Source organism: Phaethon aethereus (genome assembly GCF_964289735.1).
Source record: "Phaethon aethereus genome assembly, contig: HAP1_SCAFFOLD_212, whole genome shotgun sequence".
Classification (NCBI taxonomy): Eukaryota; Metazoa; Chordata; class Aves; order Phaethontiformes; family Phaethontidae; genus Phaethon; species Phaethon aethereus.
In genome coordinates, this window is record NW_028113775.1 from 60,059 (window position 1) to 180,736 (window position 120,678).

The 120,678-nt window shown below is 40.2% G+C and overlaps 3 protein-coding genes across 3 annotated transcripts; 1 reads left to right on the forward strand and 2 right to left on the reverse strand.

Moving 5' to 3' along the window:
* Positions 1-11,440: 11,440 nt before the first annotated feature.
* Positions 11,441-48,933, forward strand: LOC309416558 (uncharacterized protein). Its single transcript, XM_082016098.1, has 14 exons — positions 11,441-11,534; positions 12,279-12,445; positions 14,908-16,347; positions 16,444-21,985; positions 22,100-25,770; positions 26,835-26,995; positions 29,212-29,352; positions 31,159-31,347; positions 35,607-35,717; positions 36,106-36,222; positions 43,445-43,592; positions 47,758-47,826; positions 47,916-48,031; positions 48,588-48,933. Exons 1-14 carry the CDS (start codon positions 11,443-11,445, stop codon positions 48,744-48,746), a joined length of 12,123 nt encoding a protein of 4,040 aa, XP_081872224.1. The 5' UTR covers positions 11,441-11,442; the 3' UTR covers positions 48,747-48,933.
* Positions 48,934-54,124: 5,191 nt separating this feature from the next.
* LOC309416556 (protein downstream neighbor of Son-like) lies at positions 54,125-60,139 on the reverse strand (the record flags this gene model as incomplete). The annotated part of the gene is made up of 10 exons (XM_082016096.1): positions 54,125-54,262; positions 54,549-54,764; positions 55,490-55,688; positions 56,394-56,495; positions 56,599-56,722; positions 56,821-56,999; positions 57,503-57,681; positions 58,057-58,260; positions 59,466-59,546; positions 59,870-60,139. The coding sequence occupies 10 exons, from the start codon at positions 60,137-60,139 to the stop codon at positions 54,125-54,127; spliced, it is 1,692 nt and encodes a 563-aa protein (XP_081872222.1).
* A 2,672-nt stretch (positions 60,140-62,811) lies between these two features.
* LOC309416557 (quinone oxidoreductase-like protein 1) lies at positions 62,812-84,975 on the reverse strand (the record flags this gene model as incomplete). Its single annotated transcript, XM_082016097.1, is given in 12 exon segments — positions 62,812-62,911; positions 63,580-63,614; positions 65,277-65,390; positions 65,891-66,012; positions 66,752-66,850; positions 71,778-71,889; positions 72,689-72,822; positions 74,822-74,890; positions 79,949-79,993; positions 80,630-80,702; positions 81,242-81,319; positions 84,910-84,975. Coding segments are annotated over 12 exon segments (1,047 nt in total).
* Between the last annotated feature and the right edge of the window lie 35,703 nt (positions 84,976-120,678).

Sequence of the window (120,678 nt, forward strand, 5' to 3'; positions counted from 1 at the left end):
GGCAAAGCCCTTCTGATGAACTAACTGTATGAACACAGTATTACAGTGTTAGCAAGCTGAACGGGATCACTCAAGATTTTTTAGACATAGTATCTGAAAGAGCTCTAAATACTTCAGGAGGAGGAAAGGTTAAGAGCAGTAAGACAGGGAAATCAACTTCCAGCTCTGGCTTTCCTTAGGAGAGAACAACCATGAGGCAAACAACAGGGAAGAGCAGGTGTCCTTTATAAAGGAGCTCGCTCTGAGAAGGTACTGCAGGACATCCACTCCTCTCTCCCATTCTGCTGAGTTTTAGAAAAACACATTAGCACCCTTGGGGCCTGGAGAAAGCAGGTGTGTGAATGAAGGTTGCAATTTCATTATAAACTGTCCAAAACCTTTTCAGCAGTTGGGAAACAAAATGGTCACAAAAATGAAACGAACTCTGTTTCACTCTCCCTATGTCCTTTTGTGTGTGTGTACACGTAACTTATGCATACTGGATTCATGTCAATATTACAATTTTTCATTTGAGCGGCTTTGAGAGTTAGGCTTTGCTTTTTAAGACGTGTTTAATTCTATGTGTATTCTCTACATATTTACTGATGTACGTCACCTCAGAATTGGTGATAATGATACCATACAACCAGCAAGGGAATGGAGGAGTTTGCTTACACTGAAAAAAAACCCACTGGAATTCAGGAAACAGTAAATAAACAAATAACTTAAGTGCATAATTTATAAAATAAGTACATCCGTCTTTATTTGGAGTTCCTTGAAAAGCAAAGGCTAGCCTCCTAAGCTATTCAAAGAATAAGCTGTTGGAGTCACATTAGTCCAACTATATATAAATTATATACACAAATGATGCCACTGCACTGGTTAAAGTGAGAGTTTTATTCACAGAAGTCAAACGGTCCCTTGAAGAATCTAGTCAGTGAGGCAGAGGGTGAGCTGCTAAAAATTGGTAGTTGGTCCTAAGCCCAAGTGCAGTGTGCATTACTTGCAGAAAATAATCTAAAAGCCTTAAATCAGAACATATGCAAAATAATGATCTAAACCTATAAAAACGGTTTAAAGTATTTCAAGTAATGAGGGTAAACAAAAAGAATTTCATGTGGAAAATTGTATGATGTATTTAAAGGACTTTGCATGGCCAGTGAAGATGTCTGATGCGTCCCTCTGCTGTATGAATGACCTCCCATTCATCGGGGGGAGGAACGCAGCCCAGATAAGAGTTTTAGTCAAAAGGAACAACCAGTCTCCCTGCTGTAATCCCAGCACACGTAACAAGGCAACCCTTGGTCACTCCCTGTGCCTCTTCCATTAAGCGGCTGGTCATTGACCTGTGCTTGCCAGTGTGTACAGTGCCTCCCAAGGCGAGCTCAGAGAAAAAACCTCGACACATGATGCAGCTTGAATGCACAGAGGTGACAGCTCTATTTCCAAGAGCAGCGAAAAGTCAGAATGCCTCCACAGTCCCCTCCTTTGCAGGAGGACAAGAGAAGATGACTAGCACAAAGCACATCTCAAAAAAAAGAAAAGAAAAAACCCAACAGATTTCTAAGGGAAAAGCAAAAAGACATGACAGTAAGCAGATTTTCAGCCAACTGATAAGGGCAGGGATGTGTCCCTCTCCCCCACGTCAGCTGCTACAGCTTGACTTGTATAAAGCTGCTCTGATAGCTCTGGCCCTGGAGAAACCCATCCTTCCCAAGGACCTGGGCTATGCAGGAAATGGTTTCTGCTCTGAGGGCAGTGTGCAACACATATGGTGAGCCTAATTTTTCAATCCAAGTCCTCTGTAATACAAACTTCAGACAGGAAGAGCCCAGACATGTTTTAGAAGGTATTCCTATGCCATTTGTATTTTAATCCATTAACGAAGGAATGATTTGTTCAGAGAGGGATACTTTTAGGCAAAACATCCAGTCAGAATAAAGACAAAACAAACAAAACCAGAAAATTAACACTGAGTTGTTCACTATGAACTAAACATACTAGAGTTAAAACTTAATTGTAGTTTCAGGTGGGGGAAGACCAATAGCTTTCTAATCACCAGTATTTGACAAAATATACATGTTGCAAAGTTGCAGAGATGTTTTAATTACAAAACTCCAGGATTACTTACAATTAAAAAAAAATATGTTAGGGTAAAAATTATCCGTTATGGTGTATCTGGGATGTCAAGTTACACTAAACCTCTCTTATATTACAATTCAAGCAAAAAGAAAAGATAAAAGGGGCTGACTACAACAAAGGGATGAATTAGATAAAGACAGTTACCTAGGACAAAAGAATGCAATATAAAATAATAAACATTTATCATGTAGCAGGCAGCCATCTCCTACACTAAAGTTAAACCGAACAAACATGTTTTCAGTGCTGTCTGTAGACAGTTGTCATTAAATAATAATTTTTAAGGCCAATTTTATCAATAATAAGTTGAACTATACTCAGTACAGTATTTTCTTACAAGTACCTCAGAACTGAGTGCAGAGATTCAAACCCGAACAGGGAACGTACTTACTCTATCCTACGTGCTGCCAGTCTGAGGAAACTAGTACTGGAGTTCAGATGAGCAAAGAGAAAGGAGATAAGCAGCCTCCAGTTAAAATGTAGTACCCCTGTCCCAATATTACCGCCCCATTGACGCCACTGTGCAGATAGCCAATGAATGGGAAAGTTCAGCCATTTCAGCTGGGAAGAGGGGACAGACACTTGCATACAAATGGTCTAGGAGCGAGGAGCAAAAACTGCGCAGAGCAGCAGCCCATCCTGTTGTTTCTAAACATGCAAAATTAAATTCTGTCCCATCCTAGGTATTTTCTGCAGTTAAAAACTGTTTACTAATCAGATTGTAAACATTCTCTTTTTACCTAAAAACTAAGCTACACATTTTTGCTATGCATAAAAATAAGGCTATGCATAGTCCTATGCATATCAACAGTATGAAAGAATAAGATGCACAATGCACATTCATGCTCCATTAAGCCTACTGCTTAAAAATAGTAGGACAGGCTTGAAGATCCAGTGACACTGTTGCCAGCTAAAGTAACTCACCATGCTGAGAATTCAAATAATCACTTCCTTTTTTCCCCAAAAGTAATGTATTCTAATACTACTGTCAGCTGAAAAAAAATTGATAATATACAGCATAAAGTTTTATACAGGAGCAGGTAAATAGAGCAAGCCATGTATCATGTGTTCAAATAAATTTTAACCATTTCATAGCAAAATGTGAGTAAAAAATAAGTTTCAGCCATTTGTTTTGAAACTCAATATTAGTTGTGCATCCCACAAGTGGTATCCTAGCAACTTTTATTTAGGGATGTAGCTTGAGAAGAACTTCTGGTGGCAATCCCAGTTTATGATGCTCAAATCTAGCACTTGCAATCTTTCTTTTTCACACTGACATAAAAAGATGCTGTGTAGGCCCTCTTCTGCACCACAATCTCTTGTATTAAAAGTGAAAATTCCAAGAGGCGACATTTCTTTTTATTTTGTCAGTAATGCAGGAGTCAAAAATTTGTTCTCAAAAGGCCAAAAGCCATTCACAAGGTAGATATTTCTTCTGTGAGGATTATCACACATTCGGTTTATTTGGAAGCAATACGTAAAATCCTTAAACTCCAAAAAGATTCCAAAACACTGTATGTAATTACCTTAAGCAACCACTGTCTGCTATTGTAAAGAAGGAAGATATGTTTGTTTAAAGATGCTTTAAAATAAAGACAAGTGGCATTTCAGGCAAGGGTCTATTACTAGGTCCTTATAGGAAATAAGAACAGCAAAGCAGAAACAAGCTAATCACTCCATGTATCCAAGGGGTGAGGACAGGAGGATAGACTGAAGACAAGTTGATTTTCAGACCCCATCCCTGAGGTTACCAGTAGTAAGTCAGCAGGGACGAGCATCAGCCTAGAGACCTTTATCCTCCAGAAAAGGTAGGGCTCACCAAGAAGCTCGGCAACTCTTCCCACTAGGTCAGGGCCTGTAGACCAGAGAAAATAGAAGTGAGGAGGGCAAAACCAACCATGTCTGATAGCACCCTCCATCCTGACTCCTCCACAAGGCACAGTGAGATTTCAAACACAGGTAGAAGGGAGATGAGGTTACTAACTCAATTGCTGCTGCTGAAGGGACATGAGCTGTTGACTCTTCCTTGAACTAAGCCTGTGCACAGACTTGGGGGTTAAACTTGGTTGTATTTATGAAGATAACTGTATAAGAAAATGTAAACTCCTTAAGCAATTTCATCCCAAGTTTCAGTTTCATATTGTAAGTGTGTGGTGCAACTTACCTAAATATCTTATCTCAACTAGGTGGAGGCTCATAATAAGCCATTGCCTTATTACCTCACCCCCAACTAAAGCAGTAAAAAGGTGCAATTAAAATAAGATCTATGCAATATAGCACAAACAGTAACAAGCATGACTGGTGACAGCTCCCTGCTTCAGACGGTGTCCTTTTTTTTTTTTTAGGTTAAGCTCCAGTGCTGTTGGCTTTCTCTGTGCTCCTTCATTGAGAGACCTGTGTGGAGTATGTTTTACTTTGGAGAGCCAAATAACACAAATCTGGGAAACCTGTTTGGAAAAGCTGCCACAAACCAAAGTAGTTTAAAAAGATACTCCTTAGTTTCAACAAATTCTGAGCTGAGGGTGGAGTGACAATGATAACACTTAGGTGTATTTAATATATTGCACTGTGCAGCATCCAAAGTGCTTCAGCCCCTCACTGAAAGGTATCTGCTGCTCAAGCAGGTTTATACTCTGCTGCGAAAACTTAACACATGCATTAATGCTGGACCCATTCATGTACCTTGTTGTCATTGAAAAGGGTGTCGTGAACACTTTCCCCTTCTTTGTACTGGCTCCAGTGCTCACCTGAGCATAGTCAACTCACTGAGATTCCATAAAACTAACCTGAGGAAAAAAACCACAACAATCCAAAACAGATTTCTGTATGATGAACTGGCTTAAAGTGCAATCAGACAAGGTCTAGAGAAACTAACAGTGAATGGATGGGACAACAGAGCTGAGCAGAACTTGAGGGCAAGATCTGCCTTTCAGGCAGCACCAATCCACTCTTACCACTGCACGTGTAACATTTAACCTTAGCTGCAGCTTATTTAAAAGCTGCAATACCTTAGCTTCCCAACACTAGGATTCAGGAAACCTGATGCAGGCATTCAAGTTGCTTTATACAAAAGATATGGTCCTTGACCAAAGCGTCTTAACTCCTACCTTTCCTAGAGCTTAGGCTACAAAATGGCCCAGCAGTGACAGCATTTACCCCAAACACAAAGAACCCAAGCACAGTGTCACTGAGAAGGTTTAAACACACACACCCCCCGCGAGTCCCTGGAGAAGAGCTCTTATCACTTGGCTTTGGACTAAAGGAGAAGGTTCATTCTTCCTCTTGAAGTTAGGCCAGAGAAGGAAAAGAAATGAAGACTTACAGGACCCAGCAAGAACACAAAACGAAGAAGGCTGTGCAGTTCAGCTGCCTCTCCACCGAATGCAGTATTAGTTTCTAGCCCTAGCAGTGAGGACCATTTATGCTTTTTTTTTTTTTCCCCGTAGACCTGTAATGGGATAAAATATTTAAAGAACCACTTGGAGAAGAATCCAAAACCTAGGACTTCTTCCTCCCAACTTCAACAGCTAGGCTGCTGCCATACTCCCACCCCAGGAACCTGCCTTTACTTGGCTTCTCAACAGAAGTCGGATCGCATGGTCCCAAACCCCCTCAGGCTGAACCCTGCTCTTCTGCTTTCTCAATGAATGCTCTAATCATTAGGCTGAGTCGTTTCTTAAAAGTCTACTTCACATTATAAGTGCACATAGATCTTGGTACACACAAGGTGAGCTCCGATCTGGCCTTCTCAGTGAACCCCTGCCAACTGCTGGACCATGTTCAATCTTGGGAGACCAACCGGCGGCTGAAGTGCGCAAGCTGCGGGTTCACCTGCTGGTGTTTCACAATTGGCTCGCGCAGCCCTTTGCCAGTGCAGCTCCCCATTGGTCCCACCAACTTCTCCACCTCCAGTCTCTCCTTCCCTCTCCCACCCGTCTGTGTGCCAAGGGTGTGCAGTCACTTGGATCAGGCAGCCAATAATGCTGGAAAACTAACACTACAACAGTAACCAACACAGTAAATATATGTATATGCGCATATAAAGGAAATACTTTTCTGCCAGTTTAGTGAGCTGAACTAACTCACTGAGGGATGAAGCAATCACCACACAGTACAAGGGAAGCAGCAGAAGGTGGCAGCCAGAGAGAGTGAAAAGAGATTTGTTTTTTGCTGCAGCAAACTGCTCATCAGCCCAGCTGTCCTATACACTGCACCCTCAGATCATCTTGATTGAGAGATCATAATGCAATCAGTGACAAATGCTGCTTCACAATTTACCTTCTCACCAAACTGCTTGTTCCTCCTTCATGCCCCAGCCTGTTTATGGTCACAGGGCAAGTTGGATCAGAGAATCAAATGAGGGCTGGAAAAGGGGAGACATCCATGCCTCTCCACATTTTTTTCCCTGTATGGATCAGTTTCCTGAGGGAATTCACCATGCCAGTTGTGCAGGCAGCTCTGCTGGTGCAATGCAAGGTAGAGAAACAAACAGCCATGGCACCTAAACTGGCAAAATGCAATGACGGAACTGCAAGTTTAGCCTAGGGCAGCAGTAGGCTCATCCTGAAGGAAAACAGCACATCCTTAAAGAACTTTTAATTTCCTCAGCTTTCAATACTGTAAAGAATTGCCTAAGGACTTCAGAGGCCTCCAGAATCAGGTGGCAACTACAGTTTTTAGTTATACCTTTGAGTTTAAATAAGCTTCTTTTACTCATGTGTTTTATTTAGGACTAATTCCTGGCTCTCATCTGGCCATATAGTGTGGTGTATCAGACAGCTTTAAAAAACAAAACAAAACCACCCAAGAGAAGTCATTATTACCTGTGCTTCACTCCTGCAGAAACCAGAGCATCACACTGAAGGCCTGAACCAAAGCTGAGAATAAAACATATGCCTTTCATGACCCGAATTGAGGATCTGCAAGGCAGGCATCCCACCTCCCAGTGTGGTCCTCCAAACAGCTGATTGTGTGTTTCCTAAACAAAATGTTACTGCAAGTTTCACTACTAAAAATAAATGGACCTTAGAAGTTTTATTACCCTCCCCAAAGTACTAAATTTTGACACGTCAAACTATGTAGGCAGCTGGAAGTGCTCAGTGTCTTCCACCATCAAAGCCTCAGCAGAAGCTAGGTGAGAATCAGAATGAACGAGGGGGAGAGAAATACCCCTTCTGTGTTACTATTTCAGTTACACACACAACATAGTGAAATAGTATCAACTCTGCTCAGTAATTACAAGTATCCACTGGCTAGATTAAAAAAAAAAAAAAAAGAGGGACAATGTTAAAGTTGGTAAGCCCCCAACTTTTCAAACAGCAGGGGAAGAATCAAAGTGAGTCAAAGTCCAAAACAAGAGAGGCTAGAAGTTTAATATTTACTTTAAAGCAAAGATTTCACCATTTTTCAAAGCCAAACAGAGCAGAGGGAATAAAAAATCCTAGAAATAAAAGCGTTTTAAAATACTTTAAAGTGCAGTACATTTAAAAATGCTACACACCAAGCTCCCCAGAAGTAAATATGGCCAGGGACACACAGTTAAAATAAATATATAAATTAATAAGCCCTTAGCAACCAGATCCCCACACACCCCTCCATGAGCACAGGCGCAGGGCAGAGCTGAACCCCGGCACCAAAAGCCGCCCGGGTTTTTATGCAAGGCCCGCTCTCCGCGGCGGCCTGGATGCAGCAAGCGCCAGCAGGAAGGTGCCAACCCGGGCCGGGCCGCCATTTTACCGCGCGGGCAACGGGGAGCACATGGCCCCGCCACCGCCGCCTCGCCCCTCCCGCCGCCGAACAGCCCGGGCCGCGGGAGGCTGGCTACGGGCAGCGACACCGAGACAGAGCGGCCCACGGAGCGTGCCCTTCTCCAGAGCGAAAGAAAAACTTACTTTGCTTCAGGGGGATTTTAAGGAGCGAGAAAGCATCCTCCGCCGCGCGGCCGAAAACTACAGTACCCAGTGGGCACTGCGACATGGCGGCGGGTCGGCCCGGGGGCGGGGGCCGAGGCTGGGAAGCAGGGAAGAGTAATCCGTGTCTCATCTTGGAGACCCATTAATTGGCTTTTACACGTAAATTCTTCAAGTCTAGAAATATCTTCCGCTCGGAGCGTGCCAAGGCGGGTCGGGAAGGTGCTAGAAACGGCCGACAACCCTTGCCTACCTGTAGGTTATTGTTTTTACTTTATCTAGAAAGTGGAGTGTTGCTCCAGAGGGTAAAGATGATAGTTTATTAAGTTGGCTGGATAGGACTGTACAAAGATTGATTTTGTTTCGATGTCCTCTCAGGGTGAATGCATCTATGTATCTTTAAGTACTGCGTAGGAGCAACTCCTTCCTTTGTACCACACTGAACTTTCTACTTTATGAAACCAACGAGTATTGGGCAACATTTGGGCCAATTTAGCATTAAAATTGTGCAACAATACTGCTAATGAAAATATTTGATCTGTAGTTTTGCTTCTCCTGCTCCCCCAAAAGCTATAATGTGAAAACCTCACTGTTCTTTGTAAATCACCTTATGAAATAGAGGTTTAATAAATACTTAAGCACACCTTTGACTCTTGCTTTAAAAGGGAACAGTCACATGAATAAATGCTCTTAAGTAGTACTGACAATTGTGGCAGGACTGCTATTAGTAAAGTCCCATAATACTGTGTTTACAAATTGCATCAGCAGCAATCACTGGTCTTGACAAGATGAAAGTAAAATATTTCATTTAATTAATCTGAAAACTACCTAACACCTACCTGAACGAAGGTGTTTAACTAAAGGGTTGTGTTCTTTTATAGCAAGTCGAGATGGGGAGCGAGAGCAGGAATAGTTACTGTCCTGTGGCGCTGTGGATCTTCACTTCTATGCTTAGTGATTTTTGTAGTTATGTGCATGTTAATTTTTAGGGAACAGAGAGACATATGCAGCATGCACTAAAATCTTTCTCTGGCTTTTTTTTGTACCTTTCTTCATGGTTTTCCTTGTGTAGATGGAGGGCTACACTGGTAGGGCTATCAGTGTAGTTAAGCTACCTTGAATGAATTAACTGCAGTTGGAAAGGGGCCCTTTCCTGAAGGGGGTGTGGGTTCCCCTTGCCCTGCACTGGAGGTGCAATCCTGGCCTGGAACAGCATTTTCTCTCTGAAGCCCCTAACACAGGCTCAGAGAACAGCCAGTCATACAGCAGGTTTGACTGAGGTTTTTTTGGAAGGTGTAAGTTACGATTATATTGTGCCGAAAGCCTTTGCAGCTTTGTTGTTACGCCAAGGCTCCTACTAGTAACCTTATGCCTATGTAGAATACCACTACTTGTTTCTGGGTAAAAGCATACCTGGTCTAGACAAGGCTGTTTGCATCAGGGGAATCTAAATATGTCTGAAATTGCCTAAGTGAAACATTTTCAATCTTTAGCTCATTGACTACCAGAAATTAAATACTGTATTTTGTTGCTAAGATCTAAAATACATCAATGTTGGCATGGCATGAAAGGTACAGGTTATTTGTTAAATACAACTGCTTTCTATTATAAATGTAATAAATCCACTGTGACATAAAAGTAAACATAAATAAATTGATTCAAGTATCCAATCCATTATTTTTCCGAAGTTACTAGTAAGGCACACAGCCTCTCAGCAGTACACAGTAAGGAACAATGCTGCTTTTAAAGGGTCTTGCAAGTGATTATTAAACCACATTGATCTTGAGGCTGATGTTGCAAATAAAGACCCCCCAGCAGCAATTAAGTGGTTATACCTGGATTTGGAGGTATTTTAAATTTATTTCAGGTCAGCTAACCCCTTTCATGACACCACAAGAAACTCTTTAAGCAGCAAGAGTCTTCCAGCTGTAGGATTATTTGGTTTTAGATGACCGAGGATGACAAAGTCGTATTTATACACATATATACTTGAGAATCGGTTTGGGGGCAGCACGGAGGGGACCCCCAGGGTAGCCGTGCTCGGGACAAACTGATTTTGGTGCGTTCCAGCAAAACATCTCGCAGGAGACGTGGCTTTGCAGGTGGGCTGAGGCCGGGGCCGGCTTTCCCTCAGGTGTCATTTATTTATTTATTCATTCACGGCGGCGGCATTTTCCTTCTCTTTCTTTGTTCCTTTAATTTTTCTCCCATCTCGCGGGGCGCCCGCCCGCGCCGTCTGGCCCCGCAGACAGCCCCCGGAGCACATGTGCGTGTCACAGCCGGGCCGCCTGCTCTCACGGCGGAGGGGGAGGGCGCCTTTCGCATGGAGCCGCTCGGTAAGTGAGGGCAGCGCAGCGCCGGGCCCTGTGATGCAGCACTCGTGTGCGGGCAGGCCCCCCTGCTAGGCGCTCGCCCGCGCTCGGCACTCGGGGCGACGGAGACGCGGGGCTTGGCCCCGCTCCATGGAGACCAATGGCATCGCTCCCACCCACCCCCACCGGCCCCGAGCCCGCCGGCACGCACAGCAGCACGCTTCAGCCCACCATGGCCCCGCCGCCGCCGCCGCTCCGGCCCTCGGCGAGGTGAGTATCGGCCGCCGGGCCTCTCCGCGGAGGCCCTGACGGCTCCGGCTCCCGGTGGACGCCGGAGACGGCCACGATCGTGGGGGAGGGGGAAGGGTGGCTGGGTGGGTGTGCGGCGGAGGGGGGGTACACGACGGGCACAGGGCCGCAGGAACCGGCGGTCACTGGCCACCATGGTTGCCCTCCACCCGAGTCCCCCTTCTTTTCTTCCCTTCCCCAGTCTCCCGGAGGCTCAGGCGCAGCTTTTTCGGTGTACGGGGCGCGAGAGGGGCCGAGAACGGCGGGGGGGGGGGGGGGGGGTCGCGTCGGTGTGGGAGTAGAACGGCGGTTAACGGTTGCATCCGTTGGCGGGGGGGTGGGGTGGGGGGGCAGGGCAGCCCGCCGGGGCTTTGCCTCTGGCGGGGGGAGGGGGAAACGGGGGGGGGGGGGCGCGCCGGTAGGCGCGCGGCCGGTGGGGTGGGGAGGGCGGGGGAGGGGGAGAGTGTGAGTGCAACAACATGGCGGCGCGGCGCGCTCCTGCCTGGGGGAGGGGGTGGGGAGCGGCGAACTTCTCCGAGACACGAGACTTCCGCCCCCGGAAGCCACACGGGGCTCGCGCTCTATGGCTTTTGCTCGGCGCTAGAGCGGCCGCTCGGAGGCCTGGGCTGTTCCACCCCCCCCCCGGTACGTCATCCGTTAGCGGGCAGCCAATCGCGAGAGGGCATCTAGCGAGTACGTCAGCAAGGGCCCTGGGCCTCTAGTTGTGGCGGTGCTTTGTGGGATATCGGAGGCCTAGCGTCTCGGCAGGAAGGAAAGCGGAGCGCGGAGGTGGGGGCCGGTGCAATAGGGCTGTCATGGCGGCTAATATCGAGCAGATCTTTCGGTCCTTTGTGGTTAGCAAATTCCGGGAGATCCAGGAAGAGCAGCAGCAGCAGCAACACAGCGGGTAACGATCCTGCCAGGGGCGGTGGCGGAGGCGACGTAGACGCGTTCGCGCCGGGGCCTAGCGCGCGGGGAGAGCACGGGTGTGCTGGAGGGGGGAAGTGCGCGGGCCCCGCTTCGGGACGGAGGGAGACGGGCCGGGGCCTGAAGCGGGGCCTAGGCCGCTTGCGGGTCGTTTCGGCGTTAACATGGCGGGACTCGGGGGCTCGCGCCCTTGCGAGCGCCTTGAGCGAAAACACGGAGGGGTGGGGGAGGGGCGGGCGGACGCACGCGTGGTCTCCTGGCGAACGCGCACCCGTTTTCCTTTTCGGGTTTTCGGTATTGGTCTCCAGTGTAGGGGCATGCGGGGAAGGGGCGAGTGTCTGTGCGATTTGTCTTACTAGCGTTACTATATTTAAGCTCGCCTGGTTTTCCCCAGCCTTATCTCACAAAGTAATCAAAATCTGCTGGAGAAGAGTGATGGGTGCTTATTTTGTGAGGGGAGCCTATACAAGTTTCTACATAAAGCACAGGGACTGTGGCACATTCGAGAACATCTTTGCTTCTCTTGTGTCTAATACTCAGTTGTCACAACGTGTTATGTTGTGAAGAAGTGAAAGTTAATCAAAACGTAGATGTTTCACTAAAAGCATGGCTTCTTCAGGAGGCTAAAATACTGTTTTGAAGGATTGAGTATAATAAATGCTTATGAATTAAAAAAAAAGTCAAAAAAGGCTCAAAATTGCTTGTTGATATTTTTTTTGGTTAGTGGAAAGGTAGAAGGCCAGCCCAATGGTGACACAATCCCAGCTGAGCAAGCCATCCCTTCAGATGACACTGTTGCTGGTGCTGGGAGTCGTCAGAATGATCAGATAGTGCAGAAAATAGAGGAAGTGCTCTCTGGAGCCCTTGATACAGAGCTGCAGTGCAAATCAGGTAAATGAAAACACATTTGGCAAATATGTTCTTGTTTAAGAGGGTTGTCATCGTGCTTAAAATTGAATCAGTTTTATGGAGAAGAAAAAGTGCTTTTCAGTACTGCTCCTCTCACTGAGCTTCATCTGACAAGGTGTATGTTTATTTACTGTTTGTTAAGTATTTTTTTAATTTACTGTGATTTACAACCATAGATGGACAGAGAAATACATAATTTAAAAATTGAAGCTGGTTCTTATATGAAAACATCACTTAGTGTGCAAAAAAGTTAGTTTTCTTCTATCTCCATTACAGTAATGCTAAAATGTATAAATAATATCCATATGTATAATATTGTGCTTTATTTTGAATATGCTTACTTTACGGTCTCAATGAGCAGTTCTTACTAACAAAGCTGGTACTGTTGGATAGAAACATTGTTTGTTGTGTTGTTTTGGATTGGTTTGCAAGATTATTTCTAAAAATCATTTATTAGAATTTGGAACTGTATGATTAACTGTTCTGTTAGAGTAAGATGTCTTGTTCTTTTAAGATGAACAATGCATTTATCCTTAAAATGTAGATACTCAATTGCAATCTTGGAAAGCTTAAGAAATTTTTGTGTAGCAATCTCATAACTTCAATAAATTACTGGATTTATTATGCCAAGAAGTTGCATATGACTATCCCTTCTCATGGGACTAGTCCTTTCTCTAAAATTTTCGAATTGTAAGAATTAGTGAGATGAATGCTTTTACTGCATTGCTGATTTTTTGGAGTAGAAACATAGGTGACTGCTATGTGATTGGTAAGTATAGTTCCAGAGTGATTTTTTTTTTTTTTTTTTTAAAAGAGGCAGCATGGAAAATTGTTTATTTCAGAGATTCTGTTTGCAAAGTTTTGGAATTGCTTTTTCTTTTTATGCACAGTGGTTTGTTTACCTTAAGTGAAAGACTGTTGAAAATGCTCATGTTGTACAAGCAGCACTTTAGGCTGGCATCTGTGGGTTTTTATTCTTTGTTTTGTTTTGGGGTTTTTTGTGGGTTTTTTTTTCTAGTTTTGTTCTTCTGTCATGGAAGAATGAGGCAAGCTAACGTGGGAATAAATAAGTGAGACCTATTAACCTGGAAGTTAATAAACTTAACCTATAGTAAATGTTCCCACTGTTCATATCTGGAAAGGAGTTAATGTTGCTATTGGACAACAGAGATTATCTGAAAATACTGTGTATAAAAGGTCATTTGACTCTGCTTCATTGTCCTATTTCATTGTATTCACAACAATGTTGGTGGAAACACTTTTTTTGTTAAGCTGTTTATTCTGTAAAAATGTGTGTGCTTAAAACTACCCGAGATGCTTGTTTATGGAATCTTAGGTCACGTTCGTTTAATAGTACTGCAATTACAAAGCATACTCTTTCAAGCGAACAATGCAAATTCATTCAAAAACTGTTGGTAATCACAGGCAGATTATAATTGGAGAATCCATATTGCTGTGCTGTCCAGTATAAATATAATCACTGAAGATAACATGCAAGCAGACTTGAATATATAGGTCATATTTAACTTAAGTTGTAACAAATTGCCGTTAATATAAGTGCTTTTCTCTTGAAAATGTGGTACTAGATCCAAAGAAGGATGAGAACCTAACACAGGTTAAATTCATGGGGAAATGAGGTATAAAATTAAAAGAAGGTGATCAAAACCTTAGTCTTCCTCTTTTCTTCCCCACTCGGTGATTGCTTGTCCCTGCAGTAACCTGGTTTTATTAGTTCCTTTCCTGTTTGAAGGAAAAGCTCTGTTAGATATTTGCAGGTTTGTGGTTGCTTGTGGCAACTGCAGTCCAGTTTGAGCAGCTAGTAGCCTGCGATTCCTTAAAGCTTGTTTGGGATTGGGGAAGTAGATGCTGTTTCCCTAAATTTATTTGAAGAACTTAGCGAGGAACTTAATCAATTAATATGCATGGATAATTTCTAACACACTAGTAATATTGGACTCATGCACAAGATAAAGCATAGTAGGGGATAATGGGCCGGCCACATTTTATGCAATAAGCATACCACCACTTACATAATTTTTCTGGAACATGGGAGTTCCTGTTTCACTTCCATATGCAGCTTGGTGTAGTTTAAAAGCCTATCTCCAGCCTCCTGGAAGAATGCTCTGCCCAGTTGAATATAGGTGGAAGTATATCCAGCTACTTATTGGAAAGAGTTGTGTTTCCACTGGAACTGTGTTGCTAACCAAGAAGATTTGGTTAACTTTTTGAAAGAAGAATTATTTTTACTGAAAGTGACTGCTGAGAGGAAGGGTAAGAGGGCTGAAAAGGGAGTGTGTGCTATTTGTGTATGGTATTTTAGTGAAGAAGGCATGGGTTTCAATTTTAAATTTTTTGTACCTCTGTCCATGTACTTGGTCACTGGTCTAAAATAATTTTTTAAATGTAATTTTAATAACACAAGGAAAATGTCATTTTTTTCCTAGATGTAGACAAAAATACTGTGAAAAATAGTACTCAGTCTGCAAAAAGAAGCTCTACTGCTGAAGATGAAATTCCTAGGAAGAAATCAAAGAAGAACAAGAAGCACAAAAGCAAGAAGAAGAAGAAAAAGAAGAAGAAAAGGAAGAAAGAGAAAAAACATAAAAAGCAGCCAAAGGAGTCAAAGTTGAGTACACGTCATGGAGAACATGCAGACTTGCAGCTTGCTCCTCACTTGGTGCCAGAGAAATCGAGCTCCAAATTGAGTGTACAGCATGGAGGATTTGGAGATGCAAATCTGGCTGTCCACATGCAGCCGGGAGAACTGTGCTTAAAAACAAGTGAGGAGCTTGATAGACAAGCTTTAGGACTTGTTTCTCATGCAAGAACTGATTCTCAGCAATCTACGGAAAATCTTGGAATTGAGAAGGGGACTTTGTGTGCAACAAATCCTCCATTTAATTTAGAAGGCAGCCAATCTGATACCCAGGAAAATGCTAGTATAACTCAAACTAAAATTTGCACTAGAGAAGAACAAATTAAACAGTGTCATGAAAATATTTATCCTATAGCTATTAATGTGAGTGAAAAGGGTGTTCTTGTTGATACTGGAAATGATACTTCATCTAGCATCCCATCTGGAGTTGCCAGTAAATCTGAAATTCAGAAAGATTCAGCAGCAACTCTAGCTTCAGAGGTAATAGAAGCACTAAAAACTTCAGAAGTTATTGTGAAATCTAAAGGCACTGGAGAAGTAAAAGCTTTGGATACAGCTCCTGAGTCTCAGACCATGGAGGTGTTGAAATATTCAGAAGCATTTCTACAATCTGTGGCACAGAGGGGAGCAAAAGAGTTAGAAGCAACTTCAGAATCTGTATCTTTGGCAAGTGATGTGGCAACAATTCCTAAAACTGCAAATCAGGCAGATCTGAATACTGTGAAGGTAGCTCACATGTCTGTGGCCATGGAAGAAGTGAAAATTCCGGAAGCAACTGAAAAATCTCTGCATATGGGAAATGTGGAAAGATCTTTGGAATTAGGAGGTGTGAGCAGAACCTTGGAGCCAGCCCTGAAGCACTCAATTATATCTGATAATTTGAGAGTGACGCAGTGCAGCCCCGCAGAGAGTTCAAGTGTCTTGAAGGCAGATATATCTTTGCAACATACTTTTAAAATATCTGCAGCGACTGCTGTGACCCAGGTGGAAATAAAAAGTGCCAAAATACCCCTGGGGACAGGAGCTGTTACAAAAGTGAAGGATATTGAATCAGCTAGAAGCTATGTGCATATGGAAAATGTGAAAGCTCTGGAAGAAGCTCTGCAGCCAGTTGCTGTAGTAAAGCCCAAAACTTCAGAAACAATCATGGAACCTGTGGGTGTTACAGCAAAAGATGTCAAAGCAGCTCGAGAATGTCTGCAAGTTGAAGTAGTCAAAGATGTGGAAGGTACCACTGTTCCTGCAACAGTGCTGAATGCATCAGGAGTGTTCCAACAACCTAAAGTCTTGACAGAAACAACCCAGCAATCTTCACTTCCAGCAGAACTGACAGATGTGAATGTGGTTGCAGAGGCAAAAGGTTTAAGAGCAACTTCAGAACCTGTAGCGGTTGTGCAGACCTTCGTTCCCCGAACAACTCCAGAAATCCAGATGGTGGAGAGTTTTAAAGGTCCACAAGCAACTGTGGAAGCTGCACTGCTAACAGGACTAAAAGGTCGAGAAACAAGTCAAGCTGCTCTGAAACTCGAAAATACTAATGCTTCAAAAATTTCAGAATCTACTCTCAAGCCTGTAGCTGTAACAGAGGCAAAAGATTCAGAAGGTACTTCGTTACTGAGACAACCGAAGGACCTGAGAGAATCAGGATCTGAGAGTGAATCAAATCTGAGACGTTTGGAAGCAACTCCTCTGTCTTTGCAGAAAGAAGATGTGAAAAGTCCAGGAGGAGTCCTCAGACCAGTGGCTGTGGTGGAAGCAAAAACTTTGAAAACAGCTTCAGTGTCTTTGCAAATGGAAGGTGTGAAAGCTTCAGAAGAAGCTGTGCATTGTGGGACTGTGGCCAGAGGTTTAGCAGCAACACTAGATTCAACAGCAGTGTCAGAAGGTTCAGAAATAAATCTACGTAGTATGGCAGGTGTAGAAGCAGGCTCAGATGCTGGTCTCCTAGCTATGAAAGTTGGATCTGTGAGTCCAGTGGCAAGTTTGGAAACAACTATAGGACCTGTAGCAGAGACCAAAAGGAAAGATTCAGAAGCAGACTTTGACAGAGCTGGGACAGAGATGAAGACATCTTCATCACACCTGCATGTGAAAGGTGTGAGAGATTTAGGAGATCCAGGGTCTGTAGGTATGGCAAAGATACAAGCCTTGGAAGCAGTCTTTCAACCTAGAACCCTTGCAGTGGCAAGGGGCTTAGGAGAAAATGTGTGTTCTGAAGCCAAAATGGATAGCAAAGTCTTGGAAGCAGGTCCAGGACTTCTTGCCATAGAAGAAAGGTCAGAAAGAACTCCTGAGTCTGTGGTTGCATGTGTAAGCATGGAACCAGTTAGAGAGTCTGGGGCATTAGCAGGAATGACGCATTTGAAAACCACAGCAGAGAGAGAACCAAAACACACAGAAACAGTTGCGGAACCTCTTGGTACAACCAAAACAGTGAGTTCCATCATTTCACAGTCTCAGGTCATTACACATAAAACAACCTCACAAACTGAGGTGGTAGGAGAGATAAGGGATTCTGCACTAGCTACCAGTTCTGCCACTGTAGAAGTAAGAAGTTTAGACAACTTGTCAGAAGTTGAGGCAGTTGCAGAGGTAAAAGACGTGGAACCGAGATCAAAAACTTCACACTTAACACAGATGAAAAATTTGGAAATGGTTGTGGGATCTGAAACAAGGACACTAATGCAAGGCTTGGGAAGGACATTGGCATCTGATGTGGTTAGAGAAATGAGGCATTCTGAAGGTGCTCCAGAAGATCCAAACAAAGCAAATGCAAGGAACAAAGCAGCAATGCTAGAACATGTGCAAACTTTAGAAACAACTTCAAAATCTGTACAGGAACAAACAATAGGTCATTCAGAAGCAGTATTAGAGTCTTTGCCCAGAGTGGAAGAAAAAACTATGGCATCAGAAATAGTGACAGAAATGAGAAACCTGAAGGGCACTTTGGAATCTAAGATTTCAACAGATGTGAGAACTCAAGGGCCTACTGTAGAATATATAATTGCAACAAGGAGGACAAGCACAAAGAAAAATGAGCCCTCACTTAGCAATGTAAAAGATTTGGAAGGAGCTTCAGAAACAGAGAAAGCAATGAAAGCAAAATATTTGGAGCCAGCATCAGAAATTAGAGAACTGAGATTGTTGGAAAGTATGAACGAGTCTGCAACAATAGAGGTGAAAGAATCTGAAATCAAAGAGCCTGAGGTACACATGGATGTCCAAGGTTTGGAAACTTCCCAAAAGTCTGGAACTATGGGGGCAATAAATGTTTTACACGATGCTTCAGAATCTGTTCCAGAATCTTTGCGCACTGAAAAGCAAGAAGATCTGCAAGCAGTTCTAGAAGCAAAACCTGCTGCAGAACGGAAGAGTACAGAAGAGGCTCTAGAAATCTTGAGTGCTGCTGAAATGAAATCTTCTGAAGCAGTTCCAAAACCAGCGGACATGAAAGATCTGAAAACAGCACTGGAACATGAAGTGGCAGCAGAAGTACAATATGCAGAAGGGGTGCAGGGTCAACAAATGGAGGATGTGAGAGTTCCAGGTCAAGCTCAGGAATGCGAGATACTGGTTGAGAAGAAAGATTCAGAGCAGACTCGAGCATCTGAGGCTTTAATAGCAGAAACAGCTTTTGGTTCTTCACATGCAGCAGATGAAAAAGATTCAGCAGGGACTTCTGAATCTGAAATAATCAAAGACACAAAACAGTTGGAAGCAGCTGGAGCTCCTGTGGCAGAAACAAAAGATTTGGAAACAACTCCTCTTCCTCAGACTGTTGTAGAGCTCAAAGATGCAGAAGCAGCTCTGGGGTTGGAGGCAGAGACAAAAGATTTGGAAGCACCTCCAGTACCTGAGACTGTTACAGAAGCAGTTCCAGTACTTGTGGCAGAGGAAGGCCAGTTGGAAGACATTCCACAGACTGAGGCTGTCAAAGAAGCAACTCCAGAACAGGAGTCGGAGAAAAGAGATTCAGAAACATCTGATGTGCAACCTGATGTGGCGGCACGAATGAGGGAAACTCTGATGAGACTTGAGAAAGTTATTGAAAAAAGTAGCCATAGAAGCAGTGATAAAAAACATGATGCAAAGAAACAAAAAAGGAGTCGCTCCAAGTCTCAGTCCAGGTCTAGGAAGCGGAAGAAAAAATCAAGGTCACGTTCTACTTCCAGGCGTTTGACTTCTAAAAGAGCGCGTTCTGGGAGCAGAAACTATTCAGATTCCAGAAAAAAGCATTCCAAATCTAGATCCCGATCTGTGGAGAAAAGAGAGAGAAGAGTGTCTTCCCGGAGGTCTAGGCGCAGACGTTCCAGGTCGTCTGACCGTTACAGGTCTAAATCCAGATCAGCGGAAAAGAGGGGGAGCAGATTGTCCTCTGGAAGGTCCAGACGTAGACGTTCCAGGTCATCTGACCACTACAGGTCTAAATCCAGATCAGTGGAAAAGCGGCTGTCCTCCCGAAGGTCCAGACGTAGACGTTCCAGGTCTTCTGACCGCTACAGGTCTAAGTCCAGGTCAGTGGAAAAGCGACTGTCCTCTCGAAGGTCCGGGCGCAGACGTTCCAGGTCTTCTGACCGCTACAGGTCTAAGTCCAGGTCAGTGGAAAAGCGACTGTCCTCTCGAAGGTCCGGGCGCAGACGTTCCAGGTCTTCTGACCGCTACAGGTCTAAGTCCAGGTCAGTGGAAAAGCGACTGTCCTCTCGAAGGTCCGGGCGCAGACGTTCCAGGTCTTCTGACCGCTACAGGTCTAAGTCCAGGTCAGCGGAAAAGCGACTGTCCTCTCGAAGGTCTGGGCGCAGACGTTCCAGGTCTTCTGACCGCTACAGGTCTAAATCACGGTCCGTGGAAAAGAGGGGGAGCAGGCTGTCCTCCTGGAGATCCCGCCGCAGACGTTCCAGGTCTTCTGATCGTTCTAAGTCTAGGTCCAGGTCTTCAGAAAAGAGAGGGGGCAAAGAATACTCATGGAGGTTCAGGCATAGGGGGTCTGGTTCCTCTGATCGTTCGAAGTCTAGATCAAGATCTGTTGAAAAGAGAGGTCGGAAGGCATCTCTGCGGAGGTCTAAACGTCAGCGCTCGAAGTCCTCTGACCGTTACAAGTCTAGATCCAGATCAGTAGAAAAAAGGGATCGAAAGCAATCATCGCGGAAGTCTAAACGTCAGCGTTCAAAGTCCTCTGACCGTTACAAGTCTAGATCCAAATCAGTGGAAAAAAAGAAGGAGTCTTCACGAAAATCTAAGCGTCGCCGCTCAAAATCTTCTGAACGTTACAAGTCTAGGTCTAGGTCTGTTGAAAAAAAGCGCAAGGAATCTTCAAAAAAATCCAAACGGAAACGTTCCAAGTCCTCTGATAGTGTTAAGTCAAGGTCCAAATCTATAGAAAAAAGAGAGAGTAAATTGTCCTCAGTAAAGAGCAGTAGCAAGCATGTGGAGTCTTCTGAACTTCAGGAGTCAGCCAAATGTCTTGAAAAAGTAGAAGTTCCTCAACCTTCTTTTGCAAGTGAAGGCAGCTCCTCCAAATCCTCTAATGGTCCCACGTCAGTAGCTTTGTCTGTTGAAGGAATAAATGGCCCAGAGCTGCCACCAGCATCTGAAAGTGGATTTTCCAAAACTTCTGATAGTCTTGAAAAAATCTCATCTGTTGAAAAAACAGTGGGTTTGCAGCCTTCTGTGATGTCTGAATTCGATAGCTCTAAAACCACAGATGACCAGGAACTGAAATCCACGCCAGTGGAATCAACACAGGTTTCAGAGCTTTCTGTGACATCTGAAAATGGATCAGGTGAAAAAGCAGTGGCTCTGGAGTCTTCGTCACTACCTGAACTTACATACTCCACATCCAAGTCAAGATCCTCATCTGTTGAAAAAAGGGGAGATACAGAAACTTCTTCAGTAACAGAATTTCAGCCCTCTGCATCCCATGAAGATGAGTCGAGATCTGCCTCTCTCAAAGAAACAGAGGGTCCAGAGCCTCTTCTGACACTTGAAAGTGGATGCTCTGTATCTGCTGATGATTACAAGACAATCTCCTCGTCCTCTGGAAAAATGGAGGTTCAAGGGTCTTTGATGTCTGAGGGTGTACTCTCTGACTTTTCTGATGGTCATGAATTGAGACACATCCCTGTTGAAAAAACAGAGCTTCAGAAGTCTTTGCAGGTACCTGAAAGTGAATCTTCGAAGTTGGCTGACAGCCCTGAGTCAAGGTCACTATCTCTTGAAACAGTAGAGGCTCAAAAATCTTTTTTAGCACCTGAAGTTGCATGCTCTGCATTCCCTGATGTCTGTGAGTCAGCCTCCTTGCCTGTTGAAAAGGGTCAGATGCAAGAACCTTCCCTGGCTTCTGACAGCTTCAGGTCTCCTGATGGACGTGAATCAGGATCCAGCTTTGCTGCAGACGTAGGGGAGCTTCCGTTGATATCTGAACGTGGGTCCTTCAAGTCACCTGATGGAAATGAACAAAGATATTTATCTGTTGAAAGAGTCAAGGCTCCGGATGTTTCCCTGACATCTGAGTGTGGTCCTGTTGAGGTCTCGGATGGCCTCATTTCAGAGTCATCTTTTGAAAAAGTGCAGGAAGTTGTACTGACAACTGTAGGACAAAGCTGCAAGTCTTCTGAAGTTCATGAGTCCAGATCATCTTTTGACAAAGATTTAGATGGTCCGACACTTTCGCAAGTACTTGAAATTGACTGCTCTGAATCTTCTGAAATGCATGAATTGAGATGCCTGCCTGCTGGAAAAATAGAGGGTACAGGATCTTTCTTGATGTCTAAAAGTGTAATTCCTGTGTGCCATGATGGCTGTAAATCAAAACACAATTACTTTGAGAAAACAGAAGGTGCAGAATTGTCATTGGCATCTGAGCTTAGGTGTTCTGTCTTCCCTGAAGGGTATGAATTGACATCCAGTGCAGCTGGGAAAAGGGAGATACAGAAGCCTGCTCTCTCACTGGAAAGTGGGTTCTCCAAGCCTGCTAATGTTAGTGAATCAGTAAGCACATCACCTGAAAAACTACAGGCCCCAGTGACTTCTCTGATATCTGAAGGTGGGCTTTTTCTGTTGCCTGGTAGTCATGAACTGAGAAATATCCCTGCTGAAAAAGTAGAGGTGCGAAAGTCATCTGAACTGAAATGCATTGCATCCCCTGATGGCCACAAGTTGAGATCTGCCTATGATGAAGAAATACAGGTGCAGGAGCCTGCTTTGATACTGGAAAGCAGACGTTCTGTTTCCTCTGATGATCATGAATTCACATCTGCCCCTTTTGAAAAAGTTGAGGTAGAGGAGCCTTCCCAAATGTCTGAAAATGAATACACAATAGAGCTTGATGGCCCGGAGTTGACATCAACCCCTGCTGAAAAAACACAGGTGCGGGAACTTTATCATATGGCTGAAGAAAGATGTTCAGTGTCCATCGAGAGCCAGGAGTTGCAGTCACACCCTGTTGAAAAGATAGAAGTGCAAGCGCCTGCTCTGGCAGCTGAAAATGAATATGCTGTATCTTGGGAGGGCCAGGACTTGAGATCTAGCTCTCCCGAAAAGTTAGAGATGCAGGAGCCTTCTGTAGTACCTGACAATGAATACGTTGTGTCTTGTGAAGATCATGAATTGCCATCTTCCCTTGATGAAAAAACAGAGGTACAGGAGTGTTCTCTGTTGTCTGAAAATGAATATGCTGTCTCTCTTGGGGGCCAGGAGATCACATCCAGCCCTGCTGAAAAAGAGGTGCAGGAGCGTTCTCTGACATCTGACAGTGAATATACCATCTTCCCTGGAGGCCAAGGATTACAGTCTACCCTTGCTGAAAAAACAGTGGTGCAGGAGCCTTCACTAATATCAGACAGTCAATATGCTGCATCCCCTGAGGGGCAGGAGTTACTCTCTGTTCTTGCTGAAAAAACAGAGGTGCAGGAGTGTTCTTTGCTGTCTGAAAATGAGTATGATGTATCCCCTGAAGGCCATGATTTGAGATCCAGTCCTGTTGAAAAAGAAGAAATGGAGGAACGTTCTGAAACATCTGAAAGTGAAAGTTCAATGTCTAGTGATAGCCAGGAGTTGCAGTCTACTGTTGTTGGAAAAACAGAAGTGCAGGAGTTGTCTTTGATGTCTGAAGGTGAATGTACCATGTCTCCTGAAGGTCAAGAGCTGCAGCCTAGCCCTGCTGAAAAAGTAGAGGCTAAGGAACCTTCTCTGACATCTGAAAATGAACATGCTCTGTCCCCTGAAGAGTATGAATCAAGATTGACTCATGCTGAGAAAACAGAGGATATGGATTCTTCTTTGACATCTGAAAATGACCATCTTTTGTCTTTTGAGTGCCAGGAGGTAAGATTCACCCCTGTTCAAAAAGCAGATGTGCGGGAGCTTTCTCCAATACCTGAAAATGAACATGCAGCATCCCCCGATGGCCAGGAGTTGAGATTCCCCACTGTTGAAAAAGTAGGCAGTCTTGAACCGTTGATGCTAAATGATAGAGCCTCCATGTCCCCTGATGACAGTGACTTGAAATCCATCCCTGTTGAAAAAATGGATGACGCAATGCCTTCTTTAATGCCTGAAAGTGGGTGCTCCATGTCCCCTGATGGCTACAGTGTGAAATCTGCCCCTGGTGAAGAAACAGGGGATCTAGAGTCCTCTTTGATATCTGAACGTAGGCATTCCACATCCTCGTATCAGGAAGGTCATGAGCCGAAATCTCCCATGGAGGAAGAGGGTCTGGAGTCCTTGACTTCTGAGCATAGACGATCTGTGTCCCCTGAGGGCCACGACCAGAAATCTACTATAGATGAAGAAATGGATGATCGGGAGCCCTCTTTGACATCTGAACATAGGCGCTCCACGTCCCCTGATGAGCATGAGTCAAGATCTAGTATCGGTGAAGAAGCAGAATATCTGGAGCAGCCTTTGACAACGGAACGTAGATGCTCAGTGTCTTCTGATGATCAAGAGTCAAGGTCTACCACTGGGGAAGAGGTGGAGGATGCAGAACCCTCCTTGACAGCTGAACGAAGAGACTCCACATCCTCTGATGAGCATGAGTCAAGGTCTACCACTGGGGAAGATATAGAAGATGGGGAGCCCTCTCCAAGAGGTGAACGTAGACATTCCACATCCTCTGATGACCATGAGTCAAGGTCTACAACTGGTGAAGAAATAGAGGATTTGGAACCTTCTTTGACAGCTGAACATAGACGTTCCATGTCTCCTGATGGACGTGAGTCAAGGTCAACCATTGGTGAAGAAGCAGAGGACCGGGAGCTCTCTTTGACAGCTGAACGTAGACACTCCACATCCTCAGATGAACATGAGTCAAGGTCTACCACTGGTGAAGATGGGGAGGATATGGAACCCTCCTTGACAGCTGAACGAAGAGATTCCACATCATCAGATGAGCATGAGTCAAGGTCTACCACTGGTGAAGAAGTAGAGGATATGGAACCCTCTTTGACAACTGAACACAGACGTTCCACATCCCCTGATGGGCGTGAATCGAGGTCTACCACTGGTGAAGAAGCAGATGACGTGGAACCCTCCTTGACAGCTGAACGAAGAGACTCTACATCATCAGATGAGCATGAGTCAAGGTCCACCACTGCTGAAGAGGGTGAGGATGTGGAGCCCTCTTTGGCAGATGAAGATAAACAGGATTCCATGCCTCTTGAGAGGTTGGAGGAACAGGACTCCTCTTTTATACCTGAAAGTAGGCGTTCTGAGTCTTCTGAACGTGAAAAATCTAGATCCAAATCTGTTGATAAAATATCTGATAAAGACTCTTCACGAAGATCTATAAGCAGACACTCAAAATCTCCTACTCGCCAAAAGAGTCGATCGACATCTGTGGAAAAAGTGGCAGACAAAGAGTCTTCACGGAGATCTAGACATAGACGTTCCGGGTCTGCTGCTCGCCAGAAGAGTAGATCCACATCTGTTGAAAAAACAGCAGATAAAGAATCTTCACGGAGGTCTAGACGTAGACGCTCCAGGTCCACTGCTCGCCAAAGGAGTCGATCAACATCTGTTGAAAAAACAGCAGACAAAGAATCTTCACGGAGGTCTAGACGTAGACGCTCCAGGTCCACTGCTCGCCAAAGGAGTCGATCCAAATCTGTTGAAAAAACAGCAGATAAAGAATCTTCACGGAGGTCTAGAAGCAGACGCTCCAGGTCTTCTCAGCGCAGATCCCAGAGATATGATACAGAATCTCGCTCTAGACGGAATCGCTCTAGATCGGTAACGCGGAGAAGAGCATCAAGATCAAAATCTAATCGACGCTCTCGGTCTAGCTCATTGTCACGTTCAAGGCACAGAAGGAGGAGCAGGTCAAGGTCAGCATCAAGAAGGCGGCGCTCTTTATCAAGAGACCGGCGTAAGAGATCTCAGAGAAATAGATCAAGATCTACTGACAGGAGGAGAAGAAGATCAGATTCAAGAGATCGTAGAATATCACTCAGATTACGGAGCAGGAGTCGAACACCTATTCGTCAAAGGCGATCAAGGTCAAGAGGAAGACGACGAAGCTCTAGTAGGTCACCAATTCGACTACGGCGATCGAGATCTTCAGGAAGAAGAAGATACAGTAGATCACCTGATCGTCGTAGGTCGAGGTCATCCGAACGATTTTCAAGCAGGTCACCTAAACGTCTTACAGACTTGGGTAAGTGATAATTTTATTTTTAGTAGTTCCATGGTTAGATGATACTGTGCTCATTTACATAGTCTTATTTTAACATACCGCTGTAGCATTCATTAGGAATTTCTTGGAAGTCACTTTGTGCATTACCTTTAGGCAGTGACTTCCAGTAGGAACTTTCATGCTGTAGCTGAATCAGGTTCTTGGGTCTGTCGTCAGCTGTAATGCTTGTATCTGTTTCCATTACTCTGTCTTGCCTCTTTCCCATGGTAAGAACTTAATGGGAAGGGAGACTCGTTTCTGAAAATATTACCAGACCCAGCTGACTAGAAAATAAAAGATGCAGTTCATTAGGATTTTTTCTTTTCTCTGTGACTGGAGGAAGAGAGGCCTTGTAGTTTCCTTTGGTAGTAAGTTACGTAAGGAGAAAGAAACTTTTAATTTTGAGAGACGAGCTCTTGCACAGTGTGTGAGGAAGCCTCCTTTTGTGGACTTCAGGTTCTGATCCATTTAGTTTTGTCTCATAAAGTTACGGAAGCTCCTCTACCAGACAAGTATTTTTGTAGAGGCAAGTATGTTTGCGTGTAATTGTATTTTGCACAAGTGCACACTGAATTCAGGGCTTACATTTTTCTGTTCATTGTACATAGCTTTCAGGCTACGTACTGTGGGACTTGAGGGGGACTTCAAGACCTTTGAATACTTTTCAGAGATAGCTAGGAAGTAGACTTTGGAATTTGTGCTGTGTGGAAATGACCTAGTATTTCCAAAACTAGAATGAATTGGTGAAGTAAAATAGATATCATAACTTTGGGGTTTGGAGGATTTTGAGTGCTGTAATTTGGACTCCTGTGCTTTGTGTTAAATTTGCAATTTCACTTGTCTGTTGGGTAGACCAAATCTTAAAAAGTCCGGAGCAGCTAGGTGCAATTTTTGTTATTTTCACAGAACGTAAAAATGCACAGTGTGGGTAAAATCTCGTGTTTTCTGTTTGTACATTGTTTAGTCTGCCAGAAATGCTTATTTATTATTAAAACAAGAATCTGTAAAAATAATTTTTCTTAAAAAAAAAAATTTTTTTTTTTTAGACAAGGCCCAGCTGCTTGAAATAGCCAAAGCTAATGCAGCTGCCATGTGTGCTAAGTCTGGTGTTCCCTTACCACCAAGTCTGATGCCTTTGTTATCTCAAAAGAAGGACGACAAAGCCAATCAGAAGTCATCAAGAGATACACTAAAGGAGCTCACTGAGGTAAGTGAGAACAACAGTATCAAACCTGAAAATAAGCAAATTGGATTTTTGTGCCTTCCAGGCAAGCTGTCATTCTGTGCTTGGTTTGCTTGTAAGCTGGCTTGTGGTTTGAGACCTTATTCTCTACAAGTTTTTTTTTAAGTCTTGAAAACGGGCTTTTTAATTCCATGGAAATGTGTGGAATCCAATTCTTTTACCTTTTTTTGTTTTGATGGTTTCCTAATTTTGTGCAAGTAGGTAGGGTTTTTTTGCACTCCTGTTCATAAAAATCAAAGCTTTCACTTCTAGTTTTTGGTTCTGATGGTGTTAGGTTTTTATGTTCTTACTTCTGTTAGTGAATTTCGCATTGTTGAATATTATCTCTGGGTTAAAAAATCTAGTGCCCACTTCACATAGTTCTATATATTTCAATACATGCTCTTAAGATATTTTCAGAGAATTATTGTTGCAGTTCTATCCTGTTACAATTCCAGGTTTACAAATGGGATGTTTTTGTTCTGATTGTGGGGTAAGAATTGCTACTTGTCCTTTTACTTGTTCTTTACACCTTGTTCAATTTGCTAATTTCCCCCTATGTGTTATTCCCCAGAAACTAGAGAAAATTTGGAATGAAAAAAAAAGTGCCCCCCCCCCGTTTTTTTGTTTTTTTTTAAGTGCATCATCAGTATAACAGTTCTGACATCTCTGTTTGTGGAAATACCATCTGAATTTAAGCTGAAAAAATTTCAAATTGTTGAAAAGCAGTCTTATAGTTGTGTGTGGGCTGGTGGAAACGGAAGTACTTGTTAGTAAAAAAGCTGAGGTTGTGCAGATACACTGTGCAAACAGCGTAAGTGGTTCTTCTTATGCCAGTTTGGAAGCTCAAAACCTGCCCCTTCCTTGCCCTTTCTAAATGTGGGAATCTGGACGATGTTCCTGTTCTGTTGAGTCAAAATTGGCCACAGAAGCAGTCCAGGCCATTGTGATATGGTAGTGTGCACAAGTGGAGAAGCCTTCCAGAGCCTGTTCAGATTCTTGCAAAGCTAGCTGCATTGTCTTTCCTCTCTGCATTGTAACCTGCAAACTGGACAAACTGCTTCCAATTAGTTGGGAGCCAACTAATAACTATAGATAATGCATTTTGTTGATTAGCTTTCCAAATAGGTGCAGGCTTTTCTTGTTGCCTAAAGAATGTGCTTCAGTCATTGTTTGGAGGCATCTTAGCACAGGAGAGCACAGGAATCTTTTTTTTTTTTCTGAGAACAGTGCCATCACTGTGTCTTGATTTTTAGTGATGGAGCTGTCTGCTCCTTATATGCCAACAATCAGGTCATCAAACAGATGTGACTTACAGTGGTATGAACTTGGATGATGACTTCACTTTGCCGGTGTTACTTCCTCAGATATTATGTCCTCAAATGTCTTGTGAGTGTTGTAAGTATACTTTTCAGGAATGGGGACATAATAGAAGCATGATACTAGACTATAATGTTCTCAAATGCATTTTGGACTGACTAAGTTATAGTTGTTACTGGTAAACAGTCAGTGCAGATAACCATGATCAGTAAAGAGTTTTTCATGATAGAATTCTAGCCTCTAGAATGTCTTTTTTCCCTTCCCTGCCTTCTCTTCTCATTTGACTGCAGTATCCCCGTAGCACCTATATGTTTTATATTAAACTTCTGTCGAATATAAAATAGGGATGTCTTGTGTACCTGGCCAATGTCAAACTATTTCAGAAGAAATCTGAAATCTTTTGGAGCCATTGCTTCTGACTAGGTCCCTGCACTATCAGTGGAACTTAGCATTAGTAACTATTAATAACTTAGGCTTTCCTGTGTAATAGTTTTGTGAGTTATAGTGAAGTTTCTATCAGATTGCAATGTGCTAATTATGTGGGATGCCAGACAACCAGGGAGTTCCTACTCTGGAATGTTTGCAGCCTTAGACACACATTGTGCAACTAGCACTGTGTAGCAAGTTTTACAGTATGCTGCTGAAATCTTATGTCTGTGAAATTATTCTCTGCATGAGTGCCTAGCAAACTAGGTAGGTGTTTGAATAATGTGTGTAAAATGTCAAAAGTACATAAATTGATGACATTGCTAGAAGATTTTCTCAGGTTTTGCCTCCTGCTTTAGAAAAGAAAAACACTTTTTTGTAAAAATGTTCTTTTTGTGTATTTTTGTTGGAAGCCCAGGTTTATTTAGATCTGTTATGTCCCTTTTTTTTCTTAGAAATGCAAGAAGATTGCTCAAAGCACAGATGATGTGATAGTGAACAAACCTCATGTTTCTGATGAAGAGGAGGAAGAACGTCCTTTCTATAATCATCCTTTTAAGCTCAGTGAACCCAAACCTATTTTTTTCAATTTAAGTGTGAGTACTGCTTTAATTGCCAATATTTTAAATTGTAATTTTTAAGTAATGCAAGTAATTTTACAGAAATTAAACGGGTTGATAATCTTGGTGAAGTTGCACTGGGATGTTGTTAAAAGTACTCTTGCTACAATAAGAACTTACCTGCAGTCTATGAAATTGTGTTAGTTCCCATAATTGGATTGAAATTGTTTTTTTCATTAATGTCTTTGCAGCTTTTAAAGCTTAAATGACATAAAGATGGTTGGTTTTACTTCACGTTTTCATTGCAAAAATATCAGTATGAAATCACAAGCATCATTGGAATTGGAAAATACTTTTGGAACTGCATAGTTTTTATTTAAAAGACAAACAAACAAACACAAAACCCCAGCAAAATTCTAAAAGCATTTTGAGGTGTTCTAAACAAGACGATGCCTTGAACTTTGTGAAGACTCCAAGTCTTGTATGTCTGCTTCTTCAATAGATCTCAAATGTTCACCAAAGGAGAAAAAAGTTCTGTTAATTTTGAGATTAGCAAATAGAGAGGTAAATGCTGTGTTGAAGAATGAGGATTACTGATTTGCCTGTTACTGAGAGGGTCTAAATGTCCCATTAAACCGCCTCCCTGGGGCACTGCTTTTGACTCTCTCAGCTTGTGTTGACACTTTCTGGGTATAGAGCATGTTGGAAGGAATCAAATGAGGGACTCTTTCTTTAAATGTATCTGGGATTTGTATGCTTTGAAGCATGGGTTAGAATTTGTCTAGATTTAAAAAAAAAATTTAACAGTTATATCTTCGGGGTTTTTTTGTGTCCATGAAAGTCTGCTCTGATTTTGCACGGTATAAAGTACTATAGAAGTATTAATATGCTAAGTGAAAATATAAATAATATTTATATTTTTAGGTACAAATATATGTAAAGCTTGTGGTGTCCACAAAATAAGCAGGAATACATATTTATATAAGATGTAAGGTAGATATAAATTTATGCTTTATATTGTACTGTTAGAAAGTACAGGAACTCGGGAAACCTTGAGATTCAACACATGCTCCAAAGAGGAATGTTGTTTAGTGGTTATGGGCTGGTCTGCCTGTTTTCCATAGTTTTGAGAGCCTTTTAGTGTCATGCTTTCCATTCTTTCTGGATTCTACCATTCCCATCCATGTTCCTTTGATAGTAGGAGTTTACCCAATATGGTGAGCTGTCTGGGCTCTGTTTGCCTCTTAGAAGAAGAACCTGTCAGACTTCTGTGGATTCTTAATATATTAGCAATATTTTCTAAGGGAAACAAGCTCATAGACTTAATTTACTTTGAGATTCATGCCTGCTATTAAAAAATAATCAAAAACTAGAAAACAAAACGTTGAAAGCTGCTTTTTCTATGTATAGTAATGTGGATTTTTTTTATCATCATTTTTTTTTGCCAATTTTTTTTTGCTGCCCAGGGTTCTTATTTTGGAGCTTTCCGTTACAAAATGTATATGTGGCAGATTAAGATTATTCTCTTCATGATGGGGTGAAGGGAAAGCAGGGAGTTTAATTGTCAGAGTGAGGTTTTGCATATTTTTGGCTGCTGAAGGTGATTTAAGCAAGTTTAGCTTCTAGCTGCTTCATCTTCTCTTACACTGCAGTTTGTTGCTCACTTGTGTGTTTTTAAGGCTGTGCTAAAATGGTTTGTTATGAAGGCTTTCTGTTTGCTAGTCAGAAGTATGACTGTTCTATGAAAACTCAATACCAAGTGTATGCAATAAATCATTTCTCAAAGACGTGAGTATTGTGTGTTTTCAAGTTTTAACTTTTTCTAATTTTATGTCTTCTAAGACTCCCAGCATAAAACCAGCACCACCACCACAACCAAAAAATCAGGTCAGCCTGTCAAAGGAATTTCCTGTTTCATCTGGGTCTCAACATAGGAAAAAAGAAGCAGATAGTGTCTACGGAGAATGGGTTCCAGTTGAAAAAGGCAAAGAAGAAAGCAAGGATGATGTTTTCCCCAAACCATCCATTGAGGTAAGGAAGGGAAGGAAAGCATATCATATAAGAAAACCAAAACCATTACCTGCTCAGTCTGGTGTCAAAGTGCAGCCTGTGAAAAAAAACCGCTTACGTAGGTAATATCTAACACTTAATAAGCTAATTATCTGAACTGCTGCGGTCTTCAAATCTGGTCGCTACGCTCATGTGGGCAATGATGAAAGCAACCTGTACCCACACTGTATGCTTTTGTCAACTAGTGACTTCTTTGTCTCAAGAGAATTTTGCTTGAAGATGAAAAGCAAGTTTCTTGTCCAGTTTCCTGCAGAGGTTAATACCCTAAGTTGAGACTTCCGTAATTATAAATTTAATAATAATTACAATTGTCCTACCAATCTTAGAGCAATAACATTGCATTGAAATGTAATCCATTAAAAATAGATTTGAAAGTAGTTTCTGAAACTGCCATTTCATCTGGATGTATCCACTAATTTTTTAGCTTTACAGTCACATATTCTTAAGTAGTTGTCTTCCATGTGGCCTTCCAAAGGAAAATCTGATTGTATGTATAATAAACTGAAAAAAAAAAAAAGCGCAAATGTTTTTCCCCTTGAAATGTCTTCAAAAGGATATTTTGTGGGGTTTTTGTAATTAAGTAAATTAAATATTTAAGGCAGATGTAAATTTTTTCAAGTTGATGTTAACCTCACTCCATCTGAAGACTTGTTCTCATACCTTTCAAAGCAAATAAACAAAAAAGCCTTGGCATCAATTCTGATGAAATGATCTTTCCGCTTGGTGCATTTTGTTTTTCAAGAACTTTCTAAGACTGTACAATTCACTTCGTGAAGCACAGAAGGTGTTTTCTTCTGTGTCTTTTACAACACCAAAAGCACAGTGACTATAACTCATTCAGCAGATATTTTCAGTGTATACCTTGGAGTTTGACAGTCAGGCACCCAATTTGTTGTTCCCTCAGTGTGGCTGGTAACTGCTGTTTGGTCTTTGTCATGAACCACTAATAAGACAAACATTCTGAAATGTTTGTGCAGAATGTCATTCCCAGTTATTAGTGTATATGTAAAAAGTCCAGAGCATAGAAACATTGTATAATAACGTTTGGCTGTGTTTTTACCAGGTGGTAAAATGTTTTGTTCTTCAAATGGTTAATGATATACTCGTAGTTCAGGCAAGCTCTGTAGATACCTGCATCCAGGTTGCCAATGATGCTAGGCTTGTGTCTTTGACAAATTGGGCTAGCTAAGCACTGATGGTTTGTGTATTGATGATGTAGAAGAGGCCTTAAAAATGGACATTGGAGTAAATATATTAAACTTTCCTTTCTGTCATGTGTATCTTTATAAATGCTTGTAACAATGTTGTCTGTTTTTATATTTTGTAAATAAATATTTTTATTGGCATTTACCTTAACTTGGTTTTTGTTAAGGGTGATTTCAAGGGTCATTAGCTGACAGCAGAGCATACCATCCCCTTGGGTTTGACAATCCTTAATTTTGAAATACAGGAATACTCCTGTAGTAGCAGAATCCCTGTATGTTTCTTCGGGGACTCTGAAAGGTGACAGAGTGCTTCTCTGCTTAATTTTTTTAATGCTTATGAGGACTCTCTGTGGATAAAATGGCTTCCTTTGAGCAAAATAAGCCAGATAAGCTCCCTTGCTGTTGGAGTAGGGTACTGGGGGAGTGTCCTTGGATCCTCAGGAAGTTTGACATATAATTTACCTCCATTCACTGTTGCTAATTTTGAAACCTCATTATGACCATTCTGTTGCAGTCTATACTGACATTAAAAAATACATAACTGTTTTTATTGTTACGTTTTTATTCAAGTCCCAGAATTAGTTATGGGAATAAGAAGTCTGAAATGGCCCTGCTAATACATTACGAATCATTTTAATAAAACATTATGCTCTTAATATAGTTGTTTGTTGTAGTAGGAGATGGAGGAAAAAGTAATCTGAAGTATTGGCATGTCTCTAGAAGCAAGAGAAAGAAGCTATATTTGAAAGTCTGAAAGTATAGAGTTGAAGGGTTGTATTTAAGTTTGGAGTATACACAGGTGACTATTATGCAGAGAAGCCATCATAATCTAAAAATGTAGTAAATGCATTTGGTGTATCGGACTTACAAAGTATGTCAAAAATGTCTGCTTTCTGTTGTCAGCCTCTTCCTTCTTGCCTCGAGTATTTGTGAGTTGTGTCTGTGGGGAAAATGTTATTAGCAGTCAGGATTGGAAAGGTAGAACTCTTATGGAGAATAGCATGCTGAACTTGAAACTGTTTTACTTGACTAAATAATAACAACTTTTCATACTTCAAGCAGAGATATTTTTTTTTCAAGATCCAAAGCTGCCATCGAGTGTCTTGACATAATACAAAGCCATGATGGTCTCCAAAATGGTGACTGACCATGTGGGGAAAGTGTATGGGAATTCTAACTAACCAGGGTATCTACTAATAGGCCCCAGTCCGGTAAAGCACTAAAGTACACATGTATGTTTAAGTATGTGAGTGGTCCCAATGTGGTTTCAGTGGACTACTTGCATGCCTATGTGTATTGCTGGATTGAAGCTTTTGGTGAGTAGAATAACTTTTATTTATCTCCTGAACCAGTTTCACAAACAAAACATTAAAGAATTATTTTAATTATACATAAGGGAAACTTATTAACACAAGAAAGCGTATTGTAAACAGGCATTCTTTTACATATGTGACTGTCATGATAGGTGATTGTTAGAAAACCTTCTAATTGTTTTTGTGCCTTGTTTTATGATCTGTGTTTTTGTCAGCTGGGACAATAAACACTGAAGCCCTTTTCATAGACACATAGGACTTCTGGGACTTTAAGTCTGTCTTGGTCAGTGTGAGATGTTTCAGTAATGATCTTCTCAACGGAGATACTTTTTGTCCTAAATGGTAAAAAAAAATTAATCTTAAAATAAGATTTAATAGCCAGAGTACAAAAATAATTACTCTGTTTTATGCGATTGTAGATATTCGTGTCTCTTTTACTGTTCTTCACTATTTACGAAGTTCTTGACCTGATTCCTGTAACAGGGATTTTGTGGATTAACTGTATTTTTCTGCTCAGCAGAGTCAATTTTAAATTAGTTTCAGTTTTGTCTACTGGCCCTTTATTCTAGTATAATGTGTGAGACGCTAAGGTTATGAGATAGTGACTAATAAAGGAGACCGGTATTTCGTAATACAAAGTAAAAGAAAATTAAACCATCAGCTGACTTTATGTCTGTATGCCACTTGCTGTTTTTATTATTGGGTTTCTTCTGTGCATCAAACAGTTCCAGCCCTTTCAGTCTCCTTCACATGCTCATCTCCAAAGAAATTTAACTTGTCTCTGAGACTGTTCTTTTTCTTCTTTCAAAACAGAATGGTCCATAAAATGCACATCATCTGAAGAACAAGGCACAAGTAATTTTACAAAAGAGCTGTACGCTAGCTGTAATTTGTTACACCTTTATATCCCCAAATGTTTTGGATTTCCTTCTTGATTGCTTTACACAGAGTAGGGGTTTTCATTGAGCTGCTTCATTTGCTCCATACTTTTACCCAAATGATTCTGATTAGTATGTGTGAGATGGTTTCAAATTTTTTTTCTTTACATTTTATTCTAGTTCAGCAGCACAGATTTAAATAATCCTTTCCAAAACAGTCAATTTTAAGAGCTACCAGTCTGCTTTTATTTTTATGCAAGCCTGTTTTAGGCTGAAGATTAAGATTAAGAAAACACTAAAGCCAAGTTCGTGGAATACATGTGATTCTTGCTGTAATTTTTTTATACATAAAACTTGAAGTCTTAGCATTACTTAATAGTAGGGTGCTCATGTGAACAGCTCTGTATGAAGGCTTTTTTAAAAAAAAATAAGCTAAGTTACATTCAGTTCTGTTGGTTAATAGGATTCCATTGAACAATGATATGCTTCTCTATTTAAGTATTATGCACCAGAACTTCTTGTGACCAAAATAGGTCTCTGAAAATAATTCTTTTGATATTTTGTATGTAAAGGTGATATTAAATTATCAGGGTGTTATACTCCAACTTCAGATTTTGTATTTGTTTAGGAAAGCCCATATTGTATATTCTTAACAAGTAGTCCCAGGATTTTTTTCACATTGCCTATTTATATATCAAACCAACTATTCAATGTATAAAACAACTTTTTAGTATTTGTAGCATTTATTCTACAACAGCTTTTCCAGATGAAATGGATATTATTGGGGTCTGATGTATTTTTAAAAATAATCTTTTTCTTCCTAGGGCGTGGACATAACTACAGCTATGAATGATCGAGCGGTGGCTCAGAAAAGGCTTAATGAAAACACGTTTGATTTAGAGGCCATGTGCATGTTAAATCGTGCACAGGAACAGGTAATGTTCACTTTTTCATCAGCATTTTGATGAACTTAAATGTTTACCTCTCACAGCAGCTGATTTTTCTTACGTTTTTAAGTACAGGTTTTTGGAAGCCCAGTTTATGGGCACATGATTAAAAATTATACTTTTATTTTGCACTTCATAACACTGATCTTGAGGATAAAGCAAACCATGAACTTGCTAGACTTTGAGCTCAGGCTTTAGGGTTAATGTACAAAGATACTCAGCTTTATGGGGCATCTGCTTACAAATGAGTCTTATGAACACAGCACTAAACATAAGTGAGGAACCATTTTGAAAATTACTGAGAAGCAACAGAGAATTGCCAAGGAAAAAAATGCACATTTTTATTTTGGTCTTACGTTTGATTTTGATTTTTCAGATTGATGCCTGGGCTCAATCAAACTCCATACCTGGCCAGTTCACAGGAAGTACTGGAGCACAGATTCTGTCCTCAGATGAGCTGACCAACAGTGGTCCCCAAGCATGGATTAGAAAGGTAGAAGTTATGCAGACATACTTGTCTAACTATCACATTTTAAATATCAGTGGAAGTATTGGAAAAGGCAAAAAATGTGCCTTAAAAACCTATGGTAATGCATGTGTGAAATACAACAGGTTGAGTTAAATCATTGTCTTTGATCAATTTAGATACTTGCTGCTGCTGTGTCCCATTTTGTGGTGCATTAAGGTGTTGTTCATAATGTAGACTACTTCAATAAGGTGTGCGTCTGGTATTTGAGTCAGATTGGTTCATATATACTGTTACCTTATGACATTCATGATACTCGTATGGTTGCAGTGGTAGGTCCATCACTACTTTTACAGGATTGGGACAGATCAGGGAAGGTTTGATCCTGATGTTACTGAAGTCAGTGATGTTTTGGCATCAACCTCAGTGAACCAAGTCCCAAGCTGCCATTTTGTTAGACTTGGTTCTATCTGGTTGCTACTTTGCCTCTATTTGTATCACCAGGGTTTTCTGGGAGCCAATTATTTGGAGTATTAAACCAGGAGTTGCAGTTGAGTTAATAAGTTTAATGTTATCCTACAGTGAAATAGCTACTTCTTACTGCAGAGTAATACTGTCTTATTTTTGGGGTGTGGTGCGTCATACATACATGCGTTTTATAATTTTAATAATTCATGCTTCATCTTTGAAAATGAATACTGAACTGGTTCTCTTTCAAGAAGTAGAACTGAGGAATTCAAGCAATATCCACCTTTCACACAAAAAGAATAATAAGTTTATGGTGGTCAATTTTGCAAGTAATGTAGTTGAGTGTACGCTGTATCTGCTTATCCTTCCAGAACGCAGTGTTAAGACAACCCTCAAAACTGGTGGGTTAGATTTGAGGTTTAGGTAGAATTTTCCATAAAACTTTGTGTAAACTGAACACAAAAGTCTGTAATTATAACATCCTAAAAATAGAAATATCTTTGCCAAGATTCACTAACTTGTTTTTCCACTTTATATAGCCAAGCAATACAGAGAGCAAGGCAATGCAGAGATCCAAGTTACTTGCTAGATGGGAATCTTTTGGGCTCTTCTCTGTATTAATACAGGGCATAGATGATAAAGTCTTATTTTAATAATTACTAACTTTTGAGGTTGTAACAAAATGTTGGCTTTGATGACAATAATTGTCCTTGGCAGAGGAACTTAAAAATATAAAGCACTCAGCAGGGGTGTATTGGCGAGAAAAGGAGAGCTGCTCCTCAGTGAGGCTTGTGAAAGAGATCAGCAAGCCTAGGAGAATTCTCCCTTTCTGCATACCTTGAGTGAGTTCCCAAGGCAACAGAAAGGGAGCATCGTGATCATCTCTTTCCCAAGCCTCCTCTTCTCATCCCGTTTTTATTCCTTGAGGTTCTGTGGTGGTCTTCTGTACCTTTACAGTAACAGGCTAACAAAAATGAAGTGGAGAAGGCAAGTGTGTTTTCCCGCTGACATTTAACTTCACTCTGTGATCTGCTTTAAAAAAACCCAACTAACCAAACAAAACAACAATAAAATGCTTTATAGGGAGAAAATGAGAGAAGAGTCTGGTCTCTGGCTTGTGGGCATTACTGCTATGAGGAGCAGAAGCATATCGGAACATTTTGTTGAGTCTAGAAGTGAGCCAGCAGAAGCACTTACGTCCGTCCCATAGCTGCGAAAATGTAATGGTTTGCAGTAGTAGGCATCCTCCCTAGGTTTCTGACAAACCATCATGTGGTTTGTCAGAAAGGAAGCTGCTACTGGAAACAAGAAGAGTTATTGGGTGAAGATGATGAGGACACAGTCCTCTTTCCTGCTCTGGCATTCCTCAGCTTGACTTCTTTTGCTCTTTCCAGGTTCCATATTTGCACGCACATTGCCATCAAACTCATGAGCTGACAAGTAGTTACAGTCATGAGCCCGCTACAAAATGCATTAGGGGCTACACAAGACTTGCCCTGTGATTTTTAGGAATGGTGGGGCCTGTGAAAGCCTTCACAGAATTTAGGTTTGATGAACTTAAATGTGGAATCGCATCCTGTGGTTAGAGAATGATTTCACAGAAAAAAATGCAGCAGGGATAATGGGTTATGAATGCATGTTATCTTTCTCAGTGACACGAATGCAAATCAACCATGAAATGCAAAGTACAGATTGTGTTTTACTTAGGCATTTGAAGTCATGTAACTTAGTTCCTGTTAATTATGCAAAGTAGCACAGAGATATCAGACTTGTACTCCCTTTTTTTGTCCTAAGAAAATGCATTTTAACACTTAAAAAAAAAAAAACGCTAGTATTTTTAAATTTTTCATCTGCTAGTAGGGCTGTGGAGTTTCTTGGGGTATGTTGTATGTGTAAATTTAATGCACGTTTCTGACTGAAGATGTTGAAGATGTTGTTTACTGAAGGCATTTTGCTTGGGAAATTGCCGTAAGCAGCTGCTGTAAGAGGACTTGCAGATGTACACTAGAGCCCATGTCAGCTAGTTATTTGTGTATCATTAAACAAAGAATTAGAACAGGTACAGACATTGTGCTTGACAGAGATAATCACAAAACTAGATACATGTAACAAAACAGAAGAGTGGTGTCAGGATGGGAGAAAAATTGAAGTACTTGGGGAACGTGTTTCATAAGTGCTGTCTTCACTTTGCATTTCTTGGATTTCAGCCTTTTTTTTTTTTTACTTAAAAAATTACTCTGGAGAGGTAATATGTACTCAAACCAAAATATGCCTGCAACTTCAATTTTATCTCAAAGTTTTTTGAGGGAATTAGTTACTGAAGTGGATAACATGGCATACTTGAATGATCGACGTACCAATTAGAAGTATGGTTTATTTTTCGAAGTAATGTGCTAATTCATGATGTTCATACATAGGGTTCTGAGCAGTATTCATAAAGGAATAATATGTTGTTAGGTTTCTTGTATTGTTAAAAAAGATTTATGAGCAGTATCATCTTTTTTTTCTTTTGAAAAGTGGTTTCTGTTTCAGTTTATCATCGTTGGTGTAATCAGTTCACAAATATGACTGGCTTGTTCTGGAGGTTGCTGCTTTTTTTTTTCTTATCTTTTTTCTTACAAATACACTATGCTGCTGAATAAATGCCAGATCAGAGGAAGTGGTCAAATATTTTTTTTTCCAAGCAAAATCTGTGGAGGTCTGCTTACTCAGTCTTTCCCAGATTCACCACTTGTTTCTGGATTTATCAGCATAATTCTATAGCCTAAACTTGCTCTCCAAATCAAGGTTTTTGCAACGTTTTATGTGCACAGGGTAATGCTTGGCATCTGTTTTCATTCAGTTGTGCTAAAGTATGACACACAGTATTACTGTGACTGTTAGAATGTTCTGCTTTGTGTAGCAAGTTCTGAAAACTTAAAGTGTTCCTTCCATTCTTCCACAGTCATAGCAGATGAGTAAAATGGTGGAGGTAAAACTTGCACAAGGACTGCTGACCTTCTAACAGGGCCACTTACCAAAATACAAGTATTCCTATTGCTGTATATAACACAATGAGCTTTCCTTGGAAATGAAGGCCATGTGGCAAGTCAAATCAACTAAATGATAGTTGTATTGGACTGGCTCCCCTGCTCAGTCCTCAAAATGTGCTATCCTCAGCTTGCTTTCTACTGATGTATGAAAAAGCTGTGACCAGAAATCCTGAAGCTGATTGTGAGTGTAGGTTTTTGTAAGGCATTTGATGGGATTCTTCAGAAAGGTATTCCTCCTCTTTTATTGGGGAAGGAATGTGGCTGCTGCTAAAAGTGCCTGTTTATATAATGGAAAATTCAACTACTTTGCAAAAGTTTTGCCAAAGATAGATACTTGCACCTGGTACTTGACTCAGAAGTTCTTCGGAGTTAGTCTTAAAGTAATCTTTAAGATAGCCCATTGTGCTGCTATAGCTAAAACTGTCCACCTAGTGCCTTTAAGGCTTCATTGTCTTGTACTTAATAAATTAATTGCTCAGAAGAAATAAACCTTCCTTCTGACAGAACTTAGGTGTTAGTCTCAGCATTGTGAGAAGGAATGGGTATTTTCTGAGAGCAGAAATTGATGATGTATTTTAAGATCTCTTAAATAATTATGGCTTTAATGTTGTGGATGTTGCGGGTGCTGTTTTATAGATTGTTCGGCTCAATGCTGTATGGGATCCTTTTCCCAAAGACAGCTGTTACAGTTAAACAGCAATGACTGTTCAACTTGCGTTTCAGAAAAAAACCTGTAAAATCATCTTTCAGGTGTGATATTTTTGTGTGTTTGCTTCTCTAAGCCCTTAAATGCTAATTCAGGCATTCATGTCCCCCAAAATTTTCTACCCTAACATAGCTTTAAAAGGGGAATAGTTTTAATTAAAAGCCCTCTTAATTGACCAGGTTTTACTGTGTAGCCTTCTTTTTAAAGGAAACACATTGACATAAGAATGTGGCTTATTAGTTGTCTCCATCTGCTGGCAGAATGGAAGTGTGCTTTATTTGACTGGCCTTTCATGGAATTTAGAGATCAAAAGACGAGAAAAAGGATACTAACTTTTTGTGCAGACTTACTCAAATTGAGGTTAGTGAAAGAAAGAGAACAATTGTTTTGTAAATAATTCTGACAACAGTAACCAAAGACTTAGAAACTTGGGGGTTTATTGTATTACATACTCTTCAATTTTATATCCTCCTTATTGGCCAGATCTGCAAGGGTACATAGCTGCTGAATAGTCCTGTGAGACTCGGCCTTCTATGATTTTTAAAACTGAAATGAAATTTATATCTTGCTGCTTTGCCCTTGTTAACATTTCTACTCTTACGTTTTCAAATGTAATTACAAACACAGCACTACTTTTTACGCATATTCTACTAAATCATGGGCTGAGTGAAGTTGTCTGTCATTTGAATTATAAAAGAAATAGTTAAATAGAATATAATTGTCCAGGTGACATTAGAGATCTATATTGAGTTTATTATTTAAAAACAAAACTGAAAGAAGAACTTCCCCTGCTGCAGGCCTTCTATGCTTCTTCAGTAAACTGAATAAAAGTAGGCTTCTCTTGGCTTCTTTCATCTTGGTACCAGAATTAACTTCATTTAGCCTTTTAGTGTGATGCACAAGTACAGCTATTCTGTAATGAAACAAAACTTTCATTTCTAATTCCTTGTTGTCTTGGTTCTGTTGTATGCATTTGAGAGTCAGCATAGTGTAAAAAATTCCTACTGAAGTTATCAGATAGGATTCTGAATTCACACATTAGAAAAGGTGTTTTTAATAAACTGCACTTGGGAATTTAGAACTCTTTATTTCCAGTATTTGGAACTTGTTCAGGCTCTGATAATTCCTATATAGGAAGTCGGGGCTTTGATTTTTTTTTTTTTTTTTTTTTAAACTACAGATACGTTGATTCTGTTCTTTCTACATCACTTCTAACCCCTGAATTAGTACATTTACAGGTGTGATGAGAAAGCTAACATTAAAATGGCCTCATCAAGAAATTGCACTCTGTCATTTGTGAACTGAATACACACTGGTGATAATGAAACAGATGTTTACATTGAAAATTCTATCATTGTAAAGCAGGTACAAAAGAGGAATCGGAACCCAGGGTGACATTGGCTGGGGTTTGTATCATTCTCGGCATGGTTGCCCTTTTCTTATGAGAGGTTCCTGGAAAAGAGAGGGGAGGATGAAAATGGAAGTAAGTAAAAGCCGTTCTAGGTGTATAGATTGAGGCAGTTTGTATCGAAGAAACTTATTGTCTCTGTGTACACACATACACACTGCATGGTCTGCACCAGTCAGAAAAAAGCTGAACTGGAGAGGTGTACTTAGCCTCTCTATTCTTCCATCAGAGCACTTTGTTACTGAATGCAGCATCCAGTTGCATGATCGATAGGTATTGACTGTTTAATAGGTGAACATTTGGAGAAGTCCTGCCACAATCTTCAGCAATTTTTAAAAAAAAATTTTTTTTAACACCATGTATAGTGGGGATTACACACATACGCATCATTAGTGTGTGTCAGTTGCCAATCTGAAATCCCCTTAAAATCCTTAGTCTCTGCAAAAGTAAGACTTCTGGCTTTGTTTATGTACTAATAGAAACCAAGGACCTATCAGGCCTTTGTCCAAATCTGGGAAATGCTTACTTTTGCAAGCACAAGTCAAAATAAAGGAGAGAAAAAAAAAAATTTGTTCTATTAATTTGCTTTGATAGTAAGTGAAATTTTCACAAAAATACTAGGCATTGTATCATCTAACCTACTATGCGAAATAACTGATGGACTTATCAGTGCCAGTGTGTAAACTTGTATATTTTAAGGCAAGCAATTTTTTGCTGTGATGGAAATGATTGACTTACTTACTTGGGTCAGTGGGGGGGGCAGAAGAGAGATGATAGTTCACAGAATAACCTGTGAACTTTCACCCCTCTATATGGAAACTTGTTTCAGGGTCAAATCCTTGTAGCTGCCTTCTTGCCACGGTCAATGCCAGCCCTACTATTCACAACACTGCGGCCATCGAGGCCTAGGTACGTAAACATTTAAGGAGTTTTTAAAGTTCTTTACATCAAAACAGATTTTTAAAATTTCTGTTTATAAGCTTTCACCATTTAACAACTATTATGTTAATGATTTGAAAGAATGTGAAGACTACTGCTGCTAAACTGTGTGGCTAAGCGCCTTTTTTTCCTTTTAAAAAAAAGAAAAGAAAAACCTGTATGTTTCATGTGGATTTTCAGAGTAGAACTTGAATGTGCAACTGCTGTATAATAAAATGGGGAAACTTTTTTTTTTATATTTAAAATACGCCTAAACACTATGTGAATGTCATTACTAAATGTGCTTGTATTTTGTTCAATAACTAGGTACACTTGGCACACATGTTGCCAGTTAAACAGTTAACACTGCCTCCTTTCACAAGATGAGAAGAGATGCATTGGAACCAAAGTAGCGTGTTTAAAAATGGACGGTTATCATTTTATTAAATACATATGTCTGAAATGGGTCACTTGCCACTTTTGGATTGCATTAGAATTTTCTTAAGTCGTTCTTTTTTGAAAACATTGATCTGTGTCTCGTGTGTCTGCGTGAATTCTGGTTTATACAAGATGTTAATGTATATAAAGCTATAAGGTGTATTTTTTTTGAATTGAGTCTGTAAAAGGTTGTTAGAAACATTTTTTGGAAGCTCCCACTTTTTTTTAAAAACCCAATGCTAACTTTAGGACTTGTTTTACTTTTCTTTTTCTGGATAGGATCAGTTCTTAAGAGCAGCCCCTGTAACTGGAGGAATGGGAGCTCAACTGATGAGAAAAATGGGCTGGAGAGAAGGAGAAGGGCTTGGGAAAAACAAAGAAGGCAGCGTTGAGCCTATTATGGTCGATTTTAAGACAGATCGAAAAGGTAAGCCCTTCCTTAAATGTCTTATGGCAGCATAAGATATGATAAACTTCTCATGTCTGTTTTGGAGATAGGCAAAATGACTTCAAAGTAGTAGGCTTTTTCTCGGTACAGCTTCACTGTAAATTAAATTAAGAGAATGACGCCGATGATTTTGGTACTAGTTTTTCAAGCCCTGGATTATGTATATAGGCTTTGTCCTTATGCCTGTGAACTCTTCCAGGCATTCTTTAACTTTCCCTGACCTTCATCTTCTGTTTTAAAAAGTCCTTCTCAGTGGTTCTTAAATTAGGGATGTGCTTCAGTTGGATGCATGGAGAAGGCACAGACAGGGAAATGAGTTGTGGAAGAGCCATTGTGGTTCATCTAGAACCACAGGATAGAACTGATGGAACTATTCGATCTTCTAATCTGGGGTGAAGGACAGAGGCGAGACCTACAGAGTTGAGTTACTGCTGCCTTTCAGCTGAAGTCCTGACATGAATAGACTGTCATACTGATGTTTTTACGTCTTCCAAATAGATTCTGTTTCCTTTTTTGTCCATCTGATCTCCCTGCTGTTCCAGCTCCTAGTTTGATCCTGCTTTGCAGGCACCCCAGCTCAACTACAGTGATGATTCCCTGACTGTTTCTAAACATTGCGGTAGCAATCTTTCCTCCTCTTCTTTATATAGTCCATATCCACAGGTGGAGAACTGTTGCACTTATCCCATTTGATTCAAAAGAACTATCCTTTTAATTACAGGCAGTGTGGTTTATGTGATTGGCCATCTTGCCAGCATAGTCAGTAAGAGCTCTGTTTTCAGAGTGAATGTTTATGAAGATTTTCTGTCTGAAATAGCTATACAGGTTCTAACCATTTAAAATACAAGATGCAGAATTTCAACAATCAAGATGTATGATTTAATTGTTTTGTTATGCATGTTACCAAAATAAACAATTTAACACTGACTGCAGGAAAATAAGTTGTTACCGTTGTTCTCCTAAATATTAAAAAAACCCCACAAACGGGAACCTCTAGTATATTAAATAGATCACATCTAATATTAAAGCATGAAAATACTTTGGATTATGGGTTTGTATTAGCTTTTGTCAATGCTCATAATTGAGCTTGGAAGAAAACAAAGCATGTAAGTGCAAATATTGTGAAGTTTATTTGCAGAGATGCTGTTGGAGTTAGGGGAATCTTTAGGTGTCAAAATTGTTAGGTCTCAACACAGAGATAGTTCAGTACTGCTCAGGTGACCAAACTAGCAGTGAAAATACAATCTAAGTATTTAAATATTAAGTGCAAAGAGGTAGAAAATGAGAAGGCAAGCCTATGTTAGAAAAATACCTATTGCTTTCTAAATTCTAAAGGCCTTCTAGCAGCATAATACGGTTTTATAAATAAAGAAGTGCAACAGTCTCAAAGTATGGAACACGGTAATACAGACATCTTCATTTTACATGAACAATGACCAAACTTGCTTTTCAGATGTTTTTCTTTTGTGCAACCTTTCTATTTAAAGAAAGAAAGAAAGAAAAGAAAAAAAAAAAAAAGACACCTGGTGACAGAGAGATTGCAAAGTAAATATTTGGAAAATATTTTGTTACTTTTACTTAGTTACTGGGGTCTTTGTAGATGATGTTTTATGGAGTTCTTGCTGCTGGTAAGAGTCCTTTCAATTTATCTTGATTAATATCAGTCAAAGGGAAGATGAAAACAGTCAATTTCGGTAGTATTTTCTCAAGTAGCCTGCATAACATGGTTATGGATTTTTGTGGTGAGGAGGGAAGAGTAGAGCTCTGTTCATTATGTTGCTTGCTTCTTGTCACATCATGGGAAAGAGGCAGAATTGCTGCACAATTTGTGAACTTTTTGAACATTGAAAACGTTTTGGTGATACACAGCTCAAGTTTCCAGTTCTAGAAGTGTGCCCCGGGATCCTCCTGTGGTTTCTGACAGAAATCTCCTTGATGCCTGCAGAACTTGACACCAAGGTTTCAAGGATCAAGGTCTAAGGCCTGAGGCAGGATCAGGTCCTCATTGTGCTAGGCATTCTGTAATGGATAGTTTGCTCTTTTTGCTTTGGAATGCTCGGTTTTCAATAACAGTCAAAAATGTTGGGTGGAATTAAAGGATGCCTCTTCTGGCATGTGATGGATTAATCTGAAAATACTGATAACCTTCGTGATGGCCAGGCTTTGCTTTAGTTTCATAGTTTTAAAGTATTTGATTATTACCATATGTACAATCTCGCCTGATAATTTCAACAAAAAAACTAAAGGTGTTCTGTGTTGATAAAGAATATTTAATGTTGAGCCAACCAAGTCCATATATATACGGGGGGACAACTTGCATTGTGAAGCTGCAGCATGTTTCAGGCATTACAAAAAAGCAACTGAACGGGAATTATACATTTTTGACAAGTAGCTAAAAAGCTTCTTCAAACATTAGTTTCTTTGATGCTTAAATGTATAAAAAGTCAATTTTTTAAAAAGTTCTGTGTAGAGGTTTAAAGAAAAGTCTGAAATTTTTAAAAGGAGCCTGTCATTATGTAACCCATTTCTGTTTTGTAAGGGTTTTTAAACAAATTTTTAGAACTTGTCCCCCAAATAAAATACTATTTCTAGGTATAGGAACAAGCAGTTTGCGAAGGAGTTACTCAGTAGGCTGCACTAAGACATGAACCGAAAGGCTGTCTGCCTTTGCCATAGCTTTTGCTTAGAGCCTGTTTTTTCCAGACACTAAGTGAGATCTGTAGTTCTCTCACAGACAGCACTGAAACCAAACCCTTGAGCTTTGCTGTTGGCCAGTAAATTGTTGGTTCGTTGTATTCAGAGAAGCTTGGTCCATCAACAGAGCTTGTCGGAGTCCGTTGATGCTTTTTTGAAAATAGCTCTTGACTGAAAATTACAGATTGAAAATCCCCTGTACCAGGGACAAGATGTGGAAGACAAGTGTCAGTGACTTAGAGTGAGGGAGAGACACTATTAATGCAGAGAATGACATAAGAGTTTTTTTTTGTTCGGTGGAAAACTTTGGTTATTTTGGATATAAAATTCTGTAAGGGGGAAAAAAAAAAAAAGAAACTGTTTCAATGATTGTTGTCTATGAGGGTTTCAGGCCATTTGAAAAGACCGTACTTAGGAGCTGCATGAATATTAGGATGAAAAAATCTGGTAAGGAGGGAAGGATTTTCTTGTAAAGCAAAACAAAACAAAGTGCCAACCAAAAAAACCCTGAAGAAACTGGAAACAATTGCAGTATCTCCCTGTCTTTATTCACCCAAGCCAGGAACAAAAACAAATTGAGGTAAGCAGCAAAGTAATGTTGAAGGGTTGAAGTCTGAGCAATTCTGAAAAAATGCTCAGGTATTTTATTTATGTCTGTTTAAGGTAATGGCACAATGAATGGCAAGAAACTTGAGTCACTTCATAAGCATGGCGTGGTTACTGGCTTTTGATACATTTTTGGCAATTGTTACATGTTATTTCTTACTCTTGTAAGAGTTCAAAAAGAAAAATGCTCAGCTTCCCTGTTTCACAGTGACTTCCATTGGAATTTGTCCCTTTGTATTGACTGGGAGCCCAGTTTCATGCTTTTCTGCTGCTTTATATTCAGGTGTGATTGCAGTCATGGTAATTGGGCTGTGAACTTGCACATAAAGGAGAAATATTTGAATACTGTTAAATAAAGAGAGCACACTTTATAAGAACACCACTGTGGTATTCATATTCATTCAAAAGGACATACTACATCTACTGTGTAATGGAAATACTTCAAATGCTTAGTATGTCAGAGGCAAACAGTTAAGGTAGTGGATGACTTTAGCGTTGCACAGAACAAATACTGAATGAGAAATGTTTTTAAGTTTCTTTCTTGTTAGTGTTTCTCCAAAGGCAGGCACAGAAAACCAGGTATTTCCTGGCTTGCATAAGACTACTCAAAGTTTTCTGCTATCTGGCTTGTTAAGAGTGTTACTAGAGCAGTTGAGAAGAATGTTATGTGTAGTATGGAGGGGAAAAAAATGCTGGATGAAAGAGAAGAATGAAAGACTTCTGGAAAGACAGTTGTATGGTGTCTCCAGGTTTCATCTCCACTGATACATGTTATTGCTTTACTGATGAGAATACAGAAACCAGGTGGGGATCATAAATGTAAACTTTATTGTGTTTTGTTTAGGGCTTGTTGCTGTGGGAGAGAAGGCACAAAAGAGATCTGGACATTATGTTGTGATGAAGGATCTTTCAGGTGAGATTCTCACATGCCTAAAAAAAATCTAATTTAAAATGATTGCTTTGATAGTGGCACTGAAATGTCACCTACATTTTCTCTTTAAGGTAAACATCCAGTTTCTGCATTGATGGAGATCTGTAACAAAAGAAGATGGTCACCACCTGAATTTGTGTTGGTAGATGATAGTGGGCCTGATCATCGCAAACATTTTATCTTTAAGGTGCGTTTGAGTTTCCTTGTTTGCTGTTGGTTTCTGTATTAAAGGTGACGTAAATTCATTTTTATATCTGTATATAAACATATAATCCACGTCAGGGGTGGCTGAGGACTGCTAAGCAGTGTCTCAATGCTAAAATTTCAAAGTCCTTTTTCTGTAAAGGCCAAATCGGATCTCTCAAGCACATCAATCTGTCAGTCCATCAAGAAACACACTATTCCACTTTCAGTAAAATTATTAACCTATGTGGTGTATTCTTGCTGTTTAGTTGCAGGTGTGGTGTTAAGTCTCACTGTTGCAAAGGTGGTGAGCAAGATTTAGGTATTCTTGTCCTTCAGTTATCTTATGTTGTGGGCTGCTTTCTTTATGTGATACCTTGTATTAGCAGTTACTGTTTGGGAATGATTGTGCTTACAGGCCAGATGCAGATTTTGTCTACTCCTAAAGAGGAATTACATAGAGAATGTGCTTAAAGGAGCTCTGCAGTGCTGCCTTGAAACAGAAGTGAAGAGGTACTCTCTAACGCTTTCTTTTTTTTTTCCCTCTCTTTCATAAACAGGTGAGAGTCAATGGAAACGAATATAGGCCTACTTTTGCCAGCCTTAATAAGAAGCATGCTAAAGCCACAGCAGCAACTGCGGCTCTCCAAGCGATGGGACTTGTACCAAAGGAAAGCATGGTTAATACCACCATGTTTAGGAGTGCCTCACACCGCTAGATATTGTTTTTTATATTGACATTATTTCAGATAATTTTACTCTGCACAAAAATGGTATTTGCCCTTTCATGTTGTAAATACATTGGCAATTCCCACGTTGTAAAAACTGTACAGACACCTTCAGGTTTTTCTTTTGTACCATCAAAATGTATTTAAATCATACTTAGTTTTTGGTATGTTTATATTGTTTACATTAGTGATGTAATTATTTCTTAAATGACTAAATCAGACGACAGACTCTGGCGGCATCAGTAATCTAAACCCTTGTTTTAAAACAACTCATGCAATTTCTCTTCAATACGGAATGTTAACACTTTCATACTGTTTTCTACTATGCTGCAGTTTTCCCCGGTCTCGGTGAAGCTACTCATGCACATTTGCCGGCAGCTGGTGAAAGGTGGTGCGGCTTACCTTAGTCTAGTCGAGGCTGGCGTGTACTGCTGGACAGATACCGGGCCAGTACTGTGACCCCTGTGCGGGAGCACGTGGCAGCAGCCCTGTTGTACAGTGTTAACGCTGCGGCTTCTCTTTCAGTTTTGTTTTGGGGGTTTAACTCGGTGGTGCACTGCGACCAGCCATACAGCCCATACTCTAGGACACCTGTGATTAGGCAAAAGACTTGCTTTAAAAAGGGATGGCAGAAAGTCCAGCAGTGGAACCGATGAGACTTGCAAATGTAAAGGTGACTCTCCCTGCATGTTCTAAGAAGGGAGATGATGGAGTTGTCTATTCCAAACAAATTAACACACTGCCTGATGTTGATTGTATGAATTTGTGGTTAATGTGAATTTTAAACTCTAACAAATCTACAACTGGATTCGGGGGGGGGGAAGGGAGGGGATAGAATGATGCTTAAAATTGTTGTACCCAACTTGGTCAATAAAGCAGCACAAGTTCATAATCTTAATCACTGGTCAGTAAACAGTAATTAAAATGTATTCCAAAACAACTTTCTGAAGAAACGCACAGTATAAAAATACACTTTATTAAGATTATCAACAGCTGTTGGGGTTGCAGAATCAGTTCTAGTCCTTTTTGGTTGCTTTGGACTATTACCAAATTAATTCCTTGGGCTTAAATTTTCCATAATGGTACTCTGCCCTCAAGGAGACAGCCTGATCCAGAGTTTTGGCAGTTTGACAAGGGAGAGGATGTAGAAAGCTTTTCCTCCTCCTTTTTTTTTTTCTTTTGTTCTTTTTTTAATTTAAGAAGTATTAGTACTTTAGCTATGTGCACTTTGAATTGGAAAGGGCATTGTACACCTCTTGCCAGATTTGTCTGAGTTACGAGCAGATTGCCAGGATTTATGGGCTCTAGTAGTTCAGGTGCTTATTTCAGAAAAGTCTTTTTGAGGACTCTTTGTATTGCATCTACTGACCAGAGCTGCTTCTGGGACGGAAACAAAATACCGTTTGCACGCAGTAAGGCTGTGCTCAGGCCTAAAGCGAATGATCTTTGCAATGGTAGTAGGAATGTGGAGGTGAAGTGTTACTAGTACCTCTTGTTCCACAAAGAAAGGAGACTTGTGCGTATTCCATCAACTGTTACGGAACAAGGTATCTTTCCTTGCCCTAAAGGGACAAGGATCAAGGTCTCATGTTGTGTACAGCACAGAAATGGTATTTGGTTCTCCACCACACATTTCCAAGAAATAAATCCCCTTATTAGTCTGTCACAGTGCTCTAGAAATGCCTAACTTAAAGATTAACTTTTCATGGACATAGTTGTCTTTAATTAAACTTTTTACCCCTTTGGCTTCTTGCCTTCAATCTCTGTACTAAATATTTGAAGATCTCCTTGCCTCATTTGCTGAACTAGTTGGAAGGTGTGTATAAAAACCGAAAGTAACTATGATGGTAGAGCAATGGAAGGGTCTACTCTGGGAGAATTGGGTGTTGTATCTGTCTTGGCTGAAGTCTGGCTTTATGATGTATGACTTAAAGTAATTAACTTGGGATGTGGCAGTAGCTCCTAATCAGACTTTTGTTTAAATGTCTGGTTTGATAGAGCTAAAACATCAGAGATGTTGATCATTTTGTTTAGTCTATGGTGTCCATGTAAGCACTGGTTTCACAGCTGTACAGTTACCAAATTTGGGAACATGCAATCTCTTGTACTTGTTACTTTGTTCTTTTTTCTTTTTTCTTTTTTTTTATTTGGTCTATATTCCCTGTGTGTAATGTAAAGATACATGTTATCTCACAGCAGCAAGGAGCAAATGAATCCAGCCCACTGAAGACTCCATCTAAAAAATAACTATGTAGGCAAGTTCTGGATTTCATGCCTTAAAAGATGTGGTACTGTATGTGGATTTAACCTTCGGTCTTAAGGAAGAAAAAAAAAAAGGAAAAAAATTAAGGTCTGTAATGCCCTAATTATGACTTCTTGATTTTGAGGTTTTTGTTTTAGTTTCATTCCTTGTTGTTTAGAATGATATATGAATCTAAAGCTAGTGCAGCGATGTGCTTCTGTTAAATTTGTAAATTTGAATCGGTTCGAGTGTCCTTTGCATGCAGGAATAGATAAGTAGTGATATATTAAAAAGAACAACTAGGAAACACTCTCTTGGAACCTGGTTATTTATGCAGCGCTTTAGCTGTCTTAAAGGTGAATAGTCTGTGGCTCGTGCTGATGGAAGACATGATCTGTTTGGCTGGTGGATTTCCTTTTGCTACAGCACTATTTTCCTAGAAGTAACCTTGCTGAAAGTGCTTCTGACTTCACTGTGGCAAGGAGCATTTTGAAACAGGTGCCCAAGAACTTGTAGCCAGCCTCCACCAGGACGATTTCTTGGCAGTCTTCTAATTTGTAGTTTTTAAAAAGTTAGGACTGGAGGAGCAGGAAGGTGAAGTTTCTATGCCTTGGAAAACTCAAAAACTGCCTCTTGAAACCCGTGAAACCTGTTACGAAGTCATAATCAACTGCTACAGTCTCTCACTCTCCCAAACAATTCATAGTTGTGATGAAAATTCACCCCATTTGGACAGGTTAAATAAATAAATCTTACCGTTCTGCAAGCATCTGAAGTAATGGTAGTATTTACTTCAAATAACCTCCAGGCGGAAGCGCAGGAGGCTGGGTATTGTGCTGTGGCTGCTGTTACAGGGGAAGTTCATTGAAGCCAGATGGCCTTCAAGAGCAGCCCTGAAGCCCAGAGCTGTAAGCAACTGGAATATGCTTCCAAAATGACAGGCAAAGCTAGGACTGAAAACCAACAGACAGCTGACAGTACAAGGAGGGTTACAGCTCAGGTGATGGTGCAAAGCGTGAGATAAAGAATTTGGTGGTAAATTTTTGAAATTACACAGTTCTAGACTACAAGAATGTAACTGCAATTCAGAGTCTTGGGAATGACTGCAAGCTATTACTTGGTGTTCGTATCTCTCTGTAACTCTCATGTACTAGATGTGAAAATACAAACGAACTGAAATTAATAGTAATTATTTTTTAGAAACAGATGGGCTCCAGTCCAGATATGAGAATGGTTACTGGCTTGATTAAAATTGCTTTCCCATAGAGGCAGCTACAGAATTGCTTTTTCCTGTTGCTTTCAGTAACCTGTTCCACGTGCTGATATGCTCTGCAAGTTGTGCTGACATGCTCTGTGTTACTCAAGCACACGCTCGGAAGGTGCTGGCAGTTTCAGAAGCGGGGCTGCGGGCTCTGAGGTCACAAGCAGCTTTCTGAAGGCCTAACCCCTGGAACAGCAGGGGAAGCCACAGTCTCTTCAGTGCACCAGAACATGGTCGCTGGGAGAACCTCTAGCGTGGGGCTAAACATTAGCTTACAGCAGACTGCAAAGCCCAGTAGCAGAGGCTATGACTGCTGGAGGCAGACGAGCCAGATAGATTAAAAAAAGGCACAGAGTTAACCGTTACTCTCTTAAAAGTAGTTAATGCACCGGCTGCTTTAGAAGCCGTGTCCTCCAGTATTCTGTATGATGCCATTAGCACTGGACTTTCTTGGTGTCTGCTACTCATTCAATGGGGAAAAGTTCAGTAATATGCTTCTAGGTTAGTTAGGGAGAAGTGTAAAGATGAATTAAAAGTTGGATTGTATGACCCTGAACTCCACCAGAAATGGAGTATTTGACATTATCAAGGTTTTTCATCTTCTAATGTGCCTTTTTCCATCAAAAGAGAGGGGCTTTCCCTTCATCTAGGTTTTCTAGATACCTTGTTCAGTGTACCACTAGGCTGACAGTGTCATGGCAGTTACTATTAAGTAACAGATGTAAACACAAAGCATCCAGTGTAATTTTATACATGCTGTTGTCTTGGGGTAGGATAGGTTAAGTGGTGTCGATACAAAGTAAGTGAAAGGCACAGGAAAGCTTTCATCATGCCTCAGCCTGCTGTAACTCCTTTATGTGCCCACATTCTTAAAGCTCACAGGTCCTTTTGTCAAGTATGGCCTGGCTGCAGTCTAAGGCTACCATTCCAGTGTCACATGCAGATTCTGAGGGGGGTGAGCAGAAGGGGCACTGTGCTAAGGATGAGAGGGTGGCTGACCCTGTGGCATGAGCACTGCTTTGCTTTCTGTGCACAATACCCTTTTGAATTCACAGTCTCGCTGGAGTGCACAAGCATGACTTGTATTCTATACACTACTCTTCAGATCTGGTATTCTCTGCTGCAGGAGTCTGATCACCCCATAGCTGTGTAAAAAGCGACGTACACACCTCCAAAAGAACAGCTTTGACTACCTGAAGCGAAAAAGACTGCATTAAACCTGCCAGCAGACTCTACTGTTGCGATGCACGTAGAGAGTTGGATCCGCAGCCCCCTGCTGCCTCTCACTTTCTGTGTCTTCCATCAGATGGCATAACTATGTTATTGGACAGCTATGCCAAGCAGCTCTGAGGAATCTTAACCTTTTAATCTGATTCAGCTGCAGCCAGAACACTCTGCATGTCCATCTAACTGGTGTCTATCTTTGTGGAGTTCAGAGCTGACTCTAAACCAAGAGGTGCAATATATCAAAGTTTAGCTGTCGAGCTTCTGGCAAGGAGCTGTAAGCAGTCTTGGGAGGGGTTTTGCCAAGAATTCCACCCCTCCAAAATGGTTGTTACTGCACAGTTGCATGTGTGTGAAGAATAGAGACCTTCCAGGCACAATTCAGAACAGTAAAACAGATAATCATATTTTATCAAGTTTTATTTTAAAAGGGCTTTCTAAAATACAAAAGGAGATGTCCAAGGCCTCTTCCTTAACTTCCTTCAAAAGTCCTTTGAGGTGTTTTAGAATGGGTGTTGTGCGATAGTTGTTGTCCGTGAGGTTCAACTAGATTATATCCCTCCTGGTGCTGCCTGTGTAGACCCGAGAAGTACAGCAACTGCACACTCAAGTGTTCTTTTCTATTAAATGGAACTAGCACACCTATGACCTCCAGGTATAAGCATAATCCCTCATTTCCAAGAATCGGATGGAAGATTTTCCCAGTGTTGGACACTGACTCAGTTGATCCAAAGTCTTAGGATGCAGTCCACATGTAGGAAGATCTTTGAGTATGTTTTCCTGTGGAAATTCATATGAAGAGGAGAGGCATGGGATGGGTATTTGTTTGAAATCCATGTAGTTTTTAATACTCATTTGTGTACCTCTGGGGAACTCCTGAAAAGCTAGTTTTCCAATTACTCCATTTCTGAGGGAATGACAAGCCACAAGGACCAGCAGGAGTCATCACAAGTAACTGGGTGCAAACCCATGTATTAAGGTAAAGTTTTGTGTTGCTCAGCGTCCTATGGTTTGTAATAAAGATGCTATTCCTAAGAGGAAGAATTGTCTCTGCTAGTTTCCTTACCTTATTTAAGGCAGGGCTTGCACTGTCCAGATCAGTGTTAAACACAGCCGTTGGCTCATGTGTATATAATAGAGCAGAGAAGGTTCCCCTCTGTGCCGGCTTGAGCAGCATGGTCAGTGAATGCAGGGAATGAGGCATGACAGGGCCTATGATCTCCAGGCTGAATATATTCTCGTACGCCGAGTGAACCCTGGCTTTGGCATTTATACTGCGAGCCTGAAGACGAGACCACATACATAGGACTAGTTTGTGACACACCAAATCAAGTCCTAATTTACACTTGCTTTAATACTACAGTGCCACAGTCCCATTAGAAGTTCGAAATAGTTTCCAATATTGTCAACTTTCCAAAACAACATTCCAATATCAAACATATTATGTTTGATACACGACTATTGCAGTGGTTTTACAGTCTGTGTAACAACTCCTACCACGTACCAACTGTGGTAGGCAGGAATGCTGCACAGTACCAAGTTAACTGCAGAACAATATGAACGACTCCTCTGGTGGAAGATGACTACCTCCTTTAATAGCACATCCTTTAGTACCCACCACCTCCTCACAGTAACAGGAGGTGAGCCACGGTTCCAGAAGCTCCCTCGTTGCCAGAGTTGTGATAGTTTGAGACCCCTGTAAGATCTCAGGAGAATCTTTTAAGAATCATTTTAGTATCTGGGAAGTCTGCTTAACCTCTTATTTATCAGGATGTGAAGAACGGAAATACCGGGATTTCGGTTCAGCAGGATAGATCTATGTGGATAGAGACAATTGAGGAGACTGTGTGTAGTACAGTCAAAATGCTAACTCAGGCTACAGCAACAAAAATTACTCTGCTGTACCTAAGGGAAACTATACAAACTCAGTGTCTAATCTACTGGGTGAAGAAACAACTTCTAACTGTTCCTTGTTAGAAAATAAAGATGGCTGTGTTTGTTACTTACTTTGAGTGTTTGCATTGTTCCACCTCGGAAAGCAACAGGGGACAACAAAGTTGGTGGAAGCCCTGCCTGTGGGCCTGCAACAGCCACTAAGCTCCTGCAGTTTATCAAGAAGTTCAGCAAGGTGAATGTGTTTGTTCCTTTCACTAACGCAAGGGATTCGGGTTTGTGATCCATCTGCACCTCATGCTTCTCCTTACGGCTGTATTGACTGGAGTCAAAGGAAAACCATGAGAAAGGGAGAAGCATCAATGCACCAAAGGAAGAACTGGAGCAGTGCAACTCCAGGAGAACCCCCACGACCCCCCTCCAGCCAATCAAGTCATTTCAACAAACAAAACGAAAAATCCCCACCGAGCTTTACGCTGATTCAGATTCGTTCTTCAAATATTAGGCAGCATCTTAAACCTGACTTCTGATTTCCTAATTAAAAACCTCAGGTGCCAGAGGAAGACAGAGTTAGTCGATGCCTCTGAAACATGTATGGGTTCTTGGCAACAGCTGTTCTGGTCTACAGCTGTGTCCCTCCTATGCCATGCTACTTCCGAGTGTAAACCTAGCCTACATGAACATATACCCTTTTCTTTAAAAAAAAAATTAAAAGTTATCTGATGAGTCTTTCCAGTGAACCTGTATGTGAGGTGACATAATTAGTTTGTGACCTAACAATGGATCTTACAAAGTTACATTAACAATTCACAATGACTTTTCCTTCAAGAAGAAAAGCATCTAGAAATACTTGTCATAAAGAAACTCAAAATGACATGCAGAGCCTTTTAATATGTAGTAATGTGAGGATTAATATTTGGAAACAAGTTCTCAAAAGCTTTTATAAAACTTAAATCTATACACAAAGAGAGAACATCTGCAGGGTTTTCCAGTGTCATGGTGTGCAAGGAAAGGATACAGTTTAATAGAAATAGCATCTGGTTTCTCAACCTTGTCTTGGACTCCCATCTCTTCAAGCCAAGAGAAACTTTCATCGTCATCATCGCTTGGAGCTTGTTCCCTGGGAAACACAGAATCAGTGTTAGGAGGGCAGTACTTCCTACAAAGGTTTTCCACATGGAATGTGCAGGGGTCTCTAGCATTGTGTACGACGTATTACATACTCTCCATCTTCCAGGCTGTTGCCCACTTTGAGGCTGTTAGCCACTTCTGTTTCCAAATTCACTTCAGAGTTTTTCTGTTTCCTGGTTCTACTTTCTTCTACCAAGGGTAAAGAAAACTCTATGCCTTGAACAGGGGAGAAAAGTAAGCAATGAATGATTTTGTAACACAGCCAATGCACTTTATCAGTTACTGAAATCCTAGTTGGACTGGTTTCACCCTACCTTCATTTCTCATGGCTTCCCTTAAACCTCTGGTTGTGGGAGAAATTACAGCTGTGATAACATCGCTTCCCGCAAGACCAGCTGCACGGAACAGGACAGTAAACTGGTAGGTACATACGTAGAAGTAGGGACACAGCTTGGCTTTGAGCAGATTGTACAGAGAAGTAAAGCTGACAGACCTGCAAATTAGAATAAAACAATTCTGTTACTGAAGTTAATTCTCTGCTGTTGACACATCAAACTGGATTTGGCTGGGGGTTGGTGATGTGTGTACTCTGCACGGGTTTGAGAGCATACTGGATGACTAGCCAGATTTTCAGACATGCTCAACATCTAGGAAGCCGCATTCCTCTGAAACGCAGCCTGTTTGTGAGTGCTGCGCTCTTCCAGCACACTTGCTTTCTAGCACTTGGGTTTATGTGCAGCATCAAAGGCAACCTGCTAACAGGATTTATGGAATTCTGCCCAAATCAACAACTAGGATTGGAGAGGGGCGTTTAACACAAGAAGGTAGCTTTAGTCTTATCTTTCCTTAACCCGGTCCTCAAAATAATGAGCATTCTAGCTGAAAAAAAATTAATAAAAAATTAAAAAGCTTTCTCATAAACCTAGAAAGAACTTGTGCATTAATTTAAATCCCCTTGTCTTAATCTTACTAAATACGTTGTTTGGTTCCACTTACCAGTCACTCATTAGCACTTGTTGCAAGGCTTCATCCTGTGACCAAGGACTAGCCTTTCCAACTATTTTTCTGTCTGCTCCAATCCGAGGGAACAGCTGCAGCCACGGCAGCGAAGGGTGAAGCCAGTAAACCAGGCTTTGCTGAAAGGCACAGCGCAGTTCTGTCGACAGTTTTGGTTCCTAGATATCAAAAAGTATTTTATGAGGACAGTACTTAAGGCAGCATTGCAAGTGATGAATTAAAAAAAAAAAACATATTACATTAGATATTAAAATAAAAATTCTGGGCTTGTGAATAAGCCAGACTGAAGAAAAAAGGACAGCAACTGGCAACTGCTGCACAGTTGAAGTTCAGTGACTCACTTGTCACTGTTTGCCACGATAGGTACAACCCTTGATGGAATTGGATTAGTAGTCTAAATGAGCCTTATTCTTAATGCAAGACCAAACCAAAATGGAATCAAAAGCCTTCACTGCCAGCATGTTAAAGGAAAGGTCCAAAACTGCATCCTTCTTTCTAAAGCCAGAGCTTCAAGCTACCCTCTGAAGTATTACCTGTACGCTCTGTGGCAAGTTTGTTTCTGTAGCTCTACAATGCTGAGCAAATCCTTGAGCTTCCTCTTGTGCTTTTAAATGTTCTGCCCAAGTGAAAGGTTGGGAGGACATAAACAGAAGTCGTGTTTTAATACTCCAGTCTGCAGGAAATTCATCTCTTGGCGAGGAGGGAACTTTGGGTACAGCAACAGGTAAATGAAGGTCCTTACAAAACAGAAATAGCATCAGTTAATCCACAGAAAATTAAACAAAAAAAACCAAAACACAAACCCTGTGTAGCTACGTTTTTATATTTTAGCATGGTTAGGTCTCCTCCCATGTTCATAACTTTCCTGGCAGGCAGACCAGATACTGGACTACAGCTATTAGATGTAACACCTTGAGTTTAGTAGCCTATAAAAAGACAAGTTAAACCTGTCATCTCCTGCATGTTTTTGTCCAGTTCGGTGCAACAGCAAAAACGCTTAGCTCATTTAGGATCGTAAGGAAGTACCTGCATTATGTTAAGAGACATAGTTAAAAAAAAAGCTTTTGGACATTTTCTAGATTCCAGGTTCCACAGAGTTTGACTGTCCATAGGCTAACCAAAGTCACAGTTTATACTGAACTGATTATTTTAGTCAGTAACAGATTCTAATAGAAATACGGCATCATATTGTTTATGAAAAAGCAGGAGAGGGTTTTTGTTCTAAAGTCATAGACTAGGAACAGATAAAAGGATGAATGATTCAAAAAAAGAAAACTTAGCCTGAAGTTTATGACAAAAAGAATTCCCACGTCAAAACAGCATTCATTTCAACCTCTCTTGGTGACTGTAATATATGTCACACGCTTCCTAGAGGATGCAAAAAAACACCACTGGGGAGCTCTAGGACAGTTTGTGCTCTTTGAGAGGTCATTTTTCTATTCCACTCAGTTGTTTTGAACTTGTTTCTGAACCTGTAACAACATTAGACATTATCTACTTGAAACTCTCTTCAAGGACTTGGCTTGCAGGTATTCTCTCTTTCCTATGTGCCTGGTGAAGTTGTGTTTATTCCCTTTCTGCAGCTAAATAAAAGACTGCAGAAGATACATCACTTTGAAGAACATCCTTACCTCAACAAAATATAAGCCTAAGGAACAGGAGAATTACGGTCAACTTGGTAATAAAACTGGAAGCAGACAACAACCTCTGTCAACTAGAACAGTAACAGTTAGTGATATCAGGGAGAAGATTGGCTTTTAAGAGACCGTCACCGTAACAGTAAACTTCAAAGCAATTTCAGAAACTTTCCTGAACACTGACATTTTAGTACATCATCTTAGAGAGAGATGGACCATCAGATATGAAATTAAACAGTGTCAGCCTTTTTTCTTAACTGAGAACAGCTGGAAATGTTTCAGGAGCAGCATGCATAGTTTCGTACCTCCGTTAGGGCGAGGATGTCGGTTCTTTCAGAGGGCTCTGCTCTCCTGGCAGGCTTATCTTCACAAACAGGCTCTAAAAGCTGAATGAAAAAAAAAAACAAAACAGCGTAAGATACAGCACAGCTCATTAAAAAAACGCCCCTTGCAGTGACATTTCAGGAGGGGTACTAAGCACATGACATCCACCCTTCGGTGCCATCGAAACAGCTTGGCTTCGATCTATGCCCAAGGCCGAGGCTGGCTTTCGGAGGGGGTGCGGGCGCCGGGCCGGGGCTGCCGCGCCCGGCTGGGGCGATGGTGACGCCCGCGGGGCCCTTCGCCTCTCCCCCCTCGCCTTCCCGGCCCCGTTTTGTAACGGCGTGAGAAACCCGCCGGCCACCACGGGGCCGGGGCTCGGACCTACCTGCCAGAAGGCCGCAGCCGAAGGGGACCCGCCCGGCCACCGGCCTCGCTCCCGCGGCTGGGCCCTGCGGGCCGCTGGCGGCGCATTGTCCAGGCTGGAGAAGGGGTTGCGGCGGGAGGGCGCGGATGGGGTCGGCAGGGCCGCGCCGCAGGCCGGGGGAGCGGCGGCGGCGGCTGGCTCGCTCCTCCGCAGCCGTTTGCGCTTCAGCCGCAGCATCGCCGGCGGCTTCTTGAAACCGGGCGAATAGCCGGGCACGGCGGAGGCGGCCATGGCCGGGCGGCGCGGAGCTGCAGGGCGCGAGCCGCTGTCGCGGCTTGGCGCGGAAAGGGGCGAGCTCCGCCCCTGGGCGGTGCTGAGGTAACGCGGACGCCATTTCCTCCGGCTACCGCTTGCTGGCGGGGACGGCAGTGCATGAGGGATCGCCTCTTCCCGCCGGCCCTGGGGACCGCGGCCGCTGCCCTGCTGTCGCTCTCCCGCCCCGCTTCGGCTAGTAAGACAAAAAAATAAGCGTTATTGCTAAAAAACGGAAATGGATTCCTGAATCCACTCTGAAACCAGCCTGAATGTCCTCAGTCAGGTATCGAGGAAAGTGCTAGATGGGTGCACCGAGACTAAAATCACCTGTGAAGATACCAGAAGACGGTTACAGTGGTGTGAAGCGTGAGACTAAACACACAGTGCATAGTTGGGCAGAAAAACTAGTTTTGATTGCGATTCATGGCAGCAGCTAGGGCCCACCCGGCCGTATTTGCTTCAGACTGCCTTGCAGAAAGGTGCCCATCCCCTCATCACCAAAAAATGGGCAGCAGTTTTCAACCCATGCTAGACAGATGATCCCTTCCAAAATACAGCTCTAAAGGCCATTAAATAGAACAATGATGGATGATAAAACTAATCTAGACACAAAGCTGTGTTTGAAGACCTGTGGCCGCCCTTAACAGCGATGTACGCATCATCCACACCTCATCTGGTAGTTGCTAAGAGGGGCTGAGCTCACCAGAGCAGAAGCATCCTTGGCAAGACCTGGGCAAGAGCCTGCGCTGGCCATGGCTGTTGGCATGCCTCCCACCAGCTATGAGCACTATAGGAGACCCTGGGCAGCCATCACGGGGCTGTCAGGTCAGTGTACAGGTAGGAGTGAAGCGTATGCAACACTCATCAAAGCCAGAAAGGAACAGGCACCTGGCAGCCTTTGTCCCCAGAGCTGGAGGGCCTTGCTTTCACACTCAAACCTACTTTCTGCTTTCTTCTATCAGGGGACGTGCAAAAGAGGAGTCAATTGCTTAGGGAGCCTCATCAACCTTCTTGTTCAAGCAGATGCAAATCTAAAGGTAGTATTGAGAGAAATATTAAACAAAATGCTGAGGCATCTCACAGCCAGCTAAATGCACCAACAAGCAGCTTAGCACCCAAAGTACAAAGACACATTTGCTTCGTATCCTGATCCAGCTGAAAGACTAAGACAAAGTCAGCAATAGCTAACTTTAGCCCATTGTATGTGGGGTTCAAAAGGCATTTATATATGCAGTTAGAAGCAGCATATCTACTGACAAAAGATCTAGTAAAATGAAAACTATTCTATAAAAATTGTTCTTATGCTGTTTCATCAGTGGTTGTTCCTGTTTTATTAAACCTTATTTTTTAAGTCTTGTTTTGTTTCCTCTGATCTACTTTATTTTGCAAACACTTAAGCTAAAATGAACAACGTCAGAAAAAAATAAGCAGTTGGGTAGAAAGCTTCAGAAGAAATGTCAAACTACCAGAGGATTCACATGCTTTGGAGATGTGTGTGTACGTGCATGCATAAAAGCATTATTTATTTTCAAGACTGCATTACATCACATTAGTGGTAAAATAAGATTTACTCATGCTTTATATGCTTCCCTTGCATCATTTATCAAGAACCTACTACAAGTCTGGTGAATGATAGAAGACAGATTAATCATGGTTAGAACCAATCTATTTTCACTTAACTTCTCACACTGGCTCAAAGTGCTGGTGTCCATTGTTTCAGCGATCCACACAGTGAAAATGAATAGCACACTTGAACAGAAAAAGATATTTTTGCTCTGAAATAAGAGCAAGTAGGAAGCCTGATGCTTTGAAGAAAGAAAAACAGCAGTTCCTTCCTTACTGCTGATTTGCAGATGGTGCATGGTAAGGGAGGATGTTGGATAAAGAAATTTGAGCTGTGCTAGGCATAGGACTGAGGTTAAAGGAGCGGAAGCGAATGTGCACAGCACAGGAAGGTCTTACTGGAAAGATATCAAACATTACAGTAACAAGATCCATAAAGTGCTTCAAAGATCTGAAGGACATGATTGTATCTGCTTTATGGAACCTACATTTACTAGGTTTACTGCCTGGTTGCTAAAATGAAAAAAAATCAGCCGTGGGAGGAACTCTTAACTGTCAGTACCATATCCTTCCCTTCTAGCATCCTTGCCAATTCTGATGGTTTTGCCTGTCTTTCAATTAAATAACAATTTCAAATGTGGATTAAAGACTTGCAGTGTACCACAGAGTGCTCAGTCTCAATGCAGCCAAAAGCAAAAGGTAAATATGAAGGTGACTATTGGTAGGAGTTGGAGAAGGGAGGACTGATAAAAAATACCAGAATTCTTTTTCTTCCTTAATTTCTTATGGTTGAAAAACAATGGCAAGGGTGTTTGCCTGTAGATGTTACTGACATTTGTAATTGGGGCAGGGCAGACAATATTTGTGTGTCAAGACTGCTGCTTTAGAAGTTGCTGATGGGAACATTCTGCTCAAGTGGATTGATAAAAACCCTGAAGTCCCAGGAGCTTCACAGACCATGTGCTGAGGTACAAAAGATCTTTAAATTCTGGTTACAGAATTATTTGAAAGTGTACACTGATTTACTTCTCGAATACATTACATTTCTTCATCTTCCACAGGCTTAGAAAGCAGGAAATTGTGTGTCAGAACTGGATGACTTGTCTTTTTCTTGCTTGCTTCTTCTGAACTATTTCCATAGAAACTTTGGCTTCATACAATGGGATCGGTTCATCCAGCTGAGGCCTAAAATGGAACAGTATGTCAGAAATGTCTGGTGAGCATGCTCAGACCAACAGAAATATTGCAGAACTACTGCTGTAGACTTTACTTTCACTATGTAAACTTTACTCTTTAAACAAAATAAAAGTTTTATAGCTTTGCTTGGGTTCACAGAAGAAGGGAAGAGCCCTAAAGCAAACAGGAAACAGAAGTTAATTAAAAGATATCCTTCTTACACGGGGAAAAAGGTGGTGGTGGTGAGGCTTTTGCTCAACAGTAATACTGTTATCCTGCATTAAGAGAAAGGATATTCCATTCCCACCTCATTATGGGAGTCTTCACATCTAGTGAAGCTGTCACTCTTCTCAGAGGAGTATTAGACAAACCTAACGACTTTTAGAGCCGACACCATTTCTCAATCAGCCACACTACCGAGCAGCCAGATATATGCTCTTCTGCCACCAAGAAAAGAATCTGCTGCCTCTCTTAAATTTTGATATACAGCATACAAATTTCCTTGTGCTTAGCCTGCTATATTACAGACAGAAATAGACCATAAACTGCTCCATATAAACTATGTGAGGCATCTTTTTCTGAGCATCCCAGTATAAATTTGCAGTACAGTGCTGGCAAGAATTTTCTACTTCTAACGCTGAATTAAAAAAAAAAAAAAAAAAAATCACATCTCTTACCTGAAAATGCTACTTGATAATTTCTCCATTATATCTTCTAAGATGGGTACCAACGAGGACTGTCAAGGTAACAACATATCTAGAGATAAATCTTTCTATAATCATGTTTGCTGGCAAGAGCCCTGTACAAACCAGCAGGATTGCGGCAAAAATAAAAATTTACCTTAATTACAATCTTTAGATCAGATTTACTCACTTTTTTGTATATCAGAAACCTCCTTTCCTGAAATAGTATGCAGAAATGAAATATGGAAAATAGAATTTTGAAAAATAAAGCAAAATGGTTAAGATTGATAAATGTAGCCTGCACTCGTACAACATTAATCAATCGGAATGGCAACTGCATTTTTTGTGCAGCATGAAGATGACAGACTTTGGTACCAGTTAACTATCCCTACTATTTACATCTGAGGTAAAAATCAAAATAAAACTGGGAACATAGAGTCTGTAAATTTTTGGAGCACCACTGTGCATCTGTAAGGGATCTTGGAGTTAACGACTAACATTCATGACAACACAACAGATGAGGCTGTATTTAGTCTTTATATGAAACTCAAAAAATAATGTTCCTTCATTTTAAGAGCAATCGGGTTAATATTTGAAGCTCAAGCCATTTTAAAAAGTAATCGCCTTGCAATTTCTTCAGATGATATTAATGCCATATGCTCAAGAATTTCACAAGATGTACAGATAAAAACAAAACCAAGCAGATTTTTCCTTTCAACTTTAAAGCCTGTTGTGATAAAACATGCTGCTGTTATTAAAGATACAGAATCTCATTGTTTAGCAGCTTACTTTTTGTATGTGGATCACTACTCAGTAAGCATTCAACAAAAATACCAAACTATAAAACGATTCATGATAACCTGCATCCCATAAGTATGTCCTTAGTGTGCCTGACCTTGCCTAATCTACTTTGCAGTTCAGTGGAGGAGGGGAGGACTTCCTTGCAGTCTAGTTAGTTGTTTCACAAATACAATGACTTAATCTTCACCTGCCTCTGCCGTTCTGCTAAACTGCAAAAGTGATTCAGCAGATCTCATAATCTGCAGTGCAGTACAGAACAGGGAGGGTCCTTAAAGCCGTAAACAGACAAACCTTCCATTACTTGAAGTGATCCACTGAAAACTGTCATGCTGTTAGAAAGCTCAGAGCCCAGCTGCTTAAGACCAAATGTAGGTAATGCAAATGAAGGAGACTTTCCTCTTCCCACATCCACATTTTTGCTCAATAAATTTTATGTACGTATCATTGCAAATAAGGAAAAGGTTATGAAGCCAAAATATTTTAACTTTTATGTTTAAACTGATGCATTAAGATTTACAGATGATGCACCTACTGCCCAAAAGAAGAAAAAAATTTTCCAAAGTGTCATATACATAATATAAAACCTTATAGAATCAAATCTTCAATTAATTGGTTCAATTTTGAGCCAAAATATTGCAGTTTCTCTAGAATGTGTGTTTTCAATTTCAGCACTGCTTTTAATGATGCAGGTAGAGACATATATTTAGAGGGCATGCAGAGACTAGCTTAGAACATGCGTGTATGTTATATTTTAGTTACACTCTATGCTTAGTTGTGCTGACCTTTAAGCCTGTGGTTATAGGACTGAGTAGAAGGAAATCTGTTACTTGGTTTCTCGGTTTTGTTTCCATCCACTCCTATTAGCAGTCAGTATTCAAAGCAACTATCAAAAGGATATAGAGATACTTCCCTTGCTGTTTATTGGACAAATTCCATATTTCATCATTCAGAAAGGAGACTGTGGCTCCTTTAAGAAACAACAAATGGCTATCTGGAGGATCCAGCTTAAACAAAATAAAGAAAAATTATATTTAGTTATATTTTCTCATTTAAAAAAAAATAGGTTAGATGGTTATTTTATACTGATGGTTAAAAACCCAAACCAGACAAACCCCCCCGCCCTTGCCCATTCTTAAAACTTAGCAAAATTATAAAATTTACGGTTTTAAATGATGTTTTTCTCTCTCCTCAAACAGTTTAATACCCTAAGCCAGACAAAATAGGTCCTTTAAAATTTGTCAGTATAGCCAAGCAATTAAAATAACATACTATCACTTTAGAGAAGCCAGCCCCAAAATTGTCCTAAAGGAAAACAAAAATATTTATTTTTAATGCTATATACTTCCCATTTTCTGGATGTGAAAGTTTTCTTAAGTGAAAACTGATGCTAATTTAACAGTGGGGAGCCATTCAGCCATGACAGAAGCTCACAGACACATACACACACACAAACACACAAAACCACACTGTGGTACAAACTAACTTACTGACACAGTATCTTTACCTGAAGATTTTTTTCTGTTGTTATCCAGTGTCCCCCGACACCAAGAAGAGTAATGATATCATGCTTGTGAGGCAGCAACTGTGATGTTGAAGTTGATTCATCTTCAGCATTATATAATTTCACTGAGGGGGTGGAGGGGAGAACAAATTAATTTGAGCTCAGAAGAAAATTCTGTTCAGAATGAAAAGTATCTCCTCTTGTACTGAAAACCACATATCTTGGGATTCTTTACAGTCCTATGCCTTCAGATACAAATGAGTTGCAACATATACATTTGAATACACACAATGAAAGACGGCTTTCTGGAACAGCACTACAATTAAATTATCCTGTTAGTCACATGAGACTATCTGAGAAAGTAGAAGATTTAGGAGATTCAATATATATTTCTTTTAACAGATTTCAGTGGAACTCTAATATTCTTCAATTATTTCAGCTAAAAATAGTAACTTCTGGCTTTCAACTATTACGGTTGGTTTAGAATACAGGTTGACAGTACTGGTGATTATGCCATCATATTTGTATTAAAATAAGGTAGCACAAACAATGACGTCACAGCTGTACTCTCTAAACACATTTTTTTCTTTTCAGTTTTAAACAGAGGAAGATTTCAGACAAATTTAGCAGATGACTAACAGTATTAGATGCTTCCACTAGAGGGTGATATGAAGAGATCTTAAAGAGATCTTGCTTAAGGATATCTACTGAGTAAAAATACATAAAATTGTATGGCAATAAGCAATTAAAGGTAATCGTTTGAAGTGATGCAGCCTCCACCTATATTACTTGGAAATAATATGAAAACCCAAAAACCAGCCCACTAATGGTGCCCTGAAGACCAGATTTTCATCAGTTACATACCTCCAGCATCTAGAACAATATCCACTCCTAGGCCACCCGTTTCCTCCAAGCAGCTTTCTGCCACATCTATCTTTCCATTTGACACATCTATTACTCGAGCTAGAGAGAGCAGTACATTTGGTCAATTACGATAAAAATGTAGAGTTTAGATTGAGAGCAGAGCAGAAAATTTCTAGTTTCTGAAAGTATTACAAGGAAGTTTGCATCTAAGTCAAAAAACCTAGCCACTAGTTTTTTCATTTTCCAATACAGCGCAAGATCAACATGAAAAGTATGCATTAGTTTAATGCAGGAGTAAAACTCACAAGTCTATTTAGGCCAAAAACAATAAAGTATGCTACTATAAGAATTAGAAATTCTTCTGTGAGTTCATTCTGCTATTTTTCTTTTCCAAAAGTGCCTTCAAAAATACCAAGTTCTAGCCATGTTATTGAAGCAAAAGAGTGGCCAAAAGATAAGGAGGCACCTTATTTCACCTCTCCCAACTTTCAAATTATCTATCAAATAACCAGAGCAGTAATGCTTTGGGAGAGTTTTCCAAGCATAGCTTTCTTCCCTTATTTGTTCCCTTCCACATAAAACCCACCACTTCCTGCCAGTCCCTTCTTTTGCTTCTACATGATAGTGGGAAACAACCTATTCTCCCTGGCATGGAGCCCTGTCTCCCAGTGCAAGACAGAGGTAAACATGTAAAAACACAGTAAATACACTCACTTACAAGGCACTGACTTGACTTTTCTTATGATTCCAGCAAGTTTTTTAATCTTATTATAGCCATCTTTTCTTTAAAGTAATGCTTAGTTGCATTGTTACTTATCTCACAGCATGGAAAAACTTACTAATATACTACTTTCTGTGTGATGTTTTTAACCTGTAAATGGCTCCCTGGGTCATTAAATAAATATTTAGATGGAAGTATTTACATCTCCTCTTGAAATATTTCTGAGCTGGAATTCACTAAGACATTTTCTTCTCATCTGTCTGTGATACCATATCTATAGATGATTATAAAGATAAACCACTGCATCAGGAATAACTGGGGCAGAGAAGTAGCAGCTAAGGTTTTTTGGTTTGCTTCGTAATTATGAGGTAGAACAAACATTTAGAAACTAAACAGGCCAAAGACTTCTCAGCAAAATGATAATTGAAATAATGTCAAATAAATTTGGAGGCACATTTCCAAAGCATAATCGATTAAACTCAAATTTGCAATGTGTACTTACCCACTAGGGGCTGCCGTATACCTTCTTGAATTTGATCATGGGGTGGGAAGGAAGGAGAGAAGAAAAATTGCAAGAAACTGGTCATTAAGAAGAATATTAACAAACACTCAGTTAATGCTTTGCGGTTTGTTTTTTTTTCCTTCCAATCAAATCATAAGTTATATTCAAAATCCTAGGTCAATCATTCAATTTTTTCACTGAAGTCTGGCTAAAGAGAACATATTAATAAAGATGTCACATTAATAATGACAGTCACATTCCCCATCTGCAAATACAGCCTCATAATATCATTTTCTTCCTAGTTTCTTAGATCAAGAAGTTTAAAGTTTTTTCTTAACACAGCAATTTGGCATGGTATAAAGTTTCTGCAAATAGTTTCACTTTTTGAGAATAATGCTTATTTAATAGACTCAAAGCCTGTCTACCAAAAAGAAAGGCAATAGTTTAGTCAGTTTGACTATTTTCTGATTTCTGTTTAGCAAAAATTTCCAGTTTTGTTACTTAACTCAGTACAATAGTTCAAACAGTACTCATCAAAATGCTGTTCAATTTCTTTCCTGGCAAAATGCTGTAACAATTTAGCTCCACTGTGGAAAAGGCTGAGCAACAAATTATAATATAATTTTATATAATCCTTTGTCATTTATGCAAAATTTCCCACAAAACACTTGTAAATTGGTTCAGTTTCTTCTTCTGTGACTTGCACAACTTCTAATATAACATTATGCTGTCTGGCAGAAAGACTTCAGTTTCTCTCTTCTTTCACTATTGGGGAGAAGTAGAAATACCAGTACTTCCACAACTTGCTACCAGAGTTTACTCTCACACAGTAAGTTCAGCTACGGAGTTTAAAAACTGTCACATGAAAGATCTGCTACTTGGTTTATTGAACATGCTTAAGACAGCCATGAAATCACCGATGAGTTCTTACCAGAAACATATCCACTGAAAGCTAAATTTTGGTTTTAAAGAAAGAAAACAAACAACAAACCAAACCAAGAAAAGAAGAGGGTAACCTAGGGAACAGAAGAAATATATACGTGTATATATATTTTTTTATTCTGTTCTCTAACAGAAACTCATCACATTATTTATGTAATGTTCTGTCTCTAGTCTGAAACATGGGCATTAAAATGTCAAAATCCATTATAATCCTCTCCTTCGTACTATTATTATATTTACTCCAGGGATTACTGAAGACATGCAAAGACCCCATCCTGTTGGTCTAAATATGAATTCTTAAACATTAACAGGAACTTCTACTTCAGGCACTGGAATCATACTTATTAAAAAAACCTAAAAATGCTAAAACAGGGGCTTTTTGCTTTCACACTCAAACTGTTTCTCTTTTTAATGCTGTACCCAGGTTATATCTCTTTATCTGAAGCAAAGTTGCAATTAAAATTCCCTCCCTCCCCAATGTTTATGTTCCATAAACATTTGCAAAACTGCTAAACTCCTATTGTTGTAAAATAAGCACATACATGAGCAATATAAACAATGGCCTTTTAACCGCAAGAGGTGGTTATTGCAGCCATTTTTTGAAGCAGCTAGTTATGCTACACACTGATACACAAACTGCTGCTCATTGACAAGTGATAGACTCTTGCTAAAAACTAAAAAAACCCACTAAACAAGCACAAAACTGAAAAAGCCTGCACCCACAGACATTAGAAGCCATCTTAGATATAGCTAGTCATGCTTAGGTTACTTAGAGCATTTATTTTATATTAACATTCATATAATTTAAAAATGCCAGCAAGAAGTAAATGCGCCAAGCAACCGAAAGCTATATTCATATGTCCTGACAGGGCTATGATAATAAGTAAATTGCAAAGTCCTTTCGTAGCTAATAAAGTTCTATCACTAACAAAATATACCAATAAAATATCACAAAGCAAAGTTTTAGGTCTTTTGTATTTACTCTTTTGCCCTGTAACAGCTGGCATAACAAACCTCTATGTATCAGCAGCATTCACAAAAATGCTTTATGTTCAGATTTCTGCATTGTCTACTATTACAGTAAAAACAGACTTCTAAGGAAAAAACAGCTTTTTTATGAAGTTGCTAAAAAATAGAAGTAATATAAAAATCCAGAGAGAGATGTAAGTCTGCCACGTCTTAGAAGAAATGGTTACGTTCCCAACACAAAACTTTGCAGTTACCCGTTGATGATCATTAAGGTCAGACAGCACAAATGTCTTTCTCCCTGCTCTTGTGTAATAACCTCTGCACAGCACTCCACTTCCTGCTGCATTATCAGCACTCCAAAGCCACTACTGGAAGGGCTACTTAAATGCTCACTTGCTAGGCTGGAAGTGAATCACTCCCCAAGACTGCAGATGTGTGTGAACGTGCAGACCCAGAATGCACATGCACACTGTGTTGTCTCTGTGCTTCCACTGCCAGTTGTGTTCTCGGCAGCCCAAAAGGAATTAAAATTGACAAGAACTCTGTTCTCTCTGTGTCTAAAGAGCAGCTCTCTGGCTTATTTCATCCCTCAGCTAGCTTGCTCTTCTTGAGCCAGCAGGGAGAACACAAGGACAATACTATGTGCACCTGCATATCAGCAATGCCTGATTTTACTAAGTCAGTAAGAACAAGAGAGGAGATTTGAAAACTGCTCTGATTCTCCATTTGGAAAGTCAAGATTGCTAACAATATTACTATGCAAAACAACAAAACAGAAAGGAGTCAGAGTCAGGGACAGTTAACCTTGACATTATCTTTTTAATCAGATCTCATCTTAACCCATATATATTTTGATTGATGCGACTGTAATGTCAACATGATAACTGACTACAAAATGCTTTCCCCATGAAGATACTTGTACAAGGGGCACAGCTACTCTTACTTACACTTCTTTGAATGACCAAAAAAAAAATCATACACTGAAAAATAAACTTGGTGATTATACTGGGGCAGTCTCCTCATTTTGAGGAGGAAGTATCAGAGACTAATTTTAACCTTTTGTTCACGGTACAGCAGAGTTCATGGACTGCAATCAAACTAGACTTCGCAATGCCATTTTAGAACTGTCCGAATAAAGAAATATTCTACTTTCCTCCACTCTGCAGCACTGGAATAAGAAAAAGTTTAATCAGGAAAGATACTAGTAGCTTTTACATAGAGTCTTTTCCCATGGTCCAAATATCACTGTTCCTTTGAGGGAAAAACCCCCAAAAACTTAAGTATCAAAGAGAAGAAATGGAAGAAGTTAGAGATGAATGCAAGTATTATGTCTAATGCTCATTTGGAAAATAGGAAAATGTAGAGCATTTGAGCATCCAATTTGAGCATCCAACTACAGTTATGAGAGTACTTGAAGGTGAGCTGCCACACAGCTTGATAAAATACTATTAGAAGTAATTTGAATCTGATGAATACTGTATCTCAAGTATATGATTACATCTGAACCCTGGCTCAGGTACCTAGATTACATACTGTGATACTGGTGATTTAGTAATGCTTTCTTCTTGTTCACAAGCAACAATTTTATAAAATGAAAAGACTTTCTGAGTAGTTAGGCCAAAAGCCAGCACTCAAGCGTTATTGTGTGAGATGGAAAATACTGAAAGACAGTAATCACAACTTAAATGAAGAATAAAAATGCCATTAAATACACCTAAAAATATAAATTAAATACCTATGAACCACAGAATAGATTTTAAAACTATTTAATTAGACTACTTATAAATTTGTATTTCAGTTTTCAGCTACTGAAATAAGTCCCTAGACTTAAAAAAAAAAAAAATTCAAGACATTCTTTAGCATAAACTTTATCACTGACAAATATAACTTACCCACAGGAGGTCTAAGCCTCTCCAGGTACTGCTTATCTTCAAGACTGTATGCAGTAGAGATTACTCTAGCTCCTCTATGTTGTGCTAACTGAATAGCTATTGTGCCGAATGGCTGCAGAAGAAAAAAGGTAGATGAATTTATTTACAGCAACAATTCGAAGCAGCCTAAGAAAGATTATATTGCAAAGGGCATTCAGGAGATGTCAGGAGAGTACCCAGAAATGAACTTACTCCTTCAACAGAACACATCTGAACCACGAATTTGAATATTCACAGATCTGCTTCTCTTCCAAGTGAGGCCAAAAAAATATTTTCATTGACTGGGAAGCTCTGAACAAACTTTTAGGAGTTAACTAGTTCTTCTCCTCAACAAAATAGCTCAGATTCGACTTTAAGTAACACAAGTACCATAACTGCAATTGCAACTTGTAGCTTTGGGCTTGGTTCCTTGTTGAAGGAAGAAGTGTTACCAAGGAAAAAGCCCCAGCCACATTTATGAATCTTGGCTGTGGCAAGCTCCACATCTTCATTAGCAATAAAGATTGCAGTAATGCAAATGAAATTATTTATATCTAAGAGAAGTTAAAAAGCAGTGGTGGGAAAGGAATAAAAGGCACTTTCCTCCAGTTATACCTGAGGGCTTAGGGTAAAACTATGTCAATGTAAAACACCAGAAAAGAACTACCTCTTCACTACCCAGATGACATGTAAAGGACTATTCTTGGCTCAGTATCTTATGTGGGAGGGCTTTTCCTATTAATCCATCAAGGGCACTGCCAGAAGTAAAATACAAGGCTTGATAAGTTTTGTGTGTTGTAAGAAATCCAGCTGTTCCGGTGATAAGACAGTTATTTATGGTGGAGGCAATCTTTCTGTTCCGAAATTGTTATTATTGCACAGTTGTAACTTACACTTGCTCCATCCATTACAAGGACAGTTTTTCCAGGAGAGACTTGGGAAAGGTAGTGTAAAGCTGTGTATGCTTGGACACCATCACGAACAGTCCCAGCTGCTTCAACCCAACAAACTTTTTCTGGTTTACGAACTAATTTTGGGGAAACAAACAAACAAACAAACAGAAACAGATGGGAAAAAAAAGCAGCAAGTCCCTGACATTTCCCTCAGGATTATTTTTTAGATTTCATCAATTTCTAAAACATGAAAAAAATTATACAAGTCAAATCATCTACAGGTGTAATTATGATCTATTTCACAAAGGCAATATTCCAATGTTGTGGTTCATGGCAGTGTTAGGTCAGCTACAGGGAGTCCAATTGGAAAAGGCAACTGTTATTCTATGAATAATCAGTTTGCTTCTGCAGCACTCTTGTGAGCAAGTTCAAATACAAATACAGTATTTAAACAGAAAAAAAGAAAGAGACACCCACTTCCTACCATAAACTCCAGACAGAAATGATCTGAGGAGGTCTCTTCTCATTTTCACAAAGGTAATTCTGACACAGAGAACATACAATGTGAGTTCCAACCCTTGAGTTCCTAATTCTCTTTCTCCATCTATAGGTATAGACAGCTTCTGGAGGTTATAACACATTTTAAGAGATATAAAGGTCAAGATAACATTCTTTGTCATCTCTGTTTTCTGTTGTCTCTACCTACAAGACTCTTAAGAGTTTTCCCATTCTATCCACATGCTTAAAAGTCTGAGGAGATAACATTAATGAAGTGCTCTGTTAACTAGAAACTATGAGTTCAAACACCATTTTTAATGTAAGCCATTTACATTATTTAGCAGAGATCTTGATACTAAGCTAGAAAAATTATCATAGTCCAGCTGAGAGTCTAGCATAGAACTGAGCTAAGTAAGCGCAATCCCCTTGAGGCACATTAGAAAGGAAAAAGACTGAAAAAGTTTGGTCTGTCCGTTTAAGCGTAAGTATTGACAGTGTAGCCTGAATCAGGGAAACCATCAAACAACATAAGCAATGTGATCACCTGGGATCATTTATCTGCGTGCTGGAAAAGAATTCTAGGGATCTTCACCAGCATCATCGCTTTGTGTGCCAGTTCATACTACTTAGCACAAAGTCAGAAATATTTTCTGCCTATAACTAATGTAAATAGTGATAAGGCAGCACAGACCTCTAGATTTCATTTTGCTTGATTTGTACTTTTAAGTGTTAGAAAGAATAAACCTTATTTTGTCACCTCCATGAGACCATGACTTATTTTGCAAAAACTGCCATAGCTAGCCAGGAAGATTTCATCCTCAAACAAGCCAACATAAATAATACTTCTTTACCTCTCATATATATTAAAAAACATGGAAAGGATATTTTACCGTATTTTATGCAATAAAAGTAGGGGTTTGGTTTTGGTATAAACAAATTTAAAGGAGTCACCTCATAACTACACAGGTTGAATTCATGGACAGTCACAGAAACTAATTTGAGCAAAAGAGTAGCTTGCTCAAAGTAACACAACAAACTGTTGAGAGAAGAACATATATTCACAAATTTAGTATTCTACACATTAAAGCACTCTACATTCAGAAAGGGGAAACTGGAAACTCACAGTAATTTAAAAGAATGTTTCAATACCGGGTTTTCCCTGATCCTCATTCCCTGAAAATTCCTTTCTCCAGCTTCTAGTCTGCTAATTTTATCCCATCTGTTATTCCAGCCACAAGTCACATTCCTGAATTGAGTCAAAGTGAGGAAAAAAGCAAATTTCTGTTCATTTAATTTTGTGGCAGATGAGGTGAGGAAAAAGTAGAAAGACAATGAAGCAACAAAAAGGGAAGTTAGAAGGGAAAAAAAAAAGAAACAAAGAATCAGCAGAATCAGCTTGTGTGGTTTAGACAAAACATTAACCCATTAAATGATAACGGCAAAAGAAAAAACCCTTGAGAGTACATAGTACTCAAAGCTTCTATGAACAGGTAGACTAGACAGAACACCTGAATTTTGCTATACAGAACATGTTTGCCCAATGGTCCAGGTTAATTAGCTCCCTATTAGAAAAGCTAAAATGAAGTCTAAAGGTATAATAGATATAAATATTAGCAAAATACATGAACTACATACCCAAATAATGCTCATGAACTAGAATGACTTCACAAAGACCAGATTCTTCAGAATCCAGGGGCAAAATTCCTGAAAGAAAATGGACATAGACCTTTAATTTCAAACAAGCATACATTATAACTAAAACAAGCTCCTAATGAAATTGTTAGTCCCACTTAGTCTGTGATTCAGTTGCCCTCATGGCAGGTTTATGACAGGTTAAGAAAACTTAGGCAAGGTAACAGCCTGTAATCTCCACGGGCACAGTGCACAAGACGGTTCCAGAGGTATTCCAAGCACCATTTTGGGGTTGGGGAGAGAAACAGCAGGGACACTACTGAGTGCTTTTTGCTACTGGCATGTTTAATTTTTGTTAGGTCATGTCTGAACTCATTTCACACTGCTCTCACTCCGATGAGTGCTCCTGTTTGTACTCTGGGCCATGGCTAATGAAGAAGAAAATCAAGCTCTCATATTGCAGGTGGGCAGAGACCAAGCCATGCTACAGCTACCCCTACTCTTCCATCCTGATGCCTGTATGTGTATTGTTAGCAAAGGCAGCAAAAAAAGGGACAGAAAGAAGCAGAGGAAACACAAGCAAGAATGTGTTAAGTTTAAGTTTTAGAAAGCTGGAATAAAGAAGAGGAACTGAAGGAAAAAGAACCACACCATGGAAGACAGAGAAAGCAAACACAGAACAGGCAGAAGAAAAAAAAAGAAATCCATTCTGGTCATAACAGTGCTTTTTTCCTCCGCTGGCCAAAGGAGGAGATTCCTATACAGTAAATAGGTTCTGGCATCTGATCAGTCTTCTACCCTCTATGCTCAGTAAAACAATATTTTCTTCCCCCTCCCATCCAAATCTTATACTCCATTTAGACCAAAGCAAGGGCTTTGGCTTAAAACCCTCAGCAAATTTGGCTGCTATTTCCAGTCTTTCACAATTCCCATTAAAAAATGGTGATCCTACAGTGCTTGTACACATCTGCAGATCTCTCAACGGTTTATCTATGGAATAACGATAATAAGTCTAAAGTAGCTGTCTACAGCAACTATTGTGCAATTAGGAAATGAGGGAAGAAGGGCAAGAATCTCAGAACAGAAAACACTTTCTTACAACATCACTATCAATTCTGTCTTTTCATAACTGAAGCAATCCTCTAATCCTTTAATTTAGCATACAAAATATAAACATGTATGAAAGAATGTCCCTAAGAAATCTCTCTTCTATCCTAAAGCATCATTCAGATTTTGATGATTAATACAATATCGTATTTCAAAAGTTAAGCAAAATTTCCCTATAGTAAACTAAAATAGCCTTGGCACCTAAACCAGTTTGCATTCTAACACCTTACTATAGGAAAAGCAAAACACAGAATGAATAATAGATGAAGACATTCCTTTTCTTGACAGATGCAAAAGTTCAGGAACAAGTCACATTATCTCCTGACACTCAAGACAACCTTTCAGGGACTCTAAAACCATTCACAAAAACATGACCCTTATACTGAGGGAAAGACATATGGCATCTTAAAGAACAGTGCCCCTTAGTATACCTCATAAGGCTTACAGAGGCTCCAACATGAAGTATGGACTTTTATGTATGCTATACACATCAAGCATTTGACACAAGTACAAAATGAGGTTCTTCACCTTACTTGTCAGAATTACTCCATGTAGTGTAGGGCTTTCATTCATTGATTATTTATGTATTCAGCAACGGGGCATATGGAAGAACTGAGAGTGGCTAACCACCAGTAAACCTAAGCATTTACATTTATATTTAGGTTCATGTCTCTAAGTATTTGTGGCTAATTTAGCTCTCAGAATATTTTTCCCTGCACTTAATTTAATGAGGAACATGGCATAATTGATTGCTAAAAGATTCTGAGAACAACAAATAAAATGGACTGTAACTTTAAAAGGAAGTCAGGAATGTATCTCAAAACAAAACATTTTTGACTGGTCTAACTGTATTTTTCTTAACCAAAAAAATGATTATGCATAAAAGAATACATTAAATAGACAAAGAAATCTTCTCCTCTGGAAGATTGAAAGCAGGATGAGAAAAACTTAAAAAGTGAAAAACAATTCTTTGTATGATTTTAGGAATGGAATAATGATTTAACACCCCAAGTACTTCAGTGAGCGCAGTACTATTCTTACATGAAAAAGAGTAAAGTCATAAATAAGGACCATATTAGCTTATTATTACTGTTAAACTCAGCAAGGAGTAGATACCAGGACTATAATTCTTCAATAGAAGGACAGGCTTTATTCTAAAATTCAACTCAAAATATTTTTCTGACAATTATAGGTTTTGGGACAGTTTGATGTTATTAAACACACAGGTAACCAGATCATTTAGCAATAGCTCATTTTCTTTTAAATCTGCTCATTCATTAACTATGTATAAACTCACAGCAACAGTAACTGGAAAGTGTGCTTGTTAGGAAAGATTTACCACAATAGAAATATTTCACTCCTATCTTTTGTCTTTATAGCATCTATATTGGATGTATAAAGATGAACAGCTGTATCAAATAGAATGCTATGAGATTTCAATACTTAAAGAAGTGGGTTTTCTTTCTTTTAGGGCTAAAATATTTAATGCTATTTTCTTCATCTTCCTCTTTCCATACATGTAATTCTGACTTCTCTGTGCCTGCATTTGCAAACATTCATTATTCAAGAATAAAAAACGCAGAGAACAAAATCTCAGACAAAATGAATCTGCTTCTTTCATGACCCAAGTACAGTTTCCATTCCCTTAATGTCAGATTTACACTGAAGCAGCTTGTCCGATTCAAACTACTTACTCTATATTTGAATTAACATGAATGGAATTGAGTCCTAATTAACAAAAAGCCCAACTCTCCCACAGCCACTTACAATGTCACTTAGATCTCTCAGGTCTACTGACATATTTTCTGAGGGTTTTTTTTCCTCCCTAACGACTTACTGAAACTGTATTCCTTCATCTACAACAGAAGGTGATTGAAACACAAATAATATTTTAAGATATTCAACAGATGCAGCATATGTCAGTAAGATATTTAACCAAATGAGCAATACTGTTCACAATAATGATACTATTCATAGTTCAAAGTTAATTCATATACAAGACCAGAAAATGCCTGGCCATAACTGTTCTGCTTTATTAAACAAAGTCACTTCTGTACCCCATAAAATGGAATATTAATTCCTAACTGTAAGGATTACACCTTTTGTGGTGAATAAATAATAATAATCGCACATCTTATTCCATTGGATTTTAGCTAATGATGCAAAAGTTTTACCAGGAAAAGCCACAAAGACCTTCCATGTGATTTTTAACCTGGGAGTGCGTTTTTTAACAACAAACAAACAAAATACAGTGATTAACACCTGCCTTTCTGATGGGTTTCTCTGACTATAACATTATAGCAGGATCATAGAGAGAGTTGGGGTTGTTCAGCCTGGAGAAGAGAAGGCTCTGGGAAGACCTTATTGCAGCCTGCAATTACTTAAAGGGGGCTTATAAGAATCACAGAATCACTAAGGTTGGAAAGAACCTTCAAGTCATCAAGTCCAACCATTAACCCAACACCACAATGTCCCCTAAACCATATCCCAAAGTACATGTCTACACATTTTTTGAATACTTCCAGAGATGGTGACTCCACCACCTCCCTGGGCAGCCTGTTCCAATGCTTGACCACTCTCCCAGTGAAGAAATTCTTCCTAATATCCAATCCAAACCTCCTCTGGCACAACTTGAGGCCATTTCCTCTTGTCCTATCACTAGTTACTTGGGAGAAGACACCAACATCCATGTTGCCACAACCCCCTTTCAGGTAGTTGTAGAGAGCGATAAGGTCTCCCCTCAGGCTCCTCTTCTGCAGACTGAACAACCCCAGTTCCCTCAGCCACTCCTCGTAAGACTTGTGCTCCAGACCCCTCACCAGCTTCATTGCCCTTCTTTGGACACGCTTCAGCACCTCAGCATCCTTCTTGTAGTGAGGGGCCCAAAACTGAACACAGTATTCAAGGTGTGGCCTCACCAGTGCCGAGTACAGGGCATGATCAATTCCCTATAAAGATGGGGACAGACTTTTTAGCAGGGCCTGTTGCGATAGAACAAGGGCTGATGTTTTTAAACTAAAAGAGGGCAGATTTTGACTAGATCTAAGGAAGAAATTTTACCCAATGAGGGTGGTGAAACACAGGCACAGGTTGCCCAGAGAGGGGGTAGATGCCCCATTCCTGGAAACATTCAAGGACAGGGCTCTGAGCAACCTGGTCTAGTTGAAGATGTCCCTGCTCATTGCAGAGGGGTTGGACTAGATGACCTTAAAAAGTCCCTTCCAACCCAAATTATTCTATGATGAAGCATGGACTCCCTGTGGTTAAGTTAGAGGGGAAAACAAGTCCACTTTCAAGAACTCTAAAGTGCAGTCAAAAAATGAAGATTCAGGAAAATGAGCAGCTTGAATCAGTGTTTCTTTTTAAATGTAGCCTTATATTTAGCAAAACACTGGAGTATGCGCACTGCTTTTGGCAACTCAGAAAATCCAACTGAACTGGCAAATCTACTTGCATTTTTAAGTTAGGACCACTCCTGATTTCTTTACTGAAACAGGAATTGGCGTGACTTAGAAGAAACTGAACAGTTTTCAGTATGCTTCAAGAAGAGATTCATCACTAGACTTAAAAGTGTATTTTTCTGTCATCCTCCAGGAGGCAGGAAATATAAGCCTAGACTTCAGATCATCCACAGAAATAAAGAGATACATATTAATTACATCAAGGTGGTGGTATAAATACAAAAAATTGTGTACATATTCAGATGGTTGCCTTTAGAACACTCACTTCATGTGGTTAATTGGACCCACGTGTATATTCTTAGAAATTCAGTGAATGCAGTAGGACTATGACAGGTTACATTAGCTGAGGACCTGAGCTTCCATTCTTATAACCAAAAAACTTCCCTAAGAGAACACTTTTAGAATAGAATTCTCATTTGTAAGAGTTTATTCATGTGACACTAGCTGAATCTTTGAAAATATATGTCTAATTGTAGCTTTACCAATGATTGTAACTTCAGCCATTCATTACAAAAAGATTACTTATTGTTTTAGTTGATAAGGCAAACATGCATTAACTTACCCACTACTTCATCATCTGGCTGAAAAAAGGTCACCTTTCTTCCAACTCATGAAAGATATATGAAAAGGAGGGAAGCAGGTAAGAAGATAAATGTTTATAGCTGAAATTGAACATGCATTTGAAAGCACTGTTGTTCACTAGCTCACAAAACTAAAGATATAGTAGAATTTTTTTTTTCCTACTAAATGTGCACATACCAAAACCAAATGTTTAATTCACTATGATTTGGCACCACATCCACAGTTACATGCAAGTACACACATGTATATGTGTTTGAAAGACTTAGGCTTTAAACTACGCATCAAAGGTGGATATGCCAGTGAAACACTGCCGAAATTCCTAAATGTTATTTTGTCTTCACTATTCCAACAAACGATTTTCACAAATACAGTAGAGGTTGTTATAGCATGTGCAGGTAATATCTTAACATCTCAGTATATTTTATTTAGAAAGCTGCCTTGCATTTTTTTTTTTTAAACTCCAAACAGATATGCAGGAATTACAGGTCAGCTCCTTTTTAAACTTTTATTTCACTGTCATTACTGACTTAGGGGAAGCCTCATTAAGAAAGCAAATAGTTCCTATATTAAAGGTGTACCACACAAACAGTATTTACTTGTTCTGGATTACCAGACCTTAATACTTGCTCCATACCCTCACAAGACAATTATGCTAACTTACCTTCCAGTACAACTCCAGAAATTTCTCGACCAACAGGTAGAAGCTCCTTCTCCAGTTTCATTTCTGACAGAAGCTAAATGAAAATAATGGTTATAACATCCTTATTAAGGCTCAAAATTTGCCTGTTTATTATCATCTTACAGTGTTTGATATTCACAGCAGGGAAGTTAGGCCATTACCAAAATGTTATCTGAGGGGAAAAAAAAAGTACACACATTCCTAATTTAATATTAAAAACTTTGCACTCATTTTCTGTATTTAAATTTAGAAGGATATAAAAAAATAAAACTAGAGAGTTATTAACAGGTAAGCCAAACTGTGACTTAGAAGTCAGTATGCAGAGGGTGATAAAAGGGATTTTACTGTAAGAGAACTCACAAATGAAAACTGGTCTTTCTCCATAAATTAAGAACCAAATTACAGGTGCTTTTTATTTAGCGAGATATGCAAGAATACCACATCAATCCTGTGCCCTCCTTCTCAGCAGTAAAGCCATATATCCTCAGATATAATAAATGGCATTGTGCCAATTACCAGCTAGGGCCCTGGCTTAGATCTTCAACAGAAACTGTAAACACCTCTAGCTTTTATTAAAAGAAAATAAGCAAATACCTTTGTATCTATCCAGCTCAGTGCACAAGCTCTAACTTGTACTTTCACATCATTGTCTCTTGTAGGAGGAAGGTTTTCCTAGGACAAATTTACAGACGTTACATTATACAATGCAACTTGAATGTGCTAGTAGGATCTTCTCAAGCTCTTGAAAGCACTTTCACAGAATCACAGAATCATTAAGGTTGGAAAGGATCTTTGAGATCATCAAGTCCAACCATTAACCCAACACCACCATGCCCACTAAACCATGTCCCAAAGCGCCACATCCACACATTTTTTGAATACTTCCAGTGATGGTGACTCCACCACCTCCCTAGGCAGCCTGTTCCAATGCTTGACCACTCTCCCAGTGAAGAAATTCTTCCTAATATCCAATCCAAACCTCCTCTGGCACAACTTGAGGCCATTTCCTCTTGTCCTATCACTAGTTACTTGGGAGAAGAGACCAACATCCATGTTGCCACAACCCCCTTTCAGGTAGTTGTAGAGAGCGATAAGGTCTCCCCCTCAGGCTCCTCTTCTGCAGACTGAACAACCCCAGCTCCCTCAGCCACTCCTCGTAAGACTTGTGCTCCAGACCCCTCACCAGCTTCACTGCCCTTCTTTGGACATGCTCAAGCACCTCTGTGTCCTTGTAGTGACGGGCCCAAAACTGAACACAGTATTCAAGGTGCAGCCTCACCAGTGCTGAGTACAGGAGCATGACCAATTCCGTACTCCTGCTGGCCACACTACTTCTGATACAGGCCAGAACACCGCTGGCCTTCTTGGCCACCTGGGCACACTGCTGGCTCATGTTCAGCTGGCTGTCACTTTTCCACAGAGTCTTTGTTTTAAATTGTTTTGTAGTCGGAACAAGATTTTTTTTTTTTTTTCAATGAAAAGGGAACTGATACCACAATGGATTTACAACACCATTTTGAGTATATGTGTATTACTATTACAAACTGACCACTAGACCTTACTAAACCTCAGACACCAACATTATTATTCTGTTGGGTTTTTTTTCCACAAGTTAAATATCATACCCTTATCTGCAACAATTTTAGTATGTAATTACCCCTCTGGTATCTGTATAACAAATAGAAGGAAGCAGATCTTTAATATTAGAACTACATTGCAAGAGTGATGGAGAATTTTGAAGAGAATTTTGACATGAATGTCTGACATACTGTACTGACAAACTTACTCAGGTAAATATTCAATGTGTCCAGATGATGTCAAAGAAACAGAGCTGATAAGAATTGGTGGCCAAGTCCCACAAATGATGGCTACCTCACATACAAAAGTGTTCTACTAATGAATCCTCTCCTTACTATTTCAACTTTTGGCTTTGGGATTGATATTTGAAATTATTTTAAGTAGTTGAGTACTGTGACTTTAAAGTATTTTAATTAGCCAAGTTCTGGACTGCTGACGCCACACAGCTGTTGAAGAGCTACCTCAGGTACTGGAGGTAAAATCATGTACTTCCATGTTATACTCTAGTCTGCAGTGTAGATGCCTGTTGGAATTGAAAGTAAAACATTTACCAGAAAGTCATGAGAGTGCTTTGTTTCTATTTCTGAAGTTAAAGATATATTCTTAAGTGTTTAAGCTTTTTTGATTTTTTTTTAAACTCTTACCAAGAAACAGCTGTTGCTTTTCTCCTAGGCTTAGCAACATGAACAGTCCAAGGAATACTGAGCTGAACTTTTTCTCACCCCAGCTGAGTTAAACACGTGCTGTTCCTTTAAAATTGCAAGGCATTTTGCCAGTCAGGCTGACCTCCTGCTCCTCAAACAAGCCAAAGTGGGTTCTCACTCTTTGTTCCACAAAACAGTAAAGCCATTAAACTGCTGAACTATACAAATACTGCATCTCTGATTAAAAAAAAAAAAGATTAGAATCTAAGGGACTTACATGATTTATGGAAATTTAAGATTATATTGTCTTTTGGAACTATCCTTTTCGTATGCATAGTTCAATGAACCTAAGTACTGCTACAATGCACATAATAAAGTTTTTTTTCCTTTATAAAAGAACAAAAGGCTTAAGAACAAAAAGAAACATTGAAATGTTTCTGCTGTTAACTGGTTCCTGCCTTCTTAATTTAAATATGTCACTATTAGGAATTGACCAAGCACCATATAAGGAAGGTTTGCTGGGGAAATTCTTCATCCTAGCTACTGACTTTTTGTTACCCACCTTCTGTTCTATTAAGGTCTCTTTAGCCAACTAGCTTTCCTTTTCCTCACTTTTTTCATATTTATTTCTATTTAAGATGAGGATTCCATAGTGCTGGTCATTACACAGACACCTGCAGAATCAGCTCCTGTCTGAAGAGATTTAAATAGGCAAGTAGGCAGACAAAGTCTATGCATAGGAGTGCAGTTTCAAGATCTGCTTTAGCTTACCTAAGACTGTACTGTAGCTGTCTGACTGACCTGTTGCCAGCACCTACATATTCCCATCCCCTCCTTCGTGTTGGAGCTAGCAATCATGTAGCCATCACAATGATGTGAACTAACTTGTAACAAATTGCTGGTTTTCAGCTGGATAAGTAAACTGATCCATCTCACCTTATAGCTGCATGTCTCCTAAAACCATTACAAGGAAGAGAACAAAGTGCCACTGAAAGGTGAACGAACCTTTCTGGCAAAAGCACAATTTCACAATCAGTTTAAGTAGATCTAAGACTGCTGCATAATATGCATCTTGGTTGTATCAAAATCACCCATCTCATCACATCCTTCTCTTCAGGCAGTTCATTAGATGTGGTTCACTACTGGGGCTTTGCAGCTGCTTGAGCAAGATTCTCACCAGTACTATATTGCTTCATTTTGATATATGGCTCATAGGTATATTTAGGTATCTATATTACACAGGTAACATACATAGGTATATTTAGGTATCTATATTACACAGGTATACAAAGGTATCTATAGTAATCTATTTTGTACCTGTAAGAGGTTTGAGAATACAGGTTCACATCCTCAAAACCATGTAAACATTTTTCTACTGTTCAGACACCCATACTGCATTGATATACCTTCACTGACATCCTATTTTAGCCTTATACCACAAGCGCATGTGTATGCATTTATCCAATTAATGTTTGCACCAAACTGACAAAGACTCTTTAGCACAATAGTTTCAGATAAATTTGTTAGAAAAATAGTTGTCATCTTGTTCCTTTAAGTTGTAAGAAAACAGGTAGCTAGACAAAGGAGACATCAATGCCTCTGAGAAAAAGGCTGCACTGTGATTTCAATTCTCACTAAGGGCAAAGAACTTACAAAAGGAAAGAACATAACAGTAGGAACGCTCCAAACATGATAAATTTCTCAAGCTATATTTCTGCTTTTTCAGTGACCAGAAAATCCAACCAGGAGATGTGAATCCATATGAAGCCAGGGTTCATTTGTTACGCCTGCAAAACTTGTTTTTAAAATATGGACACCAAAACTGCAGAGAGAAATCTAGCACCGTTCTTGCCAAGTGCTGCATGATGATGGTAAAAATACATCTCCCCTACTTTAATTTACCTGCCTGTATGTGCAAGGATTACAGCAGTTCTTTTTTAAGCCTACAGAAGAGTTAGCTGTTTCAATTCTCCTGTGGCATTCAGCCACACTCTCTTCTTCCACTGAATGATTAATAGTGCTATTATGACTGGAACTCACTCTTTCCTGGAAGACAAATGTCATTTCCTCTCCAGGTGAATTCTGCTGAAAATACAAGGCCTTCATAGTTGAAAAAAGCTGAAAAAAGACACATAGCTGAAAAAAGACACAGCAACCAAACTGTAATACATGCAGTATCTATAGAGCAAACAAGTAATTAAAGCTTTACGTAACTTTTTAAGCAGAAAAGCAATTGTTTGCAAGCAACACAGGGCCTATGGGTCCTTCCAATACATAAGTTCTAAAACAGATCCACAGATAAGCAAGATATGGTGTTACCTGCAACAGGTTACATTAGTATTGTTGACCATAATATAGCAAATATTAGGGACTAAGGATGCACAGCAAAAGGCAATAAATGATATATGGGATTTACCGATTGGTGGTCCAATGCAGTAGATGGGTGGTTTGCCACCCAGGCTGGAAGGCACACGATTTGACTAGCTTAGACAAAGGCAGTGGAAAGGGCAATATAACCAGTGCAGGAATACAACAAGTCTTACATATAACTTAACTAAAAATCATAACTTGGGTTTTTGGTCTCCTCTCACCAACTTGGCACATGTTGTCCTCGACAAACAAGAACCTGTTGGAGAGATTAAAAAAAAAAAGGTCTCTTCAAGTTACAGGAAAAAGAAAAGCACAAAGCAGAAAGGCAGAAAACCACACAGCCATTACATTGCTTCTGGCAGCCAGCACTAACTCCTCAAGGGACACCCGAGGCTGAAGAGACCGCCCCGAGACACCTCTCCTTTCAGAAAGGCAGAGCAGCGCGGCAGCCGGGGCCCGGCACAACCCCGCAGGGAGCCCCGAGCTCGGCGGCGGCGGGCCGCTTCGCCACGCTCTCGGCGCGCTGCGGTCCCAGCACGCTCATGTTCCCCTGAGGGCAGCTGCCAAGCTACGCCCGCTTCGCAGCGCCCCGCTCCTCCGGCCCTTGCTGCCACCGGCCACGCCACTCCAATTATCCCGAGTGCTTTACCATACCGGAGAGAGGCTCAGCGAGGAGGGAGAGACCAACGCCTCGCCAGCGCCCGCCCCTGCCTCCGCGCCGTGACACCCGTGCCCAGGCGTGGAGGAACCCTGCGCGGAGATGACGCAAAACTAAGAGGCTCCAAGCCCACGCAAGGCATCCAGCCTCCTTTGCCCCAGGGCCCCCGGCAGAAAGAGCCCCCAGGAACCGAGAAGACGCACCGGTGGTTGCCATGACAAACCGTTACTTCCGCCGCGCTCCCACCTCGACGCCCTCCAGCGAGCGCGAGCACCGCCCCCACACCCCACTCCCAGCCCCGTCGTCCAGAGAAGACCCATGTGAGCTTATGATTGGACACGGCGGCCGCCGCTTAGCATAAAAACGGAGACAGGATTAGCTAGGGCGGCTGTCGCTCGCTACAAGGGAGGAGGCGGGAGCAGGCACCTCCCAGCGGCGCGCGAGGACTACCCGGCCCAGCAGGCTGCGCAGCGCCGCCCGGCGAATTACAGTATCCGGGATGCGGCGACGGGCTGCTGCCCTGCGTGACCTCCTGAGAGCGGGGCCAGCAGCCGGGGCACGGCTGGGGTGGGGTGGGGGTGGGTAGAAAGAAGAGACACCGGCTTGCATCACCCTTATGTAAAATAAAAGGGCCATCCGCGCCCACAGGCGCATCCCGCTGGAGATGAGGAGGGAACCCGGACGCCCCCTCCCCCTCGGCCCCGCTCCCTGCGCGCTGACCCCCTTGGAGCGAGAGCTGGCCTGGCAAAGCCCGGATTGGTCGGAGGAGGCCGGGTCCCTGCGGCGCTCCCGGCTTCTGATTGGCGGCGCTCCGCTGCCAGTCGCGCGGGGCGGGGGGGACGGGGATGGGAAGGAGGCCGCGGCCGCGCGTCAGTACGGCGGCTGTGAGGGGGCGCGCGAGCCAGGGCTCCTCCCCCTGCCGCCCGCCAGACGGTGGCTGAGGAGGCAGCGGGAGGGGATGGTGCGTCTGGCGGAGGCGGTGGCGGACGCCGCTCCGGCTCCTCCATCCCCCCCGCCGTCGCCATGGGTGTGAGTAGGGGCCCCAGGCCCGCGCAGATATGAGGTAACTGCCCCGGGGTGACGAGAGGGGACGGGAATGGAGGGGGAGCACCTTCACTGGGAGGGGCGACGGTTCACCCCAGGCCAACGGCGCGCGGCGCGCACCCGCGAGGGGGGCAGGGGTGCCTCTACCCCGCGCTGCTTCTGCCCCGGTACCGGCGGCCGGGCGTGTCCCGCTGCCCGGGCCCGCTGACAGGCGCCAGGTGCCCGGCACGGAGCTCGGCGCCCTGCTCTTCCTCACCTCCCTCAGTGAGAGGTCGACGCTGGTGTGGGTGGCGGGAGGGGGAGGGGGAGGGGGGCGCGGAGCCGGGAAGTGGGCGCCCGGGGGATGCGACCCCCGTGCGCGTCCGGCGCCGGCTGCTGCGCGCTGGGGCGGGCGCCCCTGCTTGCTTTCCTCGGGCTGGCCTTTTTTTACTATTCGTCTTTTAATTTTTATTGATACCTCACCAGGCGTGGGTTTCGTGGGTGCCGTTTTCGCAGCTATGGTTTTGTGGGCAGAGGAAAGCGGGGCAATGCGGTGCGGGGAGCGCCCCGGTTCGTGTGTTGGTGATAGCACAGCCCTTGCCGTCACAAGACAGCCATCGCTCCCGGAGGGAGCCGTGTCCCGGCCACCCGTGTCCTCCGGGGGATCTCGGACATGGAATGCAAGGGGTGGGTTGTGCGGCTGCGGGTAACGGGTTTCCCTTTACCGCGTAAAATAACGATTATTCCTGCTGCCTCCGTCCTCTTTACTCCCTGCCCCTTCGGCGCTTACGGTCCGCCCTGGTGCGAAGTGAAGGAGGAATGCTATCCCTTACGGCTTGAAAAGGGCACACGACCAATTGAACGAGGGAATGTTGTCAGGGCATCAGGAAAAGGAAACCGTACATGGACGGTTTTTTGTCCCTTCATTTCTGTTTGCCTCGGATTAGCAGACAACTTTGTGGATAATATTTCCTGTGGACATCTTTTGTTCTGATTTAGCTGCTGCTTTATTTTGAAAGAAATATGGTTTTTGCTTTTAGAAGACAGTATTTTCTGTGAACTTTGCCTTTCTGTGGAGTGTGGGTGTCATGATAGGGAAAAAGACTTCCATAGATAATTAGAGAGTATTATTTAGTAAATAATTCTTGTTAATACAATAACTGACATTCCGGATGTGATAGTTTGGTACTCATTAAAGCAAGAAACAGTCTGAACAGTCTGTTCTCTGCTACGTTTTCCCACCCACCCTCAGTTCTAAGGTGTGCTTTTTGTTTAGAGCTTCTATGGCAGTATATATTTAAGGTAATAGCTATGTATTTTAACAAAATATTTGAAGTCAACCTCTTTTCCTAAATCAGCCTGTGTATTTAGGTACTGATGACTCTGGAGAGTGTTAGACTGCGCAGTGTTATTCCACACTGTGTTAGACACCCTTTCTTTCCTTCTTTTGCCTTCTTGCTCAAGTCACCAGTAACTTCCCTCGATGAGTATGACTAGGTGATGTTTTCATAGAGTATACTTTTTAACATACCAGTGAATTGATTACTGAATTTTTTCTGTTTTAAAATGCTCACAGCCCTGTTTGAGGGCATGAGATATGGAAGGAGGAGCCTTGCATGTCAGCTGTATTCAGATTTCCAAGTACAGGAGTGGGGAGGTGTATTTGCTTGTGGGTAATGAGGGGGTGTACTGATTGTATATAGAAGCACAGGTAAATAAAAAGGCTGCATTCTTTTTGTTAACTTATAATTTAGGATGTGCAGTCATCTATGCTTAGGCGTGCATGTAAGTCAAAGCAGCTTGAGCCATTTTAGCTTGCGTGACTTTTTAGTGCTTGTATGCTCTCACTGATTTTGGCAGCTTTACAGGGGTCATGTTTCATACAGATGAACTGTTTCTGAACAGTTTCTCCAGTGTATTAGACTCAAACTTCATTTTAGCTGAGCGGGCTGCTCTTTGCACTTGCTGCTTCACAAACCACACTTAATTCTTTCAGTTCTAGTGTTTCCTCTATAATATCCCACTGTCTTTCATTCCAGATAAGATCCTTTTCAGAGTAGCTGTGTTTTCTTGATAAGTTTCCTTTATACCCTGGTTCAGTGGAATAATTACATAAATACAGTAAAATAAGAATTGGTATCTCAAAATAAGCCAATGGCCTGCAGTGCCTGTTCTGTCTCTTGCTGCTGTTAGCTGCTTGGTAGAAAGTCTCCATGCCCTTTCCTTAATACCTCTAATCATGCAATTAGGGTAGATTTGAATTCAGGAAGGAATGTACATCTAGCAATTAAATAATTCTAAATGATGATGTTGAGTAGCCTTTTCTGGTCTATCTTTGTAGTGTAATCATAGATTATAATTTAGTTTTTAGCAAGATAACACCAGGGAAAATAGGAATATAAGAGTTACGTTTTGTAGAATAATAACAAAAATAAAAAAGTTAAGGAAAATGTCAGCAATGGCTTGAGGAATGGGGAGAAAATCATCATGGAGAGTTACCAGCTACGAACATTTGTTTATGCTGACCTTAGTAACAGGCTAGAATAAATCATAAACAGAAAGACTTGCTTGCAGTACACATTTCAGGTGGGAGTGTCTCAGTGGTTAACCTGCATGGAATTGAAGAATCAGATTTTTTTTTTGTTAACTATAAAAACAATCCAAAGATTTCTTTTGCTCCTGTTCTCTGCTAGAAACCTTGAATGCTCTCTGCTATTGTATTTAATATAGCTGCTGAACTTGAAATGCCCCCTACACAGTAAGTTGGTTTTGTTTTTACTTGCATAGCATGAAATTGGGTGGTGTGGTAGACAATTAGAAATTTGGACCAGTCTGATATCTAATGATACGTTACTTGTGCACATAAAAGCTTACTGTGAGGTGCTAAAATTTCTATATGATATGTGGTAAAATCAGTTACCATCTTTTTAAGAGTACATTTTCTAAAATTAAAAAATAATAATATTCAGTGGAATCTGTTATATTGGGTGGCATTGTTATTATATTGGTATGTCTTGATATTTTAATTGCAGATTGCAGTATTTATAACTGTATTTGCCAATCCTTCATACAATAAAACAAAAATTCTGTAGTTTTGAACTGTGCATGTAGATGTTTGGTTAATCCACCTGTCTAGAACGAATTTCCCGATATAGCTCTGTGTGTGTGTGTGCACGGGGTAGAGGTTGTCAAGGTCTTGATAGACCATGCACCATTTGTGTAGGAGATATTAGTTTGTAATTAATGCTCTTAAATGCTTTTATGCATTTGAAACTGGAATTTGTCTGCCTATCAGAGTGTCAGAGGGCTAATGTCTTGGCCAGAATTCAAAACGCATAGACATTAAATACTTTTGTGTGGGGAGGAGTGAAGAGGGGTATCCTCTGTCTTCCCCAGAAAGAAAGGTGTTTGTGTTTTTTCTTTTATTTTTCTTTAAAAAGGTACATTTTTACAACATTCCGTTTATTGCAATCAGTCAAAATGTATAAAAAATTAAATGACATAGTGGATGCTTGTCTTGGTTTTCTCTTATTAAATGTATTAAACTTACATATGTTGGCTAGCACGTTTTCCTTTTTCATGTGTTGTTTCTAAGGTAATTGAATTAATTAGTGCTGATGTAATTTCAATGGTCATCTTTCCTTTTCTCTGTAAAGTCAACTTTTCACAAGCATTGTATGTGTAAAATGTGTCTGGAATTTTGAAATAATCATATTATTAATTGCCTGAAACCTAGACTTGCTGTATATTTCTTTCACAAGAGTTGTCAATCTCCCTTCCCCACTCTATCTTGTGGTTGTATGTGCCCACAGGATATTTGTGGTGACCACATTTTTGACAGTTGAAGTCTAAATACTGTGGATCTGTAAGAGTAAGTTCTTGTGTGATGGCAGTCCTTGAAAATCATGGGTTTGATGGTGTGTTCTAGTATTATAGATAAATATACTAGTACTAATATTATAAATTAGCAAGCCGTAGTAGTAGTATTAAAATAATTTTGCTGAAGACCTGTTGTCTCAAGAGTTAGATTTTTCCTTTGTGTTTTGATGAGTAGCTCCTTCTAATTTCCATGGGGATTCTTTACCTAAATATCTTCTAGGGATCTAGAGCTGAAGATGACTAATCTACTGCAAACGACTGGACCGTGGTTCATCTTTGCATCATTTCAAGATACGGTTTTACTTTCTCCATATAAATGCACAATTTTTAGATAGTAGTTTTTAATATACTTCCAAAATACAGAGAATACCTGGATTTAAATCTATGTTTTTTGAAAAAGTGTTCATGGAGAGCCACCTGAAATAGTTGGGACTTCTCTAGAGGACTCATAATGAAACTCCTTTGTAGTACATTGCTTTCTATTCTTTCATATATAATTGTAAAGAATATTTACAACAATTAAATATACCTATGAAATAATTCATGAGCTATATATGAGGACTTATTTACAGCATTTAGAAAATGTCTAATTCAAACCACACATAATAAATCTAAAGTAGCATCTCTCGACCAAGTTGACTAGTTGGCTGCTCTACTTACCACTTAGCTATGCTTTCTAAAGATGTTTTCCAAAAGTAGTTCCCAGACTTTACAATTGAGAATAAAGCAATGGAAAGTGAAGTTTTTAATGGAATATATACTTCCTAGTAGAAACTTCCAGCTAGAATCACACATGCTGTGAGCAGGTAGTCTGGGTTTACCAACATCCCTGACAGTTAACTGCAGTTTTTATCTTGTTGTTCTGGTCCCTCAGTTTTTGAAGAAAGCAGCAGTCAATTTCTATGACTGGTGTTACGATTTGTCTGTGTTTTTACTGAACAGTGTGTTTAGGCATAACTAAATCACCTTCATTGTATTAACTGCCCACAGATTTCTTCAGTAGATTTTTTAAGACTTACAGGACTAAACTAAATAATTCTGCGTTAAAATTAAAGCTGTATGTTTGAGCACTTAGTGAAGATACTGAATGGCAAGTACTGCAGAGTACAGATTTCTAGTTTCTCAAATCTGACAGCCAGAGTTTCTATATTGATAACTTTATTAGGGTTTGAAGACCACCACACCGCAGCTTACCAGCAGGCAGCTTTCCTCGGCTTTGTCCTTGCTTTGTAATCGGAGACATCTGTAGAACCATATTAAGATTTTGAGGTAAAGAATATATGCTGACTCTTAAGTGAGACAGTAATTGTTTTAAGCAATCAATTACAGTTTTGCAATATGTTACAAAGTAATTTGTTTGTCAATAAATGTAACATATGCAAGTCAAATTGTTGCATTCCTGTAATTCTGCAGGCCTGCTAAGATCCAAAGGTACCCATGTCTGAGTTATATTGGAGAAAAAAGAACCCTTATTCATCTCTGATAGTACTTTTAAGTCTTTCAGTGTGAGTACCTAGAAACAGTATATGAGAAAAAATATTAAAATTATGCCTAGTTGTATGTTTTAGAAAGATCAACCACCCATCTTGGGGGAAAAAGAAAAAAGTTATCTATTGTTTTCTAAATAATGCTTATCTCACAAAGTGTATGTTAACTTTTTCTTAGTTGCCCTACCAGATGAACTGTAAAGGAGAAATCCAGTATTGACTACTAGGAAGGTAATTCAGTTGTGTATCCATACAGAATAGAACAGTCTTGGATGCCCATTTAGCTGAAAAAGCTGTGTAAAGTCAGCTGCATATCTAACTTTCAAAGGTCAAGGTGAGTTTATGCAGGGACACTCAGATGCTTATCAATGATGGCTATCTTCATATTATGTTACAATTTAACACGTATAATTGTGTTTTGGAAATCTAGTGCTTGTATATTAAGTGTTCATATGATGTGAAAATTGAGATACGATTGAGCTAATTTTATGTTTTGAGGTCACCACCTCTTTGTTAAAAAAAACCCTCTTATTAGTAACTGTAAAAATACATTTTTCGTGTACTCTAGCTTTGTATTGCAATTTCAAATCAACAAGCACAAGAATATGGACTGCCCTGTAAATTGTAAGGTGCAATATTTAACTTTTTTTAAAGTAAGTTTTTTGGTCATGGCAGGATTGATCAAAACTTCAGGGTTGTCTTTTCTGCCAGTCTTGCAGTGAAAGAAGGTAAAGGCTGAGCAGATCTATTCAATTGCCTAGTTCCAGTTATATTACACTATGTTTAGAAGTTAGCTTCACGTTGCTAATCCCTCATCCTGCAAGCTGCTCTGTATGAACACGTGCTTGTACCCATACAAAGCTGGCAGTTAAAGAGAATCTGTTAAAATACATAGATGCACCTGTGAAGAGTTCCTTGCAGGTATGTGGCCTTCTGCTGTGTACAGATTCTGGACGGATTCCTGTGTTTGTGGTGAGGAGGTTTAGACAGAAGCTCAATTACCCAGTGTAAGGTTCCAGTAACTTCCATAAATCTTCAGGGTATTTTTGGGAAGTAAGATTCTTCAGTTGATGATTCTCTGTAAGAAAGAAAGCTGACAAATTCAGAGTTCTGTTTTGTAATAAAATGCCAGTAATCTGATCATATACCAAAGGGGATGGTGTAATAGTTCAATTTGTTGCATAAAAATACTGACTTTTTTTCCTTTGAATCATATGTGAGTCCCAGTTGGATAAACTTGTTTTTCTGAGGCAGACAGATAGGCTGCTGTCATATTCAGGGATTTTGGGGTGGTGGGGTTATTTGTTTGTTTTTGCATGGACATTCAGTGTAATTGGCTTTTTTTAGGTAGCAGTTCTCTGACCCGGTCCTTCGGTGCATGTACTTCCTGTGCTACTGCGATGTTTGCTTTCCTAGCTCCTTGCCTTCACCAGTCAACATTCTTCTTATGTGTTCTTTTTTTCCCATTTTCTCTCTTGTATCTGTATTTCTTAACTGTAATGATCCTGTGTATTTCAGCATTATCTAAAGGCTGGCAGGTATTTTTTCCCCAGTTAAGCTTTGTATATTGATGTTCATTGAATTTGTTCTGTTGATGTTTGTAAGAGCCACTCCCAGCAAGGAAAGACTGTGTAAGGTAAATTGCTGGAAATAGTTTGTACAGTTACCTGAAATACTTTTAAAATTTTCTCACAAAGAAGCATTCCATTTTAATACCTCTGTTCTGCAGTGTGCACTCAAATTGCAAAACAGCATGATAAACAACAAAGAGAAGAAGGAAGAATTTTTCATTAGAATAAAGTAGTGTGGGATTAAGTTGCTGTAGGTATTTGGGCAAGCACTAAATTTAAAAAAGTAGACATGTAACAAGGCTTTCCCCCCCTTTTTTTTTCCCCCCAACTATTCCTTATAGTTTTCTCTTTTTTTAATTCCAGTTTGTAAACTTAAATTCAGCAGAAAAGTTCAAAGAACAAAAGTGTTAAAATATGTTTTCACATGGCAAGGTCATGGGCAGAGGAAGGAGGCAAAGGCACATTTTTTTGTGTCGTGTAGCACTTGACTAGATGTGATGTTGGCATTACTGGTAAGGTCTGACTGGTTGTGGTCAGGAGTCAGTGGCTTAGTTGATATCAATAATTCTGTCTTAGTCTTGAACATTCCTGTTTGCCAGAAGCCCTTCAGGTGGCTTTAGTGGTACAAAGGGGTTGATATTGGACTTCTGAAGAAGACATCTTGTAGTTGACGTGGAACTAAAATAACTGGATCCTCCCACTCTAATAGTGGGTTCCTCCCACTATTAGGCTTTTATGATCTCTGAACCAGGCTTGCTGATAGCAAGCTACTAAGGGTGTTATCCATGCTCAGAACGTGCTTCGTTACCACAGTTCTTATCAGAATAATCTGAATGGAGTTGAGGCCTGTGCAGCATTTTCACTTTAACAGACAGTTTCATGCTTTTTTGGTTAATCAGTCATCCTTTTTGCACAATCAGAAGTTATGGATGAACCATAAGTCACATAGCTCTGCACAATAACTGGAATCTGTTCTTGTGAAACAGAAATACAAAATACTCCAGATGCAGTGCTGACTTTAACATGTCAAATACAGCAATGGATTGATTCCTTAAATGTGTTGCAAACATACATTTAGTGCTACTATTTAAACTCAACATCTAAATCTGAGAGGATTGTGCCATCTGTAGATGATGCAAGCAAAACAATTTTGCTTTGTGGTTGGTTTTTTTTTTGGGAGAAGGGGAGAAAAGTGCATCCTTTTGAGTCAAGTACTCAACGTTATTCTGAACTGCTGCCAACTGTGATTGTGTGACTTTTAAAAAATTAGCTTATTTGTATTACAAGTTGGGTGAATTTAACCGAAGGAGTTTAATCTGCTATTATTTTAGAACTTACAAACAAAACCATGAGTTCTTATGTAATAACCCAGAAATGTCCTAAGTAAAGCTGTCTTCTAAATAAATTAAAAAAAACTACCTCCAAACCCTGCATGAACTTACCTGATGTGTTCTATGAACTTACATTAGACTTTGATACTTTGGTGGTGTTCCTATTCTTCCTCTTTCTTAGGAAATCTGGCAAAGTTTTATTTTAATCTCCTTGTGTTCTATAGGACTTTTTCAGGTGATGTTATGGGGAAGATCCTGGTGAAGACTGTGGACTAGTTAGCGATAGCATTTTTATGGGCGGTTAAATAGAATTTAAAAGCTAAATTTGCATTGGAGGCCTATTGTCCAGAACCAAGTGGTAGTGTTTGATATGCTGTGTGAATAAAAAAGAAGTAAAGGAATATTGGATTAACAACAGCAGCACAGTATTTTGTGTGTGTGTGTCTGAAACTAGCCACCATAGCATCAGATCATCTTTATGCCCCCAGATTAGAGCTACAGGTGTTGTGGGAGAAAAATAGAAATGTTTTGAAATATTTGATAAAACCTTTCTTTAAAAGAAACAGGACCAAAACAAACAAAAACGCTGAAAGCAAGCCTTCTTGATGTCAACATCATCTGATCCTACAGAGTCCAACTCTTGATTTGAATACAGACTTGGTACAGCAAAGGCTAAATTTGATGTGATATGGTATCTAAGTATTTAGGCACCATCATTTGTTTGTGCTGTTGCTTGGTTCTTTGTCAAACTACAGCAGAAGACTTTAGGTTTCAGTATTAGAATTCAGAATTTCATGGGCAGGTGACCAACTGCTAAGATCTGGGCTAGTTTCACTCTGTTCCTGCTTGTGTCTTGATACAGGCTTCAGAGTCCTTACCAAGAAAGGAAGAGAACTGTAGGACTAAAAAGTAGGAGTATGTAGAATTGTTTTTCTTTTTTTCTTCCTGGTGTCACCATTTGCTCAGAGCCAGGGATAAGAGAAATGAAGCTTCGACCTTTCGGTGTTTTTGGCTCTTATTAGTTGCTGGCTTGAGGAGTTGAACGTGTTCCAGGGATGACATGTTAGCTGAAATTTCATCAGACTGAAAGACTCTAGTCTTTTCAGCTGGTAGTTGTTTCTAGATACTTGGTAGGCTCCATTGATAGCTGAATAATAAACTTTCTGCCTATTCTGTGTTGTGGTTTGTTTGGTTTTTTTTGTTAATGGAGTTTTAAGGGCTTCTGTAAGTAAGAGGGAGGATTCTTCCTTTGGTGGTTTTGATAGATGATAAAGTTTCTGTGATCAGAAATCACATGAAGCTTCAGAAATAATTTTGCATTTTTTTCCTGGCCTATGTGCTTTGAGCAAAAATTGTTACGCTGTAGCTTCAAGGAAAATGGGGTTCCCTGCTGGGGTTGTGTAATTTCTAGAGTTTCTGGAATTTGTTATGGCAAAAAGTTCCTGCTTTTCCTGGATTACCTTGATCTAATCTTGAATCAAACCACCTGGGGTTTGTTAGGAAAAGCAGGGTACAGGCTAGTTGGGGCAGGGCAACATCGCCATTAAAATAGCTTTCCTGAGTGTATGTAGGGAATACAGTCATGCTGAATCTCTTATATGGTTATCTTCAAAATCAAAATTAGGCATTCTGCTTGGGAAGTTCAAAACAGTGACAGAAATTTAGTCCTCTTATTTAAAACAAAATAAACCCTAAGAAACCTGCAAGCGTTATGAATCAAGAGTGCTGACTCAGATAAACTTTGTGCACGGAAATGAAACCTAGGAAGCTTGCATATTGAAATTCTTGTGAAATTTCATTTCCTTTTATGTGGAGGTTTATTGTGTTTTATTAACCTTTCCCAGCTTCAAAAAGAAAAAAAAAAAGGGGGGAGGAGGAGAGGAAAAATAAACAAACTTAATTTTAAAAGAAGTTAATTGAATCCTCCAGAGAGAACAATACAGGCAATTACTCTCCACCTGAGAAACTTTATAGCTGGAGAGGTTTAAAAAGACATTAAACAGAAGGAGCAAGAAAAGTGCGGAAGTCTGCTAATAGTGTGGATACACCAGTATGCAGGTTTCCAAACTTAGTTTGCTCTGATTGTCATTTTTAAGATGGCAGCAGCAATTTCTAGTTCTGTACCAGGCCATGTACAAGAGCAAGCCCTTGGATTTTCTGACAGTCCTTAGGTACTTTTCTGGAGTAGGTTAGATACTTACGATGAGCCGTGCTCTACAGCTGGGGAAGAGAGATGGAAAAACACTAGGTTAATAACATCAGCCAAAGAGGAAAAATGGTAGGCTGTCTCAACTAAGGTATTTTAAACATCTACCTGTTGAGTTCAGTTTTTATCCCTGTACTATATTATGAAACTAGATGAATACAGTCTACTAATAATTTAATCTTGTATTAGCTTGGCTTTGTCTCTCATTAAAGACTTTATTCTGTGACGATTTAAATAGAAACAAAGCCTTAAAGGAAACAGAGGTTACCTAGTTAGATGCCTTCCATCATACTTTTGATTTGTAGACTTCCAAAATAAGGCTTTTGAGGATACGCACGTGGGACAATGTATAGAAACCTAATATTAGGCTTGATTTTTCTTAGTTGTTTTTTCAAGTTACCTAGAGTCTTCCTTTGTCTTGTATAAGAACTAAGGGAAACAGTGCTCTTGAATTCTCATGGTCTCTGATTCTTTCTACTCAGAAAAATGTTTTAACTGATGTGCTTTTAGGCATATAGTAGGGAGGTTGAGCCTTTTTATGAATATGCACATCGCAGAATCACAGAATCACTAGGTTGGAAAGGACCTTTAAGATCATCAAGTCCAACCATTAATCCAGCGCCACCATGTCCCCTAAACCATGTCCTGAAGTGCCACATCCACACGTTTTTTGAACACTTCCAGAGATGGCGACTCCACCACCTCCCTGGGCAGCCTGTTCCAATGCCTGACCACCCTCTCAGTGAAGAAATTTTTCCTAATATCCAATCTAAACCTCCCCTGATGCAACTTGAGGCCATTTCCTCTTGTCCTATCACTAGTTACTTGGGAGAAGAGACCAACACCCTCGTCGCCACAACCCCCTTTCAGGTAGTTGTAGAGAGCGATAAGGTCTCCTCTCAGCCTCCTCTTCTCCAGACTAAACAACCCCAGTTCCCTCAGCCACTCCTCATAAGACTTGTGCTCCAAGACCCCTCACCAGCTTCGTTGCCCTTCTCTGGACACGCTCCAGCACCTCAACATCCTTCTTGTAGTGAGGGGCCCAAAACTGAATGCAAGATTCAAGGTGCGGCCTCACCAGTGCCGAGTACAGGGGCACAATCACTTCCCTACTCCTGCTGGCCACACTATTCCTGATACAGGCCAGGACGCTGTTGGCCTTCTTGGCCGCCTGGGCACACTGCCGGCTCATGTTCAGCCGGCTGTCAACCAGCACCCCCAGGTCCCTTTCCGCCGGGCTGCTCTCTAGCCACTCCTCCCCAAGCCTGTAGCGTTGCATGGGGTTGTTGTGGCCAAAGTGCAGGACCCTGCACTTGGCCTTATTAAACCTCATACAGTTGGCCTCTGCCCATCGATCCAGACTGTCCAGATCCCTCTGCAGAGCCCTCCTACCCTCCAGCAGATCAACACTCCCACCCAACTTGGTGTCATCTGCAAACTTACTGAGGGAGCACTCAATTCCCTCATCCAGATCATCAATAAAGATATTGAATAAGACCGGCCCCAGAACCGAGCCCTGGGGAACACCGCTTGTGACCGGCCGCCAGCCGGATTTAACGCCGTTCACCACAACTCTCTGGGCTCGGCCATCCAGCCAGTTCCTCACCCAGCGAAGAGTAAACCCGTCTAAGCCACGAGCCGCCAGTTTCTCCAGGAGAATGCTGTGGGAGACGCTGTCAAAGACTTTACTAAAGTCCAGGTAGACAACGTCCACAGTCTTTCCCTCATCCAGTAGGCGGGTCACCTGGTCATAGAAGGAGATCAGGTTGGTCAAGCAGGACCTGCCTTTCATGAACCCATGCTGGCTGGGCCTGAGCCCTTGGTTGTCCTGTACATGCCCTGTGAGCACTCTCAAGACCAACCGCTCCATAATCTTCCCTGGTACAGAGGTCAGGCTGACAGGCCTGTAGTTCCCAGGATCCTCCTTCCGGCCTTTCTTGTAGATGGGCATCACATTGGCAAGCCTCCAGTCTTCTGGGACCTCCCCTGTTAACCAGGACTGCTGATCAATGATGGAGAGTGGCTTGGCAAGCTCCTCCGCCAGCTCTCTCAGTACTCTCGGGTGGATCTCATCAGGCCCCATAGACTTGTGGGTGTCCAGGTGGTTTAGCATGTCCTTGACTGCTTCCTCCTGGATTATGAGGAGTACATTGTGCTCTCCATCCCCATCTTCCAGCTCAGGGGGCTGAATATCCTGTGGATACCTGGACTGGCTATTAAAGACTGAGGCAAAGAAGGCATTAAGTACCTCAGCCTTGTCCTCGTCCTTGGAGACAATGTTCCCCGCCATATCCAGTAGGGGATGGAGATTCTCCTTGCCTCTCTTTTTGTTGTTAATATATTTGTAGAAGCATTTTTTATTATCCTTTATGACTGTGGCCAGACTGAGCTCTAGCTGGGCTTTTGCCTTTCTAATTTTGTCCCTGCTTGACCTAACAAGATCCTTGTACTCTTCGTGAGTTGCCTGCCCCTTCTTCCAGAGGTGATAAACTCTCCTCTTTTCCCTGAGTCCCAGCAAAATCTTCCTGTTCAGCCAGGCCGGTCGCCTTCCCCGCCAGCTCTTCTTACAGCACGTGGGGACCGCCTGCTCCTGTGCCTTTAAGATTTCCTTCTTGAAGACTGTCCAACATTCCTGGACCCCTTAAGTCAGGAGACTTATAGCAGGAGTGGTTGCCTCTGAACATAGAGACAACCAAACTGCTGCTTTCTTTTGAGAGCTTACAGAATCCAAATTACATATGTGTGCAGCTATGTGTGGAGCTGACATGTTCACGTGACTGTTTATTTTAAATCTCTAGAAGACTCCCTAATAGACCCTTAAGAGGTCGTGGAAGTATTGGTAAAGTTGGCCTGTTGGTGATATGATGGGAGTAACCACTGTGGAAAAAAGTCTCACGGAAGTGCTACTCCAGAGGAGAGGCTTCTTGAGTGATGTGTTTGCCCTTGCAGAGTAATAGCAACTTGCATACATACAATTTGTGTGTCTATTTACCTATTCCCAGTTATCTGATTTGTTTTAAATTGCCCTAGTTTTGTGATGACCTCAGATTTGCACTGTATCTTGAATCACAGCAGTGAACGTACTTTTTTCCTCCCACTAGGAATAGGCTAAATTTGTTGGGAAAGTATTTGGCAGTTGTATTCAGTTCATTCTGTTTGAAAAATATCTCAGCAGCTGGTTGCTATAGAATCATTATATCTCTTCCAGATTTTAATGTTTAGTGGGTTGGATACAGTGGGGAGGTTATTGGCAAGGTAACTGAAAAAATGTGTTAAGTTCTTTCTCTCTTGGGGTGATGCTGGCTTAGTGCCTCTTTGTAGGACTTCTTTATTACTGTTTTTCAATCGCTTGCATGAGCAATACTGTTGGTGGGTGCTGTGACCTCTGGCACTGAGTATCTGGTTACTCATATTTTTGGCCAGGCTATAGCATTTTAATGCTATGGCTCATTTTTTTTCTTGCATTTTTGTGTATCAGTTCAGTTGGTTGGCCAACGTAGAGATAAGCATTTAAAAAATGAGGTCGAACTGAGTTTCTATTATAGGTCTGCAACACTTAACTTTGCACTAAAACCAGTGCAATTACATCTCTCTTGCAACTGTTAAATACCTCTTGGAACAACTATGATTCCTCCCCCTGCAAGGTGTTTGGGTTGTTTTGGGGGCTTGTGGTGTTTTTTTTTCTTCATAGTGCTTAATTCACAAGTGATTTAGGTACGTCACTGGGGCTTGATACTCCGAAACTGTTGTTTTCTAAAGCAGACCAACTCTGTCACAGAGAGAATCTTTTCCAAGGCTTAGTTATATTGATGTATGCAGTCTTCTAGAAGATTAAATCTTAAGGATTTGTCTATGTAATCAAAGCTTTTTTTATTACTCAGAAATAAATCAGCCTGAAACGTAGGCTATGGTCAGGATGGTTCATGCACTTCATCTTGTATCCCTTCAGAATTTTTAAGACCTTCTCTCAAGGGTTGGCATAACCTATTTGTAATTTCTAATGCTTGTATATTGTTTGCATGTTCAGGCAGGTATATGTTTATTTCTGTCTTAATATTCTAAATGTTTTGGTTCAGAAGCAGTCTGTTAGCTTTCTTAATTGTCAGCAATGTAATTAATTTCCCAGAAAGACCCATGGAAGACTACCCAAAATTCTAAGTAGGTTAATATAAGGGAGTAACAGGTGAGTAAAGCAGAAAACTTACTATATTTGTGTAGTCTGATGTTGGCCACCAGCTGTCATTTCTAGCTTTAGTTCTGATATACCAATCCCTCTTTCCAGAAAGTTTGTCTCCCTCTTCCCTTGTTGTTAGACAGTAGGTTTCTTCCTACTATTTCCTGACAAGGAAATGGTAGACATTGTCCTGAGGTATTACACTTTCTTGTTAGTCTTCAGTGTTTGCACTGTACCCAGATTCTTTGCATCTATTTCAACTTGATTCTTCCACTTGGTACCTTCAGATCTCTGAGGATTTTAACACTCCATGCTTTGACAATGTGTACTGTCTTCTGGCAATAAGATTTCTTGAGGCCTCTGTTAAGACTTCAGTTTTGGGCTGTTAAACCAACAGGAACTTTTCAAAAGGCTAAAGTAATGATTGCAGGGTTGGAAGGTGCTGGTTTTTCAGCTGGGCCTAATTCAAAGTTATTTCTCTTTTGTTAGTGTTGCGGTTTAACCCCAGCTGGCAACTAAACCCCACACAGTTGCTCGCTCACTCCCCCTCCATTGGGATGGGGAAGAGAATTGGAAGGGTAAAAGGGAGAAAACTTACGGGTTGAGGTAAAGATAGTTTAATAATTGAAAGAAAATAAAACAATAATAATAGTAATAATAATAATAATAAATTGTAATGAAAAGGAAAATAGCAAAGAGAGAGATATAAAACCCAAGAAAAACAAGTGATGTAAATGAAAACAATTGCTCACCACCAACTGATGGATGCCCAGCCGGCCCCCGAGCAGTGGCCCCCTGGCCAACCTTCTCCCTACTTTTATTTTATGGTATGGGACATCCCTGTGGTTAGTTGGGGTCAGCTGGCCTGGCTATGTCCTCTCCCAGCTTCTTGTGCACCCCCAGCCTGCTCGCTGCTGGGGTGGGGTGAGAAGCAGGAAAGGTCTTGACACTGTGTAAGCCCTGCTCAGCAGTAATGAAAACATCCCTGTGTTATCAGCACTGTTTCTAGCACAAGTCCAAAACCCAGTCCCATACCAGCTACTATGAAGAAAATTAACTCTGCCCCAGCCAAAACCAGCACAGTTAGTATCTCGAAGGAACTGGAGGTGCTGGTTTTTTACTTTCTCTCCACTCCTCAAGCATTTCAATTCTCAGATATACAAGCAGTGATTAAGTGAGCCCTAGACAAATGTATATCTAAGATACGTGTGTTATTCTCTCAATTGTCATAATGTATTTAACATTGAAGAACTGGTAGTCAAAATAATTAGTGAGATTTTTCAGCAGGTCTTAAAGTAAGAACACAAACTGTTGCTATATAGTAGAACTGCTGTAGCTTGAAACAGTTGTCATGGACATTGTTCATTGGAGAATTAAAAAAAAAAAGTGTGTGAGTAAATGGCCTGTTCAGTCTATAATGTCAGTGCGTCTCTTGGCAACGCTTGCTGGCCAGCTTTATTGAGGATTACTTGCTGCTGCCTTTTCCTCCTTTGAGCATATAAACTGGCATTTTTTGAACTGGAAACTTTTTCTTGCATAATTTGAGATTTCCTGCTTAAAAGTTGCACTAAAACAGTTGTGCATTTGAAGGAGTACTTTGAGTAGTTGGGTTCTGAAACTGTCAGCAGCAGCATTTAAGCAGATGAGAATTGAGGCATGTTCATGTAATTTTATCTCTATGGGTACTTTATTGTTCATTTATGTGAGAAAGTAAAGTTGATTTGACTTACATGAGATTTATCGTAGTGCTGCTCAGGAAACTTTAAAGGTGATAGAAAATAGTACTGTAGCTTTGGGAAAATGAGTTACTGTCACTAGATTTTCAGAGGAAATTAATTTAACAATCTTACTCTTGCTGTGTCCCACGCTATAATTTACTGCTTTATGGGACCTGTTATGACTGTTCACAACTTTGTAACTGAACATATCTAATAGAAAATGCCATATATCATACTTGGCATATTTAGTGCCTCAACTGATTCTTGATTAGACATGTATTCATTGTTCTGATGTCAAATGGTGGTTGAGTATTACTACCTTTTCTTTCATACTTCTAATTTTGAAGCAAAAGTTCTTTCCCCAGCAAGTAGCCAACTATTCTTTCCAGTAAGTTCATTTTGTCTTTTGCCTTTCATTTCAAGCGTCAATAAATGCCATATGTATTTTTTGGGAGAGTTGAAAACTAGACTGTTGAGTTTTTGAGAGGGGCTTTTTTGTCTGATGAAGGTTTAATTGTAAGTGCTTCAGTATATGGTGTGTTTGAACAGCTGAAATATTGACAACTTAGTTTTTAACGTAAAATATCTTTAGCCTACACTTCTACAGACAAGTGACTACAAGAAAATCTTGCTTGCCATTTTAGAAGGTAACTTATTAGCTGTAATGATTGGTGAAGGTGGGGATGCTTTATCACAATGCCAGCTTTCATTTCCAGGTTCTAACTCAGAAGGTAAAAAATCAGAAATGTATTTTTAGAATCCAAAGTTTATTTTTAAAATCTTGTTAGTTGCCAACTCTTAGAGTATGCTGTGCTGTACTGAAGCCAGCCAGTGTGAGTTGAAAAATTACTGCTGAAGGTACTGCCAATTACGCTAGCCTCTGTTCTTTCAAGCTTCCTTAACAGCTGTCCCTAAGCTTCTTCTGATCATGTCTCTGCTGCAGAAAATGGCCCTCAAGCTATCTTTGGTTGGAGTCGCAAGACTCAATTTTCAGGATAAACTTGCCCCTATTTTTAACAAGCCAGATTGAGGGGAAAAAAGTAATCCTGATTCAAGAGTGAAAGCACCTTAAGAGTTGCCATATCTTCTGGAGTAGGTTGAATGAATGAGGACTGTAATCACTTTAGCTGTCAGGTGTTAATCCTCTACTGCAAGTGTGAGCTATAAATTGTGCAAACTTGTATTCCTCCTGTCCTATAAATTGTACAAACTTTTCATAACTATCATCCTTGCATGAAGATATACTCACACATTTGTAATGGAAAATAAATGTCATTTGTAATCTTAAACTACAGATCTCTGCTGTTTCTTCCCTGATGTATAAATATATATGTAAACCTGATTCATGACCTACAGACGTGATCCTGTTAGCGAAATGAGGTGGGGTTCCTGTTCATCCAATAAAAAGAGATTCCCCTTTCTCTGAGCAATTCTTGGTACCTAGCAATATTATTTTGTTACTATATTAATACTAAGTGCCTGTTTGACCAAAAAGTGGAGAATCTTGAAAAACTAATGTTACTTACTTAATAGTTTTTTTTGGAAGGAATCTTATTAGGGTACTGTTTTCAGTTTGTGAGAAGTTATAACTGAATTATGTATGACATATGTCTGCGATGGATACTGTGCTCTCTGGGCTGGAAATCAAATGACTTATGAGAACTACTTAGTCAAATTATATTAGTAGATTACAATCATCTAAACAGCTAGAAAAAATTAGAATCCTATATGTAAAGTCCCATTTTAAGATGAGATCAAAACTGGTCAATCAGAGTGCAAAAAAACCTACCTTATAAAAAGGCAGAAGAATTTCTTAAATTCACTTCTTTTTTTATAAATTTAAGAAAGATTAAAACTGCTGCAAGTGAGAAACGTCCTTTGCATCAGGATAATAACTAAATTCACTAAAATATCTCCATTATGGTAGCATACATACAACATCCCTGCTGTTGTATGTAGTCAAATGTTTTTTTCAATCTTACTACATAGATATACACATAGATTTTATGCGAGGTATTTATTTCAGACTCTTTCTGAGCTTTGGCTGCATGCTTTATCCTGAACTTGAAATCAGCATAGAAAGGAAGGAGCTGTCGTGAGGTTAAACTTGAGGACTAGAAGTATTTTTTTTCTAGTTTGTGTGGCATATCAGTGTATTAGTTGCTATCAGTGTATGTCTTTCATCCTATCAACATTGAAACCATGAGAGAATAATATGCTGAAGATGCACAAGTTTAACCAGCTTTTTAGGAGCTTGAGCTGTAACTGTTAACAAAGCATGGGAATTAACATTCTGTAATTTCTCTTATGTTGATACTGATGGCAAGATTAAAAATGGAGAGAAGGCAGGCAGCTTCATAACCTTTGTAATGATGCGACTTAAACACTACAGATTCCTTTTTTTTAGTGGGGTTATTTCCTCTTTTTATAGAATAAAATTTTATGCCCAGGATTCTCATTTTTGTGAAGATGATGTAAATTTCTTGACTTGGTCCCAGGATTTCACTTGGTAACTGTTTAAATTGATGCTAGAGGTGGCATCTCTCTCTGCAAATCATGGCTTTGTCTTGACTGACACTAACTTTCAGTGAAGCAAAGTAAGCTCATGGCAACAAACATACCAGGAGAAAACTGTCTGGGTGAGATGTAGTGCTGATGACTTCTGTAGGAATTTAAAGTTCGTGCATTTAACAAGATGACTGGAGTCTTTTGCTTCTTCAGCATCTGTGTCCTACAAGAACCTTGTTCAGGGCTTGTATTGTGAGAGTAGATGAAAAAGAAAGGGTCTTACAATCCTGTTGACTACTTTAAAATAGAAATATACTAATCTCTAGGCAAGTCAGATCCTAAAACAAAGTTCTATCTTCAGATTATTGTTTTGTGCCATCACTGGGTGATGGCTGTAACATCATCTTCTGAATGTATTTGATCTCTTCTCAAAAGTGTGAAACTTGGAAAGCTTCATCTTTGTAAGGTTTTACATGAGTGCTGTAAGAGTTGTGGGAGTTTGATGGAGGAATGGGATGAGCTGTGTTTAACTATTAGGTGGTGTGAAGTCTGCTGTAGCATCATGCCCTTCCTGCACTTTTATCAGGCTTTTCTTGTTTCATTCTTTGTTGGCCCTCCTCTCTGACCTTTATCTCTTCACTTACTTTTTTTCTGTCCCTGTCTTTGCTTTGGAAACAAGTCTCTTGAGGATGCAGAGTTCAGGGTGTCTCTTTATTGTAGTCAACCTGCTGCCACTACACAACTTCAGTGAGTAAGGATTATATTGTTATGCAGCAGAAGAACTGTACGTATGTATGTAGTTGGATGCTGATTAATAGTTAGCGTGTTAAAAAACTTGTAAATGTGAAGGTTTTTAAGGAGTTCAGTAGGCTTGTTTTCATAGCTGTCTTCACTTTCTGCTTGAATCAAACTTGAATCACAAGGGTTTTTTTAGATCTATTATATTGAGAAATCAGAACATTGTATTACAATTTTGCAATTTGATTTTTTTCCTAGTCAAAGACAGCCCCACAACCATAATGTGACTTGTAACAAATTTTCCTCATTACTGGGTACTGAAAAACAGATGACTTTTGAAGTACCCGCAGGGGAGGAATTTGTAAGCTACAGTAAATAAACCTCCCCATGCTGCAGATTTGTGACTTACAGTAAATAAACCATTACCACTAACAATAACATTAATGATCTTATCCTCTTTAAGGAAAGGAATTTTTATCCTGGAAGGAGGTATTAAAGCATTTCAGTACAGGGAAATGACTCTTTTCAGTATTATTAGCCATACAGAATTCTTTGGTCATTTACAGGACTGTAACAAAGTAGCCTGCTTTCCAGATCAAGGATGAAAAATGTCTATGCGTATGGTGCTATCCCCCTGTAGCTTGCATTCTTCATAGAAGCCATCTTATCAGCTATAAATATTTATAGACTGAGCATGAGCACTTCTTTTGTAACTGCTTGATATAGGTATCTTTAAAAAAAATTGTCCTGTCTCCTGAATCTATTTTTTTCTTGCAGTTGGTTTGTGTGCATGTCCTGGTTCTCTCTTGCATAGGCTTGAAATAATTCCCAACCCCTGGCAGAAACGCAGAGTGTTTGTAGCCTGGAACTTCCTGACACTGCGTTTGAGTGATCCCGTTGCTCCCTCAACTGCTCAGCAGTTAGAAAGTGCTGCTGTGGAATAGCACTGTGTGCAACATCCAGCTTGTTGTGACTAAAGCTGAAATCTGTCTGTTCTTCCAATAAAAATCTTGCTTTTACCTATCTCCTTCTGTACTGAAGAAAACCTTAAACTCACTGTATGTGTGCTTTGAAGAAGTCTGTGTTGCATAAATACTTGTACCTCAACTCTAGTAAAACTTATGGAAAGCATTCCTTTTTTTTGGTGTCTGTTTCTTTGCTACCTCTGGACCTATTATTACCACTGGTAATATATTCAGCAGGGTTATTCCTGATTTTGCATGTTAACATTTGAAGAGTCTTTTACCTCAACCAAGGATTAAAACTTTTAACATTGTGGTTGATAGAAAGCACACATCATCTGGAAGGGAAACTTGTAACATGCCCTTATACAATTTTATGTGCCATTCAACTGCACTTGCAGTTAATTGATAATGCTATTTAATGTAGAATTACAATTTATAAGTTGGAATACACTTTTAAAAATTTTTATATATATGTAATTTACCATTTCATCTTGCAAAACATTTTTCTTTCCCTTATCCCATTGCATGTAACAATTGCCGAGCCTTGTTTGTACACCCTGGTTTTCGTCTTTTGTGAAAATTACTTCTAAGCACTTTGGAGGGTAATCGGTATCCTGATGAAGAAAGGAAACAGAAAAGATCACTTTGGGATATAACCTGCCTTATGCAGTTAATCCCTTTTTACTTCAGTTCGTTAGTGTGTTCTTAAGCATATTTAAAATAGGAGACATTATCTCTAGCAATTGAGCTTTAACTTATTTAATTCGTTGTTTTAAACTTTACGCAACTTTTGCATTCTTGACAATGTATGAGAATCCTTTATTCTCCATATGTACTGTTGTCTGATAAGCAACCTTTCTAGTGTAAGGAAATACCTTAATTTTACAAAAATCCAAGGGTCTGTCCTTATGAAAGGAGCACAGGAAATTTCATTATCTGTTCATCCAACATTTGTATTTCTTCCCAATGAAGCTACTATTTAAAGTGCTGTTTTGCGTTTTGATTGTCTGCTGGAAGCATATTTGTGTTAAATGGTATACTACTATCCTTAGGTAATATCAGGTAGGTCTTTGAAATATTTTTTTTTTTCCCAAAGGTGTCTTTTACTTTATCAAAGTACATACCGTTGCTTTAATTGGGTTGGTTTTAAAAGAAGTATTTCATTTTCTGTAAAGCTAAGAACTGATGATCCTACTCACGGAAAAAGAGTTCCAGATCTTAGCACAGTGAAAGCTGTAACTAAATAAAATGGTCTGCTTCATAAAAAATGAAGTTTCAGTAACTAACTCTTTGCAATATGTCAGCTGCTTTAGACTCAAGTACGTTCTCAATATTCACCTGGGTACTATTATGTCTATTGTTTTATTACTAAAGTTTTCTAAATATTCTACTAAAGGTGCCTGCCTTTAGTTGACCTTGAATTTCAGAGGCACTGAGGAGAATTCTTGAATTGTATTCTGTATTGCAGGTACTGCTTATTGTATATGTTTTTTATTGGAAGTAGAAAAGTGACTGTGGCCTCTTTAATCTCTTTTTAAACACAGTTTGTCACAATTTCCTTCGACTAAAATGTAGCACTGGTAATTTATCAATGTGTTACTGTTTTTAGAGAACTTTGACTGAGTCCTCCTAAAGCTTGTTGTGTGCCAAATGAGTAGTAGTCTGGTAGTCTTTTGTATGAGTCAGTTCAAGCATACTTTCATTATTTATGTATATTTATATTAATATATATTTATGTATATTTATATTATATAAAAATATATAATAAATATAATTAATTAATATATATAAAAATAATTTTATAAGTCAGAACAGTTTTGTCTGTTCATGCGTTTTCTAATTCTGTGTAATATCTTATGCAGTCTTCACTATTTCCTAAAGGGTCAGGATCATCTACAAATGGAATACGAGTTTCTTCAACTAAGTTAGTATGCTGTCATGGGTTGACCGTGGCTAGCTGCCAGATGCCCACCCAGCTGCTCGCTCACTCCCCTCCTCAACAGGACAAGGGAGAAGATGGGGTGAAAAAACTCCATGGGTTGGGATAAAGACAGGGAGACTACATAACAATTACTGCCATGGACAAAACAGACTTGGGGAAAATTAATTTATCACCAGTTGAAATAGGTTTGGATAGTGAGAAATAAAGACAAATTGAAACAACACCTTTCCCCCTCCTTTATCCCAGGCTCAACTTCACTCCTTCATTCCTGACTCCCATGCTGCAAGCAGCACAGGGTGATGGGGAGTGGGGGCTGTGGTCAGTCCATAACAGCTCCTCTCTGCTGCTTCTTCCTCTGCACGCTTTTCCTCCGCTCCTCTCCACAGGCTGCAGTCCTTTAGGATAAATCTGCTCTAGCCTGGGGTCCTCTGTGGGCTGCAGTGTGGATATCTGCTCCATTGTGGTCTCTCCATGAGCTGCAGGGCAGTACCTGCTTCAACATGGTCACTGCAGGGGATCCCTGCTGGGGCACCTGCAGCACCTCCTCTTCCTCTTCCTTTCACCTTGGTGTCTGCAGGGCTGTTTCTCACAATTTGCTCCTCACTGCCAGGCAGTATTTTGCTCTTTCTTACACATGCTTTCCCTGAAGTGCCACCATTTTGGCTGACGGGCACAGCTGTGCCCTGCAGTGGGTCTGTTGGAGCCTCAGAGAGGCTGCCCCTGCAACCCCTTTCTGCCACCACCTGGGCACCTGCACTCCACATAAACTCATCCTTGTAATGAAAAAGATTTAACCTTGCTGTTTGAGTGATGTGGTGCTCTCTGTAGGTACACACACATATGAAGCTTGTGCTACATATATATTATTTTTATAGCTATATACTTTTTATTACGTATAAATTATATGTGTGGCTTGTGATGAAATCAAAAGGGTCGGATAACTGGGATGAATGCAATACTTGGTTCACTGCATTGTACACAAATATATTCAATTACCTTACAGTGCTGGGCTCAGGACTGTACCTGTGTGTTAGTACCATAGAGCAGAGAATTTCCTGGTGTGTGCTGCATTAGTAGCTTTATAGGTCAATAAGATGTTTTTAGCTAAATATGAGAATCCTTGTAATGAAAACTTGAGAATTTTGTTAAGTGCTTGCTTAGACAGTATAACCCCAACAACTGGAACTACAAGTTTTTGCAGAGTGTTTGTGTGGCCTCTTTCTCTGGGAAGTTTTGTTGTGGAAGAAAAAAAGTAATTTCCAAAAAAGTTAGGAGAGCATCGTCACTTTCAGGTTTTGTTCTAATGCCTGGTTTGTTCTTGCCCCAAAGAATGGGTTTCTCACAACATGCTGCTCAGTGATGCTGGGCCATTCACTGATCAGTGATTTCTTTTGGGGAGGGGGGAATTAAACAAAAACAATGAGTGAATCTTTGCCATTAACCTTCGTTGCTTTGGGGTCTTCTATTTTGGTGAAGTGCAGGGAGGTTAGCCATCCCTTAGGGATGCTACTCATGTTCAGGGCAGGTTCAAGGAGTGCTTATATATTTTGCAAGGTCTCCTTCAGAGAGTTTTGCCCTGAGATCAAAGTTCTTGAACTGACATTCTCAGGGAAATCAATATGACTAATTAGAAGAAGAAAATAGAGGAATAAGCCACAGAGAATGACTGCTATCAACCTGTGTCTGAACAATAGGGTTGAGTGTGACTAGAAGGAAGGTGACTAACAGGAATACTTGTCTAAATGACATATGTCTCTTCTTGGATCTGAACGTGCTCCTAATGTCATCCAGAAGAGTTAGGAAGACAGAGCTTTGAAGAGATTCAGAGCAGAAGGCACATAAGTGGGAGATGTTGGCAGCTTCAGTCAGTAGTGATGTGGTCTACCAAGTCTTATCAGTAGTTGTGTCAGATGCTTTAATACAAGGAATTATTCAGCACTATTTTGAAAATCTTGACAAACCTGCTATAGCAAACTGCTTTTTCCATACCACTGCATTTATGTAACTGATGATCCCCTTTCCTCTAAGAGTTCAGAAAAGCAGATGCTTATGGAGGACAAACTGACCTACACTGGAGTAGTTCAAAGAACAGAGCCGTCTGCAGCTTCTCTTACATCACCAGCTTTATCCCATCTCTGCCCGACTAGACCTTTTTGTCTTATGGTTTTGCCTAGGAGGAGGGGAAAGGGAGTGGACACACAGATACTAAACTCAGTCAATTTACACTTATGCTGGCTCTAGTCTTTTTCCTCTTTCTTACCCTTCCCCCAGCATAACTGTTGCTTTGGGGCAGAGATGAAGAATGTGAGGTGAAAGAACTTGGAGCATCTGACATTTGTTTTTCCTTTTTTCATTATCCCCATTTCAAAGATCAGCTATGAAGTTCAGACAGGAATGGGAATTTGCACAGCATAGCTATATGGGATTAAGTTAGACCTACAAGTAATGAAATCTTGGGATAGAAGACTGCCACTGCTGTCTGTCATGGCTTAACCCCAGCCAGCAACTAAGCCCCACACAGCCGCTCGCTCACTCCCCCACAATGGGATGGGGGAGAGAATCAGGAGAGTAAAAGTGAGGAAACTCATAGTTTGAGATAAAGACAGTTTAATATAAAGCAAGCAAAAGCTGTGCACGCAAGCAAAGCAAAACAAGGAATCCATTCACCACTTCCCATGTTCAGGCAGATGTTCAGCCAACTCCAGGGAAGGAGGGCTCCATCATGCATAATGGTTTCTTGGGAAGACAGACGCCATAACTCCGAACATCCCTTCACCCCTTCTTCCTTCTTCATCCCAGCTTTATATACAGAGCATGATGTCATATGGTATGAAATATCCCTTTGGTCAGCCTGGCTTAGCTGTCCCAGCTGTGTCCCCTCCCAGCTTCCTGTGCACCCCCAGCCTTCTTGCTGGCAGGCCAGCACAAGAAGCTGGACAGTCCTTGACTGCTTAGCAACAACTCAGAACATCAGCACATTATCAACATTTTCTCATCCCAGGTCCAAAACATAGCCTCACACTAGCTTCTGTGAAGAAAATTAACTCTGTCCTGGCTGAAACCAGGACACTGTCCAAGAAAGGCTTCATGGCTCTGACCTATTCCTCTGGCTGTCCTCATTCCTCTAAGAATATCAGGTGAGTTATGAGTCCTTTGATTACAATCTAATGTTAGAGACAGTTAATGTTGGCCTACTCAGGAAGGAGGAGCACAGATATAAACTGTGTCCATAATTTATTTGCTTCTCAGTCCTGTGACTGAAAACACAGGTCAAAGGTCCGCCATCTCCACCCCCCTATCATTCCTGAGCGCATGCAGGTGTATGAAAAAGGAATCCTTGCAGTTAGGGTGGCCTCAGCTGTAGTGGAGGTAAGTAGCAATGATAGGTTAAAATGTTGCATTGAGAAGGCAGGATCACTGGAGTAATGCTGGACCAGTATGGTGAAACATGGGAGAGTTCATGTAGTGGGAAGCTGTAGGAAAGCAGGGGAAGAAATTTATCATCTACCTTCTGGTATACTTACATGACCTTCTTGACTTGCAAGTAATATAGCAGTGTCCACCTCACTATAGGAGGTGGCCCAAGGGGCAGTGGAAGCAGTTGTGCTGTGAAAATGGATGCAGGAATAAGGAAAGAGTTAATCTGCAAAAAGAAGTGTAATCATATTATTCTGTAGTTGGGCTATTTCTTGCTGCTGCAGTAAACAAAGAAACAAGTTACTTGTTATGTGGACTGGAGAGATTAGAAAACTGATAAGGGAAAAATGCCTAGTGAAATAGAATTGATCCAGTGCTACATTGGGCTTTCAAAAGAACTGTGCACTACTGTCTGAAAAGCTGGCGTTAAAAAGTTGAGAGTGGCTAAGTTAAAGGTGTGACATGACTATCAGCCTCTTCTTAGAATACTATACTAACATACAAATAACATACAACTAACACTCGGGTATTACAGAGCACTCAGATTTGCTTTCCTTTGACTAAGGCTGGACTCCAGGCTTTGACCACTTTTCTCTTTTGTTCTGTGTGTATCTTCTAAGTGCCATTGCTTAGTCATCCTTGATCCATGGAGACAGACAGATTAAGAGTTCTGAAATAAAGCATGACTGTCTTCATTTTATGTCATCTAAACAGCAGAACCAATCTGCTTTATCTGATTCTATTAGCATTCAGTATAACTATAAACCATTACTTACTGGCACTTGAGATCACTGGTCAGGTTCATGTTTGTGAAACTAAATAGACTTTGAGGGTCTAGGAGAGCACAATACTTTCATATCTAGCAGTGCTAGCATGCATTTCCATGTCCTCCTTACTGAATCATTCTTGAAGTTAATACCAGGCTACTGTTAAGGCTATCTTGTAGGTGTGGCATGTAGTCCTAGCTCTGTAATTCTTGTGTTTCAGATTTTTAGTATAACAGAACTTGTTTTGAAGGGGGAGAAGTCAGAATTTGCTAACTGCAGTTGTGTTAATGAAGCTTTTTAACATGCTCCCCAACGAAACAAAAAAGTAAAGCAGCTTATTACTATTCCTCTGTAAGTAAAGACAACAAAAAAGAAAAAATGAGTGTTGTGAGTGCTAAGAAACTACTAAAAGTTTGTTCTAAAGATAAGAATTCATATTTTACAAGGTCTGGTGCTTCAGAACAAAGTCAACAAATATTAAAGTGAAAATAAGATATTTATTTTAATTCTTAATAAAGGTTTTAGAAACAGTTGAGTGATGCAGCGGATTTTCTATCATGTTAAATCTTTTAAAATGAAAACCAGTCATCTCTTTAAAAAGATACTGTAATTCAGTCACAGTTCACTCAGTACTGGAATTACTGGGTGAAATGCTGTCAAGATTAAAAACAGCCTATATATGTAAAAGATTAGAAACGGCCATTCAAATTGTGCTAGCTAGACTATATAACAAAATGGTCTTATTACTGCAGTCTTTGCTTGCTTTCCTCCTAATGTTAATTCTGTTTGATTAAACTGGGAACGTGTTAAAGGAAAGACTTTTCCTTTGGTTATATAGCCTGTACTATCCTGAAACATTTTAACTGTAGTGCTTGGGAGCTGTTTGAATACTGCTGGTAATATGTAGTCATCAGCAACATTTCTTACATGGATGATGATGCAGAATGTAATGACATTGTCCAGGTGGCCAAGAAGGCCAACAGCATCCTGGCCTGTATAAGAAACAGTGTGGCCAGCAGGAGTAGGGAAGTGATCATGCCCCTGCACTCGGCACTGGTGAGGCCACACCTCAAATACTGTGTTCAGTTTTGGGCCCCTCACTACAAGAAGGACATTAAAGTGCTGGAGCGTGTCCAGAGAAGGGCAGCGAAGCTGGTGAGGGGTCTGGAGAACAAGTCTTATGAGGAGCAGCTGAGGGAACTGGGATTGTTCAGTCTGGAGAAGAGGAAGCTGAGGGGAGATCTTATTGCTCTCTACAACTACCTGAAAGGGGGTTGTGGTGAGGTGGGTGTTGGTGTCTTCTCCAAGTAACTATCAATAGAAAGAGAGGAAATGGCCTCAAGTTGTGCCAGGGGAGGCTTAGATTGGATACGAAGAAAAATTTCTTTACAGAGAGAGTGGCCAAGCATTGGAACAGGCTGCCCAGGGAGGTGGTGGAGTCACTGTCCCTGGAGGTATTCAAAAAAATGTGTAGATGTGGCGCTTTGGGACATGGTTTAGTGGGCATGGTGGTGTTGGGTTGACAGTTGGACTTGATGATCTTAGAGGTCTTTTTCAACCTTAATGATTCTGTGATTCTATGACACTGGAATATCTCTGGTTCTTTAACTTCTCATTTCCAACCTTACCATTTAGTTTTTCTGCTGCTTGTAATACCCATGTGCAAAACATGTTCTTGTGGTTCATGATCAGGCTGAATTAGGTTTCTGTTTCAAGTTACACTATTAACTTTTATCATGAATTAGTAGTCTTTCATGCCATAGTTTCCCCAGCTTTGAAATATCAACTGTCATTTTCATTTGCTTCAGAAGCGGTGATACTAATGCAAGTAACCACTTACCTAACTGCTTCTCATCTGTTGGAGAAAGAAAAGGATTACATTTTCAAGTAAATAATCTCTGAACTCTCTCTGAAGATATAATCTTGTGTGTTTGTTAAAGACAAGTTCTGAGCACTGTGCTTGGGTTAAATTAATAATTACTAATATTTACACGTCAGTTAACAAAATGAGAAATAACCATCATCCAGAAATGTATGAGTTAATATAGCCTGGGAAACTCAGTACTGTTTTAATGAAAGACAAATTGTGGAAAACAGCAAACCAGCTGTTAATCTGGATGGCAAAATATTCTGTTGCCTGGATCTTAAACTTGTCTGAGAACGTGGAGTGATATAGGTCTGACTTGACCGAGAAAGTTCTTCATAACCATCCTCTTGAACTTTGACCCTGAGGTCTTGAAGTAATAAAATGTGTTTTGGACAGTGTGTCCCTTACGTCGTACTTCAGCAAGAATAGACAAAAACCTGGTAGTTCCTGTGGAAGTACTTGTGGAGGGCTTTCCTACAAAAACACTTGAAAGCTTACATGACTGAACAATATAAGGTGACAGTGCCATAGCAAGAAAATAAACAATGTCCTTAACTGCTTGCAAATTTGTTCTACACAGAAACACTATTTGTGTTGTTAGTCTTGGGGGTTCCAGCACAGTTGTTGAAAAATGTCTCAATTTTTCCTGTTTTTTAGAAAATAAGGAGTTCTTTGTTCGTTAGACTCTTAGCTGTCTTCTGACTGAGAGTGGAGAAAAGAGTGCCTTGCTACTACACCTGTTGCCTGCTCTGTGGATTTATAGTGATTTTTCTTTCTTTATGTTTACGTTATCCTTTCCCCATAGCAGAAGATAGATACTGTGAATACAGATGTGACCTCAGCAGTTTGATCATTGCCACAGGAATTGAAAAGCATTTGCAATGGTGACTAACTTTGTTAATCTCATTTGGGTACTTGGCAAAACATACAAGAAGCAGTAGAAGTTAACATTTTTGAGGGTTTTCACAGTTAGGAGTCATTCCTGTAAAGAGCAGAAACTGACAAGTTTGACTGAAACTGGTAACTGTATTAATGATCAGATCTCCAAAAAGCAAGAATCAAACTTGCATGAATGTCTCAAATTGGTTTTGTTTTCCAACACCTATGTAAAATTACCAGGCTTTGCTGAAACTGTAAGAGTCTTTTTATTAATACTAGTGTAAAAACTTTCCCATATAACATGGGAAAACAACAAAAACTGCTGTTAGTCTGTGATACTCTCACATGACATCCTGCTTGGGGGTATTCTGTCATAATTTGGAATGCTTGAGAAGGATGTGGGTTTTTTCATCTGGTTGGCTTTATTTATTTTTTTCCTGTAGGAGGAGGAAGGTGACTGATAATTTGCCTCAGGAATTACTTCTTGAATTGTCTGCCCAAATTATCTTGTGAATGATTTTTTTACAAATAGAAATGCTGTGCTGCATTTTAAGGAAAACAAAAATAATAAAAAAAAATTGTATGAAACTTGTCCATATAAAGACACATAGCACTGAAATAACTGAATTGCTCTTAATTTATACCTCCTATGGCTTTATTGCAGTTTTGTATGTAAACATGTCCTTAGAAGAGTATGGAGAACTTTAAATAGAAACTATAATAAAGTTTTGAACCACATTGTTAAAGTCCTTATATAATATGAGGAGGAAGGAATTTTTGTACATGTCTGACTTATGCATAAATGTTGTGAGTGTATTTGTTTTCAACCTGATCATTTTTTCAGGGTAAAAACTTAGATAAGACATCAGTACTTGAATTTAGATATGATCTGGGCTTAGGTACATATGGAGTTAGTCTATGTATAAGTTGAAATTTTACCTTTATATGAATAGCTATGAATAAGAAAGCCCTCTAAGTTTAAAAGGAGCAGAATGTTAAAAGAGTACTTGTATATATAAAAGAGAGTACTACTTGTATATGGAATTTGGTTTGTGAGAAGGGAGTAAATGATTTGGAGTGAGGGATGGGAAATAAAATATTTCTGGTCTTATCTAGAATAGTATAAAACAGAAGAGTGTACTAACAGCTGAGATGGCTGGGCATTTCCTTGTCTCCCTCGCCCAGAGCTGGGTGTAAGCAAATTTTTCTCATAAACTAACGTATGCATTTTAAATGTATGTTTTAACACTCTCTGTGTGTGTAAAAAGAATTGTGTAGATTATGAAAGTTCTATTTCTACAGAATATAGAAGTTATGCCTATCTGAATGCCTTGGTCCTGATATTTGTTCTACACTTTACGTTCATGTGCCAGTATGACATTTCATCATCCCTCATGCTCAGGCTTGGGGAAAGCCTCGTTGTACACGGATGTCCGTGGGAGATCATGAATGGGAGGATTGTATTTTTTTCCAGTAGGATTGCCACAGTGGAAGACAATGAGGGCTGAGAACCTACCTGCAAGTATTGTCCATCTCCTTAGATCTGAGAAATAGCATCGGTCCTCAGACTGAAAAATGTAGGCTTATCTGGTCTTGTTGACCCCGTTATTTTTGAGACATAACATGCTCCTCTTTCCCCGCTCTCCTTGCTGGAAATGTTCACTTTTTGGGCTTTCCACCTCCGAAGTGACAGAGAGGTAAAACCCCTGAACACAGTAGATGTTGAGTGAAACTGGAACAGCGCTGACAACCAGCATCCTTTCTGCCTGCTCATAACAACATAGTACAGTAATCCTGAGCAGAAAAGAATTACAGGGAGCAGACGTATATAATGGGTTGTGTGCATTTGCAAATTATTGATCCACTGGAACATCATTTGTTCACTCTGCTGCTTTCACTGATCTGAGAACATAGACATGTTCTGGTGCTGCACAGACCTTTGTCGGGAGAGGGCATGCAGTATTGTTGATGTGGTTACTGCACTGTGAACTTGAAAGCTGGTGTCTCTTTTCTGGGGAGTAGAGAAGTACAGAGCTTTTGAATGATTGTAGTGTTTAGTGGTTTATTTGTGTGTATGAGATTAGATATGTGTATCTCTGTTGTTTATAGATTAAGTGATGTATGTTAGAAGGAAGTGTTTAATGTTGCATCTGTTTGTCAAATCTCAGTGTGGTGATGGCTTAAGCGTTTTTGTGGACAAGTGAAGGTGAGTAGCTCAATGGTTTTTATTGTTCTTTCTAAAAGCAGTATGAAATATCTGTCGCATCTTCTGATTCTCACAGAAAATAAACTATTTGATGGACTGTTATTTAACAGTTGATTACTAGCGTAATTTTGCTTATGCTAAGAGTTTTGGGCTGGCTTTCTAAGGCAACAGTGCATATGATTGACCGACAGTGCAGTTGTGGTTCCCCTTATTGTCTGTCCTTCTTCCTGCTTGAATAATTTCTGAACTAATTGGTCAATGTCAGTTGAACTTGTTAGAGCTCAAAAAATTGCTGATACCTACGTTCCTACATATATGAGTATCATTGGTTAGAGAGAAATTACTGCTTTCCTGAAGGTAATGGCACAGAGCTCAGTTTACCCATTCTGTTTTTCTGTCAGCATTCTGGTTGTTGGTTCCTACATAACTTTTGTTTTGTCCCACTATGCGTTCGTTCTTGTTGAGTATGTTGGGAGGAACAAGGAAGACAGAGGATTTAACACTATTGTGGAACTGGTAGAGATTAGGGTACAAGGAATGTGTATCTAGAACAACTTGTTACTATTTCAAAATAATGTTGCAAATTGAAATGTCAGTGCTTGTATTTCCATTACAACAATTTGCAAATATATGGCAAATTTATTACAGAATGACCATGCCAGATGCTTTTCGGATAAATGATACTTGGTCTCCATCCCAGATATCTTCAACCCAAAAAATGGAATCATAGAACAGCCTGGGTCAGAATGGACCTTGAAAGATCATCTGGTCCAACCTTCTGTGGGAGAGGGAGCCTAGATGATATTATCTAGCACCCTGTCCAGCTGCATATGGAAAACCTCTAGTGATGGGGACTCTACCACATCCTTGGGGAGGTTGTTCCAGTGATTGATTGTTCTCACTGTAAAAAAATTCTTTCTTATATTGAGAAGAAACCTGTCATGGTGCAACTTGTACCCATTGCCCCTTGTCTTCTCCATGTGGCTCCTTGTGAAAAGAAAGCCTCTGTCTTCTTTGTAGCCACCCTTTAAGTACTAGACTACTGTGAAGAGGTCCCCTCTGAGCCTTCTGTCTAAATCCTTCAGTCTTTTGTCACAGGGTAGGTTCTCCAGCTCTTTGATACTTAAACAAAAAACTATGAAGTCAGTATTAGAATGCTGTGAAATTCCTGATCTCTTTTAACCTCTGTTTTCATATATAACAAACCCTGTTGGAATCAACTGTCCACAGTTGCAAAGTTCAATTCCTGCAGAGTTAGGGTCCCTGGTATCACCTTGGGCCTGTGAAATGAAACCTCTGGTTATGGAAGTTGGGTGTTACATTTGCAATAAATAGCAAACTTAAATTAGTCTCTTACTGGAGTGTGTTTATCTTTCTCTCCCTCTGTTTGCTTCCTATTGTATGTCTGTCTGCAGTCTATTTTATTTCGTTTTTCAGTCTCTCAAGTTTAAACATAGCTTTCTGCTCCTTTTCTCCATTTTACCCATCACTATTTAATCTGCTTACTGCTTTTTTTTTTTTTTTTCCTCTTCACAAAATCTTTATAATGGTTTAATGCTTTCTGTGGCATCCAGGACAGGGTTAGTTTTGAGACTTCCCACTCCCTCTCCTCTTTCTGACGTTTTCAAGGTAAAGAAGGAATAAACTATCAATTCCTTTGGAGTACTAGTAAGCTGTGGAGGAGTATCTTCTCTTAAGTGGCTAAACATTTTCAGTCCTTTTATGCACTCTTCTGTCTCAGTATTTACCATATTTAAGTTTTCTTAGCTTGCAAAAAAAACCCAAACCAAAACAACAAAATGAAACAACCCACCCTGTAGTTCGCCTTTGCAAGTCTCTTGTCCTCCTGTTGCTGCCCCAACTTCTTTTCCTGTCCTTCTGCATACTCTGGGAAATTGAAGAAGGAAGAGAAGCTGTGCTCTGCTGGTCTTTCTCCTGTTATCTTTTTAACACTTGAGTGTAAAAACTGCCTGTGCTGTAAGATTCAATAATACATGTGTGGAAGCTCAGAGGACTCTTCTTTTTTTTCCTAGGGTTTGCTTACAGTTTTAAAAAATAGAAGCATAATAGAGGTATTGCCTGCAACAGAGTACAATAAGAAAA

Excerpts from the sequence above, each read along its gene's own strand:
- LOC309416558 (XM_082016098.1), top strand. The coding sequence starts at position 11,443 with ATGGCGGCTAATATCGAGCAGATCTTTCGGTCCTTTGTGGTTAGCAAA. Across the intron at positions 21,986-22,099 it reads TCATTGGCATCTGAGCTTAG|TGAATCAGTAAGCACATCAC; the intron begins GTGTTCTGTCTT and ends TGCTAATGTTAG. Across the intron at positions 48,032-48,587 it reads GCAAACATTTTATCTTTAAG|GTGAGAGTCAATGGAAACGA; the intron begins GTGCGTTTGAGT and ends TTTCATAAACAG.